Below are 110498 nucleotides of genomic sequence, written 5' to 3'. Positions count from 1 at the left end.
CTTTAAAAAAGCTATTTGCTAAGTCAGCCTTCAACCATTTTGAGAACAATGACATTTTGTTTTGTCCTATTTTTGGTTCAGATAGGATCTCACTGTGTAGCTCAGGCTAGCCCGGAAAACTTACAATCCTAGTTTCCACCTAGAGTGTCTGAAGTAATTTATGTTCTCAGAAGTCCAAACTATTGATACATAGAAGCAGAAGTTAACTGATGTAATTCTAAATCTTACACCAAGCATTTGCTGAAAGACGCACTGATTAATCGGCAGTCAGTTCGTGTCCAGAAAGACTTCAATATTGCTAGTGGTGTCACTGAACAAGCAAGTTTTATGCACGTAACAGACAACCAAATAAAGCATAAAGCCAGGAAGCCTACAGCTTAAAACCAGCTTTATTTGTAACTAGCAATATACAAATCATTTATCTATAAATAGCATCTATTCCCTAATTCACAAATGTTTCACAAAATCAAAATCTTTCCCAAGAAAATGTGTTTGTAAGCCAAGATATTACTAACATTTACCCTAAGCTTTAACTCAAGAGTTGAGAATGATGAATTTGAAAATCTGCTTTTTATACATCAATTGCAGATTTTAATTGTGCAGATGAATAATCTGGTTGAGATAAGCATCACAAAGTTTCCACCTTACAAAAGTTATCAACAGAAGTTACTGTGGAAGAAAAAGTTGCCCCCCACCAGGGAAAAACAGCTTCCTAAGTTAGGGGTAGTTCTTATAACATTCCCGCTACAGATGGAGCAGATTTTACTTGGGCCACTGAAGCCTACCTACACTTGAGAAACCATTGAGCTGAATGTTTTACACTTCCACACAGCCAATCAAAATGACAATACATTATCCTTGGCATTGGTTTTGTTATTTTATTTCTTGTTTTTCATTTAAAAAAAAAATAAAAAAATCATGTCCCTGTCCTGGAGCAGATTCTTCTGTCCTCTACCAGAGATAAGCATTTTGTCACTAGAGAGTAAAAAGGAATTTGCATGTTATTGAAGAAAGATTCAGGAAGATAATTCTAAAAGAGTATAGAAAACTTTATAGCATAAAACATTTGTATATGTACACCATTTGTCATGTGTATGTATTATGACAACCATATGTATTAATAAACCTTCAAAAGGTAAGCACCTATAACGTAACAATGCCAGTTTTACGTGGTTTACTTTCTGGACTTTCCCTTACATATGGTGACTGAAACAAAAACTGGAGCAAAACTCACAGTGAAATACAAAATAGAAACAGACACCATAATTAAAATGGCCATGTATACCACTGTTTAGGGAAAAAACTGAACATACTTTTAACTGCTGGCCCCAAATGCCGCCCGCCGTCTTCTGAACGTTCTTTAGCTCTCAACTTTTAATACAAAAATATCTTCAAGCTGAAAATCAAGAACATTTACAGTAACTTTAAAAATGGACACTAGTTCAATATTACCCAAAAGAGTTCTGTGCACAGCTTGAAGCTTGAAGCTCTTTGCTGGCACTTGAGCGGATAAACACTGCAACCACTGGTCAATAAAATAGTGCCTTCAGCTTATACACATTTTCAACACCAGTATTGCTTCACATCAAAGAATAAATCACTTTCTGCTGGTAAAGCCTCTAAGACGAACACTAAAACTATATAGCCAAAATATTTTAGGGAAGCAAACAAACTTTTTAAGACAGTGCATGACCAATGAGAAATTTACATCAGTTAATCATGTCCAGTGAAGAAAGGGTTGTTCCTCTGAGTCAAAGCATTTAACATGTACAGATCAAAACTGGCTTTATAAAGCGAGTTACCTTTTTCATTGTTTTGGTTTAGAAGGGTGCTTAAATTAGTCACACTACTAGACTTTTTTTTATTTTCAAGGTAAGACATAGGTCATATTTATCACATATAAAAACAGTGGAATCCTGATTTTTAAAATTTTCTGTGACTATGTAAGCCCACTGAACACATTATCAACATGGAATCACTAGTTACCTTACTAACATTTCTTTCTTTGCAGAGAGCATACTAAATTTTAACAACTATAACTGAGAACACTACAAACCTACTTAAAAATGTAACCTTTCATTTTTCTGAACCTTCAAAATCCAACAATTCTCAGTCCAGTTTCCCTAGTAACAAAGATCTTGTGCCACTAGGCAAGATTTAACTAAATTAGGAAAATTAAAATATGACCATACTAATTAACAGCAACAACAAATCCACTAATAGGTCACTATGCATTTTAATCACGGACTTCCAGCACAGTAAATTACTGAAATAAGTTGATTTCAAGTCAAAAATGTAATGTATAAATTCTGTATACTGTATTAATATTTCAAATTGCTACCCTTTCTAAACCAACTCTCCAGTCCTAATCAACTTTGTCTTTTACAGGAAAAGGTATCATTTTAAGATACATTCCATACAGTAGAAACATCTTCCTGTCTCAAAAGATTTACAAAGAACCCTGCTGATCTGGTGCATTTCGCTGAGGTGCAACCTGAACCCAGACTTCATCGTCAGAAAACGAACTTGAACTTCCTGACTCCGAGTCCAGTTCACTGAATCCATCCAGGTCCCACTCGGTGCTAGACTCACTCCTTGCATCATCCTCCTCAGTGATGAAACTCTGACCGGGTTCAAGACAGGAAGGATAAACGCGAGCGCACAAGCAAATAAAGCCAGAGTCAAACTGCAAAAGGCCTAACATGGTACCTATGTTAATCCATAGGTCTTCCCTAGTATCATATTCATAGACTGTCACACGGTTCTTCTTCCACTGGGGGGTGGTAGAGGTGATGAGAAGCAGCTTCTGGTCGTGATTGACGATCTGGTAATTGTGAGTCTCCGAGTCCAGGGGAATATTACAGATCCGCCTCCACTCTCCTCTGGCTGGGTTGTAGACCTTCATGACTGGGATGTCACAAATACAGTAGATCTCATCTTTGAAGACACAGGCTTCCTGAAAGTCACTCCGTTTAAGAGACGCACAATTCAGCCACATATTATGGCTAGGGTCGTAGCAGAGCATGCGCTTACTGTTGACGGCGTACAGATAGTTCTGGACCACGATCAGTTCAAAGGAATAAAAGGAATGGGGTACAGGGGCCACCAGCGCCCACTGGTTCCTCTGAACGCTGTAGCATTCCACTTCCTTCAACTTGACTCCAGTAATCGGGTCTCGCCCGCCCAAAATGTAAATGTAGCCATTCAGATATGCCACGTCCATGCCCTCCCGACACAGCAAGCGGTCTGCCAGCTGATGCCAACTATTTTGGGCCGGCTTATAGACCCAGAGGTCTTTCCTGGGCTGGGCGGCGAGATAGATGTCATGGTCTGGAGAGACACACACAGCCGAGGAGGTAACGGTCTTCGTGTGTGCCAAGCTGGTCAAAGGAGACGGCATTGTGTAAATATCTCCCGAATAGGGGTCGTAGCACAGAAAAGGATCTCGGGGGTGTCCGAAAAAGATCACCATCTCTTTGGCACACATACCCAACCTCTGGGGTGGATTCTCTGCTACAGACACCACAGAGCTGCTGCTGCCGCCGCCGCCGCCGCCGCCGCCGCTGCTGCTGCTGCTACTGCTATTGCCGCTGCTGCCGTTGCTGCCACCACCATGGCTGCTGTTTGGCTTGGAGGCCACTGACTTGTACAACCGATCCCCAAAGCGCAGCTGCAGGAGCGCCCCTTCGATAATGTCCAGGCAGTACTTCTTCACAATGGGCTTGGTCAGTAGTCCTCCCAGGTAGTCCTGATCCTCTGCGGGGAAGTGTGCCCACCGAACGCACTTGAAGACTTCGGCAGCGCTGGGGCCCCGCTCTTTGGGCGCCGCCTCGAGCCACTGCACGGCCACGTGGCACACCGTCTTCTCGCTCTCCACGTCCAGACTGTCCAGGCGCAGGACGGCCAGCAGCTGCGCCAGGGTCAGATCGGCCAGCGTCTCCTCGCGGATGGAGCCCATCCTGCTGAGCTGCTTGAAGTTGTGAGCGATGAAGGACTGGGCCTGCGAGCGCAGCTTGTGGTGGTCAAAGGCGTCGGCGAACTTGAGGATGGCCGTGCAGTTGGTCAGGTCCAGGCGGCGGGCGAGGAAGGAGGCGCAGGCTTCGCGCACGTACTCCAGCTGCAGCATGTCGGACGCCGCGTACAGGCGCTGCACGTTGGCCTCGCTGAGCGACACGCGACCGGTGTAGCAGTAGTCGACCAGGACCTCGAAGGACTCGGCGTCCACGTCGTGGATGGTCACGCTGGCCTGCTGGCTCTCGTACATGCCGCCGGTGAACATGCTCTTGAAGTAGGGGCACGCCGCCGCCAGCACGTTGCGGTTGCACGAAAAGAGGCGGCCCGTGCCGGGCCCGCTGCCGGGCGTCACCACCTCGATGGTGACATCGCACAGCAGCCGCGCGTCGTAGAAAGACTTGAGCTGGGCCAGCAGGGCTGCAGAATGGGCTGTGTCCTTTAACTCCTCCGGGCCCGTGAAGAAGGCCGACACCGAGGGTTTGGAGATCCTCTTGGGTCGCCTCCCGCCGCGGGGACTGGAGAGGCGGCGAGAGCGCGGGCCGTCTTCCCGGGACTGCATGGCTGGAGATGGCGGCGGGGCGCGGAGGGCGAGAACGGCTGCAGACGCCCGGCTCCTCCTCACGCCTCCCTTCGCCGACGCCGACGGAGGCGTCCCAGAACAGACTCGACTCGCGGCCGCAGTCACTCCGCTGAGCCTCCGCGGCGGCGCCGCCTCCCTTTATCGCGTAGCCCGGGCCTGACTCACCGTTTCCTTTCGCGCCCTTTCTCTGCTCCGCTCACCCCCACACGACCCCGGGCTCCAGCCGCGACAACAGCTTCTGCCGCGCTGGCGAAACCGGTAGGTGCCCGGACGAACTACTCTTCCCAGGTTGCCTTTCGCGCGCCTCGATGCACGACGGGATCAAGGCTCGCGGACCAAAACAAACGCTGGGTCGCAGCAGCTTTGCGTCTTGGGAGTTGTAGTTTGGGTACTGTTTCTGTCGACTCTTGTCACACAGGTGGAAAACACCGTGAAAGTACCGTGAATTTGATGCTTAAGATTTCAGCCTAGCCTAGTGAGTGACTCACGTCTTTAATCCCTCACTGGTGAGGCTGAGACCGGCGGATCTCTGTATATTTGAAGCCAGCATGATTTACGTAGTGAGATTCATAGCTAGGGCTGTTACAAAGGGAAATCCCTTGTGGGCGACACAATAAAAAAACCTAAATAAAAATGCTTCCAAGTTCAGAGTAAAAGTACCCATTCTACATTCTTTGATTGTGACTAAAATGCAAAATCAGCTTTTTTTTTTAATTTAATAAAAGACAGCTGGGCAGTGATGGGGCACGCCTTTAATCCCAGCACTCAGAAGCAGGAGGATCTGAATTTCAGCCTTACCTGTATACAGAGTGAGTTTCAGAACAAACAGAACTACAGAGTGAAACTCTAGAAAAACCGAAAGAAAAAGTAGAGACATCCACGTGTTTGAAGCCATGAGCCATGACAAAACTAAATTTCTGTAAATAACTTTCGACTTCTTTCCCTAGCGCTGGGATTAAAGGCGTGTGCTACCACAGCCCCAAACTGATGGATCCTTTCTAAAAATTTAATCTGAATTTTTATCACATTTTAAAATGTGTTTCTACGCCACTGCAAATGTGAAGGACAAAGGACGGCAACTTGAGGAAGTCTGTTTTCTCCTTCCGCCATGCGTTCTGGGGGCCAAACTCAGGCCTTAAGGCTTGTTAGAAAGCACTTTTGTTAGCTGAGCTATCTCACCCACCCTCCAGTGTCAATTTGAGAAACCAGGAGCAAATAGCAATGCAGGGGAGCCTTGTCTTGAAAAAACCAAAAAGTACAAAGCTTCTGTGTAATTTAGGCTGGAGTTCTTAGGCCACACACACTGCAGTACTCCAATAAAAAAAACAAACAAACATAGGGGCTGGAGAGATGACTCAGTGGCACTGACTGCTCTTCCAGAGGACCTGGGTTCAATTCTCAGCACCCACATAGCAGCTCACAACTATCTGAAAATCCAGTTACACCAATACACATAAAATGAAGTTAAATAAACCATAAAATATTTTAAAAATAAAAACATAAAGGTCGTATCAACAAAATCCCAAGTTTCTGCAAAAAGTACAGTGTGTAATGGTCTGTCCCAGGATTCTGCAGCCACTTGGGACCTGCCCTGAGACCCCACCGCCCGTTGCCTGCCGCCACTTCTCGGGACCCACTGCCTGCTGCAGCCACTCAGGGACCTGCAGCATTTCAAACCATAACACAGTGAAAATAAACAAAAATGTAGGCACTATTCTGGGGGGGGGGGGAATCTGTTATATGTACACTGGCAAATAAAAACACATGCAAAAGTGCCCGTGTCGTCCATCATCCAGTGAATGTAAGTCAATTCACAATGAGGGCTCAGCTCAAAGTCACTAGAATACCTAATACTAAAAAGGATAAACAATGCTAAATATTGGTGAGGATGATGGCACTGGAATCTTATGTACAGAGAGTACAAATGGGAACTCTTTGGTAGTTTCTTTTGAACATCGGGTAATTTCACTGCTAGGGCCTAAGGAACTGGGAACATCACTGAAACGTGAATCTCATCAGTCTCGATCCGTAAAAACCCAGAGTCAGATATCGAGAACAAAAACTGAAAGATCAGAGAAGCCAGCCACAAGAGAGACGGACCGATTGAGGTAGACCCTGTCTCAAGGAGTCCTGAGACTGGATGGTGAGCAATCCTGTCTGCACCCGCCTTATATTCCTGTGTCCACCTCCCTATGCTGGGATTAAAGGTGTGGGCCGCCCATGTGCTGGGATCAAAGGCTTGAGCCCCCTCCATGTGTTAGGATCAAAGGTGGGCGCCACCAGCACGCAGATCTGTTTCTCATTTAACTGGTTCATACTCCTGTGCCCAGTGTGGCCTTGACCATCTGATCTTCCTGCTTCCTCCACCCAAATGCTGGGATTAAAAGTGTGTGCACCACCACGGGCTGGCCTCTATGGTTACCTAGTGGCTAGCTCCTCCCTCTGATTTCCAGGCAAGCTTTGTCAGAACACAAACAAAATATTACATAACCATCTACAAAAAGAGTTGTATTAGAATTTTCCATAGTAATTGTACCCAGAGTGGCTGCAATCAGCAAATAATCCAACAATCAACAGAATAAAAACTTAGTGTATTCATACAGTATATCATGACTCAGAAATCAAAAGAAATGACTTTTAATGTGTACAATAATGTGGACAAGTCTCAGTTTGTTTGTTTGTTTGTTTGTTTTGAGACAAGGTTTCGCTGTAGCTTTGGTGTCTGTCCCGGAACTTGTTGGACTCTAGTGTCCAACCCGAGAAGGAGTCGCCCCCAGAGACCACCTCATATACCACAGTCGATGCAAAAGCATGAGGATTTTATTAATTCTGTCATGACAGGGTCCCTCAGCATTCGGAAAGCCGAGAGACCTCGAATAGCTGATCTTTTAAAGAAGAAGGCCCCAAAGAAACAAGAGGGGTTGTTTCTTGACCATTATGATTGGCTTATTCAAAAAGGGCTAATACCAATAATTGACAGGAGAACTATTGTCAGATCAGATGAGGTAAGAGGTCATTTTGACCATGTTTCCCAAGGGACTGAGTCAAAACATACGTATGTGGGTAATTGTTCAGGAACTGAGTACGTGCATGTGTAGCTGTTAGGTCCTTGGTTCCCAGGGGAGGAGGGGAAGCACTAAGGCACAGAGGCTGAGAGGGTTTGGAATTGTCAGAAATGGCTTCAGAATTGTCTAACGTCTTACATTCCCTCCTCTTATTTGGTCAAATATCTCAATCTTGAGATATTAGTAAATTTGGGGGACTAATTGGATCTGTACACAGAAAATTAACAAACCAGTGTTGTAGGCCCATCATAGATCAATAGAGGGCATCAGGTCCTGTCGTCCTGGGACTTGGGAGAGTTAGGTTTATCCCCAGTTGCAGGTCATATAAGAGCTGATATGGTTGAAGCTGCCAGATGAGGCTATTTCCTCATAATAAGGAGGTCCTGCTGACAGGTATAGCCAGCTTGACATAATCTTGCTAGGGTCAGTACTATTTAGCAAAGAAAAGGCTCCCATTATCAGACTAAACAGTCGCTGGCCTGTATTAGAGGTTGCCAGCAGTGAAGCAGGGGTTGCAGAAGGGTTCTTAGCACTAGAAGTGGGGCCCAGGGCCCTGGCAAAGGGGGGTACCTCAGCAGGGGCTAGCTGGCCCTGGTCAGGTAATACTGGGTTGGGCCCTAGTACCATGGCCATGGGAGGTGTTACAACAATTCGCAGGGTGAGCAGAATTCCTGTCTTTCCTTCCTGGATCATACAACTGTAAACCCCAAGTATTGCCTGCTAATCATTTAGTGCTTTTTGCTAACCCTCAACCAGGAGACATTGACATTGGTTTTACATCATCAGACAGCATAACAAAACACTTTAGCCCCCCCCCCGTACTACAGAGTTTGCTTTTTCCCCCAGACAAATATATCATTTAGAATATTTGCATGTGATACAAGAGTTTTCGGGGGTTCACTCAGTATCCTCCCAAGAGTCTTTTGCTAAAACACATAGGTTAAAAGTTAGCTGGGGGAACCAGGTATTCAGGGGATGAACTCCAGTGGCTAGCCTTAAGGCTTGCCCAGTCTCAAAGTTAGTCAGGGTCCAGGTTAAGTCCTAAGGTAAAAACATCAGGACAAAGATCAGCAAGCCTGGCAGAATCAGGCCTCCTTGAGAGGATTTTGTGTATGCTGAAGCTTTCATTTGGAAGGTCCTGGGTCGTCCTGTGGAGGTGCAGGCTTGACTTGAGACATGTGGATCCAGGCTGCAATACCGTCCACTTTGAGGGCAGTAGGTGTCTTAAGAAGCATGGTGTAGGGTCCCTTCCAGCGATGTTCAAGGTTCTGGGACCGTTGTCTCCAAACGTACACAAAATCGCCAACCTGGAACAGGTGTGAGATTTCCGGGTTCCCGGGCTGGCTTTGGGAGGTTTCGACAGAGAAGCAGGGAGAGTAGCTTAGTCCAGCAGGCAACAGCAGACTAATTAGGGCCCCTTTAGGGGAGTCTAATCCTGCCGGCAGCAGCAGGCGCTGGTCAGATAGTACTTGGTTTTAGATAACATCTCATGTCCCAAGTCCTTTCTGACACCCATGGAGACAGTTCCATTGTTTGCCCCTGGGAGACAAGTGGGGGAGATGTCACATGTCTCTGTGCTCCACATGGAGCATTGTTTTGGGGAAGTATAATTTTATATTTTTAGGCACCACAGTATAAAAATCTAGCTTTCGCAAGGGGCATCTGTGTTCTGGGCCCCCGCACCTGAATATTTCCTCTGGGGGAAAATCTTCTGCCAGCCTCCAGGGGCAGCTGTGGGAGATATGCATCTCGAATATCCCAGGAGGCTGGCCCTGCTACTAGTTGACAGAAATCAGGGGTGAGGGCAGGGGTATCAAAGCAAGGGCTTGAGGAGGCGTGGATTGCAGGTATGAGCGGGTGGCTGCTGTTCTGGCTGTGGGGTGCTGTGCTTTTCTCATGTCCCTCTGGATATATCCCAGGCGCCAATTCTGGAACGAATGCGAGATTTCCGGGTGTTAGGGTGGCCAGGGGTCTCTATGCCTGGTGCTGGGAGATCTGGAGAGCCTTCAACCGCGCCTGCAGAATGTGTTTGTGAGCAGATGGGTCATGAGGGGCCTTAGGAAGCCAAGAAGGGGGAGGTCCCCCATATTGGATCTACATAGAACAGGGCTAGGGGGAGGAGCTGCGCCCAGTCTCTAATGCCAGTTCTAAGGCTTAATTTGTTTTAGGGCTTTTTTTTTTTTCCTTTTTACCTGTCCTGAACTCTGGGGTATGCATAATGTAATTTTCCCCAGTCTTACCCATGTCCTGACTTTTCTGGGCAACAAGGCAGTTTTATCATAAATTCTGATTACCTTAGACAGGCCAAACCTCGGGAAGATTTCTTCTTTGATCTTCTTAGTCATGGTGAGAAAAAGTTTCTCTGCCATCCATAGTTCGTATCAAAAGGCCGATGTACCTTTAAGAAGACTGTTAGTTCCGTGTCCCCCGCCCCTCCTCATCGGGGTGGCACCAGTTGTTGCCTCTCTGAAGCCCACCTCCATTGACTAGGAGGCTTGCTCAGTCCTGGTGAGGTGGGGGCATCCGCCAGCCTGCCTGAGCCTCTTCAGCCTGAAGCGCTGAAGCACCCCTCCCAGCCTGTTACCCTGGGGCTGCTCCCACCAGGCTCATTGCTGTCTGCAGGGCTCTTGCCCAGTGAGGTGGCAAAGGCTGAGAGCAGCCTGCTTTCCCTGCAGGGGAATCAGCAGGAGGAGTGAAAATAAAAAGGCTTTTGATTCCAGATCGACAGTTCATAAGGTGGTTCATTGATAACATAGAGTATTCAGTTCATAGTCAAGTGTTTTAGACACAGCGAAGGGGAATCCCTTCCCTCCCCCCCGTACACCCCAGCATCAGACACCTGGGTAAACAGCGTAAGCAAGAGGGGGAATTTCAGTACTGTCATGGTGGCCTCTCAGGTGGGCAGAGCACCCACAGCTTCAGTAGCCGCTTCTGCTCAGCAGCTGCTTTGGGAAGTGTCTTGAGCCCAAAGCCCTGTAGGGCCATTCCTCCTCATGGTTTTTTTTTTTTTTTTCACTCGACCCAGGTGGTGGCAGCTTAAGTCCGTATTCGGCCACTCAGGGGCTGCTCTGTCTGAGGTGCACAGTCTCTGCAGCTGTCGTCTTCTGCTGCCTCCCTATCTGTCTAATTTTTTTCTTTTATTAAGTCCTGGAGGGAGCATCTCTGCAGTCCCTTCATTCTCTGCAACTTGCTACAAATGTCTGACGCTGACTGACCTATAAAAGACATCATTACATTGACTTGGCGATCTGCCTGCAGGAGTTCTATCAGACCTTTGTACTATTGCTCTTACCTTAGCCAAATTAGCAAATTAGTGGGGTGCTTTGTAGCCCCTCTTTTTTTTTTTAGACCTGCCAATCAGAATCTGGCATTAAAGACGGAGCTGCTCCCTACCAGCTGGAGTATTGAAGTCCCATTTGGGTCAAGTCAGAGGGAAGGAGTCCCGTCCTCTATCGTTCGGTGATTGGGTTGGCCTGCTGTCAGCTCCTGGGACATTCTTTTAAACTTCAAAGAGAACTCACTGTTTTTCCTCTGTGGTTAGGAGCACCTGTAAGAGCTGCTGGCAATCATCCAAGTGGGCTGATGGATAACGAGAACAGATTCTATAAGCCCAGTCACGGTCTGAGGGTGCCAAGAAAAGGAAGGGTTATAAGTAAAGATTAGAGGCAGAAAAAAGCAGTATTGTAATTGACCTGCTACTGAGCGAAAGGGAAATGCTTGGGAGGTCACTCTCTCCCTAGTGGACGTCCCTCCCCTGTCCCAGCATAGATGCTGAGTGCTGAAGTTTTCAGGGCTAGGACCCGACCAGTGCGGCTCCTCAGGAACGAAGTGTTTCCTCCAGGGGGGGAGGAGGGAGAAGTCTGCCATGCTTGACTGGATAACAGGAAGAACTGGAGGTGCCTGGCTTCTGGGTTTCTCCTGTACAGGAAGGAGAGAAGACAAAGGGCTCAGGGAGGGGCAGCCACCACATCGCCTCCTCCAGCTGTGGGGCTGCTTTTGGAATCAGGGAAATTGATGATGGCCAGGGGGCCATTGACAGGTTCTGAATTCCTGCAGGTGGATTTTAACAAAGACAAACTGACATACAGAGACAAAAATATAAAGAGACAGATACAAACTCAAAACCAGAAGCTGGTGCTCTCACCACCACTCTGGTGCAGAACTGAAAATACATAAGAACAAAAAGACAGACATAGACTCAAAATCAGAAGCCGCGCTGCAGCAGATCCAAAAATATAGATGGAGGATCACGCCTCCCCTGGAGATTAGGGCGACCTGGTCACCCTTCCCTCCAGTAAATGCCCATGAAACGTCTTTCAGGGCTAGGGCAAGGGATCTCAGGACACGTCTGCCTCCTCCCTTAGCCCCGTTTCAATACAGACCCTGCGCAAGTACAATTCTCAAATTACTTATTCATAATTACACAGAAACAGAAACACAATACATAAACAGACAGACATAAAGATGAGCTCGTTTCTTTATACCTCCAACTGGGTCCAGAGTGTGTCTGGGAGCAACTCGATTCCCGGTCAGGGAACCAAATGTTGGACTCTAGTGTCCAACCCGAGAAGGAGTCGCCCCCAGAGACCACCTCATATACCACAGTCGAAGCAAAAGCATGAGGATTTTATTAATTCTGTCATGACAGGGTCCCTCAGCATTTGGGAAGCCGAGAGACCTCGAATAGCTGGTACAGTCTACTTTTAAAGGAGAAGGCCCCAAAGAAACAAGAGGGGTTGTTTCTTGACAATTATGATTGGCTTATTCAAAAAGGGCTAATACCAATAATTGACAGGAGAACTATTGTCAGATCAGATGAGGTAAGAGGTCATTTTGACCCCGTTTCCCAAGGGACTGAGTCAAAACATACGTGTGTGGGTAATTGTTCAGAAACTGAGTACATGCATGTGTAGCTGTTAGGTCCTTGGTTCCCAGGGGAGGAGGGGAAGCACTAAGGCACAGAGGCTGAGAGGGTTTGGAATTGTCAGAAATGGCTTCAGAATTGTCTAAAATCTTACAAACTCACTCTGTAAACCAGGGTGGCCTCAAACGCAAGAGATCCTCCTGCCTCTGCCTCCCAAGTGCTGGGATGAAAAGTGTGTGCCACCACTGCCCATCAATACTAAGTAAAAGAAAGCAGATAAAGAATTGTCCATCCAGGATACCTTGCTCAGCCTAGATATAGTAGAGAGGGCCTTGGCCCTACCCCGAAACTATGTGCCTTACTCTCTCTGAGAAGTGGATGGGGGAGAGAGGGTGAAGGGAATGGAAGGAGGGGAGGGAGTGGAAACTGAAATTGGTATGTAAGATGAAAAAAAGATTGTTTGTTTTTTAAAATAAAATAAAAGAATTGTCCATCCAGATGGCAAACTCCCAGGCCGATGAAAATAAGCTTCCATGAACAATAGTCATGAAAGCATCCAGTCTTGGATGAGGATAGAGCTGGTAGATTGATAGATTGGAAAGAAACACGAGGAAACTTTGCAAGGTGGAGCAAAGGTTTCCTTCTGTTTGGGCAGGTGTTCGTACAGATGGATGCAACCGGCAAACTCAATGCAATGTACTCAGATCGGAGCTTTCATTGTGCAATAAATTATATCAAATGTCGGGAGTTTCCTCATAATCGTTGGCACTAAACAACCTTTAGGAAACTTTTCTAGGAAATCATCTCGAGCATAGTTCAATCATAAAGCAAGGCTCTTTTCAGCTAGGAGTTTAAAGGTCAACATCATTGCAGCTCATACAGACGATTGCTGCAGATGTGGTACTCTGCATCCCCAGGCGATGATCAATGATGCACAAAGCAAAGTCGCAGGATGCCAATAGCGCACTTAGGCATCCTGCCACAGCTTTATCCCTAGCATGCTCCCTGTCACTGGCTGCCTACAGCAGAATCCTTATTTGTCTCTGTTCATGAATGTTTTCAACAGTGGGATCAACTCCAGGCGCTCCTGAGAAGGTCAGATGTCCACCATTTCTGTGCTGGTTGACTTCACTCCTGCTCTCCTTCCTGGTGTCTCCCATGGGGCAGACCTGTCGGAGATCCGCTTCAACAGGGATACCGCTTACCAGGATAGGGGCAGGGGGATTAGAAAACTAGTAAGGAGAATGAAGACACGAGTGAAAATAATGAAACAGAAGCATAGGACAGTACTGGGAGGGAGTCCCAGTGAATACTGAAAATTTCCTGTGTTTAATTTCCATTTGCTTAAATATCCTGACCCCTAAAGGTAGGAGTAAGATAAAAACTGCATTTACATGATGCAAGGAATGAACTGACAAGTTGAAGGATTACAGGGTACTTTCTTAGTTAAACTTTCTGTTGCTAAAACAAGACAAGTAACACTTACAGCCTAGACTAAAACATTCTGTAGGCAAACTACTCCCTGGGTGGAATTCATAGTTATCACACTAATGGAGTAGGAACCTAGTTGGATCTTTAGACTTTTGTTTGAGGCAGAAACAGATCTACTTCTTAATACCTGAAATACCAGGTCTGGTTATTAGCCACACCTGCTGTCTGAACTGTTGACAAATGTAGTAGTATATTATTTATATATTTTTTTAAATGTGTAGCCCAGGCTGGCCTCGAACTCGTCATCCTCCTGCCTCTGTCTGCTTCAGCAAATCCTACCGGCGTGCACCACCACAACCGGATTATATTTTGATCTATAAATCATGCCTGATGACCAGAGGAAAAGCTAAAGCCACTAGAGGTCAGGTAATGGTGACACACACCTTTAATCCCAGGATTTGGGAGAGAGTCAGGTGGATCTTTGTGAGTCCAAGGCCACCCTGGGCTACACGAGATCAGTGCAGAAAAAGATCCAGGTGGTGGTGGTTCACGCTTTTAATCCCAGCACTAGAGAGACAATGAGAAGAGGCTTAGTCAGGTTAGTCTGCGGTCGCCCGGTCTTGGTAGAGGTAAGACTTCTCTAGTGGCTTGGCTGCTTCACTTTTCTGGTTTTGGGTTGAACCCCAATTTCTGTCTCTGGGTTTTTATTATTCGTGCTACCTTGAGAGAGCAGAACTCTCTGATCTAAAGCAGGGTGGAATGGAGCCTTGCCCTTTGAGGAAGAAGCAGAGCTACTTCTTAATACCTGAATTATTAGGACTGGATATTGGCCACACCTGTTATTTCAACTGTTGACAATAACCTTGAAGGAAGAGAAGTTCCAACTCTCTGCCCTTTAGTCAAGGTAGAATGCACCCATACCCATGGGCCCTGTCAAGACCCCTTTGTCTCCCCCTAGGATCCTGCTCCAGATGGGCGTTCCTTAGGCTCCCTTCTTTCTACAGATTGAACTCAGCTTTCTGCAACCCATTTTCCTATTCTAATCATGCTAATGTATACTATATTTTACTTGTTTAGCCTTTAAGGCAAGGGATATACACTTCATTAAAAGGCTGCATAAAAAACACAGTACCTGCTCGCCTCAAAACGTAGGCTTCAATGCCATTTAATAGTGAGTCACTACTACCTCCTCTTCAACTTCATCTGACACCCACTCTCCCCCTGTTCCTGCCAGTGTCAGGTGCATCGTCAGGCACTTCCATTTTTACAGCCTGGCTCATCTTTACTGCTTTTACGCCAATTTTTGGATAGAGTTTATTACATTTTCATATTCAAAATGATTCTACATCGCCTTCTAGTCATTACTTGCCTTTAGAGTTTTACTAAGACCCCCTCCCTCCGTTGAAGAGTTCTTGGTGTGTGAGCTGCCTGCAAGCATCGCTTCTGTTTCAAATATTTAATAACTACTGACTGTAATTTTATATAAGATAGGCGTGGTGACTTATAGCTAACTTGGAATCAAATGCATTTGTTTTCTTTTTGAGACAGGGTTTCTCTGTGTAGCCCTAGCTGTTCTTGAATTACCTCTTATAGACCAGGCTGGCTTTGAACTCACAGAGATCCGTCGGCCTCTGCTTCCCGAGTGCTGGGATTAAAGGCATACACCACTACTGCCTGACTGCTTATGGTTTTTAAAAGGCCTAAAGAAACAGTCGACTCATCTTACACAGCCAAGTCTTAATATTTTATTTCTCTTTTTGATGTTACAAGCTTATTTTCTACTTGAGGGGTTGGATTTACTTAAACCCAAAAATAGACCTTTATATCAAGAAATGTGACTTTCTGTGAGTTTGAGGCCAGCCTGGTCTACAGAGTGAGTTCTAGGACAGTCAAGGCTACACAGAGAGAAACCCTGTCTTGAAAAACCAAAACCAAAAATATGTGACTTTCATTCATTAAAATGATTTCTATAAAAAACTCTGTACTATACACCTATACTTTATGAATATTCACTAAGATTTCCACACCTGTTTGTGTCTTCATCAAAGTCCATTTCATTTATATAATAATAAATAATAAGCTGCATTTATTTCACTGATTTAAGGCTTTCATCCAAAAATTCAGCAATGGCCTCTTCATCTGCTGATTGAAGCAGTCTCTGAATTAGTTGATCCAAGCACTTCTCACCACGTAAGAATTCCTGATGAAAAAAGATGGAGTTATTATGAAACCTGATGAATAGTTTGAACCTTGGGTGTTTCCTAAAGCCCCTGTGCTAAGCGCTAGGCCCTCGGCCTGCTGCTATTGGAAAGTGGTAGACAGCTAAGGAGGAGGCCTAATGGAATGTGAGTCCTGACTGGAACTGAAGCACGCCAATCTGTTCCTCTCCGCTTTACTTCCAGGATATGAGGCAAATGTCTTGCCTGCCTCCCACCTTCTGCCGTGATGCACTGTGCTGTCACAGGCCCAATACAAGGGGCCAGAGAGTTGTGTGTGGTGCTTTGAGTAAGAACAGCCCCCACAGGCTCATATATATCTGAATGCTTGCTTCCCAGCTAGGGGCTGTTTAAGCCTAGGTGTGGCCTTGGTGGAGGAGGCCTGTTACTGGGGAAGGGCTTTACATCTCTCAGACAAGATGTAAGCTCTTAGCAAATGCTCCAGCACCACGCCTGCCTACTGCCACACTCTCCAATGTGATGGTCTTTGGAAACAATTGTAATGAATCTTTCTCTGTCCCCTCAGCCAGTTCCCAAATCATGATATGGAGATTTATTATTAATTATGAAAGCTCAGCTGATAGCTTAGGTTTGTTTATAACTAGCTCTTATAACTTAAACTATTCCATTTCTATTAATTTACCTGCTGTCACATAGCTCATGGCTTGTTACCTTATGGCCCACAGGCCATGCTTCCTCTAAGTCGCCTCATGTTTCCCTGTGACTCCACCCTTCTTCCTAGCTTTCTCTCTGCCCCTAAAATCCTGCCAAGCTATCGGCCATTTAGCTTTTTATTAAGCCAATCACATGCCATATCTTCACGCAGTGTAAAGGAATATTTCATGACAGACTGTAAGGAAGCCCACAGTTAAATGCTTTTCTTCACAGCAGCAGAATAGTAACTAGGACACACGGACTAAACCTCTAGAACTGAGATAAAATAACGTCTTCCCCTTTTCAGTTGGTTTTCGCAGGTAACTGTTACATTGATGGAAGGCTAACACACCTGATAATCAATAATAAAGCAAAGTAGTATCCATTTCTTTATAGTCTTTGCACAGCAACAATGGTATACTAATATTCTGTAATATTATGAACATAACTGCTAACATAGAGAGTCCCAGAGTTCACCGCTTATTTTTTGTCTTAAGTAGAAAGTAAATCTAAAAGAACAAATTGCGTAAGTTAGCATTTTAATTTGAAATCAATATATTGTGACTTCAATTTTTCCAATGACTCTAGACATTAGGCAAAGAAATCTGAATGAACTTTTGAAACTGGCCAACTGCCTATCTTTGAAGACCCTTTGATGAGTTGTTATGACACCACTTCCTGTTAGCACGCTACGCTTGAGAGAAAATGTTGTCTGTGATCCTTCTATTAGTTACAAAAGAATGTGCCAGTCTTCTAAAAAAAAAAAAAAGTATCATATTCTCGTCCCGACAATTAACCCATTTCATTCATATTATATTACTTACATAATGGCAGTCCTTCACAAATCTGTGGCCAAATTAGTGTGCACTGTTCCCTGCCAAATACTCCCTATGTGGCTCTGAGAAAGCATCTCCCTGTTGTGGAATATTTGTTTACACTGTGAAGACATGTCTGGTTTAATAAAGAGCTCAGCTAAATGGCCAATAGTCAGGAAGAGAATAGGCAGGACTTCCGGGCAGAGAGAGGGGAAGTCAATAGGCGGGACTTCCGGGCAGAGAGAGGGGAAGTCAGGGATGAATCTAGGCTAGCAGGAAACACCAGGCGATGCAGAACAGGTTAGACATACAGGACAAAGGAAAGGTAACATAGTAGAACATAGACTAATAGAAACAGGTTAATTAAGTTATAAGAAGTAGTTAGAAAAAAGCCTAAGCTAAGACCAAACTTTCATAATTAATAAGCCTTCATGTCATTATTTGTGAGCTGACGACAAATAGTGCCCGATGTCCAGATTCCGGACTCAGAGGACTTGGCTTCCTGGTGACTGTGGTGTCCCAGGTAGGCTTGGCATACAGGTGCATGGCTCTTTTAAGAAGTTCTGCTGTGCAGCTGAGCACTTGAGCAGTCAGACCTGGGTACAAAGGCCTGTCGCAGGCCGACACAACAAATTCCCAGAGCTGGGTCAGGTAAATGTGACTCCAGGGTCAGTAGCCACAGGCATGAGACTAGGTTCTCTCATAACTGAGGCTGGTGGAGCCAGCCACCAGAGCCCCTCTGGAGGAAGTCCAGCAGTTTAAAATTTGACTCACGTAGTCAAAGAACACTACAGACAAGCAAAAAGTCAGGCCCAGACACAAAAAAGTCTAGAAAGGTAAAATGCTTAAAAAATGTGCTTAGATGTTAAATAAAGGAAAGAAAGTTAGTATAGACAGCCATAAAATAATTTAAAAATAATAAAGTCTTTACAGAGAGAGTAAAGTTACATAAAAAGAATAAGCCACATACAGAGGGGAAATATACAGCGTGTCTGGATCTTGTATGGCGCTTTGTTGACTGAAAATTTTTTTTTCCAAAACAGGGTGTTTGGTCCTTTTTTTTTTCTGAAAACATACAAGCTTTTAGAGGTCATATATATCTGTATTAGCACAAGTAGGGAATGTGTGGTGTGCACAGATCAGCTAAAGATGATTTTCTGTTCTATGTTTGAACAGGTAAAAGGCATCTGTTAACTTTGTTTGACTAGACAGTATAACGGTATAACCAAATCTCTACCCGTGACATGTGAATGGATGGGGCAATAAGTCATGTGGACTCTGTAGCCAACCATCATGGCTCACCCAATCTCAGCTGTTCCCATGGAGAGGAATCGCCTGTCTTACACTGATGTCTTTTTCTTGGCTTTAGTTTTGGGTACTCTGGTAGTTTGAATGTAACTGGCTCCCAATAGCTCATAGGGAATGATACTATTAGGAGGTGTGACTTTATTGCAACATGGATGGCCTTGTTGGAGGAAGTGTGTCATTATGAGAGTGGGCTTTGAGGTCTCAATATAAGCTGAAGCCAAGTCCAGTGTCTCAGTCCATTTCCTGTTGCCTACAAGATGTAGGACTCTCAGCTCCCTCTCCAGCACCATGTCTGCCTGCGTGCCACCATGCCCCACCATGATGATAATGGACTAAACCTCTGAAACTGTAAGCCGCCAACTAAATATTTCCCTTTTTTTTGGTTTTTCAAGACAGGATTTCTCTGTAGCTTTGGTGCCTGTCTCTTGCTGACCAGACTGGCCTCAAACTCACAAAGATCCATCTGCTTCTGCCTTTTGAGTGCTGGGATTAAAGGTGTGCGCCACCACCCAGCCTAAATGTTTTCCTTTTAAGAGTGGCCGTGGTCACAGTGTCTCTTCACAGCAATAGAAACCCTAAGACAGGCACAAAGAGGACAGCATCAAGATGAATAAGCTTAGGTATCCCAGGAGCCAAGGAAAAGGACCCTGGTTTGTTCGCGTAGTCCTTTGTGGAAACTGGTTCATTTTTGCTTCAGGGGCAGCACAGGAAAAGTTTCCGTGTACTTCTCTATTAATGTATTAGTGTTCGTAGTCCTGGCTAGAAGGATTTTAGCTAATGGTGTTCAAGCAATGTTGACAGGATCTTTTCTCTAACAGATGGCCATACCACATACATCAGCAGAATATACAGTGTTAGGTGTGACAGCGCATGCCTTTATTCCCAGAGGCTGGTGGATCTCTGTATGAGGCTGGCTTGGTCTACATAGTGAGCTCCAGGCCAGCCAGGCCACGTAGTGAGATCCAGTCTCAAAAAAGAAAAGAAAAAAATATCAATATTTTCTCTCTCTCTCTCTCTCTCTCTCTCTCTCTCTCTCTCTCTCTCCCTCCCTCTATCTGTCTCACACACACACACACACTGTAGGAAGTCTAACTCTACTATGTTTCTGATGTTTCATCATATTTAAGTCTCTGTTTTACAGATGGAACCTGTGACAATAAAGAAATAGGACTTCAGCGACTAGGTAATGAATAAGGTGACTTTGAGTTAATAGAAGACAATGCCATCCTGGTGGGTTTCACCTAGTGAGATGTACCTTTAAAAAGGCCTACCCTTTCCTGTAAGAAAGGATTAAAAGTGGGGAGAGGGTGTTCAAGGGAGCCACTTGGAAAGTAAGCTACAGCAATATTTAAGGGCTAAGAGCAGCTTCCATCTAACTGAGCAAGAGAATGTCAGTCCTACAGCTTGGGACAGTGTGAGAGGAAGGAGTCCAGAAAAGTGAGTAGAGCCGCACACTGCCTTCGTTCCTACCTTGTGAGACCCCAAGCAGAGAACAGCTCAGCTGTGCCTAGACTTCTGACCTACAGAATTCTAAGATACGGGAGAGCGATCTCACTAAGTGATAGAGCATTTATCTAGCATGTGTGGGACTTCGGGATTGACTCCTGGCATCACAAAAACTTCATGAGATTAAAAAAAAAAGGTTTTGTTTTTAGCTGCTAACTTTGTGGAAATTACTAATAAATACATGTAAGTGTGTCTATTTGTCATATAATAATACATAGAATTTAGAGTTTATTACACTCACTTATTTTGTGTGTATGTGTGTCACTGTGCTTGAGTGATCAAAGGACAACGTGCATGAGGTGGTTCTCACCTTCCACGTGGATCCTGGGACTAGTGAGCCATCCCTCCAGCCTGATTCAGTCTGATTATACTTTCTTACAAAGCCAAGGTACACAGAGCATACTCAGTAATTACCTTAATGTCCCGAACTTCAAACGCTATCCTGTGGTCAGTGACTCTATCCTGGGTGAAATTATATGTCCGGATTCTCTCTGACTGAGCTCTTGTTCCCACCTGTCCCATAATAGAAAGAATCATATTTTTTAATTTTAGAATTAAAAACTACAATATTTATTAAATCTTAATATATCTTAAGTTTCGACTAAAAAGCACTTATATTTACAGACCAAGACAAGAACGGGCAGAATAAGATCTTAAGACTGTGAAAAATGCATATTTGCCCAGAAAGGCCTGGGTTCCACCCCAGCCCACCAAACAGACGACCACAGACCTGCAGAGCTCAGCTAGAGTAAGAAGAAATGCCTCAAACCTCAGTTCTCCTGGCTTCTACAAATGAACCCACTATATGTGCCTCTTTCCCCCTTCCCTTCCTTTTTGGAATTTAATTTTCAAAAATATATTATGCCATTGTGTAACTTGTTGCAAACTCTGGGGAGAAAGCACTCCCGGTTCGGTCCACTGTCTAGATGCCTATTTCCTGCTAGTATCTTAGTACATCCTGACTTTGTGTCTCTGTGAGCATCCACTCCTGCAGAAGCCCAGGTTAACACTGCGTGTCTCTGATTGCACAAACAGCCTTGCTTCGGCTTCCTAAGGCAGTTCTCTGAGCAGCTTTCTCCTGTGGGGCCTTCTTGTCTGCTAAGAACACACACTTGAACTGAGCATCGAGGGTTCCTCTTAACGTGGGCAGGCTTCCCAACATTATTTCTGAGAATCATGTGAACCTTTACGATGCCACTTGCTACATGTTATTGTCACGTGTTGTATAGGTCATCATGTTAAGGGATGCCCTTCTCTACCACACCCCACCACCCCCACCCAGTAAATGAAATATGTTCTCTGACTCCTTTAAACTGGCAGACTGGGATCCCCACAGATCACCCCATGCAATGGTTACTTGTATGCTCAGTCTGCCCTGTCCCCCAAAACAGATGCAGCACTCTCTGTATCCCTCCTTCACTCTCTCCCACTGCCCCAGCCCCCGGCTCTTTTGTTCTTTCTTCAGACAGACTCTCACTGGACAGCACAGGCTGATCTGGAACTGGCAATCTTCCTGCCTCAGCCTCCCAAACACTGACTCACTTTCTTAAAGCCTGAGGCAAACAGTACAAAATGAAACTTCCCATTGGGAGAATTTGAGAAGTTACAGATTTCTAAACCCAGTCATAAGCGTAGTGAACCAGGGACTGTGTGTTCTGAAACAGTCCCTCGGCTATTCCTTCTGTCAAGCGGGGTTTGAAAAGCACCATACTAGAACCCACTCCTCTAGGTCAGCTGGATTAGAATCCTGGGGAGTGGGAGCGTGGGGTGGGGAGAGGGGGAGAGGCTGGGGGGGTTGAAGCATCTGCAGAACTTCCTGGGTGATGAGGGAACGAGGGTTAAGCATTGGACAGGCACTGCATAAAGACCACTGTATGGTTGAAGAAAACGTTCTAAACAGTAGAAATTGCTACTAAACCAGCTCCTGGGTACACAGGTAGTTGAGAGGGCTTTCTGGCCACTCACATGAGACTTAATATACCATCTACCCTTTCACATCTGCTACAAGCTGGAATGTAAGCAAAGGAAGCTAGAAAGACAAACAGGGAAAATATTCATATTATGATATATCATGATAAGCAGAATGATTAATATCTAAAAGGTTTTTGGTTTTTTTTTCTCCAATACAGGGTTTCTCTGTGTAAGCCCTTGGCTGTCTAGGAACACAGAATTCTCCTGCCCCTGCCTCCCAAGTGCTAGGATTGAAGGGGTGTGCCACCATGCCCTGCTATTTAAAAAATTTATACAATCCACTTTCCTAAAAGGCCATAGAAACTTCCAAGTTTGATTTATTGTAGCATGCATATATGTAAATAACACATAAAACATTTTTTTCTGCCTGTCTTCCCTCCTCCCCCCCCTCATTTCCTCCTGTAGTACTGAGCTCAAAGCTAGAGCCCTGCACACACTAGGCACGTGCTCTACCCCTGAGCGCCATACCCAATCCTATTCATACTTATTTCTGAGCTCCACTCTCTCTTCCAGCCTCTCCAAAGAGAAACTTTACCATTTGGGGGGATGTCAATTTTTACTTTGTTTACTTAAAACAGTGGAATTTATTGCTTAGAATATATTATTATATATTTGTATTATATAACTTCTACTTAACATACTTTATATGTAAGATTTTTTTAAAATTTGGGTGTTGCTAGGTAAAATAGCAATCTGCCTGCCTTGACCTCCTGGAATTAAAGGCATATGCCACTATGCCCAGCTTTGCATACTATATTTAATGCTATACACATATATTAAACAAAATTCAAGAAGTACCAAAGGGCATGAAATGAAGTCAATCTTCCTTTTATTCTTCCAGACTACAGCAGCAATCTCCCTTCCTTGTTTCTCAAAGTGCCTTTTATGCTTGATTCATACAGAGTTGTAGTAATAATAATAATAATAAACTCACAGGTCTTTAAGCATCTTAAAATCTTCTAATTTCCAGAGAATTATTTTGTCTTAAAACCAATTTCCTGCTGGGCAGTGGTAGAGCACAACTTTAATCCCAGCACTCAGGAGGCAGAGGCAGGGGGATCTTTGTTTTTTTGTTTTGTTTTGTTTTTGTTGTTGTTGTTGTTGTTGAGACAGGGTTTCTCTGTGTAGCTTTAGAGCCTGTCCTGGAACTAGCTCTTGTACACCAGGCTGGCCTCAAACTCACAGAAGTCCGCCTGCCTCTGCCTCCCAAGTGCTGGGATTAAAGGCATGCGCCACCACCCGGCTGATCTCTTTGATTTTGAGGACAGCCTGGTCTACAGAGCTAGTTATAGGACAGTCAGGGCTACACAGAGAAACCTTCTGTTTCGAAGAATCAACCAGCCAACCAACCAAAAAAACCTACCAATTTCCTTTCAAGACAGTTACAACATAACACAATTAGGAGATTTTAATTTTTCAAGACAGGGTTTCTCTGTGTAGCCTTGGCTGTCCTGGAACTCACTCCATAGACCAGGCTGGCCTCAAACTCACAGAGATATGCCCACCTCTGCCTCCTGAGTGCTGGAATTAAAGGCATATGCCACCACCATTGCCTGGCTGTGAAATACTTTTCTTTATACATTTACTCCTTTGGAAACTGGCGTGCCTAAACGCAACCCCAACACCTCAGGCTACAGGGAGAGCACTGGAGCTCTCCTTGTTCTAGGACAGGTCCATGCACGTCAGGACACACTGCATTTTCTACAGGAAATGACTTTCCTTCAGGGTTGCAATTGTTACACTTTCCTTACCTGCAGTTTCCTGGAACTCTGTTGCTGACACTTGTCTTTCTCTACGATCTGTTGGTAGAGTCTAGCTCTCAACACACGCAGAGCTATTTCTTTGTTTCTTAGCTGTGATCGCTCTTGTTGGCACTCTACTACCAGTCCTGAAGAACAAAAGGAATCAGAGAGAGAGAGTCACTTGTCATTTCCATGGGTCAAACAGAGCAGGGGCGAACATTTTATTTATTGTTTACTTGTGACAGGGTCTCACTGAGTAGCCCTGGACGGTCTGGAGCTCAGCCGGCCTCTACCTCAGGAGTTCTGGGATCAAAGGTGTGGAGCAGCACGCCCAGCCGAGGAGCATTTTAAGGGGAAAGATTAATCAGGAGTCATGGCGAAATGGAAACAGCAGTTCAGACTTAGCATGCCGCAGAAACTACTGGAAGAACCGTATGTGCCTGCTTAGACTCTGATGTCTATATGGGATAGCTCACCTTTTTCTTGTTTCTTTTTCCTTTTCTGTTTTCAAGACAGGTACACACTATGGAGTCTTTTTTTAGTGTTCTTTGTTTGTTTGTTGTTCTTTTTTAAGACAGGGTTTCTCTATGCTGTAGACCAGGCTGGTCTTGAACTCACAGAGATCTGTCAGCCTCTGCCTCCCATTTAAGTGCTGGGAGTAAAGATGTGTGTCACTGTACCTTTTCTTTCTTAGACAACGTCTTCCTACACAGTCCAGGCAGTCCTTAAGTTGGTGATCTGACGTCAGCCTCTTAAGTGCCGGGCTTACAGCGCACCGGGACTTCATGGGTGTGCTGTGTGGGGTGACCCTGGGATCTCCAGGTGGGAAGGCTGAGGCAGCATCTGGTCAGGTTCCCTTTCATCCCTGAACATTTCCTTTCCCTTCTGCCAGTCTCTAGGAAGTGCTGTCTACTCTCTGTGCTTCCACAAGCGCTTGGCCTCTCCTTTTCAGTCACAATCACAAAAAGAGGGCCGATGTTGAAAGGCCTCCTTCTGACAAGTCTGGGAGGTAGCTCACGGGCAGAGCATTTGCTAAGCTAGCAGGGGTGAAGCCTGCGGTTCTGTCCTCAGTGGCAGTCCCACCACTGCACTCTTCGCCCCCAAGGAAGACAAACGCAGTGCCCATGGTGGCGGATCTGAGACACCTGGTGTAGGTGCCGAGAACTACACTCCGGGTCTCTGCAAAAACAGTATGTGATCTTAACTAACTGGCGCTCTCTCCAATCCTGGTTTAGCATTTGCTGATCAACTGGGAGGAACAGAGTTTGGATCCTAGCACCCGTGTAACAAGCCAGGTGTCCTGCAAACACCTGTAACTCCAGCTCTTTGGGGTCAGACTCCTGGCCTTCATGCATGCAGAGACATACACACCTGTATACGCTCACACAGATACACACATACAGACACACACACCATACGGACATACACAATCTTACACAGACACACATATGCACTCACACAGACACACCTATGCACTCACACAGACACACACAATTATTATTTTTTTAGTAACTTAAAAAGAAATGAAAATTTAAAAATAATTCATTGTTTTAGTCTGAAAAATGATGCTAATGCACTACATGACAACTGGGCCAATGACAGTCTGCACAGACAATAGCTGTCCTATAAAACCTTATTACCTACTGAGAGCTATCTTAGTTTGTGATCATTTATAATTTTCAGCCAGTGATAAAACTGTGTAACGATGCATTTCTCAGGAAGTATCCTTAAAATCACCTTAACAAATTAAATAAATAAACAAAAGCTTGCAGCTGATGAAGGGGACCCAGTGGCCTGACATCAGCCTCGGGGTACCAGCAGTTCATCTACAGGGTGAGAAAGGATTCAGAGCAACGACACAGCCATGCTGTATTTGTGCCCTTTGGACCTGAACCACGGCACCACTCACGGAACACCACTTACAGAGTGCCGCCCATGGAGCAGTGCTGTCCAGCGTATCCGAGCACCTTTCCTGCACAGATATGCCTACCACCTGCATCCTTCAGAAGAGGAACTGTTTCCAAACAGGAGAAAACAGACACAGCTGGTACATCAGATCCACAATGCCACTGCCATCTTTGAACTGTGAATATGTTCAAATATACTGGTCCTCGGTTGGTGGAACTGTTTGGAAGGGATTAGGAGGCGTGCCATGATTGGGGAGCTGTGTCACTGGGGGTGGGCTTTAAGGTTTCAAAGCCCACACCATAGGTTAACTCTCTGCCTTGTGCTTGTGGTTCAAGACAACTGCTTTGGTGCTGTGCCTGCCCATCTGCTGCCAGGCTCCCTGCCATGACGGTCATGGACTCTAACCCTCTGAATCCATGATCCCTGAACCAAATTTTTTTTTAAAGACTTATTTATTATATATACAGTGTTCTGTCTGTCTGCTTGCTGGCCAGAAGAGGGCACCAGATCTCATTACAGATGGCTGTGAGCCACCATGTGGTTGCTGGGAATTGAACTCAGGACCTCTGGAAGAGCAGTCAGGGATCTTAACCACTGAGCCATCTCTCCAGCCCCGAGCCAAATGTTTTATAGTTGCCTTGGTCATGGTGTCAATTGAAGAACTAGAAAGTCACTAAGACCACAGCAAGGACTGGCTCACCTGTGGGGATGTGGACGAGCCTCACAGCGCTGTCTGTTGTATTAACGTGCTGCCCTCCTGCTCCTTTGGATCGAAATGTGTCTATTCTCAGATCCTTGGGATCCACTTTCACATCTATCTAGGACAAAAATAGACAGAAGTAAAGTCACAATTCCACAAATACTTAACTCTGAGATTTATTTCAACTAAACTATACATGTAAATCATAAATTAAAAAGAGAGAGAAAGAAAGAATACCAAAGAAAGAACCATAAATGACCTGTTCTCTCTCTCTCTCTCTCTCTCTCTCTCTCTCTCTCTCTCTCTCTCTCTCTCTCCTCTCTCTCCCCTTCCCCCCAGACAGGGCTTCTTTGTGTAGTTCCAGCTGTCCCAGAACTAATGCTGTATACCAGGCTGGCCCCCAAACTCAAAGATCAGCCCGCTTCTGCCTCCCAAGTGTTGGGATTAAAGTCATGTGTCACCACCATAGGCTAATAAATGACCTATTTCCATGAAATACTATTTTATTCTTTTGCGGTGCTAGGGACTGAACCCAGGGCATTACATGCTAGGTCACCATTCCACCTTTGAACTTCATCCCCACTTAAAGAGTGCATTTTATAAGTACTGACTTAGAATCGGAGATCTCTGAATTATGCATCTTTGAAGAGTTTCACCACTGTATATATCACAGTTATAGAGAACACAAACATGTCTATAACACACATCCTTGATTCTCATTATTCCCAGAACCCCAGTGTAGACATTCGCCTGCCCACTGAGCTCTCTTCACACGCCACTCTCACAGGGAAACGCCTGAGCAGCCCCACACTCTCACAGTCTCAGCCACAGTCAGACAGGGTGACATGCTGCCGCCCTGTTCCAGCTCACAGACAACCAGGGCACAGATACGGTGGAGCTGGGTGGGTGGTGGAGAACAAAGAAGCTTAGCATGGCGTTAGTTATGCAGGGCTTTAGCCCCAGTCAGTGGAGCAGCTCAGGCTAATTACTTCTGATACTCCTTTTCTCTCTTGTCAAAGAGACTGAATCTAGCAGATGGCTTGTTTCAGGGATTTAAGACTATTATAATCTCTTTGAGGTAAGTACATGTATGTGAATGGGTGAATTCTGAACTAGGAGCTCCTGAGGCTCCTGAGTACACTCTCCTCTTGCCCCACCCTTTGTGTGTGTGTATTCACTGTGGGTCACATATTAACCCCTTGAACTTTCATTTGAAAAGGCGATCTGAGCAGACATAATTGAGTTCATAAGAACACAGGGCTGGTGAGGCGGCTCACTTGCTGCTGAGGCCGAAGACCAGAGGTCCATGCCTGGGACCAACATGGTAGGTCAGAACCAACTTTGTGAGTTCTTCTCTGACCTCCATATGCAACCTATGGGACACGTGTGCTCACTAGCATACAGACACACAGCTAAATAAATGCTAACAAAAATTTCCTAAAAAAAGATCCTACTACATTATCCAGATAGACTCTAAATACAACCATAAGTGTCCTGACAAGACACTGAGTTTCCTGCTTAAAGAAGACCATGTGAATTCAAAGTAGAAGCTAACACTGTACATCAAAGCCAAAGGAACACCTGGAGCTGCTTGAAGCTGGAAGTGCAATGAAGGATACTCTCCCTTTAGAGAGATTAAAACCATGCGGCCACCTTGAGTTTGGACCATTTGCCTGTTATGACTATGGGGGAGGGGATTGTTGCTGTTTTATTGGATTTATTTGTGTGTGTGTGTGCCATGGTGTACCTGTGGAAGTCAGAGGACAATTGTAGGAGTTAATTCTCTCCCTCCACCCTGTGGAATCCAGGGATGAAACTCAGGTCATCAGGCTTGGCAATAAGTACTTTTAACTACCGAGTCATCCCACCAGCCCCTGTGACTTCTTTAAATGAAACGAAACCAAACAAAACGTTATAGGGATAATGAGGGTGATTTACCTGGGGTAGAGTTAAAGATTCTCAATAAAGATTATTAAGTTCAACTGTCAACCATGAAAACAGACTCTTCTAGAAGGCAGGGTTTCTCAGGACAATCTATCTACATTACATGGAGCCAGTTTCAGGGTCCTGGTGGAGTTACCTCATCTGGTTGCGGAAGGACAATCACTGACATTGTTCCTGTGTGAATGCGCTGCATCCGTGACGACAGGCCCACCTCTGGGATGCGCTGAACTCTGTGGATTCCACCTTCGTACTTCAAATGCTTATAGACACTGTCTCCGGAAATGCGGGCGGCCGCATGATGGAGTCCACCTAGAGAAAAAGATGCAGCAGTACTGTGCAGTCTGCTTTGAAGGAGATTAGGGTTGCAGCTATCCTCAGTCTAAGGCCTGACTGTGCAGAGCACCTGAAATGGGAACCTGAAATAGAGATAAGCTACATAGTTCAAAGTAGAATATATTAATATGTAAGATAAAACATAAAACAGTAAAAAGGTATTACTTATGGTTATCTCTGGGGAGTATTTTTTGCATCTTTTTTTTTTTTTAAGTTAGGGTCTTGCTATTTAGCCCAGGCTGGCCTTAAACTCACAATATTGTGTCAGTCTCTGGAATGCTGGGATTGCAACTGTACACAACATATGGCTTGTACTTTTTGGATTTAAACTTTTCTATAAACAGCAACTTTTACTTTGCTGTTTATTAAGCAAAGAAAGGGGGAATAATGGGACACTGAATTACCTGCAAATGTTTAGGCAACTATGCATCATATATTCATAACATAACATAACTCAATAACATAATTGAATATCTTTTGTCCTTCTAAGTTTCAAGAACTAAAAGAACACCCATGGTGTGGATTCTCACACACATCTTAGTTCTTTGGCCTTAGCTTCTTATCTAACAGTTTTTAAAAATATTCTTATGACATAAGACGAATTTTTTTCCTTTCTTTCCTTCCTTCCTTCCTTTTTTCTTTCTTTCTGTCCCTTTTTCTGTAGGTCTCACTGCATAGCCCTAGTTATCCTGGAACTCAGTATATAGATCATGCTGGCCTCCAGAGTACAGGGAGTAAAGGCGTGAGCCATTGTGCCTGGGAAGGGAAATAATTTGAAAAGAGTGGGATATGAAATTGAAATTTGTCATGGCTTCACTCTGTTTCAGAAAAATCCAGAGATTTTTGCAGGGAAAAGAGAAACATGTTTAGAGGATTAAATGCAATGTTGACATTTAGTTGTGAAACAGATCATCCATTGGCTTCTCTGGACCAATATGCTATCTTCTGGAAGAAAAGGCTAAGAAGATTCTTGTTACCTAAATTTCAAAAGATGGCTGAAAGGTTGATACACCTTAGAGCAGTGATTCTCAACATGTGGGTCTCAATCCAGTTGGGGGTTGAACCACCTTTTCACAGGGGTCCTTAAGACCATCAGAAAACACAGATATTTACAGTTCATAACAGTAGCAACATTACAGTTATGAAGTAGCAATGAAAATCATTTTATGTTTGGGGTCACCACAACACGAGGAACTGTATGAAAGGGTTGAGAACCGCTGTCCTAGAGTAAGGTAATGAAGGTATTGTATAGCTGGACTTGCCAATCTGTACCAACCACAGTTTACTAATGGAGCACACTAACTTCCATTTCATTTGCTGTTTACCTTAATTAATCCTTTTACCCCACTTTGGTTTTGTAGTTAATCATTAATAACTCCTCTGTCGCCGGGTGGTGGTGGCGCATGCCTTTAATCCCAGCAGCAGGAGGCAGAGGCAGGTGGATCTCTGTGAGTTCGAGGCCAGCCTGGTCTACAAGAGCTAGTTCCAAGACAGCTAGGACTGTTACACAGGGAAACCCTGTCTCGAAAATAAACAAATAAATAACTCCTCCGTCTACCATGGTGTGATACTGCTACCCAGCAGACAGAACCTTAAGGTCATCTTCTGATTGCATTTTATTAATATTATTATTTTTAAAATTTAAAAATCTACATGTATGGGTGTTTTGTCTGTATGTCTGTGTACTACATGCATGCCTGGTGCTCTTGGAAGCCAGAAGAAGGTGTCTCTGATCCTCTGGACTGGAGTTATAGATGGTTGTGAGTTGTGGTTGTGAGTTGTGGATCCCTATGTGGGTGCTGAGACCTGAATCCCCTCCTCTGGAAGTAGCTAAGTGCTCTTAGCTACTGAACCATTGTAAGACTTTAAGACAATTCTGAAGTCACTTCTGAACCCTCTCAGCCTTCGTGCCTTAGTGCTTCCCCTCCTCCCCTGGGAACCAAGGACCTAACAGCTACACATGCACGTACTCAGTTCCTGAACAATTACCCATACACGTATGTTTTGACTCAGTCCCCTGGGAAACGGGGTCAAAATGACCTCTTACCTCATCTGATCTGACAATAGTTCTCCAGTCAATTATTGGTATTAGCCCTTTTCGAATAAGCCAATCATAATGGTCAAGAAACAACCCCTCTTGTTTCTATGGGGCCTTCTCCTTTAAAAGTAGACTGTACCAGCTATTCGAGGTCTCTCAGCTTTCCGAATGCTGAGGGACCCTGTCATGACAGAATTAATAAAATCCTCATGCTTTGCATCGGCTGTGGTATGTGAGGTGGTCTCTGGGGGTGACTCCTTCTCGGGTTGGACACTAGAGTCCAACACCATCTCTCCAGCCCCTCAATTGTATTTTATAAAGGTTTTTTTTTTAAAATAGCTTTTAAGTTTTAATTTATTTATTTTTATCTTTTATTTATTGAGACATGGTATCACTATGCAGCTCTGTCTCAACTAGAATTCAATATGTAGACCAGGCTAGCCTTAAATTCATAGAGATTTGCCCGTCTCTGCCTCCTGGTACTAGAATTAAAGGTGTGGGCCACCATGTCTGCTTCTTTGCGATAGCTTAGGAAAAGTGGATATCTAGTTTCCATAGGAACTCTTTCTTTAATTCATATCCTTCTGAGGAGCATGGTTCCCATCCTGATGCCTTTAATTTGGCGAAGAACTTTACTGTAGGCCAGATGTGGTGGCGCATGCTTTTAAACCCAGCATTATAAGTAAAATAAGTTTTAGCACCTCTGACAAAGTCTTTAATTTATGTTTACCATAATCTGCTGGTGTGTAGTTCAGCAGCTCAAATTTCCAGTGTTTATAGTATGAATAATTCTGATACATATCAAATATTTCTCGGGTAAACTGTTGGCAGATATCACCTAAAAGAAAAAATACAAAATATTCGTAAGCACAAATATTACAGAGTGCGTCCTTAGATATAAGCACTCAGGAAATGTTTCCAAAACTAAACACGTGTAATGGGTTTTTCAAGTATGGTGACGTCCAGCCGAGTAAAAGTCAGGTAATGTGACTTTTCTGACCTCCAGTGGTTCTCCCAGACGTCACCTCTAAGATGACGTCACTTCCGTCATGCTTCTCCTCTGGCACCAGCTGCTCCAAAAGCTGGAAAAGCAGAAAAATGCGCTCACTAATGTGTTTGTTTTCCTCGGTATAGTATCACCTAAATCAAAGCCTTCAAAATATATTTTGGAAGCCAATAATTAACAAAATCATGTAATATCCCACAAAGGTTAAGTCCTAAAACCATATCCTAAGTAATCTAATTAGATAATCAGCTCACATATCAATGAGGTTACTTGTCTGAGTATTTTCTACAATGTTATCAGATCAATTTCATTTTCTGAAATGAAGTTAATTAAGACCAAAGTCCAGAATGTTCTACTCTGTTCAGACTTTGCCTCTTAAAATGAGTTCTAAACAGTGGCATCTTTCATCTGGTAAATGAAGCATGATTCTGAAATCTTCTTTACTCTAAATAAAGGCATGGTCATATAATTACATAGTCTCCCCTGCCATAACCGGTGGTCAGCACCACGCCACACCTTGCATTCTCGGTGGGGTCATTCTGTTTAAAGACTATGTTAAGGGGACTCAAGATAAGACTCAAATAGCTTCTCACATGTGACAAGAAAAAAAAGGGGGGGTTCCTGGGTTCCTAATAAAGAGTTTTCCTCTTAGGAAGAATATGAAAACAATCTCCTGATTATTAAAAGGTCTTTCAAATCAACTATAAGGACCTACATGTTATCATGTTATGACTCTCCTCCCTACCGCCAATTTCTGAAACACTCCATCTCTGCTTGAAATGACGGACTGTGGCAGAGAATGTCAGACCAAGTGTTAGACATGTTTTCCCTTTGGTTCACTAGGTGCTGTCTTTATTCATCCTTCAAAGTCCTCAAAATGAGGATTCCACGGTAAGAAGCTAGAGGGACGATGCCAGTAACCACCACAGGGGGAAACGTGGTCTATAGGCTTCCCTGTCTTTAAAAAGAAACCACCTACTGGACTAGAAGAAATGAGGTCACCATTGTAGAATTTACCCTTTTATATCTAAATTATTAGCTAATGTGAGCTAATGTATCACAACCCTGACAGTCATCAGAATGCCACAGCCTCACTAGTCCCAACTTCAGACCTGTGCTGACTACCCAGCGCTGCACTTAGATTCGTTCCCTCACATTCAGCGTGTAAGTTTTCAGTCCGACACCATCACCATGAACTTACCTATTTGTTTTCTAACGCTTAAAACCAGCTGCCTTGTGCCCACGGTGACTATACTTCTTTTTAAGATGTGTGCGTGTATACCTGCCACATACACATGCCGTGTGGATGTCGGAGGACAACTCAGGGGAGTGAGTTCTCTCCTGTCACCTTGTCTGATACACTGGAACTCAGGTTGTCAGGTCAGGTGTGTACAGGCGCACCTCCACCTGCTGAGCCATCTCAGGGGTCTCCTAAATCTCCTCACTGCAGTATTAGGCTTTTCCACCTAACAAGTCCATAGTTTCTGTTATGATTTTTCTCTCCCCGTGGGAGTTGCTTCACTGACATCTCAATTTCTCTTCTAATATCCTTCAGCCAACTGTACTAAGTATAGCTTAATTAATTACTCATCGTGTTAAGAGAACACCGCTAGGGAAAGTTATTGGGAGCATCAAAGCATAATCTTGAAAAAATACTATTCCTTCACGTTAGCACTATTGAGATTGGGATGCTGCCTGAAACATACCTTACTATACAGTGTGTTGATCTTTTTATCAATGATTTGCCTTTCTTCTGATATAAGTTCTTGCAACTGCTTCTCATCTTGTTTATTTAGACCTAAAACCAGCAAGAGGGAGAATAGTAAATTCTTTTTAAAAAAATCTTAGAAAGTATTAAATAACTACATCATTGATGTCTATGAAGATTTTGTTTTGAGAAATAACTCTCACTAGGTAGCCCAGACAGGTCTTGACCTTATCTTCCCAGTCTTAGCCTCCAAAAACCCTGACAGGTGGGGGGTGGGAGTGGGAGGTCCTTGCAAATTCTACAGCTGACAGAGAAACAAACTGCTAGAAGCAAGAAGGAAACCTGTTTCAGCACAACTTAGTTAAGCCGGGCTGGTTCCAACTTCTGGAGTCAGGCACAAGGCCAGTTTATTTTAGTCATATTTAAATACAGTACAATTTTGGGGCAAAGTTTCCTGGTAACAATTACCCCAATCCCACGTGCGCAATAAAGCTTAAGGCATGACTACATGGATACTCTTCTGCAAAGCAGATGTAAACACTTCTAACACTGTCTGAGCGGGGTCAGCAGGCTGTAAAGTATGTGTGGGTTCTAGTGACTGAGAAACAAAGTTAAAGATCTAGGGAAGGAAGAGTGTCGGCACATTCTGGGGGATTTGGGCGAGGCCTGGCACTCCAGAGAGCAGAGGGCACCATGTTATCAACAATATCCACTCCCAGTCCTGTGGGTGGAAACGAGGTAGCCATTTCCTCCACTGAGGAGGCAATCCTGCGTGGTTAACATTCCTAGTTTCTCCAGGGCTAATCTGTGAGCATTTGTACCCTCTACACCTGTCTCAAAAACAAAACAAAACAACAACAAAAAAATAACACAGCTAACGCTCTAAAACAAAACAAAACAAAATACATATCACAAATAAAATACAAAACTTTCTTTGAAGCCAGTGTGGGGCACACGTCTTTACTCCCAGGACTCCAGATAGACCCTGCCTCGCAAAACCAAAAACCAAACCAAACCAAACCAAACCAAACCCAAACTGTGAGGTTCTTAACAATGTAGTGTCATCTAGTAGCTTCCATCTATCCTGTCTGATTTTGAGGGCTGAGATGTTCTTTAGAACCCTATGTATTTGGGTTTTGGTTTTTTTGTTTTTTTCGAGAAAGGGTTTCTCTGTGTAACAGTCCTGGCTGTCCTGGAACTGGCTTTGTAGACCAGGCTAGCCTCAAACTCATTGAGATCCACCTGCCTCTGCCTCCTGAGTGCTGGAAATTTAAGGCATGTGCTAACACCACCCAGCCAGAACCCTAATAATTCTTTATTAGACTAGGGATCATATCATCAATGACACATACATCCTCTCCTATTACAACACAGAAGTCCTGCGATAGGAGAACTATATCACTCTGTATTCCTATATGTGCAACAGTGCTCAGTAAATTAACTCATGATGATATCAAGTCTCCCAGAATCTAACCCTCTTAGTAAGGACTATGAAGAGCCTGGACTCTTAGCAGATCCTCAGCAACTGAAATACGTCAAACACTGAGTGAGGATATCGTTCTCCTTGTACCAAGCATTGGGTTGTTTTTTTTTTTTTTAAAGCATTATAGGCTTCTTAAAAACAGTTCAAAGCTGAATCGGTTACATACTTATACACCCATAGCTATCATTCACCTACTTTCACACATTGACTCTAGCTCGTCAATGGCTTGTTCGGCCTCCTGGATTTCCTGATAAACAGCTGCAAGCGGCGCCAACTCAGCATGCCTTCTGTGTGCATCCCTTCGCTCTCCTTCATGCTCTGAGACATCCTGCAAACACTGCTCAAGGGCTCGGTACTCTTTATTCAGGTCATCCATATACTTCCGTAGAGCTTTATGTTTCCAAAGCATCTTTGTATCTTGATGATAGTAGCTCCTGGACCAATTCTTACTTAATAGTTGAGGGAGAACGTGACTCTTGTTTTGTCTAAAACCCCACAGCCTTGTATCAAGATTTATCTGTCTTAATTGCTGACGATGGAGGAAGACGTGTTTTTGAGGGCAAGCATTAAGAGGTGGATTCCGAAAAAACCAAATACACAGGGGACGGTTCATCTCAGCGGCTGTAATGTAAGATGTACAATTTGAAAGGAGCAAGTCTAAAGATAATATGGTTTAATAAAACTAAGAATTTCAGAGAAACCTTTAGTTCATGGCTTCATTCAGCTCCAAAGACAGCCAATAACTCAGAAAGATGCACACACTTATAAATGTATGTTTTATATATACGTATAAATATACGTATATAAATATATATTTAATTAAATTTTATTTTTTTACTTATTTATTTTCAGAATAAGTCTCACTATGTAGCTCTGGCTGCCCTAGAACTCACTCTGTAGCCCAAGATGCCCTGCCTCTGCCTCTCAAGCAGTGGGCTTAAAGGGAAGTGCCAGCAGGGTAAGCCCACGAACAAAATTCTTGAAACCTCTAAGTAACAGTATATTAAAACAAGTGAGGAGTCGGCAAAATAGCCCAGAGACTAGAAGTACCTACAGCCAAGTCTGACAACCTCCGAATTCAATCCCTGGGACGCACATGGCACAGAGAGTTGCTGACCTGCACAGCTGTGGTGTGGCATGCACACCCCACACATGCGCACACACACACAAAAAGAGTAACCTGACACATGCAAAATTAGCGAGGACGGTGGGTAGGAGTATAACTGACAGGCACATCACTCAACGGGGGAGGACACTTTTAACTTTAAATGAGTACACAAACAAACACTTCAAAGCTAGAACATAGACAGGCGGTGGTGGTGCACACCTTGAATTCCAGCACCGTAACAGAGGCAGATGGATCTCTGTAAGTTTGAGGCCCGCCTGGTCTACAGAGTGAGCTCCAGAATAGTGAGGGCTACAGAGAAACCCTGTCTCGAAAAACCAAAACAACAAACCAAACCAAAATAAAAAGTTATAAAATAATAATGCGGTCTAATAGTGATCTGAATGAGCACCAAGTGTGCACGTGGTTCACATGCATACATGCTGGTACTCACACACACACACACACACACACACACACAAACTTTTTAATAATGACAGATTAGGTGAAACTGACTATGTACAATAATTATGTGTTCTTCCCTCAGAAAATCAAGAACTAAGAGAAGAATTACTATGACTTTATTAAGCAAGAGAGGGGACATAAAGTTTTCTAAGAAAAAATGTTTTGCCTTCTGAAATTAAAACTGCAAATAAAGACCGAAGTTTAGCAGATTGTCCAGGGGATGCAGGCCAGGGGTGGAGCACTTACCCAACATGCATAAAAAATTACCATAAGCAATCTTTACTACAAGTGTTGTTGCTGTGCTGGGCAACACACACACACACACACACACACACTCCCTCGATCTCGTTAAATCTAATAGCACTATCATTTACAAATTAACTATTCAGAATATTCAGAGTTTTACTAATAAATTTAACAAATTATTAGCTAATCACAGCTGGAATTGGAGAATACATCAGAAGGAGTGTTCCATCTGACAGTGAGAAGAATAAAAGGTTGGCAGATTTTTGTAATAACAGTTAAATTTTCCATTTTAGGAACAGCCGTGGAATGAGTAACTATGAAGGCCAGAAACCGTAATGTTACTTTCTAAGGTCACCTAAAGCTAGAAAGAGCAAGGCTTCGACATCAGTTTCGGGAATGTTAAAAATGGCACTAAACGGGCTCCAGAAGCAGAATGGGAAAATCATATTGTTTATGTCTGGAGCGATTCTATATGGAAGTAACATTAGTGGGCAATGGTAAATAATAAAGTCTTCTTAAGGCCAAGAAAGAATCGTGAATACCTAAGCAAAAGAAGAAAAAACGACGTTCTCGTTTCTTGCTGAAAACTGAACCTTCCGTGTCAGCAACATTTCAGCTCAAGGTACTTCAGACATGCTCATTTCCAGGCAACTGCTTCCGGGTTACGTTTGTACTTGGCTCCTCCTCCATTTTGACGCTTCTGGCAGAATAGTCATCCTTAGGTGTCCTTAACAGTAAACAAGAAATGATGAAGCGGGAAGGACTTTCTTCTGGAAAGCCCACGCTCCAAATAAGTTTGGCGCGGAAGCCCAAGCGGCATGATGGCCAGAGGGAGCCAATCATTCTTGCCTGTTCCCTAACCAAGGAATCCTGGGAGTTGTAGTTTTTCCTTCCCCAGGTCTCCTTGACCCCACCCCAAGCCTCTTGATCCTTCCTCCACTCTAAACTTAGGTTTTTCAGCTACTTGAAAACCTAGAACCGAGACTTTTTCCTAATTTAAATATTAAATTCTACAATATATTATAGGTGAAATCACAGGGATTTATTTACGTGTTACAAACCCTTAAAGCAGTAGTTTCTAACTTATTTTTTTAAGAGTGCAAGAAGTTAAAGCTAGGGGACTCATGCATGCTAGACAAGTGCACTACCACTGAGCTATATCTATAGACTTGAGGGTTTTTTGTTTGTTTGTTTGTTTCGTTTTGTTTTATTTTCATTTTATTTTTCCCATGATATTTATTGAGCTCTACATTTTTCTCGGCTCCCCTCCCAGCCTCTCCCCTCCTCACTTCAATCCTCCCACAAGGTCCCCATGCTCCCAATTTACTCAGGAGATCTTGTCTTTTTCTACTTTCTACTTCCCATGTAGATTAGATCTTTGTAAGTCTTTCTTAGTGTTCTCATTGTTGTCTTAAGTTCTCTGGGATTGTGGTTTGTAGGCTGGCTTTCTTTGCTTTATCTTTAAAAACCACCTATGAGTGAGTACATGTGATAATTGTCTTTCTGTGTCTGGGTTACCTCACTCAAAATAATGTTTTCTAGCTCAATCCATTTTCCTGCAGAATTCAAGATGTTGTTATTTTTTCTGCTGTGTAGTACTCTATTGTGTAAATGTACCACATTTTTTTTTTAATCCATTCTTCAATCGAGGAGCATTTAGGTTGTTTCCAGGTTCTGGCTATGACAAACAATGCTGCTATGAACATAGTTGAGCACATGTCCTTGTGGTACGATTGAGCATCCTTTGGATATATACCCAAAAGTGGTATTATTGGGTCTTGAGGAAGGTTGTTTCCTAATTTTCTGAGAAATCGCCACACTGCCATCCAAAGGGGTTGTACCAGCTTGCATTCCCACCAGTAATGCAAAAGTGTTCCCTTTACCCCACAACCTCTCCAGCATAAGTTGTCATCAGTGTTTTTGATCTTGGCCATTCTTACAGGTGTATGATGGAATCTCAGTTGTTTTGATTTGCATTTCTCTGATGACTAAGGATGTTGAATATTTCCTTAAGTGTCTTTCAGCCATTTTAGATTCCTTTGTTGAGAGTTCTCTGTTTAGTTCTGTACTCCATTTTTAAAATTGGATTATGTGATATTTTGGTGTCCAATTTCTTGAATTCTTTGCATATTTTGGAGATCAGACCTCTGTCTGATATGGGGTTAGTGAAGATCTTTTCCCATTCTGTAGGCTGTCGTTTTGTCTTGTTGGCCGTGTCCTTTGCTTTACAGAAGCTTTTCAGTTTCAGGAGGTCCCATTTATTAATTGTTTCTCTCAGTGTATGTGCTGCTGGGATTCTATTTAGGAAGTGCTTCCCTGTGCCAATGTGTTCAAGTGTACTTCCCAGTTTGTCTTCTATGAGGTTCAGTGTGTCTGGCTTTATGTTGAGGTCTTTGATCCATTTGGACTTGAGTTTTGTGCATGGTGATAGATATGGGTCTATTTTCATTTTTCTACATGTTGATATCCACTTATGCCAGCACCACTTGTTAAATATGCTTTCTTTTTTCCATTTGATATATTTTGTTTCTTTATCAAAGATCAGGTGTTTGAAGATGTGTGAATTGATATCCGTGTTTTCTATTCAGTTCCATTGGTCCTCGTGTCTGTTCTTATGCCAGTACCAGGATGTTTTCAGTACTGTAGCTTTGTAGTAGAGTTTGAAGTCCGAAATTGTGATGCCTCCAGAAGTTCTTTTATTGCACAGGATTGTTTTGGCTATCCTGGGTTTTTTGCTTTTCCAAATGAAGTTGAGTACTGTTCTTTCAAGGTCTTTGAAGAATTTTGCTAGGATTTTGATGGGGAGAGGGTTTGTTTTTTAAATGGAATTTTTCTTCTAACCATTAAAAACCTTAGGTGAGAGGCTGGAGAAATGGATCAGAGGTTAAGAGCACTGGTTGCTCTTCCAGATGTCCAGAATTCAATTCCCAACAACCACAAGGTGGCTCACAACCATCTAAAATGAGATCTGGTGCCCTCTTCTGGTGTGCAGGCATACATGCAGGCAGAACACTGTATACATAATAAATAAATCTTAAAAACTTTTTAGGCGATTTTGCATTTTAATTGTCACACTTTCGGTCAGTATTGTTTAAAAGAATGAGTAAATAAAACTATATAAATTTGTATTTTTAAAATTCATAACAGGACCCAAAAGATAGGGGACTATATCTATAAGTTACAGATTCTTTTTAGATAGTGTTACGCCCACAAGTTTTGAGGGACTCAAGGCTAGCTTGAACTACATGAGACCCTGTGTCAAAAAAAAAAGATAGAAAGAATGGGAGGGAGGGAGAGAGGGAGAGAGAGAAAGAAAGAGAGAGAGAGAGAGAGAGAGAGAAAGAAAGAGAGAGAGAGAGAGAGAGAGAGAAAGACAGGTAAAATCCATACATGCAAATACAGTAGGATTTAGTTCTTTGCTGTCTAAGTAATAAGATTGCTCTGTGATTCCAACCCCCCAAAAATGCAAAGATAAGTATGTACGATTTCTCTGGCTTTAGTAGATTGCGGGGGAAGTCCTAGATAGAATTTCTTAGTGTATCTCTGGCTGTTCTGGAATTCAGTGTGTAGACCAGGCTGGCCTCGATCTCTGGGATCTAAAGGCATTTGCTATCCTTGTCCAAAACAGCAGACATTTTCTTAAGTTGTGACCACTTACACAAAAAATCGAAATTAGAAGTAGGTGTGATTACACTGATAATCCCAGCACTCGGGAGGCTGAGGCAGGAAAGACTTTAATTAGTTTGTGGTAGTCTGGGCTAAAATAGTAAGTTACAAAGGTATCCAGGGTCCAGGGTCATGATGGACAGCAAGATTATTTCTGCCAGTCCGATCTTGCAAGTAGTAAAGCCACGTGATCCGTTAATAAAGTTCTCTGACAGAAGAGATTCTTCCTCAGAAGCTTTGGTATCTGAGGGGCTATCCTCTCTCTCATGTATAATTTCACAGCATTCCAAAGGAAGTATATTCCCAGATTTGCTGATATATCAGGGGCTACCAGGCATGAGGACATAATAAAAAAACATAGCCGGGTAATGGTGGTGCATGCCTTTAACCCCAGCACTCAGGAGGCAGAGGCAGGTGGATGTCTGTGAGTTCAAGGCCAGCCAGGTTTACAGAGTGAGTTCCAGGACAGTGTCCAAAGCTACCCAGAGAAACCCTGTCTTGAAAATCAAAAACAAAAATAAAAACAAAAGCGCATTACCTCAGAAATTCAGAAAGAAACATATGTCTCAAGAAAAATGAAATTTATCCAGCATGGAGGTTCAGAATGATCATTGCGGCTGCTGTTTGTAATCAAGCAAAAAATAACCTTTCTTAAAAAATTTATTATGTATGCAATGTCCTGTCTACATGTATGCCTACAGGCCAGAGAGGGCACCAGATCTCATTTCAGATGGTTGTGAGGCACCATGTGGTTGCTGGAAATTAGGACCTCTGAAAGAACAGCCAGTTCTCTTAACCTCTGAGCCAGCTCTCCAGCTCCCAAAAGGATAATCTTTACAGTAAAGAATTTCTAAAATGTCAAATGAAAAAATTTGATGTCAAACAACCTTAATAAATATTCTGCAAAAAGAATGACGCATAGTAACATTGGATGGCCACTTGTATCTCCTCCTTTACGCATCTTGGTCAGCTTCTTCACAAGCTGATCTGTATACTTATTAAAGCCCACTTTATTTTTGTTTTTGTTTTTTAAGACAAGAGTATCTCTGTGTAACAGCCATAGCTGTCCTGGAACTAGCTCTTCTAGCTCTTGTAGGCCAGGCTGGCCTTGAACTCACAGAAATCTGCCTGCCTTTGCCTCCAGTGCTAGGAATAAAGATGTGCGACACCACCGCCTGGCTAAACTCTACATTTATTAAAAAAAAAAAAAGAAAGAAAAGAAGGGAGAAAAATAGAAAATTAACATACCACAAACATAAAACAATATTTAACATCGCTAGTATATACTTCAAGGTAGTTATTTCTACCTATTATATATTAGTCACTCTTCTAAATGGTTTACACCTATTAATGCATGTATTTCTACAACGGTCTTAAAAAACCATTTGCCCGTTTGCAGAAGAGCAAAGTAAAGCATATTGTATTTAAGGAGGCAAGCATGATGACTCACATGTGAAATTCTACCACTCAGAAGCTGAGGTAGAGGCTATCCTGGGCTACATAGTGTCAGACCAACGTGGGCAACAGAGAATCCCTGTCTTAAAAACACATACATAGAACTTAAGAATTTGATATCGCAGAGGGTGGTGGTTTCCACAGTTTCAGTTCATGGTCGCCTTATTTTGGGGCATGTGGCAAGGCAAACCATCATAGCAGGGAGTATGTTCTTAAGTCTGTTCACTTCATAATAACTGGGAAGCAAAGGGAAGAGAAACGGGGCCAGCACTGTAGCGTTTCCTTCTAGAATATACCCCTAGATTTAACTTCCTCCACACGTTTCCACTCCTCCCAAGAATCTCAGGCAGAATGCAATATGCAAGTTGTTGTTTCAATTACTTTTCTATTGCTGTGAAGAGACACCATGGCCAAGGCAAACTTTGAAAGAAATATTTAATTGGGGACTTGTGTATAGTTTCAGGGGATGAGTCCCTGACCATCATGGTGGGGAGTATGGCAGTAGACACTCAGGCATGGCATTGGAGCAGTAACTGAGAGGTTACATGTTGAGACAACAACCCCGAGCCAGAGTGAGAGCTAACTAGGAATGACATGGGCTTTTGAAACCTCCAGTCCCACCCCCCAATGACAGTAACACACCTCCTCCAACAAGACCACATCTCCCAAACCTTCCCAACCAGTTCCAACAACTGGGAACCAAGTTTTCAAATACATGAGCCTACAGGAGTAGGAGTATTCCCATTCAAACCACCACAGTTGTCTCCCCATAAGCCTTGAATAGCATGGTTCAGCTGATTGTGGGAATAGTCAGAAACTCCTGGATTTTACCATGCTAGCTTGTCACAGAAAATATGTGCATGGTGTAGAGAAAAACATCCTTCTTCAATAACTCTGTCTTCCTTCGCTCTACGAGGCATAACAAAGAATATCACGGTCTATATGACGTACATAAAAATGAACTGGGAGCTTTTGAGGCTCCCGTCACAGATACTGCCGTTATTTTACTTAATGCATGAGTCTACAGGAGGTTCATTCTGTCGGAAGCTCCAGGAAAGAGCGCTTAGCTGGAAATCCCAGATGCTCCCAAACAGGATCGGGTTTTCTTTCTGTGAAACACTGAACTCTGATTTGCACAACATTTTTCTTTTAATTTTGGCTTTGAAATGACTAAGCATTGTATTCATATAGCCCTACTGTAAAGCAGATTACAATAATGTTGTAACTCCATTTCCTAGAAATAAGATTTGTTCCAGACAAAACAGGAAGCCAGTAATAAAATTACAGCCACTGTTTCATTTAGGCTCTCTGGTTGTGCTGAGGTTATATCATTTATATATTCTAAGATTTGGGCTTAGAATGGCCAGCAACACAATGAGTGGAGGTTTTTGTTTGGTTTTTAATTCTGCCTTCCTACCCCACCATAGTGTAAACAACTAAGATAGGCAAGGAAGAGAGATGAAGACAATGGTAAATTTGAGGGATTTGTTTGTTTGTTTGTTTGTTGGCTGGTTTTTGGTTTTTTGAGACAGGCTTTCTCTAGCTTTGATGCCTGTCCTGGAATTATCTCTGTAGACCAGGCTGGCCTCGAACTCACAGAGATCTACCTATCTCTGTCTCCCAAGGGCTGGGATTAAAGACATGCTACCACTGCCTGGCAAATTTGAGTATCTGTAATGGCAAAACTCTAGGATAACTCTAAAGCCATTTTTGACAACTCTGAGGCCATTTCTCAGCAGTAGTGCCCCCCTCCCCTGGGAACCAAGGACCTAACAACTACACATGCACGTACCAAAATGTTTGGAACTTTCCATCTCCCTGAGTCCTTATGAGTGTTCTCCAAATAGAGCTCCTTTCCTAAAATTGGGACAAGATAACCCACAGATGTTCACAGATGTTTTGGCTCAGTCCCTGGGAAAGGGGCAAAGTAACCCTTAAATGTTTGCTCTTACCTCATCTGATCTGGCAACTGCTCTCCAGCCAATTATTGGTAATAGCCCTTTAAATAAGCCAATCATAATAGTTAAAGAACAATCCCCAGACTCTTCACTTTTTTCTGTGGCTTTTTGCTTTAAAAGTAGCCTGTACCAGCCATGCAGGGTCTTCCTGGCTTCTCGAATGCTGAAAGACCCTATCATGACAGAAATAATAAAATCCTCATGCTTTTACATCAACTGTGGTGTGAGAGCTGGTCTTCCTCCTCGTAGTTGGACTTTAGTTGGTCCAACTACGAGGTCCAACAGTAATTACCTTACCCCCCAGTGTTTGGGATGCTAGGTTTCTTTCGTAGGCTGACCTGGGAGAGGCTGAGGTGGAGAAACTGGAAGTGGTGACTGCTGGCAAAACGCAAATGAGGAACCAGCATGAGCTGCCTGGATGGAAGGTGGGGAAAACCATGAGGAATGAAGGTGAAGGCTTGGCAGCCACCACACAAAGCTGAAGTAGTTAATGATCTATAGTGAGTAGGCTGGATGAAACCATAGGACACTTTCCATAACCAGAAAATTCTCCGAAATTATTTTGTACGACTACCTTTTTCATGTAATTTAACTTTTCTGTGTTCATGAGTGTGTACCTGTGTGTGTGCGTGCATGCACACACACACGATTAGGTGTGCCTGTGTGTGGAGGCCAGAAGGCAACATTAGTGGTGTTACTCAGGAGCTGTCCATCTTGGGTTTTAAGAAAAGATCTTTCACTGGACCAGAGCTCACCAGGTAGGTTAGGCTAGCCTGGAGGGATTTGCTCCTAATTTTGGGGTGTGCGTGTGTGCGTGTGTGTGTGTGTGTGTGTGTGTGTGTGTGTGTGTATGCGTGCACGCTGACATATTCAGGTGCCTGAGGAGACTAGAGTGAGTGTTGGGTCCTCTGGATCTGGAGTGAGAGGTGGTTGCTGAGTGCAGGGAACTATACTCTGGTCCTCTGGAAGAGCTAGCATTTGATTGCTGGTCATCTCCTCAGTTCTGCCTGGTGTTTTCTTTTTTTCTTTTTTGGTTTTGTTTTATTTTTAAACATGGGTTCTGAGGAGTGAACTTGGGTTCTTATGCTTACAGGCTGATCCTTTTCCTGTTTCCTGTAGCCTCCTCCCTATCCCCCTTGATAAAAAGATAGGTTCTCACTACATAGCAAGGCTGGCCTTGAACCTGTAATCCTATTGCCCTTGACTTTCCAGTGCTATTATTACAAGCACGTGCTCCCAGCCTAGGCTTCTCTTAAAAAATGTCATGGCCATTTTAAATCAGGCCGTGAAGAGAGGCCAAATGTCTTGACTTAGCTCAGGTACGTTCCAGAGGAATATCCTCTGAGAGTCAAAGGAGGGCCCAACCTTTTCACCGGAGCATCAGTCTTCCCAAGAGGAACCCTTTACTCTTGAGGATGCTAATAAATTGGGAGCTGAGTAATTTTCAGACATTAGTAAAGCCCTAGTGAACGATGAGTCATTGAGTCTGTGGAAGGATGTTGGCTGTGAGGGCACCATGGCAGTGTCTGCCACCAGTTTACGTGCAACTTAGCCAAGCATGCAATGTGGTCCTTCTTATCTACTTCCTGTCTAATTGCTAGCTATGTCTATTTTCTGTAGAGGAAACAGGAGCCCATCTTTAGCCCCATCCCACTTTTTTCCAGTTAGACCTGCAATTATTGTAGTTACCTTTCCCTAGTAAGAATTAAAAAGTTTTTTTATGATATTTGCATGCATTAACATTACTGTATTTTGCTCATACTCATATCCTCAGTATCTCCTTTGCCTGCCTCCCTCTTCCCACTGGCCCCTTCCTTCTCAATAGTCACCATTCTGCTCTCACGTCATATGTACACACACATATATGTATATACACACATACACACATACACATATATGTCTGTTTTTAAACCTAGGTTCTGCATATGAGAAAACATATGTGGCGTGTGTTTCCCTTCTCCATTATCCTCTCTTGTTCCCTTATTGCTTTCTTTCTCTTTATTTTTTTTTCAGTTTTATTATTATTATTATTATCATTTGGTTCTTCAAGACAGGGTTTCTCTGTGGCTTTGGAGCCTGTCCTGGAACTAGCTCTTGTAGACCAGGCTGGCCTCGAATTCACAGAGATCCGCCTGCCTCTGCCTCCCAAGTGCTGGGATTAAAGGCATGTGCTACCACTGCCCGGCCTATATATTTATCATGTATACTGTAGTGTTCTGTCTGCATGTATTCCTGCATGCCAGAAGAAAGCACCAGACCTCCTTTTGTCTTTTTGAGTCTAATATTTCACATAACGTGATCTCCATTCCTATCCTTTTCTTGTAAGTGGTGTAATTTCATTTTCTATTCAGCTGAATAAATGTGTACATTTCTTTTCTTTTTTTGTTTTGTTTGTTTTTTGAGACAGGATTTCTCTGTACTTTTGGAGCCTGTCCTGGAACTAGCTCTTGTAGACCATGCTGGCCTCGAACTCACAGAGATCCGCCTATCTCTGCCTCCCAAGTGCTGGGATTAAAGGTGTGCGCCACCACCGCCCAGCTCATGCTACATTTCTTCACCCGTTTATTTGTTGACTGGTGCTGCTTCTATGTCTTGACTATTGTAGATAGTGTGACAATGGCTATTCAGGTTATACCTGTTGTGTGCCTAGACCCCCTTCAGGTGTATATGTCGGACTTATATAAGTAGATTACATCAGAGGGTTTTTTTGTTTTTCAAGACTCCTCCATATTGATTTCTACAGTGGTATCCTAGTATTCTTGGTTTGTTTGCTTGTTTGATTTTTGTTTTGTCATTACCGTGATAAAATACTCTGGCAAAGGCGAGTTAAGGGAGAAAAGGCGTTGTTTTTTGCCTTGCAGTTCCAGGTCACAGTCCATTATACTGGGGAACTCACTGCGCAGGAGCTCGAGGGAGCTGGTCCTATCACGCTGACAATCAAGAACAGAGAACCATTAGTACAAGCTTTTTTGCTAGTGCTCAGCTAGATCTCTTTATTTTATACAACCAGGATCACAGCCCTGGGAATGGTGCCGCCCACAGCGATGACCTCATCAAGATAATCTTCCACAGCCGTAGCCAGGGGCTCATCTTCCACCCCAGATTCCGTCACTTGAAGGTTGACACTAATCTGGATTAGGCTAAATTCCTACCAGCAGTGTAGCAGGGTTCCTTGCCGGCATTTGTTGTCATTTGTTTCCTGGATAACAGCAAAATGGAATCTCAGTGTGTTGTGAGAGGGTCTGTGTCTGGACCGGGTCTTTGCAGGATTTTGGCATTTTGCTCAGAGAGTTGAAGAAGTTCCTGCAGAAGCAGAAACCTCTATTTAGAAGCAAAGCAATAGCATGCATCAGATTCCCCGCAAATGAGCAGGTTCGTGGGACTGGAGTTCTCAAGCATGTCAGTTATTGTTTGAGGCTACCTTGGTGGGGTCTAGGGTGAGCTGATTGCTAAGGGTTGGGTATGAACCATTCTCTTTTGATTGAAAAGCTTGGATTACATAAGTTTTCCTGTATTATGCACGTCCATTCCCATGTTGTCTCTGAAATTACTTAGATGTACTTTCAATTATACAGAGGTATAAGATGATAAATAGAGTTTCCCCCTAGCAATCTACCTGTGCCCCTGAGTACACATTACTATGCATGAAAATCAAACCAGTTGAACTGGCTCAGCACCCCCATCTCCTAGTCTCAGATATGTTCTGAGCCATATTTGGAAAATGGGGCACTGCCATGGAGTTGCCAAGGAAAACACTCACTTCATTGTTTGAAGTGGGGTGTACTTGCAGTTCAGTGGAGTTGCCAAATGCCTTTCTGGGAAGGGGGTGCATATGCGGCACTCAAGCTGAGGGGTGTCACAAGGTTGTTAAGGTTTCCCTATGCCTGTGTGCCTCAAATGCAGTTGTAATTTATATTTTTCTTGACAGCCATGCGGTGGATACTTTTTCATATACGTATTGGTTATTTTCTTCCTCTGAGAACTGTCTATTAACTGACTATGTATAATTAGCAAAGATTTCTCTTCCATTCTTCAGGTTTTCACCCCTCTGCTGATTGTTTTATTTGCTCTGATGAAGGTTTTTAATTTCATGCAATGCCATGATTGCAGTTATTTCCTGAACTATCAGTGGGATCCATCTTTAATAGCAATTCCTTCCTAGTTTATTTACATTTCTAAAGAATTACTGTTATTATTATTATTAATTATTATTTTGAGAGAGTGTCTTACTGTGTAGCCCTGGATAGCCGGGAACTAGCTGTATAGAAGAAGGTGGCTTCAACTTCACAGACCAGTCTGCTAAGTGCTAGGATTAAATATGTGTGCTTTCAAGCTGGGCTTTAGTTTGAATAGCCTGTGAGTGTTGCTTGAATGAAAGTGTCACCCCAGACCCTGACACCCATCCTTGGAGCACCAATGGAGCAGGAATGGAGCAGGAAACTCCATTTCAAGCCCCACCCCCTTGGGAGTTGCCTTGGTCTAGACTCCACCTCCTGGAAAGCCAGCCAAGAGCTGACCCCTCGCAAGGGAGGGTCAGGACCACTCCCACAGGCTAGTTAGGCAGCCACCCAGAAAAGGAACCCGTGGTCTCTCCCCATCACCATGCTTTCCTGGTGCCACCCGGGAGCCCTGCATTAAACGTGGGCATCTTTTATTGGGTCTAATTTGGTCTGATTGGAATTGTTTGTGTTGGCAGAGAGGCTCTTAAGAAATATACATAACAAGTGTGTGTGTGTGTGTGTGTGTGTGTGTGTGTGTGTGTGTATACATGTAAATGCAGGTGACCAAGGAGCCCAGAAGAGGCCATGACTCCCTGCAGCTGTAGTTACAGGAGGTTGTGAACCGCCAGATACGGCTCTTAGGAATGCGACTCAGGCCTTTGCAAGAGCAAAGACTACTGAGTCATCGTCTTGACCCTGTATTTCTTTCAAAATATATCTTTATTTATTGAGAATTTCCTATATGTACACAATGCATTGACCATATCCACGGGTCACTTCCCCCTCTAACATGTTTCCATCGCAGCTTCATGTCATCTTCATCTTTAACATATATATGTATATACACATACCCCACTATGTATGTGTATATCCCGATTAGTGCTGCCTATATATATCTCCCTTCCTATTTTATTTTTTTATTGAAAAATTTTCCATGTAATATATATTCTGGTCACACATCCCCTCCCGACTCCTCCCAGATTCAAACACCTCCTTACCCACCCAACTCCATACCCCTTTTTTCTCCCTCTTTAGAAAACAGGCAGACAAAAATAACAAATCAGAATTAGAAAACCAAACAAACAAAAGAAAACCCCCTAAATACACATACAAACAAAACCCATTAAAAACACAACCCAGAAACTGTAGACTAGAAGAAAAAGAACAGTAAGACCAAAAAACCAAAAAAACCAAAAAAAAAACCCCCTCCAAACAAAGCAATATGAGACAAAAAGTCTACAAAAATATCATTGAGCTAGTTTTGTGTTGGTCATCTAAAGATGGGCATGGAGCCCTGGCCCTAATTGTGGATAATATACCCAGTGAGACTGCATTGGAGAAAACTAATTTTTCCTTTGCGAGAAGATGTCAATTGCAGATAGTGTCTTTTCCTATTTTTCAAGTCTTCTATGATATTTTCTTCCCTCCAACTCAGGGAAGATAGCACCATCCCTGTTCTCCTTATAGTCTGTTAAATGAAGTTATCAAGTACCTCATAGTCTCACAAATAAGAAACTAGAATTCAGAATGCATTTAAATATGTATACGTAATGTTTACATAATCTTAATACTAAACCAACATTTTCTGTATTATGGTCCTTGTCACATATGTCTATCTGTATTTAGGTACATGATGTCTTTTTTAACTTTTTTTTTTAAGATTTATTATGTATATTGTTCTGCTTGCATGTACGCTTGCATGTCAGAAGAGGGCACCAGATTTCATTGTAAATGGTTGTGAACCACCAAGTGGTCGCTGGGAATAGAACTCAGAACCTTTGGAAGAACAGCCAGTGCTCTTAACATTTGAGCCATCTCGCTGGGCAGTGGTGGCACACACTTTTAATCCCGGCACTCGGGAGGCAGAGGCAGGCAGATCTCTGTGAGTTCAAGGCCGGCCTGGTCTACAAGAACTAGTTCCAGGACAGGCTCCAAAGCTCCAGAGAAACAAATTGTCCCTGGAACATTCTAGGGTTGTGTACCGCTTCTCCAATTATTGGGTGGCTTATCTGGAGAAAGAAGCAGCAGACTGGAGGAACTATGGATCCGTGGAACAATAAAAACACTTAATTCTTTCCGAAAATGTTGGGTGCCCTACACTGTGAAATTATTTTCTTTCTCCTTCCTACTCTTTCCCTTACCCAGAATTCACTAAGTACACTAAGTTCGGTCTTTAATTTAGGCCATCCTCCTGCCTTTGTCGCCAAGTGCTGTGAGTATAGGTTTAATTTTTATTGACGTTCACTTTTGAAAGGGACTTTCACATCAGCTCCATCATTCAAGGTCTGCCCACGTCCCCGCTTAAGTCACGGTCACTACTTTGATATTCACCGAAAAGATAAGGCTTCTTTTCCGAGTCATTTTAAAAAGGCAAGAACAGGCATGAAAATTGATTCTAAATCAAGAGTATCAACTGCACAAAAGAATAAAAGTTAACTCGGAAAAAAAAAGTACATTATCTAGGAGAGAAACCTAACAACCAGGGTGCGATGAACACTGTCCAGAAGTAAAGGTACGCGAGTGGTTTGGCCTTGAGGTGTTGGCAGAAGCCAGTGCCTTGCTCCCACCTGGCGCGCAACCCAAGGACTAGGCACCTGCCTGCCTCCCAGTCGTGAGTCTGCGCATGCGCGGCCAGGGGGGCGGGCCCTGGCTGCCATCTTGGCGCGCACGGGATTCCCTCCCGGGCCGCCCGCTGGAGTGCGCTGTGTTCTGTTCCCGCGGCGTGGCACTGAGGTAACCCGCGGTCCGGGTAGCGGCCGCTCGAGCCAGCAGGCCTTCCCCGCCGCCGCGATGCCCAGCGTGCAGCTGCCGCCCAAGGAGAGCGCCCTCTTCAAGCGCGTGCTGGTGAGCGGCGGGGCAGCGACCCACCCGACCTCGGCGCGCTTTGTTTACCTCCGCGCCGGGCTCCCCCGCGGCTCCCCGCCCCCACGCGCCGCCTCCGCAGCCTCCGTCCCCACGGCGGGCGCTTTCCAGAAACTTCCTGGCCTTGGCGCTGGGGTCCCGGCGTCTGGGCGCCTGACCTCTGCGACTCTAGGCTCGGTGCATCCCCTCCTAGATGCCCCTCCAGGCTGCTTCGGGGCCAGGCGGGGGCACGGTGCACCCCAGACCTAGTCGGGAGCGGGTGACCGCTGTTGGGGGTACGGGGATTGAGCCCGCGGTCCTCGGGAGTCAGTGCCATTGTGCTGGAGAGTTTGCTTGTGTGTGGTTGCCCCGTTTGGGAGCTGACTTGCCAGAAACTCTTGCTTCTAACTCGCCCGAGTGATGAGAGCTGCAGAGACTGGCTTTGCACTTGAGACCGTTTACGTGGCTTTGAAACAAGCCCAAATAATAACCTTCCTTGGTCAAGGCAGACCGATGCCAAGCCAAGAAAGGTTCGGTTTTATTTTTAGATTTTTCTTCAAACAGGCTTACTATGGAGCCCTGGCAGGCCCGGAATTCAGTGTCGACAAAACTAGCCTAGCATTTAGAGAGATCCGCCTGTTTCTGCCTCCCGAGTTCTGGAATAAAAGGCATTTGGTTGCCTGGACAAATTTTCTCTGGGATGCGTGCCAGCATATCTGCCACCTTGGCACCTTCACTTTTTTTTCCAAGATGTGACATGCCTTTATATTTTCCAGTATGCCCTGGGGGTCGAAGATTTATAAACGAATATGAGTTAATAGCTGTAATCTGCCTTTTAAATTTGAAAACGTGATACTTCCATAACAAGCTTGTAGGCTTAAGGGTGAATTTATATTGAGAGCACATGCATAGGAGTTAGCTGTTGGTCAGCTTTACTCGAAGTAAAATACCAATCATAGAGTAGTATATTGCCATCACCTGACAAAAAATTTACAGTAGTAAGTAGTTCAGATTCAAGCCAGTAGAAACTTCTTGTTTAGTATTGAGAGTCTTTAACAATGGTAACGTAGTCGATAGGGAGCTTGCGGGGAAGGTTTGGAAGCCAGGGCCTCACATAGCTCAGGTTAGCCCTGAATTCCAGCCAGAGGTGATCTTGAACTCATCTTCTGCACTTGTGTAGAGAGCGCTGGGATTAGTTTTGGATACCACATCTAGTGATGAAAATCTCAAATCTCAGTTTGTTACGGAGCTTTTCAGGTTAATAGTGAAGCATGCTGGGCAAATAAAAAAATGTTCACTCCTTTTGTTGCTGTAGCCGAACACTCTTCCTCAGTAGTTCCTTTTGCTTCTGTATATCCCCACTATTTCTCTTTGTCGTTTGTCAACTGTTCCTCTGTAGACAGAGTTGGACCTTAAAAAGCTTTGAGTTCATTTGTTTGTGTGATGCCATGGCGTTTGTAGAGGTCAAGAGGACAACCTGCAGGAGTCGGTTGCTTCTTTCATACGGGTTTCCAGGATCAAACTCAGGTTGTCAGCCCTGGTGCCAAGCATCTTTACTAAGCCATTCATTGGCTCTATTTTATTTTATTTACTTTGAGAATAGGTTTCAGAGTTTCACTCTAGCCCATGGTGGCGTTCACTGTGTAATCTAGGCCAGCCTTGAACTCATGGCAATCCATTTGTCTCGACTTCCTAAGGGATGGGCTTGTTTGATTGTAGGGAAGGAGCATGAGCCACCAGGCTTGGTCACATGTTTATTGATACACACACACACACACACACACTCTTACTTTCAGGATAGGTAATATATTCATGTGTCTCAGTCTTTTTTTTTTTCTTTCCCAGTTACTTTTGTCTTCCAACCACTCAGTTCTCACCCCAGAGCCAATCAGGAAAAATGAAGTCTTTACCACCTCTACATCCAATCTCTGCTGCAAGAATTAGCTATGCCTTTGGTGCCATTTTGCTTTGAATTTAGGAGGATGGTCTTACTGAGCAGCTCTTAACTGTCCAGCATAAGGAAACCGAGACAAGATTTCCATTGTCCTAGCGCTCACAAGATGGTGACTAAGACAGATAGTGGATAAATAAGAATGCCGGAGACAGAGGATGATAGCACTGGGTAGCCGATGGAACAGTAATGGATAGTGAGGGTAGGCAGAGGGTGGGAGACTGACAGAGTAGCATGCTCAGGTAGGTGACGTGTGACTTAGATCACAAACAGCCGAAGGAAGATGGGAGGAAGGACGTTTCAGTTGAAAGGAACACAGTACAGTGGTCCTAGGGTGTGGGAAAGCTTGAATCTGAGAGATAGGACACCTAGTCTGAACAGTATAATTGATGGGAAGGTGGAGAGATAAAATATGCACTTAGCCTGGCCTGTGTGATTGGAGATATAGATCATTTTTGTGTTAGTGTCAGATGAGTGATAGTCTTTGTAGCTGGACCACACTTTGCAGCAAAGGTAAGTTTGTGTGTGTGTGTTCAGAGGTTTACTTTTCCACATTGGTAAAGTGAGATAATAACACTATTTTAAAGGAATTCTTACAAAACCAAATACGATTAGAAAGACAAAAGAAGTGCTGACAAGGATGTAGAGAAAATGTAGAAAACCCTTGCTCATTGTTTTTGGTAATGGTAGGCATTGCTAGTCCAGAAAACAGAATGGAGGGGCAGTGAGATGGCTCAGCAGATTAAACAATTGCCATGCAAACCTAAGGACCAGAGTTCAATCCCTGGAACCTATGGAAAGATAGGAGAGGACCAGCTCTGTAAGTTGTCTTACGGAGTGTTAAGTATCTCTGTCTGATGTGGGATTAGTGAAGCACTTTTCCCATTCTGTAGGCTGTCATTTTGTCTTGTTGACCATGTCCTTTGCTTTACAGAAGCTTTTCAGTTTCAGGAGGTCCCATTTATTAGTTGTTTCTCTCAGTGTCTGTGCTGCTGGGGTTCTATTTAGGAAGTGCTTCCCTGTGCCAATGTGTTCAAGTGTACTTCCCAGTTTGTCTTCTATGAGGTTCAGTGTGTCTGGCTTTATGTTGAGGTCTTTGATCCATTTGGACTTGAGTTTTGTGCATGGTGATAGATATGGGTCTATTTTCATTTTTTTACATGTTGATATCCAGTTATGCCAGCACCACTTGTTAAATATGCTTTCTTTTTTCCATTTGATATTTTTTGCCTCTTTACCAAAGATCAGTTGTTCGAAGGTGTGTCAATCCGGATCTTCTATTCGGTTCCATTGGTCCTCGTGTCTGTTCTTATGCCAATACCAGGCTGTTTTTAGTATTGTAACTCTTTAGTAGAGTTTGAAGTCCAGGATTGTGATTCCTCCAGAAGTTCTTTTATTGTACAGGATTATTTTGGCTATCCTGGGTTTTTTGCTTTTCCATATGAAGTTGAGTACCGTTCTTTCGAGGTTTGTGAAGAATTTTGCTGGGATTTTGCTGGGTATTGTGTTGAAATCTTCCAAGTTCTTAAATTCTGTGTCTGTGTTGGTTGATGAGCCTGTATTTATTGAGTATGCATTTCTGTCTTTATATTCTATAATAGTGGAAATGCTTTTTGTCAAGGCATATGTAACTGCACTTAATGCTGTAATCAGTGTAAACAGAACATGAATTTAGAATTTATATGATACAATGAAAATTGTTTCATTTTCCATTTTATAAAATAACTTTTGCTCCTGTTTCTTTTTAGAAATGTTATGAGCAGAAGCAGTATAAAAATGGCCTCAAGTTTTGCAAGATGATTCTTTCAAACCCGAAATTTGCTGAACATGGAGGTACTGTCTCATCTGTTGCAGTGTTGCTTTGGGGGAATATAATTCTAAAATCATTCAGGGCTTGGCAGTGAAGGAATACTTCTCAGATTCTAAGGCTATGACTATCGCAAGAATAAATGTTTAGTATTTTTAGTTTTCAAGTGAATCTTAAGTTGAGCTAGTTTTATGCCTTAATGCATGCAGTGTCTTGTAGATGAGAAAGGCTGAGGGACAACTGGATGATGTAATTAGTATCCTTTTCCGAAGTCCTTCAGGTAGCAGAGGTTTTCAGAATTTGGCGTGATTGCTTAGATCATCATTGAACACTCCAATTAAAAAACCCTGAAATCTTAGTTTCAGATCTTGGAGCATTAAGTTTTGGGACTTTTGGGTTAGGGATGCTCAGTTTTTTAGATCAAATTTGTCTGTCACTTTGACTAGACCACAATTTCTTACTTTAGTTACCTGTATATAAAATTAGGCTGTCATTTGCGGTATAGAACTGTGTGACGATAAAGTCACGCATTTTATTCTTTGATGCCATTTTTTTACGTATTACTTTTTAATGTTTGTTTATCATGTGTGAGTATGTCTGCTGGCTGCATGCATTGCGCAGGGCATATGTGGAGATCAAAGGACAACGTCTGAGAATTGATTATTTTTTACCATGTAGGTCCCATGGATTGAACTCAGGTTGCCAGGCCTGGTGGCAAGTTTTTACCCACTGAGTCATCTAGCTGGCCCTTGTCTCATCCTTGTTTATTTGTTTCTTTTGATTTTGAGGCACGGTTTCTCTGTAGCTTTGAAGCCTGTTCTAGAACTTACTCTGTAGACCAGGCTGGCCTCGAACACACAGACATCCACCTGCCTCTGTCTCCCGAGTGCTGGGATTAAAGGTGTACACCACCACTGCCCGGCTTTGTTTCATCTTTATATTAGTATGTTACCATTGATCCATCATTATGTTGTTGATGTGTTTCTTTGTTTGTTTTTATTTTTGTCATTGTTTCTAATAAAGTATTTATTTCTTCATCCTTTTACTGGTAAGCATTTGTTGAAAGGGTCAGGTTAGATTTGCAGAATATGATCCATATTATAGCATAGCTAATTGAGGTCTTTCAGAACACTAGACTTGAGTAACTTTTAAAACCATTTAATTAGGAAAATGGGCTGATAATAGTCACTTTTTAAAAAATTTTTTTTAATATTTATTTATTTATTATGTATACAATATTCTCTCTGTGTGTATGCCTGCATCAGACCCCATTACAGATGGTTGTGAGCCACCATGTGGTTGCTGGGAATTGAACTCAGGACCTTTGGAAGAGCAGGCAATGCTCTTAACCTCTGAGCCATCTCTCCAGCCCCCAATAGTCACTTTTTTTAAAATGGTAGAAAATCACTTGAAAGAAAAATAAGTAAGTTTTCATTTTGTGAAGTTTTAGAAGAGGAAAGCTGTTTGGCTATGGGAGTGAGCAGTTGGACCACTGTTCTGAAAATACAGAGTCTACAGAGATTTTGAAAATCACTGTTCTTTAGTTCTTTTGTGGAGTTTTCAGAGAAGTATTTTATTGTAAATCATCTCTCATTAACTTCCTAACTTTTTCTTGGGTTGCTCGTCTGTAGTCCAGTGTTACGCTTTCCAAATAGAAGCTGACATTAATTAGCCTAAGTAGAATTGTTGAAAAAAAAAAAGATAAAGACAATTTGTTCAGTATTGAATATGGTTATAATGATTATGTCATATATCTTTAATTAAGTAGAGTCATGCTTTTTGTAAGTTATGAACTAGATTATGATGGGTTAGAGTTGGTCTCAGTGGGATGGAGCAGTACTTAGTGGGCATTGTGCTTGCTGAGCAATTTGTGAAGACCTGCATTCGCATATCCAGAGCCTTTGTAAAAGAAGTCTATAATCCCCTTGCCTCCACAGTGAGATGGGACTGGGATGTGGAAGCTCAGGGACCAGCTAGTCTGGTAACAAAGCAAGGGGACCTGCCTTAAAGAAAGTGAACACTGAGGAGTGACGTCTGAAGTTGTCCTCTGGCTTCCACATTGCACTCACACACATAAACACATATAGGCACACACAGAAATGAATTGACCTTGCCAAAGTGTGGAACTACTGTAGTTTAATTCAGGAGGACTAAGATGCCTGCTTTGTTAATGTTTTCAGGAGAGTAATATAACTCCCTCTATATAGAGTCTTCTAAAAGTAGAAGACATTGTAGCAACTCCATTCCCGTCTACTGCATTTTAGAACAGGACTTGGGTTATTGAATGTGGTGATTATGACAACAACATATATCTTTATCAGGTAGTCACTCTTTTTGTGAGGTATAAATTAGATTATGGTAGGTTAAAAAAGTTGGTTTCAATGGGGTGGAGAGATGCTTCAAGCAAATATATAAGAATGATTTTACTTTTTGTACCTTTGTGAGGAATATAAAACTGCTGGGGCATTAGTACTACTTTGTTTTTGTTGTTTGTTTGGTTTTTGGTTTTGTTTTCTTTCCAAGCCAGGGTCTCTCTGTGTAGCCTTCTGGAACTTGCTCTGTAGACTAGAGTGGCCTCTTCCTCAGAGCGCTGGCCTGCCTTTGCTTCCTGGGGCTGGGAAGAAAGGCTTGTGGCACCACTGCAATAGTAGAGCTTTAGATCTCAAGTACTAACGTAGTGCTGGGAGAACAACTGGAATCTTTCATTTGTGAACAGAGGCTAAAATTGTTTTTCAGAGACTTTGGCTATGAAAGGACTAACGTTGAACTGTTTAGGAAAAAGAGAAGAAGCGTATGAATTTGTCCGTAAAGGACTTCGCAGTGATGTCAGGAGTCACGTCTGTATCCTTTTGCCATAGTTGTGCGTTATCATCTGTATTTTCAATTACTTGTCTTTCCTAATTCAAATTTTACAACTTCTCTGCTAAAATCCTTGTTAGGAATTTTAAATAGGTCTGTATCTGTCCATTACTCATCATCTGTAATTAACAATATTTTGTTCCCTAATCCTTTTTTGAGTATTTTAAGAAAAATCTTCATGGAGAGAGAGACAGAGGCAGAGAGCAGTTCTTTCCTTAAACATCCGTGAACTTATTGATACTTGTCCATTTCAAATAATGGTTTTTCGTTATTTAATCTGTATAAATAAAGAAATTATATTTCTTTAGTTTCCTTTTAGAAGTTTTAGAGGAAATTTTAAATTTTGAAAAGAAACCTATTTTACCGGGCGATGGTGGCGTACACCTTTAATCCCAGCACTCAGGAGGCAGAGGCAGGTGGATCTCTGTGAGTTCGAGGCCAGCCTGGTCTACAAGAGCTAGTTCCAGGACAGGTTCCAAAGCTACAAAGAAACCCTGGCTCGAAAAACTTAAAAAAAGAAAGAAAGAATAGAAAGCAAGCGAGCAGGCTGTTTTAAAAGAAGTTTAGCTGGCTCTGTAGCTCGGTAGCAGAGTGCCTGCCCAATGTGCACAAGCACCTCGGGTGTGGCCCCTGGTGCAGGAAAGCGGACAGATGGACATAGGCTAGTGTTTCAGTATGTAAACAAGTATAAAAAACTCAGAAGATTGTTGAAATTTTTCATTTCTTTTCCCATGTTCAGTCTTTTCACATAATGCCATTGTGTATCTGACATTTAATTCACTTAGCAGCTGGCTAATATTCAACATGCATAGTCTCCCTGTTTGCACATATTTAACTTAGGAATCTCTCAAAATACTAAATGCTTATTTTCTTACCCCAGTGCTTACCCCAAAGTGAAGAGAGAGGCTGTGTAAGTATGGTAGTTTTTAGCTTTGAGTGTTTTTTTTTCCCTAAGATACGCTAAGATAATAAAACTTAATTTTGTGTATTTTAATATCATCAGTGAATTAATTGGTGGGTATATTACTTAGAATTGGATAAATATAAAGTTATTTTTAGAGGATCACAGTTTTTATATAAGTGAATTTTGAGATGTTTGGTTTAAAAAGCAAGGAGATAGAGTGTAGAAAAATACTGTGAACTTTGACATGGAGTTTTCTTAAAGTTAACTAAAAATATGGAAAGATTTCAAGCATCTACAAAATGGAAGAAATTGAACATTGAACCACTGTGTCCCCATCATTCAACTTGAACAGTTAAGGCTCAGCTGGTTTCGTATTTGCCTGTTTCTTACTGACTTTTTCCTCTGTCTCCAGATCATTCTGAAACAAATTACAGATAAAATACTGTTGATGTTGTTGCATAGTATATTGTAGTGTCTGTGAATGTGTGTATTTCCTTAACTTAATAGGCTGGCATGTTTACGGCCTCCTGCAGCGTTCGGATAAGAAGTATGATGAAGCTATTAAGTGTTACCGCAATGCCCTCAAATTAGATAAAGACAACATGCAAATCTTGAGAGACCTTTCTCTCTTACAGATCCAGATGCGAGACCTTGAAGGCTATCGAGTAAGTAGTCTTAAATGTATGTATTTTTTTTAATACAAAGGTTAATTTTTTTAAGTGATGGAATTGAAGATGTGTGCCACCACACTTGGTATAAAGAATAAATTTTTAAAAGCATGTGAATTCGGAATGGAGTAAGCCTAAGCAAGATGGTGTGCATTTGATTCATTAAGCTCTGTAGTAGAAGAACAGCCACTTGGACCTCCCTATGATAAAAGTTATAGAATTTCATGTTTGAGCATTAAGTAAGGCAAACTTGGGGTATCCCATCGGATAAAGACACTTGCCACCAGTCCTGATGACCTGAGCTTCGTCCCTGGGACCTACATTGTGGAGGGAGAGAACAGCCTTCTAAAAGTTTTCTTCTGACTTCCACATGTGCGCTGTTGCACATGCACACTTGCTCATACACACCTGCAATTTTAAAAGACTTAATTATCTTGATATGAAAATATTATACTATTATCTTTTTGGTTGGAACATTATTGCTAAACCGAATGTAGATTTGATGTTCAGCTTTATTGAAATCTAAACATTAGTTAGCTTTTTTATAGGTTAGCAAATATAAAATAATGTGAAAAGGATTGCCATAAAGAGGTTTTGTGGTGTTTTAAGATTCATTTTTCTCTTTAGTTATGTGTATGGTATAGTGTCTGTGTGTGTTTGAGCATATGTGTGTTTGAGCATATGTGTGTTTGAAGCATCTATGGAAGCTAGAAGAGGGCATTGGATTTCCTGGAGCTAGTGTTACAGGCAGTTGTGAGTTGCCCAATGTGGGTACTGAGAATTGAACTCCGGTCTTCTGCAAAAGCAATGTGTGCCCTTGGCCATGGAGCTATTGCTCTAGCTCCATATAGAAATCTTCATACAGTTCCGCATGCTTCCCCTGCAGTTCTCTGCTGGGCATCTGTCTCTACATGCCTCTTTCCTTCAGTGTCTTAGTCAGTCTGTTTGGAACTTAAGAAGACCAGGATAGCCTCAAACTCACAGGTAACTGTCCACTTCTGTCTTCTGAGTGTTGGAATTAAAATTTTAAAGGGTGTATCATGTTTGGCTCCCTCAGTTTCTTATGTTCAGTTCTCTTTAAATAAATCCTTTACTTCTTTTGCCTTCTTCCTGCCATTTACATGGTTACACCTAAGCCCAAGTTTCGCCAGATTCAAGGGCTTTGCTGGGCTTTATGACATCACTTTTCAAAGTGTGTGTGTGTGTTTTGTCTTCAGCAGTGCTTGGGTATGATGGGAATGACTTTCTTGGGACTGGAGAGATTGCTCCTGGTTAGGAGCATCTGTTGTTTTTGCACAGGATCCTTGGGTTTGGTTTCCAGCACACACATGGTGGTTCATTACTGACTGAAACTGCAGATCTAGGGCATCTTGTGCCCTCTTCTGTTCTCATCATGCATACATGTAGTATGTACACACACACACACACACACACACACACACACAGAGGCAATGACATAACATAAAAATGAAAGAAAACCGAAAAAAATTAGTTATCTTTAGGAGTGAGGAATAGAAATTAATCACACTGGCTGTTGAACTGGATGTGAAATAGAGTAAGGTAAGAGAGCAGGCTCTGAAAGCAGAGCAACTGTGGAACTAGAGATACTGGGTGTCTTGTTAGGGTGACTGTGGCTGTGATGAAACACATGACCAAAGCAGCTTGGAGAGGAAATGTTTTGTTTGGCTTACAGTTCCACAGCAGTGCTCATCATTGAAGAAAGTCAGGGCAGGAACCTGGAGCCAGGAGCTGATACAGAGGCCATGGAGGGGTGCTGTTTACTGGCTTGCTTCTCATGAGTTGTATAGTCTGCTTTCTTATAGAACCCAGGACCACCAGCCCAGGAATGGTACCACCCACAATGGGCTGGTCCCTCCCTCATTGATTACTAATTAAGAAAATGTCCAACTGGGTGGTGGTGGCACCTTTAATCCTAACACTTAGGAGGCAGAGGCAGGTGGATGTCTGTGAATTTGAGGTCAGCTTGATCTATAGAGTGAGTTCCAGAACAGCCACAGCTACACAGAAAAACCCTGTCTCAAAACAAAAACAAACAAACAAACAAACAAAAAAGGCCTACTGGCTTGCCTACAACCTAATCTTGTGAAGACATTTACTTAATTGTGGTTCCCTCCTCTCAGATGACTTTAGCTTGTGTAGGTTGACATAACACTGTTGAGCACACTCTTGATGTCAGAAAACAAAAGTGGAGGTGAAGTGTTTGATGGCAGGAGAGCAGTGGCTAGAGGATGAGGCACCTGAATTTGATTCCCCGGTTGGTAAAGGTTTAGAGGGTGTAGGTGGGCAAGTGGGTTCCTGGCATGGGTGGAGATCATTGGAGATAGGAGATTCTGCAGCTAAGAAGATAGGCAGTTAGATTAGTAACTCTTTGTAACTTGCCCATATCAGTATTGAACTTGCCAGAGAAAAAGAATATGATTCATACGTTAATGGAGTGAGTGACAGAGAAGCAAGAGTGAAAAGTAAAATCAGTGATGTAACTTGATGGTCTATAAAAAGGGACCAGACAGCTGAGAGGACCTGAAAGGATGGCCTCTCTTGGCACCTCTGCAGCCACGGGATAGACTCAACAAAGCTAGACATTTTCTAGACTTCTTTATAGTTCACATTCTCCGTGAGACTTTTTGTCTGCAAGCAGTGGCACTTGCGGGAAACATGTAAAACATTGTAAATAAGCTAATTTCATATATTTTAAAAAAACTACTGTAATAAAAAACTGTCTTAATTCTGTAAGATATTTTATCTCTAGTTCATAATGACAGCCTCACAGCGAGCTTTACAAGGCATTATAATGTTACCAATACAGAGACTTAATTTAGATGAGAAATGTAAAACACATTTTATCTTATCTTTATTTTGGAACTCATATTTGTTGATTGAATTAATTGCAGTGTTATTAAAGATTCTTAAAATTCAGATGAAATGTAAACACTTTAAAGAATTTTAAAAGAGAAAAACATTTTTTCCCCCAAAGGAGACAAGATACCAGCTTCTTCAGTTGCGCCCAACACAGCGTGCTTCCTGGATTGGATATGCCATTGCATACCATTTGCTGAAAGATTATGATATGGCGCTGAAGCTACTAGAAGAATTTAGACAAACCCAGCAAGTAAGAGCTTCACATTAACATTTTCTTCTCCTGTTGCAAACTAACATAGTTGACTTTTAGCTTTAAATTTCATAAACTACGGAAAAAACATGAAAATAATTTTAATTAGAAAAAGTTAAAGCATGGAATTTGTAACGTAAAATAAACAAATATTTAAATTTTATGGATAATAATTTTAACAATATTCACGTGGATAAAGAAGGAGTGTATGATGACCAGTGGTGCAGCTCAGCTTCTGTCAGTTTTTGCCCTCTGCCTTGCTGTGGGGCAAGGTCTTTTTTGTTTCTGCTGTGCTGTGTTTCCCGCTAGGTGGCTTGCACACTTCTGAGCAGTTCCATCTGCATCACGCAGCTCCTTACAATTGCAGCTGCCTGCAGTTCCATCTCTTCAGGCTTTTCCTGTGGGTTCCAGTGATCTGAACTGTTTGTCAGCTTATATAGCAAGTGCTTTTACTCACTAAGCTGTTTCCACAGCCCGTTAGTTTTTTCTTCAGCAGTTTTGGAGACTTAGCCATGTTAATTCTTTAGGGCTAATTTGTCCATTTTAATTACTGTGTCTTGCTCTGTTGTATGAATAAGCCCCAGTTTGTGTAACTCTACTTTGTCACTATTAAAAGCAATACTTATTATAAACAGGCTCATTTGCTGCTTCATTTTTGTTTGTCTTCAGTATAAATCTAAAAGTGGAATTATAGAAGTGTAGCAGCTCTGAGATTTTAAGTATTGCTAGGTCTGGTACTATCCCTTTGTGAAGTACTTTACTAATTTAAGCGTCCACTGGCAATGTGAATTTTGTTTCTTTGTATTGTTGCTGACATTGGAATTTCCATCTGGGAGTGAAAGGTTTTGCTAACCTCTCTTGTAATTTTTCTTCCTTTTTTTAAAAATAATTAGACATTTATTTCTTCGTGTCCGTGCACTTATGGAGGGTACAAGACAACCTGGAGGAGTTGGTTCTCTCATATACCGTGTGGTTCTTGGAGTTAAGCTCAGGTTGTTAAAGTACTCCCTCCCCACTTACCTATCTCCCTGGCCCGATTGTGTCTTCCTGATTATTATTGAGGCTAAGGGATAGTAAATGTCTTCTTTTCCTTTCCTATTGCTGTGATGAGACACTCTGACAAAAGTAATTTAGGGGAGCTGGGCAAGGCAGTGCATGCCTTTATTTCCAGCACTTGGGAGGCAGAGGCAAAGCAAATCTCTGAGTTTGAGGCCAGGCTAGTCTACAAATTGAATTCTAGTATAGCCAGGGGTGTTCCACAGAGAAACCCTGTTTTCAGAAACAAAAACAAAAATTAGGGGAGGACGGGGTTAATTTTAGCTCACAATCCCAGATTACAGTCTTCTAGCAGGGAAGTCAAGGCAACAAGAACTTGAGCAGCTAGTCACATCAGTAGTCAAGAGCAGATAGTGCATGCATGAAAGTATGTCTTTAGCCTGCGTTTCCACTCTGTAGCTAGGACTCCAAGTCAGGGAAGGAGTATCCTCTCAGGTCAATTGAGATAATCTCCCATAGGCACACCCACAGGCTACTCTGCTAAACAGTCTTCATTGTGACTTGCTTTCCAGGTGGCTCTAGATTGTGTCAAGCTAACAAAGAAACTTCTCAGGGTATGATGACATATGTCTTTAATTCCAGCAAGGCAGTGGCAGGCAGATCTCTGAGTTTCAGACTAACCTGGTCTACATAGTGAGACCTTGTCTCACAACCAAACCAAACCACCACCACCAAAAGACAAACCTCCCCCCCACACACACACAAGAGCATCAACCCTGTGCAAAATGATACTGGTCTGTAGTTTTCTTTTGATGCCTATGCCTACTTTTGGAATCTAGGTAATATTGACCTCATGGCATAAGCTTCAGAGGGTTTGCTTTTATTCTGTTTTGAAAGACTCCATGAAGAATTGGAATTAATTCTGTAAATATTTCTAGTCCTGGTCTTTGTGGGAAGTTTATTGTCAATTTATTCTCTGTTGCTATCCAGATTTTTTGTATCTTCAGTTTTTATAAAAACTTTTGTTTTTTACAGGAATTAGTTCATTTCATCTTATTTTTTTCCATTTAGTTTTTATAGTATTTTTTTTTCTAATCTCAGGACTGTGGTAATGTTCCTTTAATTTCTGATTTTAATAACTGGTCTGTTTGTTTTTTCCCCTTGGTGATTTTTAGGTTAAGTTAGTGATTTTGTTGATCTGGTCAAAAATCAGCTTGTAGTTTGTTGTGTTTTTTTCTCTATGGATGTGTCGTGCCATGCCTACAACACTCCACAAGAGGGCTTACAAACACTGCCTTAGGTCTTCCTGTCGTCTTGAACAGTTTAAAGGCCAGGAAGAGGGTGGTCACTTTGGTTCTCCTTAGACCTTGCCATGTAATTCAGGAGTAGCTGTCCAAGGGAAAAGCTTTGTAGCTGAAGCCACTGTTGTGCTTTCACTTCCCAAGAGTTGGCCTTGCAGGTGTACTCCAGTACGCCTGCTTCACAGTGCTTTCTTGAAGAAAGTTGTGTAAAACTTGGTTAAACTCCTTTATTGGTTCTGTTTTCCCTTTTTTTTTTTTTTGCAGATTTCTTAGGATGACAAACATTATTTATCTAGACAATCTTTTCTCATTTTACATACCAATCCCAGTTCCTTCTCCCTTCCTTCCTCCCTCTCCCCTCACCTTCCATACCTCCTCTATCCACCCCTCAGTGAAAGTGAGGCTTCCCATGGGGAGTCAACAAGTCTGTCACATCTCTTTGAGGCAGGACAAAGGCCCTCACCCCATATCTGGGCTGAGCAAGGTATCCCTCCAAAGAGGATGGACTCTTAAAAGCCAGTTCAAGCACTAGTGATAAATCCTGGTCCCACCGCCAATGACTCCACAGACTAACCCCAGCCACACAACAACCCACATTCAGAGGGCATAGTTTGGTCTTAGGCAGGTTCCCTTGTTGTCAGTCCGGAGTCAGTGAGCTCCCACTAGCTCAGGTCACCTGTTTCTGTGGGTATCACCATCATGGTCTTGACCCTTTTGCTCATGTTATCACTCCTCCATTCTCTTCATCTGGACTCTGGAAGCTTGGCCCAGTGCTTAGTGGTGGATCTCTGCGTCTGCTTCTGTCAGTTGCTGGATGAGGTTTCTATGATGACAATTAAGATAGTCGTCTGCTAACAGGGCAAGGCCAGTTCAGGTATCCTTTCCATTATTGCTTAGGTCTTAGCTGGGGCCATCCTTGTGGATTCCTGGGAATTTCCCTAATGCCAGATTTCTTGCTAATATAATGACTCTCTCAATCAAGATGTCTCTTTCCTTATTCTCCCTCTCTGTCTTCTCCTATCTTGGCTGTTCCTCGTGTTCTCCTTCTAACTTCCCTTCTCCCCAGCCCCACTCCCCAATTTTCTCTGGAGTTCTTGTCTATTTTCCCTTCCCAGGGGGATCCATGTATACCTCTCTTAGGGTTCTCCTTGTTACCTAGTTTCTCTGGGGTCATGGATTATAGGTTGGTTATCCTTTGCTTTACAAATTCTATCCCGCTTATGAGTGAATAAACACTGTGTTTGTCTTTCTGTGTCTGGGTTACCTCACTCAGGATGTGTTTATCTTTCTGTGTTTGGGTTACCTCACTCAGGATGGTTTTTTCTAGTTCCATCCATTTGCCTGCAAATTTCTTAATTTTTTTGCCCCAATCTGAATACCAAATTCAGGACCTTGAGCTTGCTAGACAAGCACTCTACCACTGAACGAAATCCCCAATCCCTTGCCTGCAAATTTCAGGATGCCATTGCTTTTAACCACTGAGTAGAATTTCATTGTGTAAATGTACCATGTTTTCTTTATCCATTCTTCGGTTGAGGGGCATCTAGGTTGTTTCCATGTTCTGGCTATTACGAATAATGCTGCTATGAAAATAGTTGAGCAAATGTCCTTGTGATATGGGTCTACCTCTTTGAGTATATGCCCAAGAGTGGTATAGTGGGGTCTTGAGGTAGATTGATTTCCCTGTTTTCTGAGAAACCACCATACTGATGACCTAAGTGGCTGTTCAAGTTTGTACTTCCATCCGCAATGGAGGAATGTTCCCCCTACTCCGCATCCTCTCCAGCATAAGCTGTCATCGGTGTTTTTGATCTTAGCCATTCTGGATGTCACCCATTTTTATATTTTAATATAAAATCTGTTCGCCTCTTCTTGGCCATATACATCTATTTTACTTTAAAGACAGAATTCATCGGGGGCTGGAGAGATGGCTCAGTGGTTAAGAGCACAAGCTGCTCTTCCAGAGATCCTGAGTTCAATTCCCAGCACCCACATGGCTCGCAACCATCTGGAGTGAAATCTGGCGCCCTCTTCTGGCGTGTGGGCATACATGGAGACAGAACACTGTATGCATAATAAAGAAATAAATCTCTAAAAAAAAGAATTCATCATTTGTTAGCCTATTTTTCACTGCTTCTGGATTAAGTCTACAAATGGGTCCTGAGTAAAAAATTTAAAGTTCTGAAACTAATTTGTAGAGTTATACAAATAAGATGATTTTTTGCTTTCTTTCAGGTTCCTCCCAACAAAATAGATTATGAATATAGTGAACTGTTACTATATCAGAATCAAGTGATGAGAGAGGCAGATTTATTTCAAGAATCTTTGGAACATATAGAAACATATGAGAAGCAGATATGTGATAAACTTTTGGTGGAAGAAATTAAGGGTAAGTTGACTTGAATTTTTTTTTTAATGGCACTTTAAAATTTTTTCTAACAATTAGCACCGTGCATTTGGTGACCATCCAAGCACTTGCTACTAAACTATTATTAATTTAATACCCATGTCATTCTTTTGCTATAGGGTGAACTGGGGAGCTGTTGTCCTCTAATTAGCATATAGCACTTTCTGATTCGGGTTTTCATTTTATGTGTATAAATGTTTTGCCTGCGTGTATGTTATGTGTACTGTGTGAATGCCTGGTGCCTCCAGAAGCCAAAAGTGGTATTTGACCCTCTGGAATTGGAGTTACTGGTGGTTGTGAGCTGCCATGTGGGTGCTGGAAATTGAACCCAGGTCTTCTCCAAGAGTAACCTATGTTTTTAACCATGGAGCCCATCTCTCAGCTTTTAGTTGGTTTTTGTTTGTGTAAGATGTTTTTATTACTTTTAACTGTATATATGTATATGTCTGAATGTAGGTATGTGTATAAGTGACTATAGCTGTCAAAGATGCAAGAGGCATTGGAACCCCTAAAGCTGGAGTTAGAGGTGGTTGTGAGCTGCTCAGTGTGGGTCCTGGGCACTAAATTCAGATTCTCTGTAAGAGTAATGCATGCTCTTAAGCACTAAACCAGCTTTCTAATACCTGACAATATTTTATCGTAATTAACATTATCAGTATTAATGACAATACTGTTTTTAAAATGATCAATAAAATATAATTATTCAGTTTCTTGTTCACTGCCTGTAAATGATAAAGCAAAAGAAAATACAATGATTTTTCCTTCCTGATGTGTTAATTGCTCTTTTGTGATTAATATTAATACTTTGAGGCAGCTGTTTCTCTGGCTTTCTTTTTCTTATAACATTAACAGAGAATGCAGTCAAGTAGGATACAGTGACACTGGTTTCATTAACAACAACAACAACAGTTATTAGCCAGAAGGTAGTGGCGCACCCCTTTAATCCCAGCACTCAGGAGGCAGAGGCAGGTGGATCTCTTCTGTGAGTTTGAGGGCAACCTAGTCTACAGAGCTAGTTCCAGGACAGCCAGAATTACAAAAGAAAACACACACACACACACATACACACACACACACACATACACAATTTTGTAAATAGCTGAATTACCGCATTCATTTATGTTGGTAACAAGGATTTGGGGAACACTAATCTTGAATAAATAGCCAGTTCTCAGTATGGCTCATAGAGGTGGGATGTGGTATTATTTTTCCAGTGAACTTTGTTGGCCCATTTGATAGTAGACATTTAAGTCATTTGTTATCATTAGGTAAGATCCTTTCAAAAATTGTAAAAGTTGCCAGGCGGTGGTGGCTCATGCCTTTAATTCCAGCACTTGGGAGGCACAGGCAGGTGAATCTCTGTGAGTTCGAGGCCAGCCTGGTCTACAAGAGCTAGTTCCAGGACAAACTCCAAAGCTACAGAGAAACCCTGTCCCCAAAAAAAAAAAAATTGTAAAAGTAAAGCTTTTCACTTAATTGATAAGCGTGTGCACTTATTCACTGTATGTGTTCTTATAGTATTTGCTTCATGGTGGTAGCAGATAACAGATGCTCATGGGGATGAAAATGCGTTGTTGCCAGTTATATCTCGGGAAGGCAGGGACGTTATTAGACTGGCTCATATGTAGTTGTGCAGAAGTTAGGACCTGTTTATTATTTTTGTTACCCAGCAGTTATGTTCTGCCCATTTTGTAGCAGATCAAGTTCACAAAGTTGGTATGTGTGATATAATTATCCCTAGTTTGATTTTATGTTGGAAATTGGTTATTTAAGACAAAAAATATATTATGTGCCCCCTATTCCAGTATGGTAATGTTAAATAATATTGTAGAGATAGTTCAAAGCTTTACTTGTTTGAAATTGGTTCCTTGGGGAATGAGAAATATTAGGAACAGGGATGTATAGTGTGAAAGCCTCTTTGACCCCAGTTTAAGTGTACTTCCCATTGTCTCTGAGGGCGTTAGTGTATCTGGCTTTAGTTCCAGACCCGTTTGCAGTTTTTGTGAATTAGTAAAAAGATTTGAACCTTAAAGGCAACTCACACGTGAACATGGCTTAGGTTTTTTTTCTGTGAAATAATGCTTAATCATATAATTGTGTTTAATTATATAATTTTAATAATCTAGAAAAGAAACAGAACAGTTACTACAAGAACTCTTAAAGGAAATCACATTTAAATATTAATGTGAGAAGGTTGGCATATTCCATTTAGAAGACTTACTAGTTAGATTTTACTGTGTAGGCTTTAGTTATCTCCAGCGGCTATAGAAATACGTTTAATGAAAGGCACTTTTTTACTGAGAAGTTAGTATCTATATGTATCTTTAAGGAATAGAAGGGAGCCAAAAATGAATATGGTTCATTTCTGAAGACAAACTATAGATTGATCTATATTTAGTTATATAAACTGTATATAACAAGTTCAAATGAAAGCTTGTAGAATTGGCATTTTGTAAAATACTTGCTTCCCAGTAATGCTTAGCAAATTCTCCTGAGTCAGAAAACTAATGTTTAAGCAAAATGAATGTGACTTTAAACTTAATTTTAGGGGAAATGCTGTTGAAATTGGGAAGATTAAAAGAAGCCAGTGAAATATTCAAAAACTTGATTGATCGGAATGCAGAAAATTGGTGTTATTATGAAGGCTTGGAAAAGGCATTGCAACTCCGTATGTAATGATTTTTCTCTTCTTCCTTAACTAGCTTTTGATATGATAAAATGAAAGTTATAGCAATTCTTGAGAACAGATAATTGTAGCATTAACAGTTGTTTTTTCCATGTAGAAAAGTTACAGATTAGATGTGGGCATGAAAATTAACTAAAATATCTATACTTAATACTAAGAGATGATTTTAGATTCTTTCACCCATTTAAAATTTTTTTTTATTTTATTCATATTAGAGTTTGTATCAGTTAGGGTTCTCTAGAGGAACAGAAGTGATAGAATGAGTGTGTGTGTCTAAGGGGTTTATTAGAGTGGTTCACAGGCTGTGGTTCAGTGTCCAACAACGCTGTCTTCTGATGGAAGTTCAAGATCCAATAGTTGTGCCTAAAATATTAAGAATTTTACCTAAAATATATAATGAAAGCTACTGATTATATTTTTTAAAAGTTCTGGAGAGCTTGTTTAAAAGGATGATTTTAAGATGTGGTGCACACCTTTAATCCTAGCACTCGGAAGAGAGGCAGGCGGATCTCTGCGTTCAAGTGCCAAACACACACATACACATTCACACACTCGCACATAGGCTTGCACATGCATGCACGAGCGCGCGCATACATACACACACACACACACACACACACACATGTAGGATGATTTATTGATTATAATATTTTTACCACCACAGTTTTAAATGTAATTTTTGACAAAATTGAAAGTAACTTTGATACTTATAATACAGTTTTTGTGTTAAAGTTTGTGACTATTATAGATAAAAATTATGATACTATAATCTCACATATTTTTACTGACACTAGGATCTTTAGACGAGAGGCTTCAGATTTATGAAGAAATTAGTAAGCAGCATCCCAGAGCAATTTCACCGAGAAGATTGCCTTTGAATCTTGTCCCAGGTAATACTAGGATATCTTTTGTAATATAATAATTCTTTTGAAACTAATGGGTATCATTCATGTTTTAAATTTTTCTTTGTGTTCTAGAGTTTATATATTTGTGTGTGTGTGAGAGAGTGATTAGTTATATTGCAAGCTAGTTTGTCATCAAGCCCACTGAAATACCAATCAAATGGCTAATCCCATGTAAAGGGGCTTGGAAATGCCATTTTTTCCTAATATGAAACTATATTGAGGCTGTGAAATGATATTATGATGTAAGAAATGTTGTTGCAAGAATAGAGAGAATAGGGTGTAAGATACAGTCTGCCAACATCAGGTGCTGAGGATGCTTTCATTATGGCTGAAGTGTGTGTTTTGACTCCTTGGTTTCTGCAGATGAGCATTTCTCTAGTTTTCCTATTACTTGGTAAATCATTTGATATCTTCCAATAAACTGATATGTCAAATAATATGAAAATAGTTGTATAATATACATGGAAGAGAGAATTGGGCATAAGATGAAGTTGTCAGCTAGCATCAGAGGACAGTTATTTTCTTTATACCTCGTTGTATCTAAATTCTGATTCATAATTCTCTGTAAAATATCCATTCTCTCATCAAAGACATCGTGGGGAACATTGATTACTAATATAATATTTTAGGAATTGATTTACAAAGAATACAATTTTTAGAATATAAAAAAGAGTGATCAGTTATGAATTTTAGTATATAAGAATGTAATACTTCAATATATAATTTAATATTGGTTTTAAGTATTGTAAGCTATGTACAAAAATATTTTCTTAAATGACTTAAAAAAGGCAGCTGTATTTAGAAGATAAAATTTCTTAGAATCGATGACAAATTGCAGATGAACTGTTGTGATTTGTGTGACAAGTTTTCTGTCTGTTTAGGGTATATACTCAAAGAGTTGTGAGCTCTTTGTGGCCCTCACAGTGTTTGAGAAAAGAGTACCGTTCCTTTGAACTCCTCAGTAGCAGTCACTTTTTTGTTGTTTGCTGTGACAAAAATACCTGCAATGAACACCTGCAAAAGGGGAAAGGTCTGTTTTTCTCACAGTGTCACAGGCTTAGTGTAGTCCATGGTTCCATTGTTTCTGGACTTGTGCTGAAGCAGAATGTTAGCTGTAGAAGTATATAGCTGTCCGATAGTAGGGATGAAATAGACAGTGTTTATAGAGTGACTAATAGACCCCAGATACCACTTACTACTAACACTGTGATGCTCTTTCTTTAAACCAATTGGTGTATTCTCAGTTTACATGAAGAAGCTCAGCTTAGGGGACAGGTTATTTGTTCACGGGCGCACACAGAGTAGAAGCATATATATTCTTCTAAGCAACTGCCTCTTACTGTTTACCATAGTATTATTAATTCCTCTGTATGCCTGAGGAAGCACTGGGAAGATAGGATGTTTGCAACTACTTTTGGTTTTAAAGGAATTACTGTTCTAGATGTAAATGTGAATGATATTTTGTGGCTTTCAAAAGATGACTGCATAGGACTTCATAAGAAATCTCAAATCATTTTCATGATTTTCAGTGATACTGCTTATGCGTGTTTTACTTAGTACAGTCTGCTCAACTAGATAGCCAGTCTGCTTTCTTGGTTTGGGATTGCTGGGTTTTATTATGCAGTGTTGCTACTCATAACAAATCCCAGGAAAACATTTAAATAATTTGCTGGCATAAGATACCTTGTGAAAAAGTTTTTAAAATTAATTTGTGTGTGTGTATGTGTGTGTGTGTGTGTGTGTGTGTGTGTGTGTTAGATGGGGGTGGCAGTGGGGTTGTCTGTACGCATATGCCACAGTGTGTGTGTGGAGGTCAGAGGCTGTCAGAGACTGGCCAGGCCCCCGACAAGAGGCCATCTTCCTGGAGTTGGTTCTCTCCTTCCATGTGGGTTCCAGGGATTGAACTTGGGTCATCAGGCTCCTGTACCCATTGAGCAATCTTGCTGACCCCCATGTTCTGGTTTTTTTTAAATGAATATATAAATTCAAGCCTTACTGTCATTATGTTCATATGTCTTCATTTAAAAGTAGATTTCAGTATTTTCTCCCTCTCCTCTTTCCCCTTTCATCTTCTTCCTCTTTTCTGTACCCCCATTTCCTCCTCCTTCCTTTTTTGATGGGTCTCACATATCCTATTTTGGTCTCCAACTGGTTATGTAGCTAAGGATGACTTTGAATACCTCATTCTTCATGCTCTACCTCCCTAGTCCTAGGATTAGAAGCATTTGCCACCACATCCTTCTTACTGTGGTGCTTGGGATAGAAGTAAGGGCCTTTGTGCATACCAGGGAAGCTTTTACTAATTGAGCTACATCTCTAACCCCTTTTAATGTTTCTGCTAAATATCAGCTACTTCTGATTGGTAGGTACACTTAGATCACAGCACTCAGGAGCCTGAGTTAGGAGGCTATCAAGGTTGGTTGGAGCCAACCCAGGACACATAGCAAAGGTATGGCTCAAACAAACAAAGAAACAAAAACAAAAATGAAGATACCAGAAATTTTTGTTACAGGTAGCAATAATAGGAAAATTATTTGCTTGATGTTGCAAGTAGGGTGTTTATTACTTCATAGCTAAGAGCCTCAGCTTATGCTAATATGTAACATTCTTTTAGCGTCAGTCTCATTCCCCAGAAGATGGTCTCTGCTGGTAAATATTCTTACATTTTTGTTATAACCACTGCTCTGTCGCTAGTACCTGAAATAATGTTGGGATATAGTAGCATACCTGGTCCATGATTGTGGAATGAACAAAGATTGAAATTGGTAATACCACTTGAACTAAAGTTTAAGAAGATAATTTGCCTACTTCTTAAAGGTAGTGCCAATCAGTAGATGTGGAAATGCCGTTATCAGTTGTCTGCAGGGGTTTGGACAAAGTCTATGTGAGGGAGAGTGTAGGAAGAATACCTGCTCTTACAGTTTCAACAGGGTGGTTAGTAAATTATGCTGTCTAAAACTGCAAATCTTTTCATTTACCTGTCAGAAGTATTCCTTGAAGATACTTTGAATAGAAATTAGAGAAAATGTCAACTGAAACATTGCTGCTATGCTTGTTATATGACGAGGTAGTGCTGACTTTGGGGGTTTAAAACCTGGTCTTAGAATAATTGTTCTGATGGAGCTTTATCTTTTCAGTAATTTGAAAATGATCCCATTAGCCAAAGTTTACTTTTGTCTCTAGGTAAAAAATTTAGAGAACTCATGGATAAATTCCTGAGACCAAACTTCAGCAAAGGTTGTCCACCCCTGTTCACTACTTTGAAATCTTTGTATTCTAATGCAGAAAAGGTAAGTTTGGCTTATAATCAGTTTTGCTATTGTTACAGGAAGATTTTTGTGGACTTTGGTATGATTTACTTATTTTCTCTATTGTACCAATGTTTGTCTTTATTTAATATACCAATACTATATACCAAAAATATATGATTATAGTATAATGATAGCAAAGGGCTTACCATGTTATGAAGTTTATAGCTAGGAAAAGCATTTTAAAAACACTGAGATTTGCCAGGTGGTGGTGGCACACACTTTTAATCCCAGCGCTTGGGAGGCAGAGGCAGGTAGATCTGAGTTCAATACCAATCTGGTCTATTGAGAGAATTTCAGGACATCTAGGAGGAGACCATGTCTCAAAAAACTAAAATATATAAATAAATAGGTAAATAAAAGAGATATACAGTTGGATGTTGTAGTGAGGGGCTGCGGGCAGGCCTGCTTTTCTCCTCACCCGGCTCCCGCACGGCTAGCTTAGTCCCAGAAATAACAACACACAAATTGTATTCATTTAAGCACTGCCTGGCCCATTATCTCTAGAGAGTTACTGACTAACTCTCATATCTTGATATTAACCCATTTCTAATAATCTGTGTAGCACCACGAGGTGGTGGCTTACCGGAAAAGATTCAGCATGTCTGACCTGGTGACTGGCTCCATGGCTTCTGCCTCATAGCCCTCTTCCCAGCATTCTGTTCTGTTTACTCCGCCTACCTAATTTTCTGTCCTATTAAAGGGCCAAGGCAGTCTCTTTATTAACCAATGAAAATAACACAATAGACAGATAACCCTCCTCCATCAGGATGTGATGGAAGATACTTGTAGTTTGTAATCCCAGCAATTGAGAGGCTGAGGCAGGACAATTGAAATGAGTTTGAAGTCAGCTTGAGTTTCACAGTGACTTTTTTCTTAACGGTTTGTTATCATATTTTAGAGTTAGCATGGATAGTTGAATTTGTGTAACAGTAAAATGCTATTAGGTGGGACTGGAGAGGTGACTCAGAGGTTAAAAGCACTGGCTGCTCTTCCAGAGGTCCTGAGTTCAATTCCCAGCAACCACATGGTGGCTCACAACCATCTATATTTAGATCCGGTGCCCTCTTCTGGCATACAGGCATAGATGCAGGCATATATAATATAAGATGCAGGTATATATAATAAATAAGTAAATCTTTAAAGATCCCATTATTGTATGATGCCTTTACCTGGTTGAGGGTGGGAAGATGCTATTAGGTCAGTGGAGTATGAGGGACATGTTTTAATTAATAAGTTAAGTCCTAATAGGCATGACAGTTTTAGGATTTGGGGAGATGGCTCAGTCAGTATAGAACTCGCACAAGCGTCTGTGTAAAAAGTGGGTATGTACTTGCAGTCCAGTGCTAGAGACATGGAACTCCCTGGGGCTTGCTTGCCAGCTAGCCTTACTTAAGTAACCAGCCCAGGTTTCATTGAAAGATCCTGACATGTAAAACACCTGACACACACGCATCCTCCCTCATGTGCATCTGCAAACCTTATAAGCGAATATGATAAAGAAACTACCTTTATACTTAAATCTTGGTTATAAAATTGAAAGATAAATAGATAATTAGAACTTGATAGGAAAGCCAAGTGTTGTAGCACACACTTGCAGTTCTTGTTGCTTGGGAGACAGGCAGGGGGACTTCAGCTCAGGGTCTGAGGCTTAACTAGTGCAACATCGTGAGCCCTCCCCCTGCTAAAAATGGGGGAGGTTAATCAAAAGGAAGTTATACTTTTATTCCCAAATATTCTTTCTTGAATTGTTTCTTATTTATTAAGGTCAAAAATCTTATTATCAGTCATTTTTATAGTCAGTTTTTGAAAAACGCTGTTGAATAATAAGATTTTCATCAATCATCTCTCAGTTTATTTAAGTTTGACCCATATTTATTTTAAGTAATACTTGTGGATAATAAAATGTTGGAATAAAATCAGTAGTTCGAAAATCTGATTGGCTCATGAAACCTTGAGTGTCCCACTCAAGCCGTTTTCCCAGCCTAGCAGTTGGTGAGTTAGGATCGTTGACTCATGTTCCACCGTGGGCATGTTCTGGCATGTGACTCGCAGCTCGTGGGGAATTCTGTCACTTACTTGCTGGAGCTTTAATTGCAAGCTCCACAGGTCAAAAGCCATGCTTTAAGAAGTTAATAAAACTTTTAATTTAATAATTAAAATATAATAGGGTCTCTTTAGTACTAATCAAATATAACTGCTTGGAGAAAATATTTAAAACAAGAGAATGTTGGACTTGGAAGGTTTAAAGTTTGTCAGAAATTTAAGACACTAATAGTGTCCATCACTGAGAAAATATTACAATAAATAACTTCAGGAAAGGTTTGTTCTGGTTCACAGTTTAGGAGTTTGGTCTGTGTGAACGTCTTTGTGAGGGGATTGTATAGTGGAATAGCCTTAATCACATCCTGGCAGGCAGGCATTGAAAAGGGAAAGGAAAGGGCTGGAATATCAATATACTCTGAAAGACATGCCTTTCCAGTGACCTAATGTTCTTCCCACATAGACCCCTTCTACAATTTCTGTTGTCTCCCAGTAGTGTCGTCAGTTGGGAATTAAACTAGAGTTTGAATCTCAACACCTACTTAAAAAGCCAGGCATGGCTGTACTTTCCCATAATCCTCTCAGTCTCACAGTCTAGCTCAGTTGGTGAGCTTCCGGCTCACTGGAAGAGACCCTGTCTAAAGGTAATAAGGCAGAGAGTTATAGAGGAAGATACCAGGTGTCTTGTCCTTGCCCTGTGCATGTGCACCTGCACACCCAGCTGCATACACCACACGAATACAACACACCACACACACACACACACACACACACACACACACACAGTTAGCTTCCAATATATAACAGAAATGAAGAATGGACTTTACATACTAATTTTCCATATTATATTTTACCTACTTGATACAGAAATAGTAAGAAATGAAATGGGTTCCTATAACTGAGAAAAACTCTTAAATTAAAAAAAATTGTATAAAGTGTGATTACAAGTGTACACGTGCCAGGATACCCTTGTGAAGGTCAAAGGATAACTTTTGAAAGTTGGAACTCTTTTTACCATGAGTTTTAGAGTTGAACTTGGCTCATAAAGCTTGTGAGGCAAGTTCTATTCCCCTGAGCTATCTTGCCAGCCCCAAATTGTCATTTTTGCTAGAAGATTATTGCAAGTTAATTGGGACAAATTCCATTATTTGTTTAATTGCTATATTAAAGGTAACTGAGATAAAAGTTTAAGATTAAGAAATATGCCTAAGGCGCCCAGTTCCTTGTGTGTGTTATGTGCATGTGTAAGTGTGTACTGGGAGGCCAGAAGTGGATGTAGAATGTCTTTCAGCTGAACCTGGTGCTGGCCAATTAATTACTGCTGGTCTAGCTAGCCAGCTTGCTTCGGGGATCTCCTGGTTTTGCCTTTCAAAGTGCTGGGATTACAGACAGCTTTTGTGCTCTAAGTACTTATTTACATGGGTGCTGAGGACCCAAACTCTGGTCTTTATTCTTGCACAGCAAGTGTTTTACCCGGAAAGCCATATCCTCAGCCTCCAGTGTTCAGACTTTTTATTTAGATTTTGTGAGAACTTTCTCTTATCTTGATTTCCTTTTAAAAGCTGTTTTTAACGGGAAACTAAGGACTGTTGTATTCAATAATACTTGTACTCCTCTATGAAGGATTATGGTATGGGTAACTTCAGTGGATCTTTTGTTGTACTTGTTTTTTTGTGTCTTGGTTTGGTTTGATTCACTCTTATTATGTAGTCCTGGCTGTCCTGGAACTTACTATGTAGATCAAATTGACCTTAAATTTGCAGAGATTCTTCTGCCTCTACTTCCTGAGTGCCGAGTTTAAAGGCCTGCTCCACCACAACCAGCTAGTTTGTTGCACTTTTGATTATTTAAAAATTGGACCATGAAGTATGCTTTACTCCAGAGCTGTAAGCCCTATTTAAAACTTGTGTTTTGGGGCTGGCAAGATGGCTTAGCAGGTAATGCTGATTGCCAGCAAACATGATGACCTGAACTAGATTCCTGGGGCACATATGATGGAAGAAGAGGAGACTTGCAGGTTTCCCCTCCACGTGTGCTGTGATGTTCCTGGCTGGAGAAGGGAGTACCAGTATGCATACACGTGGGCACCCACTCACACACTGAATAGATAGATAGATAGATAGATAGATAGATAGATAGATAGATAGATATTTTAAAATAACTGCTAGCGAGTGTTTGCAAACTGTCAGTAGATGGCAGTGTAAGTTAATGAAAAAAAAATTGCCACATAAACGAATTTGAATACTAAATTTGTAAGTCCAAAAGAAGTTTTAAATTTAAGTTGCAAATATTCTAAGAAAGATAGGTGGAATGATTTTGCTACATAAACCAAACCGTATAAAGACATTACTAAGAAAGAGAATTACAGATCAGTCTCACTCATGAACATTGATGCAAAAATACTAAATAAAATACTGGCAAATCAAATTCAAGAACACATCAGAACCATCATCCAACCATGATCAGCTTCATCCCAGAGATGCAGGAATGGTTCAACATATGAGAATCTGTCAACATAATCTACCATATAAACAAACTGAAAAATAAAAACCACGTGATCATCTCATTAGATGCTGAAAAAGCTTTCAACAAAATACAGCATTCCTTCATGATAAAGGTCTTAGAGAGAGCAGGGATACAGGGAACATACCTTAACAAACAGCAAGCCATCTATCACCATGCACAAAACTCAAGTCCAAATGGATCAAAGACCTCAAAGCCAGCCCGAACCTCATAGAAGAGAAAGTGGGAAGTACACTTTAATGCATTGGCACAGGAGACCACTTCCTAAATATAACCTTAGCAGCGCAGACACTGAGAGAAACAATTAATAAATGGGACCTGAAACTGAAAAGCTTCTGTAAAGCAAAGGACACGGTCATCAAGACAAAATGACAGCCTACAGAATGGGAAAAGAGGTCTAATCTCCAAAATATACAAAGAACTCAAGAAATTGGTCATCAAAAGAACAAATAATCCAATTTAAAAAAAATGGAGTATATACTATTGCTGTGAAGTAAAAAAAAAAAAAAGGAAGAAAAAAAAGAGAGAGAAAAAAATGGAGTACAGAGAACTCTCAACAGAGGAATCTAAAATGGCTGAAAGATACTTAAGGAAAGGCTCAACATCCTTATTCATCAGAGAAATGCAAATCAAAACAACTTTGAGATTCCATCTTATACCTGTAAGAATAGCCAACATCAAAATGGCTTATGCTGGAGAGGATGTGGGATAAAGAGAAAACTTCTGCATTACTGGTCGGAGTGCAAGCTGGTACAGCCCCTTTGGATGTCAGTGTGGCTATTTCTCAGAAAATAAGGAAGCAACCTTCCTCAACACCAGTAATACCACTTTTGGGCATATATCCAAAGGATGCTCAATCATGCCACAAGGACATGTGCTTATCTATGTTTATAGCAGCATTGTTTGTCATAGCCAGAACTTGAAAACAACCTAAATGCCTCTTGACCAAAGAATGGATAAGGAAAATGTGGTACATTTTCACAATGGAGTCTTATACCACAGAAAAAATAATATCTTGAAATTTGCAGGCAAATATATAGAGCTTGAAAACACCATTTTGAGTGAGGTAACCCAGACACAGAAAGATAATTATCATATGTACTCACTCATAAATGGTTTTTAAACATAAAGCAAAGAAAATCAGCCTACAGATCACAATCCCAGAGAACTTAGACAGCAGTGAGGACCCTAAGAGAGACATACACGGATCTAATCTACATGGGAAGTAGAAAAAGACAAGATCTTCTGAGTAAATTGGGAGCATGGGGACCTTGGGAGAGGACTGAAGGGTAGGGGAGCAGAGAAAAATGTAGAGCTCCATAAAAATCAATAATAAATAAATATAAAAAAGATGTCTACTACCTTTAATTTGTTTTATCCATGGTTCTTAAACTCGTGTGTATGTGTTAACTAGAGGATTTATAAGCAGAGATTATAGATTCTGTCTGTATTGTCTAAAACTATGGGTCTTGGGGGATGGAGAGATGGCTCAGTGGTTAAGAGCACCTGCTGTTCTTAGAGAAGACTTAGGTGTGGTTCCTTCAAGAGAACCAGTGCCTACCACTGGTCTTTTGTGAGCACCCAGGCAAGCATGCGGTACACATACAATCATGCAATCAAAATCCCCTCTTTTTTTTGTTTTTAGAGAGAAGTTTTCTCTGTGTAGCCCTGGCAGTCCTGGAATTAACTCTGTAGATTAGGTTGGCCTCAAATTCAAGAGATTCACCTGCCTCTTCTTCCTGAGTACTGGGATTAATGATGTGGTAGACTACACCTGGCTTAGACAAAACACTTTTACATAAAATAAATATTTTAAAAGATGTATACCTCTTGGGTTCCTATCTTGATGATATTAGTGATCTATGGATTTCACCTTCAGAACTATTCCTATGAAAAACAATTAATTTTCAGATCATGAGTTTGCTTTCTTGCCTGCCTGCCTATCTCTGCTGTCATCTATCTATCTATCTATCTATCTATCTATCTATCTATCTATCTATCACATATCTAATTTATCTGAGATAGGTTTTTACTAAATAGGTCTGACTAGTCTAGAACTCACTATCTATCTATCTATCTATCTATCTATCTATCTATCTATCATCGTCTGTCTGACTATCTATCTATCTATCTATCTATCTATCTATCTATCTACCTATCTATCTATCGGGTTTTTGAGACAGGGTTTCTGTATGTAAAAGTCTTGGCTGTCCTGTAACTCTGTAGACCAGGTTGGCTTCTAACTCAATGAGATTTGCCTGCCTTTGCCTCTCAAGTGCTGGGATTAAGGGCATGTGCCACCATGTGCCCAGCCCTTTAATTTATTTTGTTGATAAAAAATGCACATAATTTTGGAGTGCATTGTGTCTATTCTGCACACATATACAATATCTAGTGACCAGATAGGGTAACTAACATAATTGTGGAGTGCAGTGTGCCTGTTCTGTACACGTATACAATATCTAGTGACCAGATAGGGTAACTAACACCCCTGACTCCTTAAGTAAATCATCTGTTAGGGAATTTGGAACTCCTGTTTTATAGTTTTAGAAAAAATATAAATTGTTGGGAACTGTTATTACCCCACTGTGCTATAGAGCAGAGCTTCTTAAACTTTTCCACTTGTGACCCTTTTTGCCTGAGAAGTTTTTATTGACCCCTGGTTTTATAAGCTTTAAAATAAGTATGTATGTAGGTCAAACATTTACTGATAATAAACCATGTTATAATTTATTTTAAAATGCTTCTTTGGTCTATGTATTTACATAATTTATTAAAGATGAGAACATATTTGCATGCTAATGGTGGGTGTGCTTATCTGTTTATCTAAAGGATTAAATCTTGGCTACATATTTAGTACTGCAGGGCACAAGTTCTTCTAGACTTTATGTTTGTGGTGTGTGAGTATGCACGTGCATGTAGAGGTTAAAGGATGACTTTAGGTGTTTGTCTTTGCCTTCTACCGTGTTTGAGTGTCTTATCTTCGTTATTGAATGCATATACCATGCTATCTGGCCAATAAGATTCTGAGGAGCGTCTATCTCTGCCTCCCATCTCCTTATAGGAACACTGAAACTACAGGCACACACAACTCTCTCCAGCTTTTATGTGGGTTCTAGAGATTAAAACTCTGAACTGGAGAGCTGGCGCAGAGGTTAAGAGCAGTGGCTGCTTCTCCAGAGGTCCTGAGTTCAATTCTCAGAAACCATATAGTGGCTCACATCCAACTATATATCATATATATATATATATGAGATCTGTTGTCCTCTTCTGGCCTGTAGGCAAACATGCGGACAGATGACTGTATACACAATAAAATAAATCTTAAGAAACAAACCCAAATAAATAAATAAATAAATAAATGAAATGAAATAAATGGGTTCTTATACCCAAGTGTCAAGGGATTTACCCACTGGACCGTCTCCTAGCTTACCTTCTACCATTTAACTCCAGGTTTAGGGCATAGGCGCCCTCTTTTTGCCTCCGCAAACACCTGCACACAAATTGCTCACACACAGACTGACACACATCCATAAAAATAAAAAATGAATTGCTGTTCCAATCAAATTACTTCACAAATAAAAATACCTTCAGTGAAGCATTTTTAAATTAAAAAATATGTTTCTTTAACAGGTTTCAATAATCCAGGAACTTGTTACTAATTATGAAGCTTCTCTTAAAATGAATGGCTTTTTTAGCCCTTATGGTAAGTTTAAACTAGACTAAATTAGAATTTTATTGCTTATTTCAATCTAATCACAGAAATACTAGTTTACATTTATTATGTGTATGCTACATAAGTGCCTACTTATTGGTTTTTGAATTAGTGAATAAAATGAGAGTATTTTTAGTATTATTTAGTTTAAAATTTCCATAATCTTTTTTATTGTGAGTTTGCCTTATTTAACAAGGAAAACAGATTTGAGAGGTTTAATGGCTTGCCTAAGATCAGGTATTTAGTTTAATTAGAACCTGTTTTCCTGAATCCCTAAATTCTATATTTTTTATTCTTGAATTAAGTTTTAATTCTGTCTGTTTGGACCTTTGATTCTCTGTGGGGACGTATGTGAGCAAAGACAATTTAGAAAATCCTGTAGGATGTTTCAAGTATGGAGACAATCTCTTTATATTTTTCATGTGTCTTTTTGGTGTCGTTGCTCTTGGAGTTTGGAGGGTTGTTTTTGCTTTTTCTGGGGGAAAAATTAATGTGATGAATGTTTTGCCTACGTGTGTGTGTCTATGCACTACTTGCCTGGTTCCCCATGGACCAGGAAAGGGCAGTAGATTCCTTGGAATTGGAGTAACAGACAGTTGTGGGCTGCCATGTGATGTTAGGACTTGAACCTGGGTCCTCTGGAAGAGCAGAAAGTGCTCTAAACTGCTGAGCCATCTCTCCAGACTCCAGCCGATACTGTAGAGTATTTTAAAGCAAATTGCAAATGTTTTACCTCTAAAGACCTGTGTATGCATCTTTGTTTAAGACACACAAAATTAGCTTCATATTTAATACCCATCTATATTTATGTTTCTCTCCCAGTGTCCAAAATTTTTGTTTAATTGGTTTGGTTTAATCTAAATCTAGTTAAGGCCCATGCTTTATATTTGATGGGTTTTGTGGTCTTTTAATATATCAAAGTGATGGCTTTAAGAAACACCTTTTGTTGCCGGGCGGTGGTGGTGCACACCTTTAATCCCAGCTCTCGGGAGGCAGAGGCAGGCGGATCTCTGTGAGTTCGAGGCCAGCCTGATCTACAAGAGCTAGTTCCAGGACAGGCTCCCAAACTACAGAGAAACCTTGTCTCAACAAACAAACAAACAAACAAACAAAAATCCCCAAAAAAGAAATGCCTTTTGTTAAAAGCTCATTTGTTTTGTAGACTTCCCCATACTTTAGATTTGGCTGGCTGCTTTCTTTTGGTATCATTGTGTGTTTTTCTCTGTCTTTCCTATTTCATGTAGCATTGGTAGTGAGATGAATAGATTTGAGATCTGTTTGAATACTTCACAGGTGGTGCTTTGTGCTTGGCATGCTCTGGTTATCTCTCTGGTGCTGGCATTGATCAGGGTTTCTTGTCAGGCCAATGTGCCTGTTAAAAAGTTCCTCCTGGATCTCTGACCTAAGGATTTTGGCAATCTTTGAGTAGTAGTTCCTAGATCCCTTATTTCATTCTTGCTCCCCATCTGTTAGCAGGGCAGAACAGGCTGTAGGTTGACTCCAGGGCCTTGTGCAAGTGTTATGCCATGGAATTACAACACTAGTTCTGAAATTATTTTAATTTATAATAATTTTAATATGATTCTTCTTTCATATACTTTGGCCTCCTGAATTAGTGTTTATGAAAGATAAATGTTTGATTCTTTGGCCTTGTCTGCATTTTTCCTAGTTACTTTTCTCTTGCCATGACAAGACACCATGGCCAAGGTAACTTATAAAACATAACAAATAACAACAAACATGTAATGTGGGTTCATGGTTTCAGAGGGTTAGAATCCATGTCCATCATGACAGGGAGCATGTCAGCAGGTAGACAGGCACGGTGCTGGAGCAGTAGCTGAGCGTTTATGTCTAGATCCACAAGCACTGGGCAGAGAGCACTAACTGGAAATGGCATGGGCTTTGCAACCTTAAAGCCAGATTCCAGTGTCACACTTCTCACCTTCTCATTCTTTTCCAGTGGTTCTGTACACTGGGGACCAAACATTCAAGTCTGTGAGTCTGTTAGGCGCTATTCCTATTCAGACCATCACAGCTTTCTAGTTTGTTGCAGTGTATTCACACTACTGTCTTGTCATTTGTTTAGTTGGCTACATATCTTCTGTTGATAGAATACAGGTAATTCACTCTGCCTCACTGTAGACACGTCTGCCATTCTGCAGTCCATTTTGATAGCTTTTTCAGTACAGGATCGGATTGGAAGCGGAATAGAGCTCAGATAATGTATGTATGTGGCTGCTTTTGTTAGCTGGCTTTGGGCTGTGGTACCCTAATCTTAGATTTGTGGTATATCAGGGGTATTGTCTCACTGGGGTATATTTTTTTTGAGTCATATCCTTCTTCACTTTGATGATGCTCTGGCTGTGTTTAAGTTTATAATATGCTACTTGAGACAATTGCACACTCCTGAGTTAACTCGTATGAACTTAGAACTTATTCTTCTGCTTCATTTGTCTTATTTGCTAGACATACATATTTTGCACATATGGCAGTGCATAATGTGTAAGTTTTTCTTCTGCTGAAATCCTGCAATGATAGGTAGGTAATCTCTGCTCCAAGTTACCCTCTTTGATTATTTTTCTGGCTCACTGCATTTTGTTTTTGTTGGGAGAACTCAGACAGTTAGATAGATTGTTCTTCTCTGGCACTATTTATTTGGAGATTTTATTCCTCTGTATGGCTGTTTCCTTTTGAACTTGATACCGTGGAGTCATGCCTCTTTCTGCTAGATTGATCGTTTTTGCTGAGCTTTTGCTCTTAGTAATAATAGTTGATTTCAATCGGAATTAGGGAGATAAAGCATGTAGGTTTGCTGTACTTAGTATTCCTGTAACAATTTAATATTTGTTTGCTTGCAGAGAATGGGGAAAAGGAACCCCCAACAACTCTACTCTGGGTCCAGTATTTTCTGGCACAGCACTTTGATAAACTTGGACAGTATTTGCTGGCTTTGGAGTATATTAATACTGTGATTGCTAGTACTCCAACTCTGATAGAATTATTCTACATAAAAGCAAAAATTTACAAGGTAAGATCTTAATCTTGATTTTTGTGTGGTTGGAATTGAGTCATTTGTTTTTATTGCTGAAGTAGCAGTAACTCCTAAGATTCTCTGATAATTCTTTTCTATATTCTAATAATTCTAAGGAATTCTTTATTGTGTAACAATGTTAGTCATTTGGTTCAGTTAAGTGGATTCATAATTACCTAGTTTTCTAGGTAAACTGATAACATCATGTTCAATTTCTAACCTGTTTTCATTTATATTTCTTTCCCATTTCTATGGCACCCATGTTCTCTAAGCAGATTTCTCTAACACCTCTTTTCCTACAGCATATAGGTAATCTCAAAGAAGCTGCAAAGTGGATGGATGAAGCACAATCTTTGGACACAGCTGATCGATTCATCAATTCCAAATGTGCAAAATACATGCTTCGAGCAAATATGATAAAAGAAGCAGAGGAAATGTGCTCCAAGTTCACAAGGGTAGGGAATAGCATATATAAGTATATAATTGTCTGAATTAAAATTGAAGTTATATGATGGTTAAGTTTGTCATTGAAATTCATAAGAATTCCTTTAAAAAAAAAGATCCCATTTTTGTCTATGTTCCAAATATGGTTTCTTACTGTGGTGTTGGCATACGTTTGGATGTGAATGCAAACACCCAAGATGTCCAGAGGAGATCAGATCTCCTGGAGCTAGAGTCAGACATGGTTGTGAGCTGACCAGTGTGAATTCTGGCTGCTGAACTCTGGTCCTCTAGCCAAATTCACTTTGTGTTGGGTGTGCTGATGTACACCTTTAGTCTCAGCTTCGAGGAGGCAGAAGCAGGCCGATCTCTGTGAGTTCAAGGCTGAATTGATCTTCATAGCAAGATCCAGGCTAGTCAGGGTTGCATAGTAAGACTCTGTTTTAAGATAAATAAACTTTAAAAATTTAGTTTGTATCACAAATTTGACTCCTTTTTAACTTATGACTTCTCTTTAGTTCTCTATTAAATCATCTTCAGTTGCTTTCTGTGTATTTTCTGTATTTCTGTGTAAGAGTTCTTTCTGTGTATTTTCTGTGACATTTTAGGATTTAAGTTGTCTAAAAATTGGCTAAATACTTGTCCTATATTTTCTTCCTTTATCATCCCTTCTGTTATAGTGTCCTAATAGACATGATACTTGGTTTTGATTAAAATTATAGGTTCATAGATCAGAAGGCCTGACGATTGATTCAAATATATTTGCAAACTTGAAAGAAGCACTTTTAAAATTAAATTGCTGAGGTGGGCATTTATTGGTGCGAGAGAATTGTCTGTATTCTGTCAATCATGTATTTTAATAAAATGCTGATTGGCCAGGCAGGAAGTAGAAGCAGGGCAATGAGAATAGGAAAAGGCTAGGGAGGAGAAAGCTCCCTCTACCATTCTTGCGCAGACCACCGGAGAGGCAGCATGTAACTTGCCCAGCTGAAAAAGGTACCAAGCCATATGGCTAACATAGATGAGAATAATGGGTAATATAAGCTATAAGAGTTAACAAGAAGCCTTAGCTAATGGGCCAATCAGTTTATAACCTTATGGAGTCCGGTGTGTGATTTTCTTTGTTGCTTGCCGGTTGTGGGGTACTGGGAGGGACAGATACCCCAAGCAAGCCGGCCCTCATGTTACAATTTATGTTGAAAAATTAAATGGTGTCTCTGTCTTACATTGCACACATACCAGTTCAGAGGGACCAAAGAGTTAAATATAGAAAACAGATCAGATATTTGAGGGAAGTGCAGCAGGAGTCAATTTAGTTTACAGAAATGTTCTTCATGTTTGGAGAGGAAGCATTTTTTTTTCTAAAGAAGCAAGGAGGCATATTTTAAAAAAATTAATTCTTTTTAGGTGGTTTTTCTGTTTGTTTTGTTGTTGTTGTTTTCTTCAGGTTTCTCTGTGAAGTCCTGGCTGTCCTGGAATTCATAAAGACCAGGCTGGCCTTGAATTCACAGAGATTTGCTTCCCAAGTGCTAGGATTAAAGGCGTGTGCCAACTCTGTCTGGCCTTCTTAGGTATTTATCTCTTGATATTGTTAGATATCAAGATATATGTGTTATTGATAGACTGTTCTCCTAACTTTCTCTGTATCTCTCTTTATACTTTGAGCATCTTTTTTGGTTATTTATTTAGCTTTTTGAGGTAGGCTCCAGTAGCCAAAGATGACCTAAAATTTACTAGGAAATTTTAAGTAGGAAAGATGATCTTGAACTTCTGATCCTCCTGTCTCCCTTCTGAGTGCTAGAACTACCGATTTGTGCCACCGTGCCCAATATTCTGTGGTGCTGTGTGTTGAACCTAGGGCTTCATCCACAGCAGCAAACATTCTGCCAGCTGAGCTACAGGATACTCAGCTCCACTAAAGTTTTTATTGACATATAGCAGTAGTGCATATTAATGGAGTTCAATGTGTTATTTACTTGTGCATATTTAACATGAACTGATCAAATTCAGTCACCCTAGAAATGTTTAAGAGGAAGTATGAATAACAATGGTATATTTGACTATATTTAAGTATATGTGTAGCAAAATAGTCATAATCAGAGTGAGAGAGAATTGGAGAATGTATCCACCGTATGATGATGACAAAAGTTTTGTCAAGAACATGGGGCTGGAGAGATGAATAGTAGTATTGTTTACGTTATGTAGGGCATCTCAGGTGTCCAATGTCTCACAGAAAAGTAATTGAAGCTTAGGACCATCTTTGGGATTGAACGGTCTTTGGTCACACCGTGACTAGTACTGTGCTTCAGCATCCTTTCCACTACATCACAGGTGTCAAGAGTAGAAGAGATAACAACAGAGAATCATAAAAATCCTTAGGTTTTTAGATAAAAATGCTATTTGGGAGGTAAAGGTAGGGAGTAGAAGTAGAATTAAAAATGAATGTATAAAATTTAAGTTAAATTTCAGTCCAGTGATTTAAACAAGTTCAGACATGTAGAATGTCTTCAAGGGCATAGGAGAATAAGGTGAATGAGTGAAATGCTCACATTTACAGATTGTTTAAAGCTTTATTAGTAGTTCTTTATGGTAAGTGTTACAGTTATAATTGTGCTGGCCTATCCTGTAACTTGGGTACTCTGTCCCTTTAAGAGACAAGCTCTGCCCACTCCCAGTCTTCCACCCCCATACACACACAGAGGCAAGCTGATATCACCCCCCTCTTTCTCTCTCTGTCCTTCTGAAGAGACAGTCTCTGCCTTCTCCTCTCCCATTTCCTCTTTCTTCTCTTTCTCTGTCCCTCTTATTTCTCTCTCTCCTCCATAACCCCTTACCCTTATATCCTCCCCATACCCCTAAATAGACTCTCTGCATGGTGTATCTGTCTGTCTCCCACCTGCAGTGGGACCTGCGAAGGTCACCCTGCGCCATAAATCATAACAGTAAGATTTCTTAAAAATATTTATTTATTTATTTATTTATTATGTATACAATATTCTGTCTGTGTGTATGCCTGCAGGCCAGAAGAGGGCACCAGGCCCCATTACGGATGGTTGTGAGCCACCATGTGGTTGCTGGGAATTGAACTCAGGACCTTTGGAAGAGCAGGCAATGCTCTTAACCTCTGAGCCATCTCTCCAGCCCCCAACAGTAAGATTTTTGAGATGAAGTAACATATGTTTTTTGTGTGTGAAGACACAGTCATAAGAAAATGAAAAATATGGGGTAGCCCAGTGGTTAAGAGCACTGACTGCTCTTCCAGAGGACCCAGGTTCAATTCCCAGCACCCACATGGCAGCTAATAACTCTGTAAATTCAAGATCTGATACCCTAATATAGACATACATGCAGGCAGTGCAAATAAAATAAAAATAAATTATTTTTTTTTAAAAAAAAAGAAAATGGAAAGTATACATAACCATAAAGGAGAAATAAGGTAAGCCTTATTTTTTAGGTCTGGAGATAATTAATGTATAGACTTTTTGTTGTTGTGGGGTTTTTTGTTTTGTTTTGTTTTTGTTTTGTTTTTTTAAGGCAGGTTCTTTCTTGTAAACTTACACTAGTCTTACACTTGACGTCTTCTTGCCTTCTTAAGCACTGGGAAATTTTAGACTTAATAAGTTTCAAGAATTGAACTGATAGTAGAAAATGGTCTTAAAAATGATCAAAGACTGAAAATGGTTTTATAAGTATACCTTTCTCATCTTTTCTGAAATCATATAAATTTGTTTAAAATAAATCCATTTCGACTAATGGCAAAAATCCAGTGCCCTACATTGAAGCTAATCACTCTGTATCTTACATTCCTCTTGTCTTCAAGCCGGAGCTAATAAATACTTGTAACAAATCCAGGAGTCTTTCTCTTTCTTCTCTTTTAAGGCAAGGTCAAGCTATTTACTTCAGACTGGTTTTGAACTCAGAATTCTCCTGCCTCAGACTCTCAGGTGCTGAGATTATAGGCATGCACCACCATGTTCGGTGTTGCTTGGTTTAATAGCGTGTGATACAGGAGAGCTCATGAAGTGGAAGACTTACTGTGAAGCAGCAGATGCTCTTAAGCTCAGATGCGTGAGCAAAGAAAGTGACCGCGTGCAACCTAACCCATAGGAAGGAGATTGAGAGCCTGAAAACGTTACTAAGAAATATGATAATGGTATCGATCTTTGTAACAGTGACCTTGAGTCATCAAGATGTTAAATAAAATAGCAGGAAGGAAGTGGAAAGAAGATAGGCAATATTCACAGGACTACTGTTAAAATAAGTAGTAGTTAAAATAAGATCTTCGATGCTTAAAAATAGCTTTAGTAATTTGAAGTTTGTTCTGCACAAAGTGGTGAACACCCCAGTGGAGCTGAATAAGTAAAATTTTGTAGTTTAAAACCATTAAGGAGGCCAGGGTGGTGGTGCACGTCTTTAATCCCAGCACTTGGGAGGCAGAGACTCTGTGAGTTAGAGGCCAGCCTGGTCTACAAGAGCTAATTTCTAGGACAGGCTCCAAAGTTACACAGAGAAACCCTGTCTCAAAAAACCAATTATAAATAAATAAAAATTAAAAAGTAATTTGCTTTGGGGGAATCTGTTTTATTGCTTGCTGCCATACATTTATGCGAGTTTCCATTTCAGGAAGGAATATCTGCCATGGAAAATTTAAATGAAATGCAGTGTATGTGGTTTGAGACAGAATGCATTTCGGCCTATCAGCGCCTCGGGAGGTACGGGGATGCCTTGAAAAAATGCCATGAAGTGGAAAGGGTGAGTTGTTAGGACATAGGTTCTAGTTTCTTCTGTAAGTGACAAGGAAAGCAAGTACATGTCTACACTGGATCATCTGCCTCTTCTGACTAACTGTGACAACTTCATTTGAAAACAGTTCCTTAACTACTGTTGTGAGCAGTGCGCAGTGAACGACTACTTCTTTGACACTTTCGACATGTTTATGTATTTTTTTTCTGAAGAGAAAAGGAAGACAGTTTAGTAAAAACAATTTGTACTGTGATTGGCATACATTCACATTTTCTCTTCCCTCATCTGGCCATTATTTAATTTTCATCAGCAGCCTAGGAGGACACACAGCAGGTGACAACATCTTTCCCCCTTAAACATCAGGATCTGGTCCACAGTCAGCCTCTCTCCAGTTCGTCTTCCCAGGATGTTTGTTCTCACATTGGTACCCTGTGCATCAGCTGGCCAGTTTGCAGACTATTACTTACATTGAGAATTTTGTGTATGACATGCCTTAGTGAGGGCGTTTTTCTTTTCCTTTGTGTGAATTTTTGTTTTCCTGTTCTTTGTCATCTCTGAAGCACTCTCCTTCTACATGGACCACAGGAGGAAAGGAGCCGCAAATGCACCCCTGAGGCAGTCCTCAGCAGCCCTCAGTTGTGGGGCACTCGGCACCACTCTTCCCCTGCTGACGCAGTATAAAACCACAGGCATCGTAGTCAGGTGAGCCTGATGTCTGCACCTTGGCAGTCACTTTGGCCTTCCTCCCATGCGAAACTTCTGAGGTTACCCGGAGGAAGGCTCTGTCTTAGGGGGTGGCTTTTGATGGGAGCTGGAACTAGAGTTATACCAGAACTTTTACAGAAATCACCAAGATTTGCTTTGTTTTGTTTTTGTTTCTCCTGTCCTTTAAACTTGTATTTCTAGGGGAAAGGCTTCTCATTTTCTCTTTGAGAATTCTGTCTTTTGGATTATATGTTAAATATTCAAACATTGTAGCTTAAATCAGGCTTCTATTTCTGTGGTGAAATTGTGGAACAGAGTTGGGGCTGGAGTTGTAGGCCTGTAATCCCAGAACTCAGGAGGATCCTAAGTTTGAGGTTAGTCTGAATTGCAGGTGGTATTCAAGGTCAACCTACATGACATAGTGAGACCCTGTCACAATAAAAAAGGGACAGGAGTAGGTCGGTGAATAAATGTGCTTGTTGTCCAAGCCTAGTGACTTGACTTCAGATCCCTGGAGTCCATAACACCTGAACGTGGTGGTGTGTGCCTGTAGTCCCGAGATTCCTATGGTGAGTTGGGAGGTGGAGATGAGGCAGAAGCAGGAAATTCCCTTGGCACTTGTGGACCAGCTACCCTGGAGTGCACAGACTGCAAGAGAGACCCTTGTAAAACAAGGTGGATGGACTGGAGAGATGGCTTGGCAGTTAAGAGCACTTGTTCCTGCAGAGGGCGGGACATTTGGTTCCCAGCATCCACATGGTGACTTATAACCAGCCATCCTTGACTCTAATTCCAGGGTATCTGATGGATCTTCTGATCTTCATGGACAACACACATGCACATGGTATACCAACATCCATGCAGGCAAGACACTCATACTCATAAAATAAATAAGTGAAAATGAACCAAGAAAACAAAACGAAGTAGAAGGTGAGCATTAACACCCACGTTTGCCCTCTGACCTCCACATATGTGTCATGGTACACATATGCCATCACACACATATTTGAACACAAGCCTTACACAGAAATAAAGAACAAAAGCTAGCAGCAAAATATGTTAGTGCTCACTAGTGTCTGCCACTTCAAAGGCTTCCTGCTGGTTACAGAAAGATTTCATGTTCCTGTTGTCATGAGAGATAAATTCTTTAAACACTTGCAAATTAGAACTTTCAGCAAGGATGCAAGTAGAAACCTCGTTTTCCTGCTGAAGTTTGATGTGAATGTTCGTAGGGTTGTTGTCGTTGAAACTTCTCAGACTTAAGGACCATTCTAAATTTGATTCCTGTATTGCTTTACGATTTGCAGTATTTTCTAGATTCCCAGACTGTGCTAAGTAAATCTTTTGCTAGTGTGTGTCATTAGGTTTATAGTGACTTTGGCTGAGTAGCATGAACGAAATTCTTAATATCAGGTAAACTAATTCTAGTTCAAAAAATGATTTAATTTAAAAAATATTTTTGAAGGGAAAGGGTTACATTGACTACCAGAGATTAAAATGTAGAAATCATCACTCTCTGGTCATATGGCCCAATTATATTTATTAAAAAATTAACTGTCTTATTTAGAGTTTGCTATTGGCATTTCACTCTATGAAAAATCTGAAACATAAACAAGAAAAGTGCTACTTCTTATGCCACTTATAATAATTATATTTATACTAAAAACAAAAGCTTAAATAATATACATATTTTACATGTATGTAGAAATGTGTTTAGTATAAATAAATATATTAATGACTGATTTCTAACAAATTTAATACATTTAAAGAAAATGTGTAATGTCATTGGAAAGATTTAAGAGTATAACTTCAGGCTTAGGAACAAGGGAGATGGCTCAGTGGTTAAAGTTCTTGTTGTATATATGTGAGATTCTGAGTTCAAATCTCCAATGCTGATTTTAAAAAAATAAAAGCAACAGGCATAGAAGCGCATATCTGAAGGGATGAGACAGACAGAACCTTGGGGTCTGGCTAGGCAGTCTGGATGAAATAGTGAGCTCCAGGTCCAGTAAGAGACCTTGTCTTAAAAGGAAAAACAAAAAGGATTTGAAGTATCTGGTTTCAACCCAGTATACACACACAGAGTTTGGCCTAGGAAGGTGGCCCCTTCAGTAAAAGCACTTGCCTTGCAAGCATGAGGACCTGAGTTTGGCTCCTCAGAACCCATGTAAAAAGCAAGGTGGAGTGCTGTGTGTCTAGAATCCCAGCAGTGACATGAATGCAGAGACAGGCGGATCCCTGGAAGTTACTGGGCCAGCTAACCTAGCCAACGTTAGCAAATTCCTGGCCAGTGAGAAACCTTGTGCCAAACAAAAGTCAAAGGCACCTGAGAATGGACATCTGAGGTCATTCTCTGACCTACACACACGTCATATTCTCCCACACCAACAAGAATGCCCACATATACATATGTACCCACAAAAGGTATAAAATTCAAAGGTTTGGGGTTTTTTTAGGTTTTTTGTTTTTGTTTTTGAGACAGGGTCTTACTATGCATGTATTACTGACTTTCCAACTAGGCTGGCCTCAAACTCATAGAAATCTGACAGCCTCTGCCACTTGAGTGCTGGGATTAAAGGCGTGCACCACCACCACATTCAACTTTCAGAGATGATTTCTTAACTACATACCCAAGTTACTTTATACCTGGCTTCTTATGCTTTAATAAGGAAGTAAATACCTATCATAAATAAAATTTTGCATTTTATTTTTTTAAATAGAAATAAACCTAACCTAAGAACCAAGTTTAAGGAGCAGGTCTTTGTGCTTTTCACGATTTTAATCAAGAACTTTTTCATTGAAGGCAGTTTTAGCTTTCACATGCTGCTATGGTTTCTTAGAAATTGGATTTGAATTTTTAGCGTTCTGGAATGTCCTTTTCTGTCTTCATTGTGGCCCTCTAAGTAGATTTTAAGATTATCATTTAAAGATAATGTGGCCTAGTCCAATCTGATGCTTAAGTTTTATTAAACAAAACAACTGTTTTCAAAGTACTAACTGTAAGCTTGTATTCATAGCAACATTCTAAATTATTTATCTTTTTTAAAACACTGGGATCTCTTTTAGTGTGCTGGTTAATATTTGGGTCAGGGCAATATGTATTGCATATAATATAATATGTGTTTCTAACTCTGTATAATTTGGGATTTCTAAAGTCTGTTGCATCTTTTTTAAGTTGTCACATGCTTTATAACAACAGATCCTTTAGATGGGAAAAGGTTGTGTATTTCCTGAGTTGATCTAGTCACCATTTTCAAGAGCAGACATTTTTCCCCCGTTGTGTGTGTTCTTAATCGTCTGAGCCGAGAATTCAGAGAGATGACAGACAGAAAAGTGGCCAGAAGAGAAGGCTGCACAGAATTCCTGAAGAAAGTCATATTCTAAACCTTTGATGGCTTTTCTTAATTATTTGCCAACTAGTCTTAATTCAAGCCCAATTTTTGTTTTGTTTTGTTTTGCTGAGATAGGGTTTTGCTGTATAGTCGGTGTTAGCTTCAAAGTTCATGGTCAAGCTTAGCTTTGTTGACCGTCTGCCAGCAGTGTCTGCTAGGCAGGGGATGAAGGTTATTTATTTATTTAGTTGTTATGTAGTATTCTGCAATGCCCATGTTTATTCCAAAGCAAATGTCCATATGCCATGGCTGCAGTATCCTGCTTTTTCTGATTGCTTCTAGCTTTTTTTTTTTTTTTTTTAACTGCTTGGAGCTTTATGGAGTAAATAAACACCCAGGTTTACCTTTGGTCAAGTGGCTCCAAGACACAGTGTGTTCACTGGAAAAACTGAGACGGCTTCTGGTAAACTGGGCTAAGTTGGTCACCCACTTTATAAAGACATCAACTGGAGAGAGGCAGCCTGTGGGCTGTTACTGATAGAGGTGGATTGAGTGTGGTTTCAGATGACTTCTAAAATGGGGTTGCAATCCATGTGTACTGATATTTCTAGGAATAGCTTTGGAAGCTCGTCATCTCCTTTCCATGTGTTTCTCAACCTAAATAAATTCTTGTAGTCCCGTCAATGTTCTCATCGTACTGTGTGTTCTAGGACTTAGCCTTTCTGTTTCCCTTAGCCAACTGTTTATTTTAATGTATTATTCTTGTGTCACCTTGGTTTACCTTAAAATAAAGTATTGACAACTTTATGAAATATGTTAGTCTTTGATTTAAAAAAAATAAATAAAATTAATGTTACTAATTTATCTCATTGGGAAAATTCAGTTTTCACATATGTCATTAAAACATAATTTTCTAATAACAGAACTCATATGTAATGTTTATTTTTATCTGTTTCTTGTCTCCATGTTTTATTTTTCTTGGAATTCTTCTCTTAAACTCTTAGGTATTTAGTGTGATTCTGTATATATAACATGTTTCTCATTACCAAGATGACTGAAAATATCAAGTGATTAGGAACAGTTTCTAATATATCCTCTGCACAGTGAGTTGCTAGACCACCCTTAGCACCCTCTTTCCCCCAAGGGAATATGGAGTACTTCATTTTGTATATGAATTTGGAGAAGCCAAAGCGGAGTGGGGAAGCAGAGGTATAAATATGTTTCAGGGAGAAAACTAAATTATAAAATTGCTTTGTGTAGATAAGAAGTGAATTGTTTTCTTTTTATGAAAGGAACTACTACTTAACCTTTTGCAGGTGGGGTGTGATTCCTTTAGAAATTAGATGAAAGCATTGCACTTGTTAAGAAGCCCTTATGACTTAAGGTTTAAAAATTTATGAAATATGGGTATGTTAATGGGGCTTCTTCACTAGAGAAAAGTCATAAATAATGCTGTCTTTGCATAGCACTTTACTAATAAGGATAAACTTTAAAACGTGTCGCTTGAACAATCGCGTTCAGAAACTGGCTGTATAGATGTATTCATAATTTAGATGAAATCACTAAGGCACTGAGAAGTAAAAAACTTGTTCACATGCCCTATGGACAAGCTGGTGCTCACCTGGTGGGTACTGTGCTATTAGGAAGGAGACTTACAGACAGTCTTGCCCTCACAGCAGCTCAGGGAGGGTAGATGGGTTAGATTTGTAAACATTTAACGTGAGCCTGCGTGGAGTCAGCTTCCAAGTTGTGTTTAGTTCTGCCTTGTTGCTTTTTATGGGAGAGCAGAGGAGAACTACTTTGACATGTACTAATTTCCAGATTTAAAAGATGACCTGATACTTGTCCTATCAGCGTAGAGGGTCATCACAAACTATGATAGGAGAAAATAGGGGAAATTATAGGACAGCCCTTTAAGTTGGGATCAGGTGTGGTCAGCATAGTGCAGCTGTGAAAAAGACACTTTAGGTTGAGTACAGAGAACTTGACGCCTTTTGTATTAACATTGGAAAGGGCAACCATGTGCGGCTGTGACTGTATTGTTGGGGGATTTCTGTAATTTTCTTTTAAAAGGTAGAGGTTATTGACATAAATGTAAGGGATAATCTTGTGGTTTTGTTTTGAAGCATTTTTTTGAGATAACCGATGATCAGTTTGACTTCCATACATACTGCATGAGAAAGATGACCCTTCGTGCTTATGTTGACCTCTTGCGATTAGAAGACACGCTCAGAAGACACACCTTTTATTTCAAGGCTGCTAGATCAGCAATTGAAATATATTTGAAATTACATGATAACCCTTTAACCAGTGAAAGCAAGCAACAAGACATAAATTCAGGTAATGAAAAGATTTTAAAAATATACTAAATTTCAAAATATTATCAGATATTAACATATTGCATAGGAAAACGTATCAACAAATGATTAAGGATATAAAAATGTTAGCTGGGCGGTGGTAGTGCGTATCTTTAACCCTAGCACTCAGGAAGCAGACACAAGCAGATCTTTAAGTTCAAGGCTAGCCTGGTCTACAGAGTGAGTTCCAAGACAGCTAGGTACAGAGAAACCTTGTTTTGGCAAAAAAACAAAAGAAAAAAGAAAGAAAAGGTTAACTCAGTTATGTACTATATACTGTATCAAATTGTCTTGCCTCACCTTATGTTTGTACAGCTATAAACAATACAAGAGTATGTTGAAAAATGGATGAGAAGACAGTATTGGCTAATTGATACATTAGGAAAAAGTCTGGGAGACTTCAAATAAAGTCAGGGCTGATGTTCTTTAGCAGATATATCTCAGTCACCCCAATGAGATGACTTGCATGCCTCCTCCTACCCCCAGTCTCTCTGCCCAGCTGCCCTCAAATTCTTGATGTTTCTGCCTTAGCCTCCTAAGTGGAGTTATAGGGGTGTGCCACAGCGTCAGACTGTCTGTCTTGATTTTGTTTTCAGTGACATCAGCTAAGAAAGAACATAAATGTCTGTGGACTATTTTCTTTTCTTTAAATAGTAATTGAAAAAAAAAAACTTTTGAGGCTGGTGAGATGGCTCAGCAGATAAAATTTTCACCACACAAGCCTCATGATCTGAGTTTGGTTCCTGGAACCCTTGTAAAGGTAGAAGGAACGAACCAATTCTGTAAGGTTGACCTCTGACCTTCACACATGAACTGGGGCACACCCCTCTGGTCTTAACCTCTTTACCTCAAGCATACTAATAAATGTTTTGTTTTGTTTTGTTTTGTTTTGTTTCTCTGTGTTGCCCTGGCTGTACTAGAACTCACTCTGTAGACCAGACGCTGGCGTCAAACCCAAGAGATCCACCTGCCTCTGCCTCCTGAGTGATGGGATTAAAAGTGTGTGCCACCACCACCCAGCCTAATAAATGTTTTTTAATCAAAAATTAAAAAGCTTTGAATACCTCAGGAAAAATACACATTCTTACAACTTGTGGTATTTGCTTTACTGACAATGAGAGTGCCTCTGTTATAGTTCACTCACTGGACTGCCAGTGTCCAATGTAGTAGCTCGGAAGTATAGATTATATTGGTTACATGCTCTCACCCTTGAAACACTTGGTACATGTTTTGTGACTTGAAACCGAGGGGGATAAAGTAATTTTCCTGTTATTTATTGTATAGGAGACTGTGTTTGTTTCCTGTTGTGATAAACTGTCCTGGCAAAAGCAGCTGATGGAACTGTATCCAGTTATGGTGGTTAGGGTTCATCATAGCAGGGGAGCCAAGGCAGCAGGAACCTAGTCACAGCCCCCAGTCAGGAGCAGCAAGAATGTATGCATACACACAGTGCTCAGCCCTTTCTCCTTTTTAATACAGTATGGGACCCAAGCCCAGGAAATGGTGCTGCCCTTCCCACATCAGTTAACATAACCAAGACAGTTTCCCACAGATATGCTGATGGGCCAGCCTCGTCTAGACGGGTCCTTATTGAGACTCTTCAGGTTACTGTAGATTGTATCATGTTGACAGAGGCAGAATTATCACAGAGGCAGGGTTGAGTTAATTAGTTTTAGTTATTAATGCAACCAGCATTTATAGGCTACCTCTTATGGGCTGTGTTTGGCTAGTCACAGGAATGTACTTTCTAAAACCTTTTATATAGTTACCTCCATCCCTTCCTAAAAGAAAACTATATTAATAGGTATATTATAGAAAAGGCAAAACATGAAAAATGGCAGTGACCATGTTTTACACATTTGAATATTTATAGAAATCCTGTCAGCCAAAGAACTGAAGAAAATGCTTAGCAAGCAAAGAAGAGCCCAGAAAAAGGCTAAGTTAGAAGAAGAGAGAAAGCACATAGAAAGGGAACGTCAACAGAGAAATCAAAAGAAAAAAAGAGAAGAAGAAGAAGAAACTGCCAGCGGTCATAAGGAAGAACTTACACCTGAAAAGCTAGAGAGGGTAAGTTGAGTTTACAGGTAACTGTTTATGGTAAAAGTCGTGCTGTTTGATTCTGTTCTGGCCATAATTTATTTAAATATTTAAGTTAGAAGCCACTTCTATTATTTCAAGTCATTATGAGAACCCTGGTTACTGTTTGAATGATAATATGCAAATTTTGGCTAATGGGAAATTATATATAGAACTATTATAAACGAGAATGGGGTCCTCTAAAGGCGTGTTCTGACTCCCAGAACCTGCAAATGTGTGTACATGGCAAAGGGAAATTAAGGTTGTAACTCACTGTAGTTAAGATGCAGAGATTAACTGGAGATTCCAGCCATTGAAACAGGTCCTTTGTCTATATATTATGGCTTCCTGAGTGTGTGGATGAATGGGTCAATGTTTTGTGCTTACTATATATATTTTTTATTATCCCTTAGAAGTCTGTTTGTTTTCTAGTAAGAGACAGAAAGGGGGTGGACCTAGATTGGAGGGGAGGAGAGGAGGAACTGAAGAGGAGCAGGGGGAGGGGATTCTTGTAGTCAAGATGCATTTTGTGAGAGGAAAACAATCTATTTTCAGGAGAGAGAGAGAGAGAGAGAGAGAGAGAGAGAGAGAGAGAGAGAGAGAGAGAGAGAGAGAGATTGACATCAGCCTGAAATGCCCACATGGCCCAGCATGGCCAGACAAGGCCTGCCACATATGGGACATAAGGATAGGGTGATGTGTTGCTGCCATTCAAGGTGGAAGAGGGCCAGAGTCACGTGATGTGGGCCTCTGAAGGAAGTAGAAAAGGCTTGGAAATGAATTCTTTCTTAGAACCTGTGAAAGGGGCTGTGGTGCTTCTGACTCCTTGATTTTAATCCTGCTGAGCAGATGGTGTGGGATTTACAATCTACAGAACTGAGAGGACACCAGTGTTTGAAGTTTGTTGTAGCAGCAGTGTATTTTCATCTTATTGTTTATGTGTGTGTGGTAGGGGTGGCTTACAGAGGCCAGTAGAAGGCTTTGGCTCTCCTGGAGCTGGACTTAGAAGTTGTTGTTAGCTGCCTAACAGTGCTGGGAGCTGGGTCCTCTTGAAGAAGAGTAAGTGCTCGTAACAGCTGTGCTATCTCTCCATCCCCTGACCATGTACTTTGAATATATCCGCGGGTGAGAGTTTTAAATGTTTCCGTGCTCATTTTGACTCTATCAAGAGCTTTTTGAGGTCCAGCCTCAATGCTATCTCAGGGTTCAGAAAGAAAGCTTCAGTCAGCAGAAGGCTAAGGGTCTCAGGGCGAAAAATGAATCTCTGATGCTGTACTTCTTCGTGCCAGTTTCTGTATTGTTCTGCCGTGCTGCAGTTTCTAGTTTATATGCACACACAATGACAATTGTCTGGTAATCACAAAGTTATAGAGCTTGACTATCTCAGGGTCATAAAGCAGGTAAGAACTGTTCCAAGCGAGTCAGCATCTTTATGGCCCCAGGGAGGCGTGGCTAGGACACCCGGGCAGCGCTATTGACCAAAAAGGCTGCTTTAGGAGGCTTTAAATTCTAAGAGGGGGAAAGGAGAGTTCATGCATAATACTGTATTCTTGAGTATGATTAATTAAACTAGAGTTTTGTAATAGATAAAATGTGAAAGAAAAGGGAGGAAGCACACAGTGATCAGCAGCCTCTCTCTGCCTGCCACACTGTAGTGCCTGTGATCAGCGTCAGGGTTGTTATGGTGACTAGAGTAACTGCAAAAGAAAATGTGTGTCATCTGGTCCGCGTCAGCATTTTCACCAGCAAAAGGGGACTTCTCAGATAAGCAAATCATACCTATCCCCCAAAGTGGTTAGAACAAGGAGGATTTATGATTATAGAGTACAAAATCCCACTGCCCATGCCAAACTGTGGTGCTTGTCTCTGTTAAATCTCAGAGTTAGGACACAGATGGTAAATTTCTTGGTTAAATTCCTGTATCAGTAAGCTGAGGTGAGTGAGGGTAAGTGTAAGGAGTTAGAAGCTTTTTGTAGGGTTAGAGCAGGGGTCAGCTGAAGTTAGCACTTTCCCAAGTCATCTGCAGGAGAATTTGAGACACCCAGTCCCCTTATCAGGAAGGGCTAAGAATCAAACAAACTTGGACATGCCCACCCCTATCTTGAAGGCCCCAAATGTGATCTCTTTGAAAGACTCCTCTCTTGACCAAATGTTCTGCCAAAATAAAAGATGATTGCAGGGAGCTGGCTTTTTTACAAATACTTTTTTAATTGTTTATATTGAGCTATACATTTTTCTCTACTCTTCTCCCTTCCTCCTGTTTCCCCTTCTATTCTCTCCCTTGACACCCCTACACACACTCCCATTTACTCATGAGATCTTGTCTTTTTCACATTCCTATGTAGATTTATGCATGTCTCTATTAGGGTCCTCTTTGTTGTCTAGGTTCTCTGGGGTTGTGGCCTGTAGGCTGGTTTTTCTTTGCTTTATGTCTAAAAGCCACTTATGAGTGAGTACATATTTGTCTTTCTGGATCTGGGTTTCCTCACTCAATATGTTTTTTTCCTAGATCCATCCATTTGCCTGCAAATTTCAAGGTGTCATTATTTTTTACTGCTGTGTAGTTCTCCATTGTGTAAATTATCTCAGGGAATGGAGCAGAAATTAGACTGTGGGAACCAAGGTTTTAGATTGTATGACTTAATTTCTCACCGAAGGTCCCACAGAGTGGGGATAAGTCACCCAATATTCCAGTTCATAGGAAAAATGCACCCAATAATTTATACACGCTGAATCTCTGGGGACTGCTTATGGTTTCACAAGAGCTCTACTGTAAGAACAGTCGGTATACAAAAGGCGATAGGTCCAGCATCTTGTGACTTGGTTTATCTCTGTCAGAATGCATTCATTCTGGTGGTTAACCTTCTACTTTATCAGCTGAATCCTCACTGCATAAATCCTGTAGACCACAGCAGGCTATATAAGAAAGTATACAAATTATATATCTGTACGTGTTTATATAAAGCTTGAAATGAACTTGGCATGTGTACCTGCTTTTTGTTTGTTTTGTTTTGTTTCTCTGGGTAGCTCTGGCTGTCCTGAAACTTGGTATGTAAACTTAGGCTGGCCTTGAACTCACAGAGATCCAACTGTCTCTGCTTCCCAAGAGCTGTGATTAAAGGTGTGTGGCGTGGCCACCTGACTATGTATACTTGCTTTTTAAATACAGAAATTTTCTTCTCTGCTTCAAAATAGGTTGACAATCCATTAGAAGAAGCCATCAAGTTCCTCACTCCTCTGAAGACCCTTGCTGCTGATAACATTTATACCCACCTGCTGGCATTCGAAATATATTTTAGAAAAGGTAACAAATTGTTTTGAATTAAGGTTTGTATACTTATTATTGTTTTGTTTTTGATGGTGCAGGGTGTTGAACCCTGGGCTTCACATAGGCTAGGCATGAGCTTCTTTACCCAACTAACACACTCTTAACCTTGAGGACAGCTTCTAGCCTGTATAATGGTGATTTTTTTAGATATAATTTTCTCACTTAGATCCACTTTTGCTTTTTAGAGCTTTAATCAACCTTCCACAAAAGTTTCAATTTTCTTTTATTTTTCTACTCAAATATTTGCTGGGCAACATATTAAATATTATAAAATCCATTATGAAAATATTTTGAACAATTACACAGATTGTTTACATGCTTCATGTCAATACAAACTAAAGTTTTACATTTGGGAAGAGGGGCTCTCACTTGAGAAAATGCCCCTATCAGATTGGCCTGTGGAACATTTTCTTGTATATTGTGGAAGAATCTAGCTCTCTGTGGGCTGTGCCACCTCTGGGCTGGTGGTTCTTTGAAGTATAAGAAAGCACACTGAGCCAGCCATGAGGGGCAAGCCAGTGAGTAGAGTTCTTCCATGTCTCTGCACCAGTTTCTGCCTTAGGACTCCTGTATTGCGTTCCTGGTGGTGATGAGTTCAGCTGTAAGATGAAGTAAACCCTCTCCTCCCCAGGTTGCTTTTGATCATGTGTTTTATCACACAAACCTAACATTTATGTGAAATTTTTCTTCTTCTTCTTTGGTTTTTTGAGACAAGGTTTCTTTGTGTGGCCTTGGCTGTCCTAGAACTCACTCTTTAGACCAGGCCGACCTTGAACTCAACAGAGATCTGCCTGTCTCTTCCTCCTGAGTTCTGCAACTAAAGATGTGCACCTCCTGGCCTATGTGAATCAACTTTTAAAGTTTTTCTTAGGAAAGCAAAAATTGTCTTAGATAATGCAAATTAACTTTGACTTTTTCTCACAAGTGTTTTTTAAAAATTAAGTTCTTAAGTTGAATTTAATTTGAAGCTAAAATAAATGAAGAAGATAACACACAAATACTGATGCTGGATTTTTTGATTTGTTTTTCTGGCACAGGGAAGTTTCTGCTAATGTTGCAGTCTGTTAAACGAGCCTTTGCCATCGACAGTAATAATGCATGGTTACATGAATGCTTGATTAAATTTTCTAAATCTGGTAAGTGTAAGGAGGAGGTGTTTATCTACATGCAACCATGAAAAGCAAATGTAAGCCATCCTCCATTTCTCCAGACAGGAAGGAGACTGCAAAGATGCAATCAAATCAGAGGTTTGTCTGACAGCAAATGGTAATACACCTGCAATTTACCAATAAGATAGAATTAGTGCATGTTAGACTATACTGTTTGTTTCAGAGAAGTGGTAGAATAATTTTATTCTGGATATATACATTAAGCTTAACACTAATAATAAAAATATTTCAGTTGATTTTTTCCCCCTGAAAGGATAGATGAAAAACAAATCCAAATGTTTTTGTTTTTGTAGTATCTGATCATAGTAATCTTCCAGATATTGTGAGCAAAGTTCTAGCTCAAGAAATGAAGAAAATATTTGTCAACAGAGATTTGTACAGCTTTAATGAAGATTTTCTCAAACACAATGCTACCTCTCTTCAGCATCTACTTTCAGGTTTGTATCTGGAAAAGTGTTCAGCTTAATTACCAGAAAAAAAGAACACAGAACCATTTGTATTTTTGTTTTTTTTTATATCTATCTATCCATCCATCCATCCATCTATCTATCTATCTATCTATCTATCTATCTGTCTATCTATCTATCTGTCGTGTGTGCAGTGTCCTGCCTGCATGCATGCCTGGCCGTCGGATCTCATTGTGGTTGGTTGTGAGCCACCACGTGACTTCTGAAATTAAACTTAGAACCTCTGGAAGAGCAATGCTCTTAACCACTGGGCCATCTCCCCAGCCTTCCTCCCCCCATTTGTATTTTTGACCTGGCCAAAATATTCTTGTTAAAAAGGAGAATAGAAACACTACTCTTGATATTGATTCACACAGCCATGTAGGAGAGCTTTTGTCCATCTTACTAAGAGTTGCACCATAGGTGCTGGAGAGAGGCTCAGTGGTTAAGAGTACTGCTGCTCTTGCAAACCCAGGTTTAGTTTCCAGAGCCCCACATGGTGATGCACAACCATCCTTAACTCCAGTTCCTGGGGACCCAGTGCTCTCTTCTACTTCTGCGTGTACCAGGTATGTACACAGCACACAGATAACATATACATGCAAAACAGTACACATAAAATATAAAAATATTTTTTAAAAGTTGCACATTAATTGTGCCTTTTGATTCTATAGTTAAATTTTTGTAAATAACTGAATTCAACTAGCATTGTGGGGGTAGTTGTTCTTAGATGCTGGTGCAGGCGAATTACAAGTTTGAAGTGTCCTTAGTTGACTACATACACAAACCCTGGCTCAAATAAAATTAATCCAGAGAAAAAAAAGAGCTTTCAATACGAAGATATCTACTGAAAGGTATATAAATGCAGGATGCATTTTGTAGCTACAAAGAAAGGGCCAATTACTTTATTACTTATCTTTAAAGGTAATCTTATATGGAATCTTAAAGGAATCACAAACCTAAACTTTTATATATGAAAAAGAATCAGTCAGCTCTACTTTAAATCTTTAGGGTGTGTATCCGTTCATTAATAGCTTTTTATGTCAGGAGATTGAGGACTTAAATGGATATAAGAAATTAATCATCACCTTTGGTCATCAACCAGACCTAGCAAGGAGAGTACATCAGCCAGCCCATAATAACTGGGCTGCTTTGTTCTTGTTCCCTGACATTAAAGAGTTCCGCATTCAACTACATGCTGTTTTATTATTTTTTTTAATGTATAAGTTCCATTTTATTTTTCCAAGGTGTTCTCTTCTATCTTTATGAAGCCACGTTACATGGGCTTTGGTGGAGGTCGTGGGGCAGCACCAGCAGGTCTAAATCGTGGTGGGGGCGTTCGGTCCTTCCGAGCTTCCCGAGATCGATTCCTGACTACCTTGCTATGAACAGCACAGCTCACGCAGTAATGCAGCTTGACATAGAGTTTGGGGAGCACATAAGCGTCAAAGACACTTGCTTCGGATATGTCCCTGACGGCGGCGGCCTCTACGATGTTCTGAATGACGAACTTCTTAATGGCCTTGTCCTTAGGCACGCAGCGGGCGCAGTTAGTGCAGCGAATTGACTGCACATGGCCGCGGCCCTTTTTGGCACGGCCGTTGTTTCTCCTTTTTTTGGTCATCTTGGAGCCAAGTCCCGAAAGAGCCTACATGCTGTTTTAAAACTTTAGATTGTCTTCTTGGGTTTTTCACCTCAAAGTTATTTAGCAAAAACATCGTAGTCTAACTTTGTTGTTTTCAAAACTTTGTTTCATCTGTGACGCACTCCAAGACATGCACATATCTACCAACATTAAGGCTAAAAGAATTTAAACTAACTGGGCTACTGAGACTCAACTGTCGGTCATTAACTTGAGTTACAATCCTTGCAGCTCCTTGGGTGAGACTCACAGACCCTGGCTGAAGCATATCCTTGTATTTATTTTTATTCACCAAAACACTATAAGCTATCGTTATTATTGTCAAATTAGACAATACAGCCTAGGGAGGGGTCATCTTGGCAATTCACAGGTAAAAATGCCCAGTAGAGTGGGATGTTTCCAAGAGATAAACACACAATATTACAGACAGTGGAGATTTCACCACGTCCACTCATACCATGCTAGATACCAGGGAAAGAGAGCCTCAGCAAACATGTAAAGGCACAGCAGAAGAAAAAGGCATTCCAGGGTCTGCAGTCTTGTGGCCTTTCCTAAACAAAGCTGGCCCATCAGAGGACTCCATTCTGCTGGGCTGACACTTGTACCTTCAACAACAGCTTGCTGCTCCTCTGGCGTGGCCCATGGTAATAGGTGAAAGTAATAATTTTTTAGACCAGGATGATAGAAGTCATTTTTTAATAATTGTGAGAAACAGTTTTTAATATATTCTAAGGAAAGGGAAAATTTCTACCATATAAAAATAAAACACGGGGTCTGGAGAAATGGATCAGAGGTTAAGAGAATTGACTGCTCTTCCTGAATTCCATCCCTAGCTACATGGTGGCTCATAACCATCTGTAATGATACCTGATGCCCTCCCCTGGCTTGCAGGTCAACGTGCACACAGAACACTGTATACATAGTAAATATGTCTTAAGAAAGAAAGGAAAGATGAATGGAGCATTTATCTAGTTATACAAACTCAGGAGTCAGAACCTGAATGATCAGAAAAGTGAAGGAGAAGTGGCCAGTAACCTCTCTCCTTCCTCAATCCAAAAGGGCTGAGACTCTTTCTAAGCCCCACCCTACTACCTCCTGTGTCTCTATATATTCTCAGTCCTCCAAAACCTCTATGGCTAATTTTGGTCAGCTAGTAGCCAGCTCCACCTCTAATTTGAAGTAACTTTATTGGCAGTCTTTGGGAGTGTCAGTGTACAATTAAAATATCCCAAAGAAAAAGAAAAGCTCCTTTAAAAAAAAAAGTCAAGATACCATTTTATAACTAAGTTAATATATATAGAGTTTTCAACAAATTTAAGAATAATAATGTGCATTAATAAGAATACAGTAGGAACATGGACATATGCCATATCATTTTCAGGACACATGAACTGTGTTTTGTTTTGCTTTAAATAGCTTTTATAAATTACTTTCTTTGTGGAAATATCTTTCTTTGACTATATTTCTTTGTGACAGTAATTTATTCTTTAGATGCTTTAGTTTAAGGTATTATGCTTTGTAAAAATGGTTTTGAAAAAACAAAACAAAAAAGTGTTTTTGGCTGATGTTGATTGTATAGGATAACCCTGTACGTTTATATTTTGAATCACATTGTTCCTAAGCATAGAAGTTGTCAAATTTGCCTTATTTCAGTAAGTGTTTGATAACTTACTTAAGTCTGAAGGAAAAATCTTTAATAATGTTTTGTTTTAAATTTTATTTTTAAAGTTTTATGTGTATGTTGGTGCACAACATGTATGCAGTACCTGTGGAGGCCAGAAGAGGGTGTCAGATTGCCTGGAACTAGAGTTACAGATAGTTGTGAGCTGCCTGTGAGTGCTGAAAAAAAACTAAAGTTGAGTCCTCTGTAAGAGCAGCAAGTGCCTCTTCACTGCTCTTCTGGTAGCTTTGTCTTGGTAACTCCTGCTCTCATTGTAGCCCAGAGCTTCAGTGGGATGTTACTGAACATCAGGAAATTAGGAAAACATGTCATAGTTGGCTACGCAGAGCTGGTGAATGCCAGCTCTAGCCCACCACTAGTTGATTAAACACTGTAAGCCACATCTGACTGGCCAGTATAAACTAGATGAACGTAAGCCTTAACAGTTACTAATCTTGAAATGTCTTGGAATTTCAGGTGCTAAAATGATGTATTTTCTGGACAAGTCAAGGCAAGAGAAAGCAATTGCTATAGCCACTAGGTTGGATGACACTATAAAAGATAAAAATGTGAAGGTAAGATTCTTCACAGGCTGATTGATAGGTCTTGCAATATCTTATAAAAAGTGCATCTCTACAATAGTTCTAACTCAGCTAAAATGCTCAGCCTGGATGCAAATCTCAGCCCCACCTGTTACTAACTGTGTGACTTCAGGCAAGTTGTTTCTTTTCTCATTTCAAAAATAGATGTGCAAGTGATACCTGTTGCATAATTGAGTTAAACTTAACTGAAATAGCGAAACATGAAGTCCTTCATCCTGGCTCATACATAGAGCCACTTAGTAATGTGAACTGTTACTAGTAAAGGACACTCTTCTGGATATAATGATGCCTGTAAGTCTGCGACTCAGAGGGGAAGCAGGAGGATCAGAAGTTCAGAGCTAGTACTGGCTACACGGTCAGTTTGATGCTAAGCTGTCCCAATGAAACAAAAACTAGAATTACCTTTTTAAGGCTTTTGAGTTTTTTCCTCTCGTAAATTTTTTTTGGGGAGGGGGGCTGCTAGTTTATTGGGAAGGAGAGTGCCATGCCAAGAATGTGGAGGTCAGAGGACAACTTTTGGGATTTGATTCTCTACTTTCCCATATGGATCCTAAAATTGAACTTGAATTGTAAAGCTTGGCAACAAGTGTGTTTGTCTGCTGAGGCATCTCGCCATTCCTTTTTCCCTGCTTTTAGACAAGATCTTGCTATGCAGTTAATGTAGGACTTGGAGATAGAATCCTACTTCAGTCTCCTGGACTGTGATTGGAGAGGCCTGTGCCATCACAACCAGTTCCAAGTTGGCATTTAATGTTCTTTATTTGCAGTGGTTGCTTACTGTAGATAAGAAGGGACTGACGTCTTACTCGGGGTAAGGAATAGGTTGTATCTGTTGATTAAATTCTTTAGCAATCTTTGTGCAATTGATATGTCCTCCTGTGTCATTAGACTCTTACAAAGGTTTCCGAGGCACTGCTGGACGGCAGCTTTGGGAGCTGTAGTTCCCAGTATGAAGAGTACAGGAAGGCCTGCCATAACCTGCTTCCACTTACATCTGCCTTCCTGCCTGCTGCCACCGAAGCCACACTACACCGAACAGCTGACCAGGAGTTCTTCAAGTGTGAAATTTGAAATCTTGTGCAAAGTTTGCTCTTACAGATTCAAATTTGAATTCACATCAGGGTTTCTTTTCTAGTGTGTATTTTATTAATAATTGGTATGAAATGAAATATTTGGATAGAAGTTTTAAGTGGAGTACTAGGTGAGCTTATTTTACGCTCTGTTTGGCCTCCAATTTACATAGACATCTGTTACAATTGCTTGTTTATACTTGTACAGTCTTACACTCCCGAGTTATGAGTATTGTTGCTTCTGTATTATACTTAGTTGCTAATTAAAGTGTAGACATCCTTCTTAATGCTGTTTTTTTATCCTAGTTTCAGAATCTGTTTTGATCTCTTTATTGGCTTGTTTATTTGATTTTTTTTGTTTTTATTTTGAAGTGTTAGCTTTATGTTTAAAAATAGCTATATTTTCCATTTTGGTAGATAATGTGATTCTCCCTTTTTACTTTAACGTGAATGATTTGTTTTCTCCTTGTGTCATTAGACTCCAATAAAGTAATATTCTTTTGTGATAACCATCTTCTTTTGTGACACTTCATGGTTTAATAAAGGTACTCCAGTTTTTATGTTGATGATGCAGAATGTGAAGACTGGTCTGCCTCTTAGTCATGTAAGTTGACCATGAAATTTCCTGTGTATTTGTTCTGGACTTACAGATCATTGTGGAGAGTTGTGCTTTCTTGATTGATTGCTTAGAGAGTTAGCAAGTAGCTTATTTTGAGAGGTTTTCTTCAAGGGAGCATGATTGGGCAGAGTACACACTAAACGGCACTATCACCCTCACAGCCATGTTTAACTACTTGGTGAATGTTTAGATCCCTCAAATGAGAATTTAAACTATAATTAGTTCAACTATAACATGTTGTTGTTGATCAGTATTTGGGGTGGGGACACCTTCTTGCCATATCATATAATGAAATCACTATTTCTCAGCTATGTCACTGTCTGTAACTCTACTGTCTGATACAAACTCAGAATGGAGATTTTAGACAATTCTAATTAAAATGATTTCCCTTTATCTCTTTAGAAATTTAGTTGCTGATAGGAGAAAAACTAACTGTAAAATAATTCCAATCTTGAAAATTCTGCAATAAATTAATTTATACAAAGTTGTTTGTTTATATCTGTTATTATTATTATGTGTCCATACTAGAAAAATATCTTTACGTTTATAGAAAATGTGGTTATTGATAACCACCTCCCAGATATGTTTTGGTTCAACAGCATCTGGGATTCCTTTTGGTGTTTTAAAAACTTTGAAATTGGCTAGGCATGGTGGTGTACTCCTTTAATCCCTGAGTTGGAGGCCATTCTGCTCTACAGATCGAGTTCCAGCCTACTTGGGGCTACATAGTGAGACTTAAAAAACAAATAAACAAGCAAACAACCTAATGGATACTTGTCATGAAATATTCTGGCAAGTATGTAATTCTTCATCTTAGTATCAGCAGGATGCC

The 110498-nt window shown here is 41.1% G+C and overlaps 3 protein-coding genes, 1 long non-coding RNA gene and 1 pseudogene across 8 annotated transcripts; 1 reads left to right on the top strand and 4 right to left on the bottom strand.

The window, feature by feature from the left end:
- Nucleotides 1–371: 371 nt before the first annotated feature.
- LOC125392119 (kelch repeat and BTB domain-containing protein 7) lies at nt 372–5132 on the bottom strand. The gene has a single exon (XM_048421890.3). The coding sequence runs from the start codon at nt 4571–4573 to the stop codon at nt 2450–2452; it is 2124 nt and encodes a 707-aa protein (XP_048277847.3). The 5' UTR covers nt 4574–5132; the 3' UTR covers nt 372–2449.
- A 1944-nt stretch (nt 5133–7076) lies between these two features.
- Nucleotides 7077–13457, bottom strand: LOC148120259 (uncharacterized). Its single transcript, XR_015739484.1, has 2 exons — nt 12144–13457; nt 7077–11577 (listed from the first exon to the last, which is right to left on the bottom strand). It is a non-coding gene; the product is annotated as an uncharacterized LOC148120259 (long non-coding RNA).
- A 2219-nt stretch (nt 13458–15676) lies between these two features.
- Mtrf1 (mitochondrial translation release factor 1) lies at nt 15677–37923 on the bottom strand. Its single transcript, XM_048421968.3, has 10 exons — nt 37645–37923; nt 35482–35907; nt 33802–33893; nt 32090–32171; nt 31820–31927; nt 28855–29027; nt 26775–26892; nt 24176–24312; nt 20868–20966; nt 15677–16154 (listed from the first exon to the last, which is right to left on the bottom strand). Exons 2-10 carry the CDS (start codon nt 35897–35899, stop codon nt 16041–16043), a joined length of 1341 nt encoding a protein of 446 aa, XP_048277925.3. The 5' UTR covers nt 35900–35907; nt 37645–37923; the 3' UTR covers nt 15677–16040.
- Nucleotides 37924–51083: 13160 nt separating this feature from the next.
- Naa16 (N-alpha-acetyltransferase 16, NatA auxiliary subunit) lies at nt 51084–110150 on the top strand. 5 transcript variants are annotated; one of them, XM_048421828.3, is made up of 20 exons: nt 51085–51245; nt 54942–55026; nt 57737–57841; nt 59271–59428; nt 62427–62561; nt 67094–67247; nt 69814–69933; nt 70746–70841; nt 74040–74146; nt 82364–82436; nt 85304–85473; nt 85779–85931; nt 90541–90669; nt 96824–97037; nt 98928–99121; nt 102326–102434; nt 103496–103594; nt 103921–104064; nt 107853–107950; nt 108866–110150. In XM_048421828.3, exons 1-20 carry the CDS (start codon nt 51192–51194, stop codon nt 109046–109048), a joined length of 2580 nt encoding a protein of 859 aa, XP_048277785.3. In that variant the 5' UTR covers nt 51085–51191; the 3' UTR covers nt 109049–110150. The 5 variants fall into 5 exon arrangements, with proteins under 5 accessions (XP_048277786.3, XP_048277785.3, XP_085554421.2 ...); XM_048421829.3 differs by lacking the exon at nt 57737–57841 and having other exon boundaries at nt 51084–51245; XM_085698295.2 differs by lacking the exons at nt 74040–74146; nt 82364–82436.
- On the bottom strand, nt 105295–105729 carry LOC125392075 (small ribosomal subunit protein eS26 pseudogene; annotated as a pseudogene).
- Nucleotides 110151–110498: the final 348 nt, after the last annotated feature.

This window comes from Myodes glareolus, chromosome 12 (assembly GCF_982192425.1).
Source record: "Myodes glareolus chromosome 12, mMyoGla1.1, whole genome shotgun sequence".
Classification (NCBI taxonomy): Eukaryota; Metazoa; Chordata; class Mammalia; order Rodentia; family Cricetidae; genus Myodes; species Myodes glareolus.
Note: the sequence above shows the minus strand (reverse complement) of the source record. Positions and strands in the feature narration are given on the sequence as shown.

Bases quoted from the DNA above. Each gene is read 5' to 3' on its own strand.
- LOC125392119 (XM_048421890.3), bottom strand. From the start codon at position 4,573: ATGCAGTCCCGGGAAGACGGCCCGCGCTCTCGCCGCCTCTCCAGTCCC.
- Mtrf1 (XM_048421968.3), bottom strand. From the start codon at position 35,899: ATGAACCGTCCCCTGTGTATTTGGTTTTTTCGGAATCCACCTCTTAAT. The intron at 29,028-31,819 runs GTAAACATAAAT...CTTTTTCTCTAG, and splicing joins CTACACACCAGCAGATTATG to GTGGACTCCATCATGCGGCC. The intron at 16,155-20,867 runs GTAATTACTGAG...TTTTTTCATCAG, and splicing joins TTGAAGTTCGGGACATTAAG to GAATTCTTACGTGGTGAGAA.
- Naa16 (XM_048421828.3), top strand. From the start codon at position 51,192: ATGCCCAGCGTGCAGCTGCCGCCCAAGGAGAGCGCCCTCTTCAAGCGC. The intron at 69,934-70,745 runs GTATGTAATGAT...TACTGACACTAG, and splicing joins GGAAAAGGCATTGCAACTCC to GATCTTTAGACGAGAGGCTT. The intron at 85,932-90,540 runs GTAGGGAATAGC...TTTCCATTTCAG, and splicing joins TGTGCTCCAAGTTCACAAGG to GAAGGAATATCTGCCATGGA.